Here is a 144,179-nt window from a genome sequence, read left to right on the forward strand (position 1 = left end):
CACCATAATCATTTATATATAATGAATTAGTAAAATATTTTACACTTTATACATCGTATGGTAAGATGCATGAGTGACTTAGCAAGGTCTAAAATATCGATGATATCAGAAATATCAGTAGTCCAAAAAAATATCGGTAGTCCAAAAACACGGAAATTTCGATGGAATGGATATTTTAGACCATGTCACAACTCACCAACCATAAAAAGTTGCAACTTCTAGACAAAGAGTAAAGTTTGGCTAGTTTTTTTTATGAAAGTGCAAGTGGGGTGTCATTGATCGGAAAGGGATCCTTTCTGGATTTCTTCTACTTAATCCTTCTCATTAAAAAATCTGGATCCTTGAAATGTGATCCAACGACTAAAAATACAGACCTACTTTAAAAGTTATAATAACTTTAGCCGTTGGATCAAATTTCAAAAGTAAGGATTATTTGATAAGGAGGATTAGGTGAAAGGGATACGGAGGATCCCTTTCCCCATTGATTAACCCTGTGATCCACTCCACCGACTTTTTACTTTCTTCCTGCATAGCTCATTAAATTTCCTCAACACTGGACTAATCATCTTGAACATAGTCAAGTAACAGAGTTAACTTGTGACACCTTAATGCTTCACTGTTACATATACCCCACATAATATATCCATCAAAACTACTTAGTGACAGAAGCACGTTTTTACCCCCACAAGTGACAAGGACTCCCCACCTAATTCCGGAAGAACTTGGAAATTATGGTCCGGATTTAGAGTCCATGAAATGGAAAATGGAAAATGGAAAATGGAAAAATGCAAAAACCAAAGAGACTACTATCTAATCAAGAAACAAATAGCAGTTACAAACTTTTAATCAAAAATAGAACCGAACTAATTGAGAAATAAGACCGTTTACAAACTTTCAATAAAAAATGAAAGCGGATGCATACCAATCAGATAATAAAGGGCCACTACACCGTCATTTATACACCCCTTGTTTTTGTTTAGTAGGATCCATATGTGCATATTTTTCTAGGCAATGATGTAACGAAACAACTGAGTGAGCAATCAGCATATAATAGAGTGTTGTATTGAACTACATCAACCAGCAAATTCTGATCACAACCCAATTCATGATTTAGCATACAGAGATGAATTATTGACATGTAAGAGAGAGAGTTGGTGAGACGTGAGAAGTGCATCAATCAATCAGCATGTGCGCACCAAAACATTCAGCAACCAACTAAAAAATTCAAGACCCAAAATTTCTCTGCAAATTCTAATCAAAACCCAATTCATGATTTAGCATACAGAGATGAATTATTGACCTGTAAGAGAGAGAGTTGGTGAGACGTGAGAATTGCATCAATCAATCAGCATGTGCACACCAAAACATTCAGCAACCAACTAAAAAATTCAAGACCCAAAATTTCTCTGCAAATTCTAATCAAAACCCAATTCATGATTTAGCATACAGAGATGAATTATTGACATATAAGAGAGAGAGTTGGTGAGACGTGAGAAGTGCATCAATCAATCAGCATGTGCACACCAAAACATTCAGCAACCAACAAAAAAATTCAAGACCCAAAATTTCTCTGCAAATTCTAATCAAAACCCAATTCATGATTTAGCTGCGCATATAGATATGAACTATCGACATGTGCGAAAACAGAACACCATGTGTGAGAGAGAGAGAGAGAGAGAGAGAGAGAGAGAGAGAGAGAGTTGGTGAGATATTAAATGGGAAAATCGGATGACCTCGTAGACTTGGGATTCGAGTTCGGGCTTGGAGAGGTCGGAGCGGAGAGCGTCAACGATCTCCCGCTCCTTTTTTGTGATGAGCTTGACTATGCCCTTGAGCTGCGACACCCTCCATTGATAGCTTCGAGTCTTGCCGGAGACGAAGGACGCTCTCAGCTCCTTCACCACCGCAGAGGCGGCTTCTTCGTCGAAAGGATTGGCCGCCGTCTGCTTCTCCTCCTCAATCGCCATTGAACCCATGGTAGAACTAGAAACGGATAGATAGAAGAATAACGTATGTGTGTGTGAGTGTGAGTATATATGAATCGAGTGTGTGCGGGAAGGAGAAGTGGGAAGATCTCTCTATCTAACTTGCGAAGGAAGAGAACAAAAGTTTGACGGTGGAGGAGATGATGTCACACACGAAGAAAAACCTGAAAAGAGAGAGGCTTGGTCTCTCCCTGCAACCTGGGGAATTTATGAGAAGTTGTCAATTATTTTGATTTGCCTATAAAAATTTGAGGAACTGTTTTTCTTTGAATTTGTGAGAAGTTGTCAATTTTTTCTATAAATTTTATTTCTGATTGAATACTCTTGAACTTTTATAATTGAATAATTTTTCTTTAAAATTTAATTTTAGCCAATTATCTTCGAACTTTTATAATTGGTCAATTTCCTCATTGAACTTAATTTTCACCGATTGCCCTGAACATTTATAATTGGACTGTTTCTAATAATGAATTTGTAGAGATGAGTAAAAGCAAAGTTTTTTCACTTGGAACGAAATTACAAACCAAAGAGAGGAAAGTAAGGCCCAAAAGATGAGCACAACAGCGTCAGTCCTACACCAATTGATATAATGTTTTACATGAACAATGATTTGAGACGTTTAACTCACCAAAGGCACTGCAGAAGAGAGAAAATTTTGAAAAATCTAGATAAACAACAAGAGGTTCTCATGAAATATATAAGGTAGGAAATATAGATGGATAAATCTATGAATTTATATCCCTTGCTTCAATCTCAGAGGATCCAACATTGTGGAAACAGTCTAGATGAAAACTGAAAACCAAATTATGATTTTCCAGGAAAAACAAACATGTAACCTTTGCAAATTCCATGATTCCATGACCCTCACACACCAAATAAACACAATGCAGTGCCACTCAAAAAAGGCAACCTCAAAATCCCATGATCCCGCCAAATCTTATCTCGAAAGACATCGATTATTTCGAAGTTATTGTCTAACTCTCTATCTTCCTTTTTTTAACAAATAATATTATATACACTACGGGATGGGAAGTGGGCTAAGCCTCATAATGGCTAGCAATTATGTGGTTCAAATTCATATTTGACGAGAATCAAACCAAATATCTCTCACTTGAACCTTTCACAATTATTTAAAAACATATTTTTTTGGGTTAGTAAAAAGATGAGACTCTCTCAAAATTGGGATATAGATATGGACTTTATGCCGCCTCAAGTTTTTGACACAATGTTTTATAATATTAACACATAAGTTTATTATGGAGAGTCCCACTTTGTAAGGATTAGCCCACTTCTTCACCCATTTAATATAGATAATATCATTTGTTAAAAAACAAACAAAATTCAACACTAGGCAGTCTAGGAGTTTTAGTGGGAGAATGGGTAGGTGAATCTATAAATCAATTAAATTAAAGTTTAATGGTCAAAATGATAAGTCTTCATTTGTATTAATGTTTTATACGCATTCTGCAGCATTTTAGCCTGTTTTTAGAAACGTATACCTGTAATCTATCAACTGAGAGAGTTCATCAACGCATAGCACGAACAAATAAAAGACAAAAGTTTCTGAATACGATCTAGAGAATAGTAAGGGATATTATATTCACATACCCTAAATTACTTCTCTCACACTTTTTTAATTTTTTTAATATTTTTCTATCAAGTTTTAGTAGTGTGTAGAAAATATTAAAAAACTAAAAAAGTAATAAAAAGTAATTTAAAATGTGTGAATATATAATCTCACAATAGAAATTCGAACTCTGAAACTCTTGCAAAAGCAATCGTTAATATTCTTGAGTCAGTACAACGTTGTCAGTAATTCAAGTGAATAAACCACCATGAATATCATGAGTTGATATACAGCTGGAAAGCTTCGTCATAACATAATAGAAAAAGAATACAGTTTGATTCGCTTCCCTCCAAATCCTCTTTCCCTTCAATCCCCTCTTATTTGAAATGTCATAATTAATTCATATTAATATTTTGTGTTGACTTTTTAGAGATAGAAAGACAAAGAGGAAAGTGACAGAGGAGGTGAAGGGATTGGTGGGGAGGGAATCATGCTCTAAAAAGAATGGCCAAGTCATCATAAATGGAACCCATGAGTCATTAATCGTGGATTTGGATCCCATTCGGATTCTCTTTGTGAGGATCGAAGAGATCCTCAAATCCTATCTGTTTATTATGCATCGTGCGGCCATAAATCATTTTGAATTTTTTATTTAAAATTAAACACAAATAGTACCTAATGAAAACTGACCACACCATGTACGATGAACATATAAGATTTGAGGATCCAGAGAGGATCCTCATCCATTAGTCACAAACACATTACATAGGGCTTTACGAAACCGATTCATCGTGGTAGTGACGTTTTAGTTCAATAGTGTATTGATATATTTAAGTAGATTGATATCCTTGATCTCCTCGTAAAACTAGTGAAATTTACCTAACTATTTTCTCTAATACAAATCTTGGGGTTGGAACTTAAATCTACAACTTTCTCATCTTATTTTGTGATTATCACATGAAAGTCGATTTCGTAAGCCAATTTATTGATTATGCATCACAAATGGTGACCCTACTTTATATCACAAAATCAAGCCTAACAAGTAACATCATAACAAGATTCACTACTTAATTAATTAAGGGACCTCTAAAAAAATTAATTATTAATTTAGGGACCTCTAAAAAAATTAATTAAGGGACATTCTACCCACAAAAGGACCATTCAAAACCCTAGATTAGGTTATATATTCAATCCTCATCATTAACAACTTGAATTAACCCCATCCAAATTTGTATCTTTGAGAAAGATGTTTTATGAACTCCATAAATTATTGTGTGATACCAAAATTTTTACATATGGTGTTTCCATGATAACATTACGTAAATGAACGTCTCTATCATAATGCATAAATAAGTTATATATACGTAACAGTATTCCAGTATCATAATATAATTTTAAGTTCATTTAGCTCCCCACATGTTTTCTAGAACAAATAAATCAACACGCCCATCTACCACATGAAAACTCAAAAACCATGAAGCACGAGCACTCCAAACATTTAAACACTTCACATGCAAATTAACTCAAACAATGAAGCAATGTTTTGAAATGGAAGACATGAACCGCCAGAAATGATCTGCGTCTGCGTACCTAATTGAACGTTTCACACTTTCAAGTTTCAACATGTATAGTCGCCTAGCTAGCAGACTTTCTGTTATGCCACATCAGTGCAACAAAAAAAAGATGTTTATGAAAATAAATTGACATCAAAATTGTTATTCATGATATTTGTATTAAAACTTGTCAAAATAATCAAGTTGATATGTTGTTGACATGCTAACATTCTCTAAATTTTATTACCAAAAGAAACGAGTGCATGTTAGACCAAATTATCTATATTTTTTACACCCAGCTAGAAAAGCAATCACTATATCTTTGTTATATAAGTGTTGTGTCGGTTATTTTTTATTGAAACACATATATAGTTTCACCCTGGAAATTTTCAATGAATTAAACTACTAATTGTATCAAGATCTGTTGTATAAAACTACACATCTAATGAATTGTACTTACAACTTTGGAAATTGACCAAAATATCTATGAAACTTGAGTAATTGGCTAGAATGATCAGAAACTAAATATTGATCGTCAAACTCACCTTTACAAACTCATGATACCTTCAGATATCATTTGGTAATGCTAGGAAAACTAAATTTGTAAACAAAATTTGCAAACTAAATGATGTGTCACAAATTATCAATTTTCATATCATTTAGTTTACAAAATTTTGTTTACAAATTTAGTCTCCCTAAAATTACCCGATATCATTTCACCCTTATAGATCTTTTTTTTTTAATTGATTAATACTTGTGTATTGTAGACGCATTAAAACAGCCAATTTTCTTTGAAACTTTAGCAGTTTTTGGTGAATGGTTGAAAATTGAAATGACGAATATATCGCTGCAATATTTACCAAATTGGGCAGCTACCCATACGACCTGGTCCAGCCCAACTTATGTTCTATCTCACATGCATGATCAATAATAACCCAAAACCCCAACAAACCGAAAGATAAATTAAAAAAACACAAAGATTAGTGGGAGAGAGAGAAAGAGGAATCTAACCTCATGAACGTAGGCTTCAAATTCAGGTTTATTGAGGTCAGAGCGAAGAGCATCGACAATCTCTTGTTCGTGGTGCTCCGCCACCTTCACGAGGTTCTTCAGCTGCGACACCCTCCACTCATAGCTTCTCGTCTTGCCGGAATTATAACTGGCCCTCAGCTCCTCAACCATGGCCAACGCATCTTTCGAATCAAAATACATCCTCTTTCTGAATAAATGAGAGAGAGAGAGAGAGAATATGGAAGCCACGAGGCAAGAAACAAAAACAAGGTTACAAGTGATGTGTGTCTTGTTTGTATCTCTCATGCATTTGCATTAGCGTCTTGTTTGTATCTCTCATGCATTTGCATTGGCTGAAAATGCTTTTCAATATAGTATGGTAGGTGACGTTGGTGGTCTCTCTACCACTCTCAAGTGGGGTATAACAAACGTCGGGGGATAATATTTATTTGTGTTTTTGTATGAAATTACAACAAAGTAAGGACAATTTTGTTAGGAATTTTCGAAGGAGTTTAAGGCGTAGGAAGGGAGAGAACAAGAGTTTGACCTCTTGTAATCGATGCGATGATAAGTGTTCTATTATTGAAACTATATATAAATTCTCATTTTAGGAAATTCTTTATATTATCAATAATGTTTATGTCTCTTTATGAGGCGACTTACTTTTCTCCTATTTACAATTAACAAACATTTATTGTCCGCACATTATAATCGAAATTGTTCATTCTTTTTATCATTATCGAAGGAGTTTGAATGATAATAAAGAAAATGAACAGTTCCGATTATGATGTTCCACCGGTAAAAGTTCGTTAATTGTAAAGTGGGAAGACAAGTAACTTCTCCGTAGAGAGATAGAAGCAGTATCCTATTATTAGAGTGAAAGTCTTCGTTGAGAACCTCCAAGACGAAATAAAAGGAGGAATATGTGCCGCCAGGCTACAAGGTCATCTGTAGATTGAAACAAAACTAATTCAAAACAAATATTATTTTCAAATTTTTAACACCAAAATCTTGAATTTTATGTTGTACTATATGGAGTTGGTTGACCCAACTTTGCAACGTCTGCCCTTGATTGAGATCTATATTTGGTGAAATATAGATTGTAATAATTAGGTTAACGACTTGGTTCGTTCATATTTCCAACAGATCAGAATTCAAGAAAATAGAGCTTCCTTTTGGTCAAGAAATCTGAATTTACAACGAAAAGTACTCGTGCCTAGCAATCAGCTTTACAATCCCCTTTTAAATAGTCCGATGGTGGTGGAAGATAAAGTACATTTCTAGCTTTATCACTCGGTAAGTAGTGGATTACTCTTATAATTAGAATTTAATATTTCTCCGTCTCAATAATTTTATTTAAAACAATACACTTTGATTAAAATAATCTTTGAGATTGACATAATTCTTAATTTTGATTTTTGATATTTGAAATCGATAGAAATGATTTCTGAATTTGTCTACTATCAATCATTTTGGTTATTCCATAAGAATTCTCTGTTAAATAAGGAAAATGACAAAAATATTCATTTAATAAACAATTGGCCAAAATGATTTGACAAAAATTAAGGTTATTTTTGTCATTCTATCTAGACCCGGCAGTTTCTGACACGACAAGAAAATAACGGGTTTCGGGTCAACACGATAACTAATTGGGACATTATCGGGTGACCCGTTAATAACGCGTATGATGTGAAAATTAACTTGACACACAAATTAAACCCTATGGATGACAATTGTAGTATATGAGCAAATAGGGATCGTTCTAACCGGGGATTAACTAGGGATGCTAATCAATGTAAAACTGACTCAAGAACATAAAAATATAATGTAGAACACTAAACTAGACTCAATTAATGCAAAACTAGGGTTTAAAACACCTAAACAAACTAAAAACTCAAAACAGCAACTAAAAGGCTCAAAACTGCCTTTAAACCACTTTCTGGGCAGTTTTGAGTACCTAACACTAGTTTGGACGAATTTGGACTATGACTTGACTCAAAACACTTAAAAACACAACTAAATGGATTTCTAACTAATCTAACACTTTAAAATAAATGGGGGAATGATTTTGACGAAATTAAAACTTTAAAACTCAGACTTTAAAAACAAATGTAAAGCAGCACAGATTGTGATTAAATAGAATGGTGAGAAGCTAGTTAGAGGGTTCCTTATCCACACATGAACATATGCATACAACTCGATCTCCAATTACTCTTTCAACAAACCATGAATGACAATGCCCCAAATTAACTAGATTGCACCAATTAATTCTCAGATTTCCCTAGATTCATTGAATTGAATGGAATACGCATTACAACCAAATTATTCTTATCAAGGACCCTAACTATGGAATACGCATGATAGAGACACATATCAAAGATCATTAAGTTTAATGGAAATCATAAGCATTGACGAGGCATTCATAACTATGGGATACGCATGTTATTCTTGCCTAGGATTTACTTAACGCAATCGTGACTAGCGACTTTCACTACTTATGAATATAAGTTAATAACGATTAGGTGAAATTCCCTTATATCCTAGCATCAAGTTTAGGCATGCAATTTAAGTGTCGACCCTCAACCCACATACATAAACAAGTTATCAATCAAATAGATAAGTAAATCACATTCACAATTTCTGAAATCATAATTGGAAGAAATCAAATCATATAAAACATATGTCCATGGCTTCAAATTCACCTCTAACTAAAAAGAAATTAGTTCCACATGTCTAACATAATTGAGCAACAATTTAAATTAAACATGAAAACAGAAACAAAGGAAGAAAGAACTCCAAACACTCCACTAATGGCAGATTGCATGTGCAAGGTGTCGTCCTCCTTTGGAATGCACGGCACTACTTCTTCCTCCTCCAATGGTGGCTGCACAAGGTGGTGATGGTGGTGGGAGGGCACGGCAAGGGTTGGGGATGGTGTATGGGTGTTGTGTGGAAGGTGTGGAGATGAAGAATGGTGGTAGAAATCGGCTGGAATGAAGGAAAGGTGCGGCAAGATGGGAAATAGGGTTTTGGACGAATTTCTGAATATGGAGAGGGTGGTGTTCGGCCAAGGGAGGTAAAACACATATATATAGGCAGCCAAACCCTAAAGAAATCAGGTTAGACAAATGGGCTAGGGTTTAGGTGCGGCTAGGGTTAGGAAATCCACCAAAAACTAGGGTTTCTAGAACATTAGGTGCGGCATGGGCTTAGGGTAAGTAATCAGATTTCTTTCATGTGAACAAGGCCTAGGTGCGGCTGATTAAGTGGGCTAGGGTTAGGGTTAGGTGCGGCATAGGTCCAAGAGGCAAAGATGGGTCATCCAAAAGCCCAAAGCCGAGAATAGAAACTCTCGAAATTGGAAACCTCCAAGAATAGAAACTTCCAACTTTAGAAACTTTGGTTTCCAATTCCGAATTCTTAGTTCATCACTTTCATTTCTTCATTCTTAAGCTTCTTTGACCTTCAAACTCGTCCATTCTTCGTGCTCCATTTGCATACACCACATTCCAGCTCACTTTTTGCTCCAAAAGCTCCAAATTGCATCATTTCGTGTAATATGTCCTTTAACCCTGAAAACACATGAAAGTAGCTTAAAAGACTACTTTGACGAAGAAAACATAACAACAATGCATAAGAACTAGCTAACTAAGGCGCATAAATATGCTCCTATCAAATTCCCCCACACTTAGCTTTTGCTAGTCCTCGAGCAAAACAAACAAAAGAAAGAAAGCAAAATGAAACAAACTAACCAAAACAAAACCTAAACCTTCCAACGTTTGCCTCAGGGATTTCCAATGCACATGACATGTTAAAGATTGTTATCCCCACAGATTTTAGTCATCTTTACACAAGCATATACTTAATTAAAGCCACCACGTACTAGTTCACATATAACCAATTAAAACATGATTTTGAATGTAGTAACATGCCTTAGAGAATTTGCTCAATTCCTTACTAGATATGCACTCAATCTTCACACAGATTTTCTGACTACACACCCTATACTAGTTATATGTGAGAAGATTGATGTAAATATGAAAATGAATACTCACATATGTTATAACAAGGAAAGCTTTTTCTGAATTTAATAAGCATGTATATGATCTCATGAAAGGAATGCTACTACTTAGACGCGAGAACCAGTGACACCATATGCTCATACCAATCCCAAACTCCACAAATTGAAATACACAACACTCAAGATAGAAGTTAAGGGTTGTAACAGGGCTTGGGGTATTGGCTAACAAAGAAAGGTGAAGAATAAACAAACGTTCTTAAACAATAGTAAGCAAAGCAATGAAATTGACACTTAGAATTCACTTTTGAATGCAAAAATCAACTTTTAACTCAAAGGGGAAATTCATGCAACACTTGGGGTCAAATTCAATGTTTTGGACCCCCTCTTCAACAACCAACACCTTAGAGCTCATTTCCATGCTCTTTCAACTCTTTTTCACACTTTTCTCAACATTTTTCTTTATTTTTTTCTTATTTTTTTTTTTCGTGCCTCAAAAGAGACTTTGGCACATCCACCTATCAAAAATCACTCCCCCACACTTGTTCTCTGCACACCCTCAATCAAAAGGAATTCATTTTAAGTCATGCTTACTATGCTTCAAGAACAAGGGTATGGATGGTCCTAATCTAGGCTAGGTAAGGATAATGTGGGTTAACAAACAATATAGGCTAAATAAGGCTCAACGGGGTTAAACCTACAAAAACAATGTATGGAATGAAGGCTTTTTGGATATGGTGGCAACTACTAAACAACTTCTTCTCGAATATGTGTTATGCAATTCAATGAAATGTTTTGAATGAAATTGGCATGAGTTCTAGCATTTGGAACTAAAGTGATGAAACGCCTTCTAAGTAATAACCAAGCAAAGAATAATGAGATCATGCAACGACTTTAGAAAACAAGAATGCACAGATTTTAACTCTCCAAATAAAGTTTAGGCTCAAGTCTCTCAGGGTTGTAGCTTTAGTTTGAGTTTCTTCCTTCAAGCATGTCACAAAAACTGATTTTTTTCCTTTTTGATTACATGTGAATTCATAAGTTATAACTACAACTAAGCATAAACCAAGAGTAAATCAAACTTCCATCCATGTTTATAACTCTCTTCAATAGTCATGCAATTAAAAACCGAATCCTCATCGTTGTGTTGGAAGGTACCCTAAGACACAAACAAACACACAAAAACAACTTAAAAACGACTCTTTTTGGGTTTTTTAAAACAAATTTTCAAATTTTTATGGGATTTTCGGATTTTTGAATCAAAACACATTAAAACACACCAAAACAGCCTAAAAACACCTAAAAACAGCAAGAAACAACATTGGAAATTATGAGTGAGAAAACCCTTCGAATTTGCATCAAAACACTTTGGTTACCCCCCCACACTTAAACCAAACATTGTCCTCAATGTTTCAAGCATAGACTCACACAAAAACACATAAACAAACAAACCAATACTAACAAACTAAACATGGCAGAAACGAAAGAAACAACAAAGAGAAGGGTTTAGAAACGCAAATCTGGAATTGGAGTGCTCTCTAGGTCTTCCTTTGTCAAATGCATGGGTTGCCTCCCACGAAGCGCTTGCTTTAACGTCTTCCAGCCGGACGGTACCTCCGTTTAAGCTTGACTATGTGCCACGGCATGGAGGGGTACCTCCTCCACGACATGCTCCTCAAACATCTCGTAATAGGGCTTCAATCGATGCCCATTCACTTTGAATTCTTGTTGCGTCCTTGCACTCTTGATTTGCACTGCACCATGAGGGAAAACATTAGTTACAATAAAAGGACCAACCCATTTGGAACGTAACTTACCCGGAAACAACCGAAGGCGAGAATTGAACAACAACACTTTCTGCCCAATAGAGAACGTCTTGGCACGAATCATCTTGTCATGGAATGCCTTCGTTTTCTCCTTGTAAATCCGGGCATTCTCATATGCTTCATTTCGGATTTCCTCAAGTTCACACAATTGGAGCTTCCTATGTAAACCTGCGGCATCAAGGTCCATGTTAAATGTTTTGACGGCCCAGTGTGCACGATGCTCTAACTCGACGGGAAGATGGCATGACTTCCCATAGATGAGCCGAAAAGGTGACATCCCAATGGGGGTTTTGTAGGCAGTGCGATACGCCCACAATGCATCGTTTAAACGCAAACTCCAATCCTTCCTCGTAGGCCCCACGGTCTTCTCAAGAATTTGCTTGATTTCCCTATTCGAAACCTCGGCTTGCCCGCTCGTTTGAGGATGATAAGGTGTGGCCACCTTATGCGTGACATTGTATTTCTTGAGCAACGCCTCGATGGTTCGATTACAAAAATGGGAACCTCCATCACTGATGAGCACTCGTGGCATTCCGAACCTTGCAAAAATGTTAGTTTTCACAAAATCTGCAACCACTCGAGAATCATTAGTTCGGGTGGCTTTTGCTTCCACCCACTTCGACACATAATCCACAGCAAGTAATATATAAAGAAATCCATATGACGAAGGAAAGGGACCCATAAAATCAATACCCCAAACATCAAATATTTCAACACTAAAAATGGGGGTTTGCGGCATTTGTTGTTTAGGACCTATATTGCCCGTTCTTTGGCATCTATCACAAGACATGCAAAATGTTCTAGCATCCCTAAAGATGGTAGGCCAATAGAAACCACATTCTAATACCTTAAGTGCTGTTCTATTAGTGCCAAAGTGTCCCCCACAAGCATAAGTGTGACAAAATGTTAGAATAACATTAAACTCAGAATCATGCACACACCTACGTATAACTTGGTCAGGGCAATATTTCCATAAATACGGGTCATCCCACACATAAAACCGTGCCTCTTTCTTCAATTTATCACCTTGGTGTTTAAGTAATTCACTAGGAACATGTTTAGACACCAAATAATTCACCAAATCAGCATACCATGGTTCACTTACCTTGATGGACATCAGTTGCTCATCTGGGAATGTCTCTATGATAGGCCCGGCATCCTCCTCATGTACCATACGGCTCAAGTGGTCAGCCACCACGTTTTCACTTCCCTTCTTGTCCCGGATTTCGATATCGAACTCTTGGAGAAGAAGCATCCAACGAATGAGTCGTGGTTTGGCCTCCTTCTTGGTGAACAAATACTTCAATGCTGCATGGTCAGTATAAATAATAACTTTAGTACCAAGCAAATAAGAACGGAATTTATCTAAAGCAAATACAACAGCTAGAAGTTCTTTTTCAGTGGTGGAATAATTCAATTGTGCATCATTTAAAGTCCGAGAGGCATAATAGATAGCATGCGGCCTCTTGTCCTTCCTTTGCCCCAAAACAGGTCCTAATGCATAATCGGAAGCGTCGCACATAAGCTCAAAAGGAAGGCTCCAATCCGGTGGAACTATGATAGGGGCCGAAGTTAGCATGTCCTTTAGGTGATTGAATGCCTTCTCACACTCCTTGTTGAAGTCAAACGCCACATCTTTCTAGAGGAGACGGCAAAGAGGGTTTGAGATCTTGGAGAAGTCCTTGATAAATCGCCTATAAAATCCTGCATGACCAAGAAACGAACGAACCTCTCGAACCGAAGTAGGAGAGGGTAAGTAGCGTACAAGATCTATTTTCGATTTATCCACTTCAATTCCTCTTTCTGAAACAATATGCCCTAGAACTATGCCTTGTCTAACCATAAAGTGACATTTTTCCCAATTAAGCACTAGGTTAGTTTCTACACATCGTTTCAAAATTATTGTGAGATTGTCCAAACATCCATCAAATGAATCACCAAACACACTAAAATCATCCATAAATACCTCAATAATCTTTTCCACAAAATCTGAAAAGATACTTACCATACACCTTTGAAATGTGGCCGGAGCATTGCATAAACCAAAAGGCATGCGACGATAAGCAAAAGTACCAAAGGGGCATGTGAAAGTTGTCTTTTCTTGGTCATCCGGCGCTATGACAATCTGATTATATCCAGAATAACCATCAAGGAAACAATAAAAAGAATGACCGGCTAACCTTTCAAGCATTTGATCAATGAACGGCAAAGGGAAGTGGTCCTTCCTTGTGGTGGCGTTGAGCTTCCTATAATCAATACACACTCGCCAACCTGTTTGGATACGGGTTGGCACAAGCTCATTCTCGGCATTCTTCACCACGGTCACTCCGGACTTCTTTGGAACACATTGCACCGGTGACACCCAACGACTATCAGAGATCGGATAAATTACTCCACAATCAAGAAGTTTGATAATCTCCTTTTTCACAACTTCCATCATTGGAGGGTTGAGACGGCGCTGAGCCTCTCGAGTTGGTTTAGCCCCCTCCTCTAGAAGTATGCGATGCATGCACGTAGTTGGGCTAATTCCCCTAATATCGGCCAAAGTCCACCCAATGGCCGTCTTGTGCTCTTTCAACACTCGGATCAACTTCTCCTCCTCTATGGCCGTGAGTGATGAAGAGACAATGACGGGCAATGTCTCGTTGTCTCCCAGAAAAACGTACTTTAAATGATCGGGTAACGGTTTAAGCTCAAGTACGGGTGCCTGAATCACTGAGGGTAACATCTTATTAGTGGAAACTGGAATTGAAATTGGGTTAGAAGGCTTACCATGGTGTTGAGGGAGTGACTCAAGGGCAGCCACTATCTCGGCCTCATCCTCACTTCTAGGCACGGCAACACCATTTTTGTGCCCAATTCCTTGTGCAATTGTCGTTTCAAGTGTATCCCTCTCCAAACAATCGAGAAAATCCTGCGCCAAATCATCAATTATATCAATAGAAAAGCAAGAATGATCGTCCTTAGGAAATTTAATACTTTCAGAAAGATTAAAATCAATGACTTCCCCATCAAATTCCATCGTTAAAGTTCCTTTAAACACATCTATCTTGGTGCGGGCTGTTTTCATGAAGGGCCTCCCTAATAGAATCGGCAATGGGGTAGAATGGGGTGAATCCTCCATGTCAAGCACGTAAAAGTCCGCTGGAAAAATCAAATTACCAACCTGCACCAAAACATCTTCCAAAACACCCTTTGGGTATGCATTAGAACGATCGGCTAATTGAATTATCACACCATCATTTTTAAGCTCACCTAAGTTCATAGATGCATAAATTGAGTATGGCATAACATTAATCGAAGCCCCTAAGTCTAACATGCATTGTTCAAACTTAGTATTACCAATAACGCATGGAATTGTAAAACTACCCGGATCTTTGCATTTAGGGGGTAATTTCCTTTGTAACACAGCAGAGACGTTTTCACTTACCTGGACCACCTCTTTGTTCGAAATCCTTCTCCTGGTTGTACAAAGTTCTTTTAAGAACTTAGCATACCTCGGGACTTGCTTAATCGCATCAAGGAGCGGGATATTGACTTGAACTTTCCGAAAGGTCTCTAGAATGTCCTTCTCGGCTTCTTCCTTCTTTGATTGCCTAAACCTGCCAGGAAAGGGCACATTCAGTGGAATAGAACTAGAAAAAGTCGAATTTGGACTTACCTTGGTGGTGGAGGACGATTTAGGAGGGTTAGAGGGTGGCGGCATGGATTGGTCATCCTTGGCCGTGGGTTTTGCTCTTTGTGCCTCCTCTTGCATCAACTTGTCCTCCTCGTCTTGACTTGATTTGGATATATTCGAGTCCGCTCCAACCTTTTTACCACTTCTCAACATGATGGCCTTAGCGGTTTCAAATCCTCCCTTCGGGTTCACAACGGTTGAACTAGGCAATCTGCCTTGTTCTCTAATTTGCCCCATAAACTCTGCAATTTGACCCATCTGCTTCTCCAAGTTGTCCACCCGTTTATCTTGGATTTGTCTCTCCTTATTTTGAGTTTGTACTTCCTGCGTCAAAGTAGTAAGTAACTTAACAACTTGATCATTATCCAAAGACGTACCTGAGGTTGGTGGGGCGGTTTGCACTTGGTTTTGATTGGGGACGAATGGCTTTGTATAAAAGCCCGGTGGTTGCTGCCTAAATCCTCCTTGTTGTTGGGGTTGTTGAGGATCCCGCCATTTGAAATTTGGATGGTCTCTCCACCCCGGATTGTAGGAATTAGAGTATGGATCATGGCGTGGTTGATTTTGGTTCCCAAACCCCACGGCATTGGCAGTTTCCCAACCCCCATTCTCAATCAACTGAGGGCATTGATCATTGGCATGTCCTTGCACCGAGCACACGCCACACACACTTGGTCCATGAATCTTCATTCCCTCGGCCAACTGAGAAACAATAGAAGTAAGGTTAGCTAATTGGGATTGAATCTCGGGCATAGAACTTACCTCATTCACTTGTGGCCGTGGGGGGTCTCTTTGTCCAACACCTTCGTATTGTTGTGCATTATGTGCTCGGTTGGCAATTAGAACTTTTGCAGCCCCCGGAGTCTTATCCACCAACGCTCCTCCCGCCGAGGCATCAAGCATTTGGCGTTCCATGGGAAGGAGTCCTTCGTAGAAATATTGAATGAGCAGCTCCTCCTTCATTTGATGCTGTGGACAAGAAGCAACAAGTGATTTAAAACGTTCATAATAAGAAGGAAACGATTCACCTGGGTTTTGTTGGATGCCACTAATCCGTTTCCTCAAGAGAATGACTCTTGAAGTTGGGAAAAACTTCTCCAAGAACGCTCTTTTCATACTATCCCAAAATGTAACCGTTCCGGGTGCTAACTCGTAAAGCCAATCTTTCGCCTTTTCCAAAAGTGAGAATGGAAAAGCCTTCATCATCAGAATACTCCCGTCAACATTGATAGGTGTCATGCTCGAACAAACAACCTCGAACTCCTTGAGATGCTTGTTGGGATCTTCCATGGAAAGCCCATGGTATTTCGGAATGTGGTGCAACAAGCTCGACTTCAACTCAAATTCGTCGGTCTTGCCTTGGGCAGCCGCGGGGTATTGAATGCATAATGGTGCGGCATTGGTCAACCCCGAGGCCGAAAGCTCTTTAATGGTCCGATTGTCCACTGCCATAACTTCTTCTTCCACTTCTTCAAACTCAGATTCGGCCTCTGAACTTGAACTAGGTTCACTAGGTTCGGGATGCCTCCTCTTTCTTCTCAAATCACGTTCAAAATCGTCGTTGAAATCCAATATGTGTGCGTGCACGGTTTGAGAGCTCCGCGTCATGCACTAGTACCTAAACCAAGAAAACAAAACAAAATAAGAAACTAAGTAATTTATACTAAAACACACGGCAATAACACAAGGGATTAGCAATTTTGCTAATCCCCGGCAACGGCGCCAAAATTTGATGTGAAAATTAACTTGACACACAAATTAAACCCAATGGATGACAATTGTAGTATATGAGCAAATAGGGATCGTTCTAACCGGGGATTAACTAGGGATGCTAATCAATGTAAAACTGACTCAAGAACATAAAAATATAATGTAGAACACTAAACTAGACTCAATTAATGCAAAACTAGGGTTTAAAACACCTAAACAAACTAAAAACTCAAAACAGCAACTAAAAGGCTCAAAACTGCCTTTAAACCACTTTCTGGGCAGTTTTGAGTACCTAACACTAGTTTGGACGAATTTGGACTATGACTTGACTCAAAACACTTAAAAACACAACTAAATGGATTTCTAACTAATCTAACACTTTAAAATAAATGGGGGAATGATTTTGATGAAATTAAAACTTTAAAACTCAGACTTTAAAAACAAATGTAAAGCAGCACAGATTGTGATTAAATAGAATGGTGAGAAGCTAGTTAGAGGGTTCCTTATCCACACATGAACATATGCATACAACTCGATCTCCAATTACTCTTTCAACAAACCATGAATGACAATGCCCCAAATTAACTAGATTGCACCAATTAATTCTCAGATTTCCCTAGATTCATTGAATTGAATGGAATACGCATTACAACCAAATTATTCTTATCAAGGACCCTAACTATGGAATACGCATGATAGAGACACATATCAAAGATCATTAAGTTTAATGGAAATCATAAGCATTGACGAGGCATTCATAACTATGGGATACGCATGTTATTCTTGCCTAGGATTTACTTAACGCAATCGTGACTAGCGACTTTCACTACTTATGAATATAAGTTAATAACGATTAGGTGAAATTCCCTTATATCCTAGCATCAAGTTTAGGCATGCAATTTAAGTGTCGACCCTCAACCCACATACATAAACAAGTTATCAATCAAATAGATAAGTAAATCACATTCACAATTTCTGAAATCATAATCGGAAGAAATCAAATCATATAAAACATATGTCCATGGCTTCAAATTCACCTCTAACTAAAAAGAAATTAGTTCCACATGTCTAACATAATTGAGCAACAATTTAAATTAAACATGAAAACAGAAACAAAGGAAGAAAGAACTCCAAACACTCCACTAATGGCAGATTGCATGTGCAAGGTGTCGTCCTCCTTTGGAATGCACGGCACTACTTCTTCCTCCTCCAATGGTGGCTGCACAAGGTGGTGATGGTGGTGGGAGGGCACGGCAAGGGTTGGGGATGGTGTATGGGTGTTGTGTGGAAGGTGTGGAGATGAAGAATGGTGGTAGAAATCAGCTGGAATGAAGGAAAGGTGCGGCAAGATGGGAAATAGGGTTTTGGACGAATTTCTGAATATGGAGAGGGTGGTGTTCTGCCAAGGGAGGTAAAACACATATATATAGGCAGCCAAACCCTAAAGAAATCAGGTTAGACAAATGGGCTAGGGTTTAGGTGCGGCTAGGGTTAGGAAATCCACCAAAAACTAGGGTTTCTAGAACATTAGGTGCGGCATGGGCTTAGGGTAAGTAATCAGATTTCTTTCATGTGAACAAGGCCTAGGTGCGGCTGATTAAGTGGGCTAGGGTTAGGGTTAGGTGCGGCATAGGTCCAAGAGGCAAAGATGGGTCATCCAAAAGCCCAAAGCCGAGAATAGAAACTCTCGAAATTGGAAACCTCCAAGAATAGAAACTTCCAACTTTAGAAACTTTGGTTTCCAATTCCGAATTCTTAGTTCATCACTTTCATTTCTTCATTCTTAAGCTTCTTTGACCTTCAAACTCGTCCATTCTTCGTGCTCCATTTGCATACACCACATTCCAGCTCACTTTTTGCTCCAAAAGCTCCAAATTGCATCATTTCGTGTAATATGTCCTTTAACCCTGAAAACACATGAAAGTAGCTTAAAAGACTACTTTGACGAAGAAAACATAACAACAATGCATAAGAACTAGCTAACTAAGGCGCATAAATATGCTCCTATCAAATTCCCCCACACTTAGCTTTTGCTAGTCCTCGAGCAAAACAAACAAAAGAAAGAAAGCAAAATGAAACAAACTAACCAAAACAAAACCTAAACCTTCCAACGTTTGCCTCAGGGATTTCCAATGCACATGACATGTTAAAGATTGTTATCCCCACAGATTTTAGTCATCTTTACACAAGCATATACTTAATTAAAGCCACCACGTACTAGTTCACATATAACCAATTAAAACATGATTTTGAATGTAGTAACATGCCTTAGAGAATTTGCTCAATTCCTTACTAGATATGCACTCAATCTTCACACAGATTTTCTGACTACACACCCTATACTAGTTATATGTGAGAAGATTGATGTAAATATGAAAATGAATACTCACATATGTTATAACAAGGAAAGCTTTTTCTGAATTTAATAAGCATGTATATGATCTCATGAAAGGAATGCTACTACTTAGACGCGAGAACCAGTGACACCATATGCTCATACCAATCCCAAACTCCACAAATTGAAATACACAACACTCAAGATAGAAGTTAAGGGTTGTAACAGGGCTTGGGGTATTGGCTAACAAAGAAAGGTGAAGAATAAACAAACGTTCTTAAACAATAGTAAGCAAAGCAATGAAATTGACACTTAGAATTCACTTTTGAATGCAAAAATCAACTTTTAACTCAAAGGGGAAATTCATGCAACACTTGGGGTCAAATTCAATGTTTTGGACCCCCTCTTCAACAACCAACACCTTAGAGCTCATTTCCATGCTCTTTCAACTCTTTTTCACACTTTTCTCAACATTTTTCTTTATTTTTTTCTTATTTTTTTTTTTCGTGCCTCAAAAGAGACTTTGGCACATCCACCTATCAAAAATCACTCCCCCACACTTGTTCTCTGCACACCCTCAATCAAAAGGAATTCATTTTAAGTCATGCTTACTATGCTTCAAGAACAAGGGTATGGATGGTCCTAATCTAGGCTAGGTAAGGATAATGTGGGTTAACAAACAATATAGGCTAAATAAGGCTCAACGGGGTTAAACCTACAAAAACAATGTATGGAATGAAGGCTTTTTGGATATGGTGGCAACTACTAAACAACTTCTTCTCGAATATGTGTTATGCAATTCAATGAAATGTTTTGAATGAAATTGGCATGAGTTCTAGCATTTGGAACTAAAGTGATGAAACGCCTTCTAAGTAATAACCAAGCAAAGAATAATGAGATCATGCAACGACTTTAGAAAACAAGAATGCACAGATTTTAACTCTCCAAATAAAGTTTAGGCTCAAGTCTCTCAGGGTTGTAGCTTTAGTTTGAGTTTCTTCCTTCAAGCATGTCACAAAAACTGATTTTTTTCCTTTTTGATTACATGTGAATTCATAAGTTATAACTACAACTAAGCATAAACCAAGAGTAAATCAAACTTCCATCCATGTTTATAACTCTCTTCAATAGTCATGCAATTAAAAACCGAATCCTCATCGTTGTGTTGGAAGGTACCCTAAGACACAAACAAACACACAAAAACAACTTAAAAACGACTCTTTTTGGGTTTTTTAAAACAAATTTTCAAATTTTTATGGGATTTTCGGATTTTTGAATCAAAACACATTAAAACACACCAAAACAGCCTAAAAACACCTAAAAACAGCAAGAAACAACATTGGAAATTATGAGTGAGAAAACCCTTCGAATTTGCATCAAAACACTTTGGTTACCCCCCCACACTTAAACCAAACATTGTCCTCAATGTTTCAAGCATAGACTCACACAAAAACACATAAACAAACAAACCAATACTAACAAACTAAACATGGCAGAAACGAAAGAAACAACAAAGAGAAGGGTTTAGAAACGCAAATCTGGAATTGGAGTGCTCTCTAGGTCTTCCTTTGTCAAATGCATGGGTTGCCTCCCACGAAGCGCTTGCTTTAACGTCTTCCAGCCGGACGGTACCTCCGTTTAAGCTTGACTATGTGCCACGGCATGGAGGGGTACCTCCTCCACGACATGCTCCTCAAACATCTCGTAATAGGGCTTCAATCGATGCCCATTCACTTTGAATTCTTGTTGCGTCCTTGCACTCTTGATTTGCACTGCACCATGAGGGAAAACATTAGTTACAATAAAAGGACCAACCCATTTGGAACGTAACTTACCCGGAAACAACCGAAGGCGAGAATTGAACAACAACACTTTCTGCCCAATAGAGAACGTCTTGGCACGAATCATCTTGTCATGGAATGCCTTCGTTTTCTCCTTGTAAATCCAGGCATTCTCATATGCTTCATTTCGGATTTCCTCAAGTTCACACAATTGGAGCTTCCTATGTAAACCTGCGGCATCAAGGTCCATGTTAAATGTTTTGACGGCCCAGTGTGCACGATGCTCTAACTCGACGGGAAGATGGCATGGCTTCCCATAGATGAGCCGAAAAGGTGACATCCCAATGGGGGTTTTGTAGGCAGTGCGATACGCCCACAATGCATCGTTTAAACGCAAACTCCAATCCTTCCTCGTAGGCCCCACGGTCTTCTCAAGAATTTGCTTGATTTCCCTATTCGAAACCTCGGCTTGCCCGCTCGTTTGAGGATGATAAGGTGTGGCCACCTTATGCGTGACATTGTATTTCTTGAGCAACGCCTCGATGGTTCGATTACAAAAATGGGAACCTCCATCACTGATGAGCACTCGTGGCATTCCGAACCTTGCAAAAATGTTAGTTTTCACAAAATCTGCAACCACTCGAGAATCATTAGTTCGGGTGGCTTTTGCTTCCACCCACTTCGACACATAATCCACAGCAAGTAATATATAAAGAAATCCATGTGACGAAGGAAAGGGACCCATAAAATCAATACCCCAAACATCAAATATTTCAACACTAAAAATGGGGGTTTGCGGCATTTGTTGTTTAGGACCTATATTGCCCGTTCTTTGGCATCTATCACAAGACATGCAAAATGTTCTAGCATCCCTAAAGATGGTAGGCCAATAGAAACCACATTCTAATACCTTAAGTGCTGTTCTATTAGTGCCAAAGTGTCCCCCACAAGCATAAGTGTGACAAAATGTTAGAATAACATTAAACTCAGAATCATGCACACACCTACGTATAACTTGGTCAGGGCAATATTTCCATAAATACGGGTCATCCCACACATAAAACCGTGCCTCTTTCTTCAATTTATCACCTTGGTGTTGAAGTAATTCACTAGGAACATGTTTAGACACCAAATAATTCACCAAATCAGCATACCATGGTTCACTTACCTTGATGGACATCAGTTGCTCATCTGGGAATGTCTCTATGATAGGCCCGGCATCCTCCTCATGTACCATACGGCTCAAGTGGTCAGCCACCACGTTTTCACTTCCCTTCTTGTCCCGGATTTCGATATCGAACTCTTGGAGAAGAAGCATCCAACGAATGAGTCGTGGTTTGGCCTCCTTCTTGGTGAACAAATACTTCAATGCTGCATGGTCAGTATAAATAATAACTTTAGTACCAAGCAAATAAGAACGGAATTTATCTAAAGCAAATACAACAGCTAGAAGTTCTTTTTCAGTGGTGGAATAATTCAATTGTGCATCATTTAAAGTCCGAGAGGCATAATAGATAGCATGCGGCCTCTTGTCCTTCCTTTGCCCCAAAACAGGTCCTAATGCATAATCGGAAGCGTCGCACATAAGCTCAAAAGGAAGGCTCCAATCCGGTGGAACTATGATAGGGGCCGAAGTTAGCATGTCCTTTAGGTGATTGAATGCCTTCTCACACTCCTTGTTGAAGTCAAACGCCACATCTTTCTAGAGGAGACGGCAAAGAGGGTTTGAGATCTTGGAGAAGTCCTTGATAAATCGCCTATAAAATCCTGCATGACCAAGAAACAAACGAACCTCTCGAACCGAAGTAGGAGAGGGTAAGTAGCGTACAAGATCTATTTTCGATTTATCCACTTCAATTCCTCTTTCTGAAACAATATGCCCTAGAACTATGCCTTGTCTAACCATAAAGTGACATTTTTCCCAATTAAGCACTAGGTTAGTTTCTACACATCGTTTCAAAATTATTGTGAGATTGTCCAAACATCCATCAAATGAATCACCAAACACACTAAAATCATCCATAAATACCTCAATAATCTTTTCCACAAAATCTGAAAAGATACTTACCATACACCTTTGAAATGTGGCCGGAGCATTGCATAAACCAAAAGGCATGCGACGATAAGCAAAAGTACCAAAGGGGCATGTGAAAGTTGTCTTTTCTTGGTCATCCGGCGCTATGACAATCTGATTATATCCAGAATAACCATCAAGGAAACAATAAAAAGAATGACCGGCTAACCTTTCAAGCATTTGATCAATGAACGGCAAAGGGAAGTGGTCCTTCCTTGTGGTGGCGTTGAGCTTCCTATAATCAATACACACTCGCCAACCTGTTTGGATACGGGTTGGCACAAGCTCATTCTCGGCATTCTTCACCACGGTCACTCCGGACTTCTTTGGAACACATTGCACCGGTGACACCCAACGACTATCAGAGATCGGATAAATTACTCCACAATCAAGAAGTTTGATAATCTCCTTTTTCACAACTTCCATCATTGGAGGGTTGAGACGGCGCTGAGCCTCTCGAGTTGGTTTAGCCCCCTCCTCTAGAAGTATGCGATGCATGCACGTAGTTGGGCTAATTCCCCTAATATCGGCCAAAGTCCACCCAATGGCCGTCTTGTGCTCTTTCAACACTCGGATCAACTTCTCCTCCTCTATGGCCGTGAGTGATGAAGAGACAATGACGGGCAATGTCTCGTTGTCTCCCAGAAAAACGTACTTTAAATGATCGGGTAACGGTTTAAGCTCAAGTACGGGTGCCTGAATCACTGAGGGTAACATCTTATTAGTGGAAACTGGAATTGAAATTGGGTTAGAAGGCTTACCATGGTGTTGAGGGAGTGACTCAAGGGCAGCCACTATCTCGGCCTCATCCTCACTTCTAGGCACGGCAACACCATTTTTGTGCCCAATTCCTTGTGCAATTGTCGTTTCAAGTGTATCCCTCTCCAAACAATCGAGAAAATCCTGCGCCAAATCATCAATTATATCAATAGAAAAGCAAGAATGATCGTCCTTAGGAAATTTAATACTTTCAGAAAGATTAAAATCAATGACTTCCCCATCAAATTCCATCGTTAAAGTTCCTTTAAACACATCTATCTTGGTGCGGGCTGTTTTCATGAAGGGCCTCCCTAATAGAATCGGCAATGGGGTAGAATGGGGTGAATCCTCCATGTCAAGCACGTAAAAGTCCGCTGGAAAAATCAAATTACCAACCTGCACCAAAACATCTTCCAAAACACCCTTTGGGTATGCATTAGAACGATCGGCTAATTGAATTATCACACCATCATTTTTAAGCTCACCTAAGTTCATAGATGCATAAATTGAGTATGGCATAACATTAATCGAAGCCCCTAAGTCTAACATGCATTGTTCAAACTTAGTATTACCAATAACGCATGGAATTGTAAAACTACCCGGATCTTTGCATTTAGGGGGTAATTTCCTTTGTAACACAGCAGAGACGTTTTCACTTACCTGGACCACCTCTTTGTTCGAAATCCTTCTCCTGGTTGTACAAAGTTCTTTTAAGAACTTAGCATACCTCGGGACTTGCTTAATCGCATCAAGGAGCGGGATATTGACTTGAACTTTCCGAAAGGTCTCTAGAATGTCCTTCTCGGCTTCTTCCTTCTTTGATTGCCTAAACCTGCCAGGAAAGGGCACATTCAGTGGAATAGAACTAGAAAAAGTCGAATTTGGACTTACCTTGGTGGTGGAGGACGATTTAGGAGGGTTAGAGGGTGGCGGCATGGATTGGTCATCCTTGGCCGTGGGTTTTGCTCTTTGTGCCTCCTCTTGCATCAACTTGTCCTCCTCGTCTTGACTTGATTTGGATATATTCGAGTCCGCTCCAACCTTTTTACCACTTCTCAACATGATGGCCTTAGCGGTTTCAAATCCTCCCTTCGGGTTCACAACGGTTGAACTAGGCAATCTGCCTTGTTCTCTAATTTGCCCCATAAACTCTGCAATTTGACCCATCTGCTTCTCCAAGTTGTCCACCCGTTTATCTTGGATTTGTCTCTCCTTATTTTGAGTTTGTACTTCCTGCGTCAAAGTAGTAAGTAACTTAACAACTTGATCATTATCCAAAGACGTACCTGAGGTTGGTGGGGCGGTTTGCACTTGGTTTTGATTGGGGACGAATGGCTTTGTATAAAAGCCCGGTGGTTGCTGCCTAAATCCTCCTTGTTGTTGGGGTTGTTGAGGATCCCGCCATTTGAAATTTGGATGGTCTCTCCACCCCGGATTGTAGGAATTAGAGTATGGATCATGGCGTGGTTGATTTTGGTTCCCAAACCCCACGGCATTGGCAGTTTCCCAACCCCCATTCTCAATCAACTGAGGGCATTGATCATTGGCATGTCCTTGCACCGAGCACACGCCACACACACTTGGTCCATGAATCTTCATTCCCTCGGCCAACTGAGAAACAATAGAAGTAAGGTTAGCTAATTGGGATTGAATCTCGGGCATAGAACTTACCTCATTCACTTGTGGCCGTGGGGGTCTCTTTGTCCAACACCTTCGTATTGTTGTGCATTATGTGCTCGGTTGGCAATTAGAACTTTTGCAGCCCCCGGAGTCTTATCCACCAACGCTCCTCCCGCCGAGGCATCAAGCATTTGGCGTTCCATGGGAAGGAGTCCTTCGTAGAAATATTGAATGAGCAGCTCCTCCTTCATTTGATGCTGTGGACAAGAAGCAACAAGTGATTTAAAACGTTCATAATAAGAAGGAAACGATTCACCTGGGTTTTGTTGGATGCCACTAATCCGTTTCCTCAAGAGAATGACTCTTGAAGTTGGGAAAAACTTCTCCAAGAACGCTCTTTTCATACTATCCCAAAATGTAACCGTTCCGGGTGCTAACTCGTAAAGCCAATCTTTCGCCTTTTCCAAAAGTGTGAATGGAAAAGCCTTCATCATCAGAATACTCCCGTCAACATTGATAGGTGTCATGCTCGAACAAACAACCTCGAACTCCTTGAGATGCTTGTTGGGATCTTCCATGGAAAGCCCATGGTATTTCGGAATGTGGTGCAACAAGCTCGACTTCAACTCAAATTCGTCGGTCTTGCCTTGGGCAGCCGCGGGGTATTGAATGCATAATGGTGCGGCATTGGTCAACCCCGAGGCCGAAAGCTCTTTAATGGTCCGATTGTCCACTGCCATAACTTCTTCTTCCACTTCTTCAAACTCAGATTCGGCCTCTGAACTTGAACTAGGTTCACTAGGTTCGGGATGCCTCCTCTTTCTTCTCAAATCACGTTCAAAATCGTCGTTGAAATCCAATATGTGTGCGTGCACGGTTTGAGAGCTCCGCGTCATGCACTAGTACCTAAACCAAGAAAACAAAACAAAATAAGAAACTAAGTAATTTATACTAAAACACACGGCAATAACACAAGGGATTAGCAATTTTGCTAATCCCCGGCAACGGCGCCAAAATTTGATGTGAAAATTAACTTGACACACAAATTAAACCCAATGGATGACAATTGTAGTATATGAGCAAATAGGGATCGTTCTAACCGGGGATTAACTAGGGATGCTAATCAATGTAAAACTGACTCAAGAACATAAAAATATAATGTAGAACACTAAACTAGACTCAATTAATGCAAAACTAGGGTTTAAAACACCTAAACAAACTAAAAACTCAAAACAGCAACTAAAAGGCTCAAAACTGCCTTTAAACCACTTTCTGGGCAGTTTTGAGTACCTAACACTAGTTTGGACGAATTTGGACTATGACTTGACTCAAAACACTTAAAAACACAACTAAATGGATTTCTAACTAATCTAACACTTTAAAATAAATGGGGGAATGATTTTGACGAAATTAAAACTTTAAAACTCAGACTTTAAAAACAAATGTAAAGCAGCACAGATTGTGATTAAATAGAATGGTGAGAAGCTAGTTAGAGGGTTCCTTATCCACACATGAACATATGCATACAACTCGATCTCCAATTACTCTTTCAACAAACCATGAATGACAATGCCCCAAATTAACTAGATTGCACCAATTAATTCTCAGATTTCCCTAGATTCATTGAATTGAATGGAATACGCATTACAACCAAATTATTCTTATCAAGGACCCTAACTATGGAATACGCATGATAGAGACACATATCAAAGATCATTAAGTTTAATGGAAATCATAAGCATTGACGAGGCATTCATAACTATGGGATACGCATGTTATTCTTGCCTAGGATTTATTTAACGCAATCGTGACTAGCGACTTTCACTACTTATGAATATAAGTTAATAACGATTAGGTGAAATTCCCTTATATCCTAGCATCAAGTTTAGGCATGCAATTTAAGTGTCGACCCTCAACCCACATACATAAACAAGTTATCAATCAAATAGATAAGTAAATCACATTCACAATTTCTGAAATCATAATTGGAAGAAATCAAATCATATAAAACATATGTCCATGGCTTCAAATTCACCTCTAACTAAAAAGAAATTAGTTCCACATGTCTAACATAATTGAGCAACAATTTAAATTAAACATGAAAACAGAAACAAAGGAAGAAAGAACTCCAAACACTCCACTAATGGCAGATTGCATGTGCAAGGTGTCGTCCTCCTTTGGAATGCACGGCACTACTTCTTCCTCCTCCAATGGTGGCTGCACAAGGTGGTGATGGTGGTGGGAGGGCACGGCAAGGGTTGGGGATGGTGTATGGGTGTTGTGTGGAAGGTGTGGAGATGAAGAATGGTGGTAGAAATCAGCTGGAATGAAGGAAAGGTGCGGCAAGATGGGAAATAGGGTTTTGGACGAATTTCTGAATATGGAGAGGGTGGTGTTCGGCCAAGGGAGGTAAAACACATATATAAAGGCAGCCAAACCCTAAAGAAATCAGGTTAGACAAATGGGCTAGGGTTTAGGTGCGGCTAGGGTTAGGAAATCCACCAAAAACTAGGGTTTCTAGAACATTAGGTGCGGCATGGGCTTAGGGTAAGTAATCAGATTTCTTTCATGTGAACAAGGCCTAGGTGCGGCTGATTAAGTGGGCTAGGGTTAGGGTTAGGTGCGGCATAGGTCCAAGAGGCAAAGATGGGTCATCCAAAAGCCCAAAGCCGAGAATAGAAACTCTCGAAATTGGAAACCTCCAAGAATAGAAACTTCCAACTTTAGAAACTTTGGTTTCCAATTCCGAATTCTTAGTTCATCACTTTCATTTCTTCATTCTTAAGTTTCTTTGACCTTCAAACTCGTCCATTCTTCGTGCTCCATTTGCATACACCACATTCCAGCTCACTTTTTGCTCCAAAAGCTCCAAATTGCATCATTTCGTGTAATATGTCCTTTAACCCTGAAAACACATGAAAGTAGCTTAAAAGACTACTTTGACGAAGAAAACATAACAACAATGCATAAGAACTAGCTAACTAAGGCGCATAAATATGCTCTTATCAAATTCCCCCACACTTAGCTTTTGCTAGTCCTCGAGCAAAACAAACAAAAGAAAGAAAGCAAAATGAAACAAACTAACCAAAACAAAACCTAAACCTTCCAACGTTTGCCTCAGGGATTTCCAATGCACATGACATGTTAAAGATTGTTATCCCCACAGATTTTAGTCATCTTTACACAAGCATATACTTAATTAAAGCCACCACGTACTAGTTCACATATAACCAATTAAAACATGATTTTGAATGTAGTAACATGCCTTAGAGAATTTGCTCAATTCCTTACTAGATATGCACTCAATCTTCACACAGATTTTCTGACTACACACCCTATACTAGTTATATGTGAGAAGATTGATGTAAATATGAAAACGAATACTCACATATGTTATAACAAGGAAAGCTTTTTCTGAATTTAATAAGCATGTATATGATCTCATGAAAGGAATGCTACTGCTTAGACGCGAGAACCAGTGACACCATATGCTCATACCAATCCCAAACTCCACAAATTGAAATACACAACACTCAAGATAGAAGTTAAGGGTTGTAACGGGGCTTGGGGTATTGGCTAACAAAGAAAGGTGAAGGATAAACAAACGTTCTTAAACAATAGTAAGCAAAGCAATGAAATTGACACTTAGAATTCACTTTTGAATGCAAAAATCAACTTTTAACTCAAAGGGGAAATTCATGCAACACTTGGGGTCAAATTCAATGTTTTGGACCCCCTCTTCAACAACCAACACCTTAGAGCTCATTTCCATGCTCTTTCAACTCTTTTTCACACTTTTCTCAACATTTTTCTTTTTTTTTTTCTTATTTTTTTTTTTCGTGCCTCAAAAGAGACTTTGGCACATCCACCTATCAAAAATCACTCCCCCACACTTGTTCTCTGCACACCCTCAATCAAAAGGAATTCATTTTTAGTCATGCTTACTATGCTTCAAGAACAAGGGTATGGATGGTCCTAATCTAGGCTAGGTAAGGATAATGTGGGTTAACAAACAATATAGGCTAAATAAGGCTCAACGGGGTTAAACCTACAAAAATTAAAATAAACTAGTATAGTATCGGTTTAGGCAAGAATTAAGAAGACATACATACAAGTATGAAAAATGTGAAAGAATATATAAACACTAGTGATTCATCATTATTCCTCCACAAGTAGATAATGGTTACACTTACATTATCGTTTAGATTTTTAAAATGCTCCAAACCCTCATGAATAATGTTTTTTATTTGAGGGCAAAATTAATAAAACTAATAATAATTATTGTAGAAGTGTAAAAAAATGTAAAAAAAAAAAAATATATATATATATATACACACACACAATCGCTCATAGTGACAAGCTTTACAACTTTCATTAAGGGGTTAGCTTTGAAATCCAACACTATAATCCATAAACCTTAAATTTATATTTAACCGTCGATTGTCATTTACGCTTTATTCTTCTTACTGAATTTCATTTTTTAAATTTTCTTTTTTGAAAACATGATCATCTAGCGGATGTAAGAAGATGAATGATTCAGATCTTTGATATCACGTTTCGATATATACGATTTATTGAAATATGAGTCGATGTCATATAGTTTGTAGAAACTTTATAAATATCAAACAATATTTTCACTAACCATAAAACTCTAAATATAATATCAACAATCCAAACCATTCATCTTCTTGCATCCTCTAATAGATCATGTTTTCAAAAAAGAAAATCTGAAAAAATAAAATTTGATGAGAACAATGAAGCGTAAATGTAAACAACAATCAATGGTTAAATTTTGATCTATGATTTATATGATTATAGTGGCTAATTTCAAAGTTAAGCTATTCATGAAAGTTGTAAAGTTTTTCATTATGAGCGTTTATATATATTTTCTATATTTTTTTACACTTCTACATTAATTAAAAACTATTAAAGACTTTACTTAATTAATTAAGCTATTAATTAATTTATACCCATTTTGTTTCAAAAGCAATGGATGTTAGAGATTTAGATTCAATAAATTTTAGTGATGAGGAGTCCGTGGAGATAATGGGAACAGAACGAGATCTTGGAAGCAAAAGTATAGACAATACAAATACGAGTCTTGCAAAGAAAAAGGCTAGAGCAATCAATTTAGGTAAGCGAAAATATACTTAAAAGAAAATTACGTTTTTATGTTTTGGATGTGACAATATGGTATGTATATACTTATTTAATATTATGTTTTTTGTTGATGCACAAAATCAACGAGGACTTTGGTATAACAGAAAGTGTTAAGTTTGTGACCTTCGCTAGATTGCTCCGGTCACTAGTGTGGATAAGTATGTAAATGGATAGAAACAAGGAAGCAAACACAAGATGTACGTGGTTCACCCAGATTGGCTACGTCCACGGAGTAGAGGAGTTCTCATTAATTGTGAAGGGACACAAGTACATAGGTTCAAGCTATCATTTAGTGAGTACTAGTGAATGCTTTAGTACAAATGACATTAGGAAATATTGTGAGAGAATGATCTCTATTTATAGAAGAGAGTTTCTAGTTTCATTCTGACATTGACACGTGTCGTGTTGTGATTGGCTTCTAATGTTAACATGTGTCGCGCTATAATTGGCTTCTGATGTTGACATGTGTCGCGCTGTGATTGGCCTCCTGGTTTGAGGGAAATTCTTCTGGGTCCTTGACGGGTTAATGTTGACCGGTGCTTATTAGTTTCGGGATTGGTCAAGTATGGTACAAACAGTGCTCCCCTAAGTTCTCGAGTGAGGGAAGCTCCTCGGTTGGGAACTTACAAGATCCAAGATATTGAGTAATCATGAAACTTTTAAGTACCGAAGTGTGGTATCATTTTCACTTGCCTTATCTGTCTCATATGTAGATGTGGCATTTTCTCTGGAAGTACTTTTCCTCCATCTAGGGGCGGTATCTTTAACCGATGAAGATGCACAAGGTAATGTATCAATTTCACTTGAAGTTTACTTGTAGTTTCGAGCTTGGTCAAGTGCGATACAAACCCTATAGTAGGAGTCCCCCAAGTCGTCAAGCTAGAAGATTTGCCGAATGAGGTAATAGACAAGGTAAGCAATCAGACTTCCAAGCAAGAAACTGAGATCGGAGGTTCGACTTCAGCTTCCGGTTGATTGTTCCCCTTCTCATTGTGTCATAAACAGCAACAAGGATAATGAGAAGCAAATGGAGAAGAGATGATATGAGATACTTTTGCTTTTGAAGAAGTAACTTTCCACAGGCTTATTCTTGAACTGGGCTGGAGGGTTTTCTGGTTTCCTCTAGAGTATAAGGCCGACTCAAGAATTTGAGGGTCAAAACAAGTCCATCAAATCTAAAGTACGTTCGACCCTGATAATTTGGGATACTTTTGCTGTTGACAAAGTAGTGGATGTATCGACACGTGTTCTGTTACGCTTGTCTCCACATGCTTCCTTGTATCCTTCTCACTTGCCCTATCTGTTCCTCAGGCAGATATGGTATATTCTCTGGAAGCATAAGATGTTGAAGATGAGTACTCGAGAGCAATGCCAGGTAAGTAATTAGGCAAGGGGTTCCAGGCAGTCAGTTCCTGACTGGAAGCTTGATTCCAAGTGTTGACTGATTGCTCTCTTTCTCCTTGTCTTATAGGTAAGAGCAAGGCCAAAGGAAAAGACAAGGAAAAAGCATGATATGGGATACTCTTACTTTTAACCCTGATGATATGAGATACTCTTGCTTTGGTGTGGCCTTTTTGCAGAGGTATTATCGGGAGGAAAAGAAGCTGAGTATTTCGAGAGACTCTGCTGAGAGTGCCTTCTTGGATGTGAAGAAAAGTTGAGCATTTTTTTTATTTGCAGGTCTGCCTGGCTATGGAGGATGGAGGTCGACATATATAGGAGTCTCCCTAACAACAAGTAATAGTGCTATTCCTTTACCCTTCTTAGTCATAACAATGTAGTGGGAGCTGCAAGCTTCACGTGTTTTAACTTTGTCAGAGCACTTTGAAAAAATGGTCTGTGGTATCTGGAAAGCTGATGTTGCGTGTGAAGATTGCAGACAAGCCTTATCCAAGGAAATCTGGCTCTCGAAGTTTGGAGAGTGGTGCCTCTTCGGTTTTCGAACAAGCAATCCTGTCGAAGATCTGGCTCTCGAGATTCAGAGAACGGTGCCTCTTTGATTTTTGAGAAAGTAATCCTGTTAGGAGTCCGACTCTTAAGATTGGGAAAGCAATGTCACTTCGATTTTTAAGAAAGTAATCATGTTGGGAGTCTGATTCTCGAGATTCGGAGGGTGGTACCTCTTCGATTTTTGAACACGTAATCCTGTTGGGAGTTTGGCTCTCGAGATTCGGAGAGCGGTGCCTCTTCGATTTTTGAGAAAGCAATCCTGATGGGAGTCTGACTCTTGAGATTTGGAGAGCAGTGTCTCTTCGATTTTTGAGAAAGTAATCCTGTTGGGAGTCTGGCTCTCGAGATTCGGAGGGCAGTGCCTCTTCGATTTTTGAGCAAACAATCTTGTTGGGAGTGTTTTCTCGAATGTGAGTAAAGGTTGGGTATTTTTGCCAGTCTGCCTTGCCACGGAGCATGGAGGTTAACACACATTAGGACTTTCTAGTTATCAAGCAGTGGTGTTGTTTCTTTACCCTTATGGGTAATAATAGGGTAGCTGGACCTTCAAAATTATGTGTCTAAACTTTGTCAGAGATCTTTGGCAAAGTTATCTGTGGTACCTGAGGAGTTGATGTTGTGTGTGGAAAGTGGTGCCTCTTCAGAATCCGGAGAGTGGTGCCTCTTCGATTTTTGAACCAATGGCCCTGTTGCTCTTTCTTTTATAAGGGCACCAATTGTGTGCAAGAAGTACATTCAGAGAGTTATTGCTTGTAGGAATTTTCCCCTTACTTCAGAGATTTATTGCACCTCATTTCTCCTTCATCATTTCTGAGAATGTCTGGCCTATCCGACCGTCGTTTTGACTTGAACTTTGGTGAAAGGCAGACATGCCTTCTCAAGACAACATATGGCGCCCATCCTTCTTATCCCATACTGGTCCTCTTACCGTTGGGGACTCTGTGATGAAGAATGATATGACCGTTGTGGTGGTGGCCAAGAACTTTCTCACTCCCAAAGATAACAGACTACTTTCCAAACGGTCTAATGAGTTGGCTGTTAAGGATTATCTAGCTCTAAGTGTTCAGTGTGCAGGTTCAGTGTCTAATATGGCCTAACGTCTATTTGCTCGAACCCGCCAAGTTGAATCATTGGCGGCTGAAGTGATAAGTCTCAAACAGGAGATCAGAGGGCTCAAGCATGAGAATAAACAGTTTCATAGGCTCGCATATGACTATGTTACAAACATGAAGAGGAAGCTCGACCAGCTACAGGAATCTGATGGTTAGATTTTACTTGATCATCAGAGGTTTGTAGGTTTGTTCCAAAGGCATTTATTGCCTTCGTCTTCTAGCGTTGTACCGCGTAATGAAGCTCCAAATGATCAACCTTCGGTGCCTCCTCCTTCTGGGATTCTGCCTAGTACTGAGGCTGCAAATAATCACCCTCAGGTGCCTCTTCTTTCTGGGGCTCTGCCGACTGCTGAGACTTCTCCTGAGCAACCTTTGTGAAGGCTCTCTCTTGTTTATTTATTTTGATTCATGTATATGTACATATTTGTAACTTATCGGAGATATCAATAAACAAGATTTGCTTCATTTCAACGTATTGTGTTAAATACACCAAGGCCTTCTTCACTAAGTTCTTTGAATTTTTCCTTTTGTTAAATCTTGTATGTTGAAGCTTTGTGAGTGAAGCATGTAGGTTGAGGTAGTGCTCCCTTAATTTCCCGAGTGAGGAAAACTTCTCGGTTGGAAACTTGAAAAAATCCAAGTCACTGAGTGGTCGTGAGACTTCCGAGTATCAAGGTGCAGTAGCATATGGTAGGAGTCCCCCAAGTTTCCGGTCGAGGGAGTTGACGAAGGAGATGTCTTGCTAGTAGCCAAGTTTCCAAAGTAACAAAACTTCATCATTTTCCTTTCTAAGTGATAGCCCAAAACTCCTCATTCATATATATTTGTTATGAAAGTTGTTAGGCCCAAAGAAGAGGAGGCATAGGCAATTATTTTTTATTTTTTTTGAATTTTTGAATTTTTGAATTTTTGAATTTTTGAATTTCAAAATTTTTGAATTTTTGAATTTTCGAAGAAAATATATATATATATATATATATATCTTTTAAGTTTTATAGGTGAAGCTCTGTATGTGAAGCTTTGTTGGGTACCATGAATTGATTTTGCTTCACACTATCTTGATCAAGATAGTGTGAAGCTTTTGTAGGTGAAGCTTTTATGTTGAAGCTTTGTAGGTGAAGCTTTTGTGGGTGAAGCTTTTGTGGTGGGTGAAGCTTTTGTTGGTGAAGCTTTTGTGGTGGAGGAAGCTTTTGTGGGTGAAGCTTTTGTGGTGGGGGAAGCTTTTGTGGGTAAAGCTTTTGTTGGTGAAATTTTTATGGGTGAAGCTTTTGTAGGTGAAGTTTTTGTGGTGGGTGAAGCTTTTGTGGGTGAAGCTTTTGTGGTGGGTGAAGCTTTTGTTGGTGAAGCTTTTATAGGTGAAGCTATTGTGGGTGAAGCTTTTGTAGGTGAAGCATTTGTGGTGGGTGAAACTTTTATGGGTGAAGCTTTTGTGGGTGAAGCTTTTGTAGGTGAAGCTTTTGTAGGTCAAGCTTTTGTGGTGGGTGAAGCTTTTATGGGTGAAGCTTTTATGGGTGAAGTTTTCGTAGGTGAAGCTATTGTGGGTGAAGCTTTTGTAGGTGAAGTTTTGGAGTTGAAGCTTTGTAGGTGAAGCTTTGGAGTTGAAGCTTTTGTTGGGTACCATGAATTGATTTTGCTTCACACTATCTTGATCAAGATAGTGTGAAGCTTTTGAGAATTTGTAGTTGTCCTCCATTGATGAAGCTTTTGTTGGTGAAGCTTTGTTGGGTACCACGAATTGATTTTGCTTCACACTATCTTGATCAAGATAGTGTGAAGCTTTTGAGAATTTGTAGTTGTCCTCCATTGATGAAGCTTTGTTGAATTTGCCTTTTTTTTTTGGGAAGCTAGAAATTTGAAAATGTGGGAGAGACAACATATACGAATTTTTCTTCCACACTGTTGAGCAAGAGATTGTGATGCCAGCCACACCTTGTAGTAGTCGAAGGTTTGGATGAACCATATAAATTGAATTTGCTTCGAACAGTCTTGAATTTGCCTCGAAGGTTTGAGAATTGTAGTTGCCCTCCATTGATGAAGTTTTTGTTGGCACCATAAATTGGTTTTGCTTCACACTGTCTTGATCAAGAATGTGTGAAGCTTTTGAGAATTGTGGTTGCCCTCCATTGATGAAGCTCTTATTGGCACCATAAATTAGTTTTGCTTCACACTGTCTTGATAAAGAGTGTGTGAAGCTTTTGAGAATTGTGGTTGAACTTCTTTGATGAAGCTTTTGTTGGCACCATAAATTGGTTTTGCTTTACATTGTCTTAATCAAGAGTGTGTGAAGCTTTTGAGAATTGTGGTTGCCCTCCATTAATGAAGCTCTTGTTGGCACCATAAATTGGTTTTGCTTCACACTGTCTTGATCAAGAGTGTGTGAAGCTTTTGAGAATTATGGTTGAACTCCTTTGATGAAGCTTTTGTCGGCACCATAAATTGGTTTTGCTTCACACTGTCTTGATCAAGAGTGTGTGAAGCTTTTGAGAATTGTGGTTGCTTTCCATTGATGAAGCTATTGTTGGCACCATAAATTGGTTTTGCTTCACACTGTCTTGATCAAGAGTGTGTGAAGCTTTTGAGAATTGTGGTTGTCCTCCATTGATGAAGCTTTTGTTGGCACCATAAATTGGTTTTGCTTCACAATGTCTTGATCAAGAGTGTGTGAAGCTTTTGAGAATTGTGGTTGAACTCCTTTAATAAAGCTCTTGTTGGCACCATAAGTTGGTTTTGCTTCACATTGTCGTGATCAAGAGTGTGAAGCTTTCTACGAGTTGTAGTGTTTGCATTGTTACAGAGGGGAAATGTCAGAAGCAGATGCAAGAGGGCTGAATAGCTTGATCTTCCTATGCCATGCACTGAAGTTGTTGTTGGCTTGCAATACTATAACTCTTGTTGGGCATAAGTGTTACCCTAGTTGAGTTATCAAAATTGAGGGTTTTTTATTATTTGTGAATGCTAGGAGTTCACATGTACAAGTTGTACCACTCGTCTTCTGGTAGGTGGAATGAATGGTGAGTTGCTTTCATCACTTAGTTAGTGGTACGAAGGTGAGTTCCTTCATCACCTTTCATCACATTTCATCACCTGGTTTGTGGCATGAGGATGAGTTCCTTCTTCACCTGGTTGGTGGCATGAAGATGAGTTCCTTCTTCACATTTAATCACCTGGTTGGTGAGACTAAGGGCAAGGTGTCGAGGCACATTGTAGCAAGTGTCGAAGACACAAAGTATGTTGAACCCTTTCGAAGCACAGTTGGCTTATGTATGGATGTGTTGGAATGTATGATGTTTATGTATGAATGTGTTGGAATGTATGATGTTTATGTATGAATGTGTTGGAATATATAATGTTTATGTTGATTGATATGAGTGATGCTTATGAATGTTTTGCTATGCATGAAGGGATCCATGTTTTTTATATGTGAACCATGTTGGTTGTAACACTTAGTATCACATACTTTATGTCAAAGTATGCATGTTGAAGCTCTGAGTTGGAGTATAAGGGTCAGCGTAGACCAAGTGTTCCAGTGCTAGGAACACAAAAGACTCAGAAGAAGTTGTCTGAATTCCCTCTTCTTTAAATATTTGCCGAATGGCTTGTGTGACAAAAGATCTCAAGCGGTTAAGAGTCAAAACATTTGTAATGTGTATGCCTTCTTATAATAGCATTTCCTTCAGTACCTTGTCCTCCACTTTGAAAGAGTAAGGCTTGGCCCCATAGTCATAATAGTTGACGGTACATTCACCCCTGGTTGTCTTGATATGAACTTTTCTCCTTCTTGTTGTAATGGGCTTGCTGAGAGTAAAAATCCTTCCTTTTACCAAGAGACATATACGTTTGCTAACTTAGCGAGTAGCTAAATGAGGCAGGAGATGATGCAATGGGTGTCTGAATGGCCAATATCTCATCACTTGGTAAAACTTGACTTCCACTTCCCATTTGTTGATAGGGGTTAACCATATGGGGGTTCCTTTAGTATGTCCTTGCTGCGGTGGAGACGTGGTTGTAAGCATGTGCCATCACCTTAGAGTAAGTCTTCCAAGTGTTGGCATTGATCATGTACTTAAAGAAACAATCACGTAGGCCTGCCGGGAAGGCCTTGAGGGCGGTCTTGTCATCTACCTCAACGTAGTGACTCGTCCGGCTTCTGGCGAATAGTGTACAAGTTATTTGCAGAATGCAAATGATCGGTCTGGAAGATGTGTTGAGAGAGAAACAGTTTCCTCAATTCCTTAAATGAGTCTACTATCTCAGGTGGAAGACGGCAATACTAGTTTAGAGCTCCGCTAGAGAGGGTGGAGGGGAAGACAAGACATCGCTCTTCGTCGGTGTGTATCCGATATGCCATGGGGGACTCAAAGAGGTTAAGGTATTCAATTGGGTCCTCCCTTCCAGTATAAAGTTGTAAACCAAGCTTTTGTTTTGTCTTCGCTTGGAAGGGGTGTCGAGGATCCTTCTTGTGAGAGGGCTAGGCCTGGGTTGGTTCCAGTCAGGTATCTCGGCCTGACGTTGGGCTTTCAACTTGTTTACTTCCTCAAGAAGCTATAAGATAAGGAGGTCCTGAGCGGAGTCATGTACCACTGAAATTTTCTTTCGTAAGTCTCCATCGCCTCTTGGAAGTAGGAAAGTTTGAGCAAAGGCGTGTAGTTTTTTCTTGGACTCGTCGTACTGACTTTTAGGGCGAGTCTGTTGGAATACCTCAAAGTCCCCCGTACCTTCATGTTTCTCTAGGACCTGTCGTTCCTTCCCTAGATTGGCAGCTAGCCTGGGTCGCGGGAAGGGACCGAGTCTTTCAGAAACCCTTAGGTCATTGATCTTTGAGCATATATGGAGAGGATTCTCTCGACGTTGCTTTAGGAAGTCTCGGCAGTCACAATAAATGACTTTCGATCATTCCAACCCTTCTGCAAGGAGGTGTCTTCCTCCACTTCTTCTACTTTGGGTCGAAGCATCTAGGTTGAAAGAAGTCTCATGTTGATCAATGTTTTGATGATTAACTTGCTCCTCATTAGGGATACCCATGTCAAAGGGAGGTGACCCTCTGTGTTGGGGGGCACCCAGATGATGGTTGATGTCCACAGGGGCAATGAGCTCGCCTGTTTGAGTACACCTATTTTCGTAGAGAGTCTCAAAGAGCTTCTCATACTGCTCTTGGAAGACCTCATTCTTCATTGCTATCTTGTTGTTCTGAGCTTCTAACTCATTGACTTTAGCTTGAAGAGCAACCCTCTTTCCTTCATTCTTTCGTTGCTTCGCCCTAGGTGCAAAAGGGGTGTCATTCTGTGTGTTGTGGTTTCCTTCGCTCCCCATGTTAGAGAGGGATGCATGGTCAAAAGAGAGTGTATGAATGGTGGAAACCAGCTTGGCAAAGCTGAAGAGAGTGGGAATAAGTGTCATTCCCACAGACGGTGCCAAATGTTGATGCACAAAATCAGCGAAGACTTTGGTATAACAGAAAGTGTTAAGTTTGTGACCTTCGTTAGATTGCTTCGGTCACTAGTGTGGATAAGTATGTAAATGGATAGAGACAAGGAAGCAAACATAAGATATACGTGGTTCACTCAGATTGGCTACGTCTACGGAGTAGAGGAGTTCTCATTAATTGTGAAGGGTTACACAAGTACATAGGTTCAAGCTCTCCTTTAGTGAGTACTAGTCAATGATTTAATACAAATGACATTAGGAAATATTGTGAGAGAATGATCTCTATTTATAGAAGAGAGTTTCTAGTTTCATTCTAACATTGACACGTGTCGTGTTGTGATTGGCTTCTGATGTTAACATGTGTCGCGCTATGATTGGTTTCTGATGTCAACACATGTCGCGCTTTGATTGGCCTCCTGGTTTGAGGGAAACTCTTATGGGTCCTTGACGGTATAACGTTGACCAATGCTCAGTAGTTTCAGGATTGGTCAAGTGTGGTACAAACATTTTTCATTTGATTATTTATTGGTTTAAAATATATTTTCCTTAACGGGTAACGGGTCGATTCATACTACTTGTTAATATTATCGGGTCGATTTCGGGTCAGGTCATTTTACCCGTTTATTTTAACGGATGTTACATGACATGACCCGTTAAGATATTGGGTATGACATGAAAACAACACGAACACGGAAAACACGACACGAATGCCAGGTCTAAATCTATCATTATTTAACGAAGATTTTTTACGGAATGACCAAAATGATTGACAATGGACAAACTCAGGACCAGTTCTATCGATTTTAAATCTCGAATACCATAATAAGGAATTACATCAGTGTAATTGACTATTTTGACTAAAGTTGTCCACATATAAGGACTGCTTAGCCTAATTATTTTCTTTGTCTAATAGCATCCGTAGCACCAGCCCATAAATTCAAGAATGATTATGTCAAATTATGGATATATACAATTAATGGGTGTAATACTCTTGCTTAACGACAGGATTGTCGAATGTGACCCTAATGACTCAATAAGCTACGTATTGTGGCGTCCATGTCATGCGTGTGGTCAGATTATAACATATTTATGTTTTTGTAGAACTGCTATTAGGTCTAGTAATTTCTGATACAACATGTTAATTCGAAACGAAATTAACAGATTTTTGGGTTAAAATAATAACGAATCGGGTCGTTATCGCGTAATCTGATAATCATATATTAAGATAACAGATCAGTCCAGGTATACAAGTGGATAACCCTTTATGACACACCCCGACCCGAAATGTCCACTAGGACTCCGAATCAAGTTGTGCTAGCCGACACCTGGAAGGTGACGAAGCCATAAAGTGTGATGATGTGGAAAATTGTGAATAAATTTAAATCTAAGAGTGTCTAAATACCAGAGTGCACAGGTGAGTGGGAATGAACCCACTTCACACGTGACGCTAGAGCATAAGCAAGTACCAACAGGTGAATTAAGAATCGTACCCTCGAAATAGTCTTCGATACTAAGAATCGCCACGGGTCTTTGGTGATAAGAATACTCAACTAAGAAGACCTGGAGGGTGAACACAAGACAAAGGTGAGTGGCCCCGTAAATAATATTTTAATAGAAACCATATAAATTTCTATAACCCCTCGCTACAACACCTATATGATTTCCAGAATTAGAATATATATATATATATATATATATATATATATATATATATATATCAGTTCAAGTCATACTTCACATATTTATAATCATATGCAATTTATCGCATATTCATCACATCTGCTAGCTCATCACGTATTCATTATATATGCTAGCATTTCATCACATATAGGCTAGCATCTAAGTCGAGGTCACCTCTAGTGACCTATACGACCTATTGATATCTCATCACATATCTCATCAGTCATGGCTAGCATATAAGTCGGAGTCACCTCTAGTGACCTATATGACCTATTAATATCTCATCACATATCTCATCATTTATGGCTAGCATAATAAGAGTCACCTCTAGTGATCTATACGACATATTGATATCTCATCACATATCTCATCAATCATGGCTAACATATAATAGTCGGAGTCACCTTTAGTGACCTATACGACATATTGATATCTCATCACATATCTCATCAATCATGGCTAGCATATAAGTCGGAGTCACCTCTAGTGACCTATACGACCTATTGATATCTCATCACATATCTCATTAGTTATGGCTAGCATAATATTAGTCGGAGTCACCTCTAGTAACCTATATGACATATTGATATATCATAACATATCTCATCAATCATGGCTAGCATATAATAGTCGGAGTCACCTCTAATGACCTATACGACATATTGATATCTCATCACATATCTCATCAATCATGGCTAGCATATAAGTCAGAGTCACCTCTAGTGACCTATACGACCTGTTGATATCTCATCAGTTATGGCTAGCATAATAATAGTCGGAATCACCTCTAGTGACCTATACGACATATTGATATCTCATAACATATCTCATCAATCATGGCTAGCATATAAGTTGGAGTCACCTCTAGTGACCTATACGACATATTGATATCTCATCACTTATCTCATCAATTAACTAATATCATATACTTATTTAAATTTACCTAAACTTACATGAACTTACCTGTGTGTCCTGCGTTCACCTTTACACTTCAAAGCGTTCACAGTACCACAATTATATATATATATATATATGCAAACAATTCAACTCATCGTTTAAGCATTATTCATTAGTCATAGCATTTTTAAAGCATAAATCATTTAATTGCATTTTCTGGGAAACATCAAGTGTGTATATATATACTTAAAACCAAAAGCCCACACACATTGTTCAGTTCCTTAAACAAGGTTATGGTCTCGATTATTTAATCTCATTTCTTATATGGCTGCATCTAACGTCTCGTTAGACTGCCTATGTACCCTAAGCAGGGATTAAGCCATTCGTAGTTCACAATAATCATTTAAAGTAATACGTATATGGATAGATCACGATGAACTCTAACTCAACCATCTCATAGTATTTAATAACATATACATATACATACATATATATATATATATATATATATGTCATGGCATAAGTTTCTCAATTCTATTTAAAAGCATTTATAGAATTATCAATCATGAAACATAAGATGAGCAAGGAAAGATCCACTCACCTGGAGTCCGCGCTACAACTTCTTAGCATAAGCATCGAGGCATCACAACGATCGGCGCTTGTGACCAATTATCAAACCATATCTCAGAAATCTCGTTGATACAATGCATAACTTACATCGCACATAAGTTTACGTCAATAGGTCCAGAAGATCTATGAATCAGATCTCGGATCCGTAACTTCCAAGGATCCACATTATGCTTCTAAAATAACATACTAAAGTTTTGGAATGATCTAACGGTCGGATCTCCGCTGATTGCCAAAACCAAGTGGTGGTTAACATTTTATTTTACAAACTTACATATCCAATTCGAGAAGATCCGTAAGTCGGATTCCAAATCCGTAAGTTCCTATATTCCTCAAATATTATGACTAATAACCTATTAAAGTTTGATGACGATCCAACGGTTAGATTGTCAATTCATATAATGGCCTATTAACGTATCTTAGAGAATTTTGGTTCTAATGATCAATCTACGTCATTCAATTTTCAAAACTGAATTCAAGCATTGAATATAGCCTAAAAATAGCATTGGTGGCCCTCGGGCCACTCGCCGCCGTAGGTGGCGGTTGGTCGCCACGACTCGCCGGAAAAATCAACTATTTCTAAAAATTACCAAAATTTGTAGATTTGAAGATCTCAATGAGTAGAACAACTTTCATACCCGTGACCAAGGCCAATTTGGCCTGGAAAGGTTCCAATTTTATCAAAACCCGTCGGAACCCTAGAATTGGGTGTGCTTCAATTCGACCTCCAAACGTGTTCCGACGCCTCCACCACTTCTTGGGCTTTGCTCCTGGGTTCAAGAGGAGTCTAATGGTGGTGGAGATCAGCAGAAATGGTTGTAGAAAATAATGAATTCCCACGGTTTCAATTCTTCCAAAACCGAGCCCAAACAACCTCAATTTTGAATGATAAAGGAAGGTGGACTGATGGTGAAAGATTTCCAAGTGATAACTCGACTCCATTCGTCGGAATTTCATCTTAATTTAGTCAGATTTCTCTGCCCAGAATCGGGCCGGCGTATGGGTCAAAGGGGTACCCGGGTCGATCCTCTCCTTTTCCTTCTCCCTCCTTTCCTTCTTTCCTTCTTTCCTTCTTCTGGTTGGTCACTCACCTTCCTCTCTCCTCTCCTCATTCGGTCTCTCCTTCCTCTTTTCAGATTGGGCAGCTTTGCCCAATCCCCTTCTATTCTCTGTTTTTCTTCCTTCCCCCCCCCCCCGGACGCCTTCCTCCTTCTTTTTCCTTCCTTTTTTTTAACAACCAATCAAATAATAATACTTAAATTTATATACATATAAAAATATAAATAGTAACCAAAATAAAATTACTTCTCAGGTTTACAGTTCTGTAAAACTTTAACCATAACTCCAAATCCTCTTCTGCTTGCGTCTACGAAGTCGTGTTGTCGAATACTTCAGGGATACACTAAAGCAAAATTTCATACGCCTCACTTTACACTGATCAACAAAAATCAAAACCCTTGCCTCTAAGTGCACATTCGTAAAATCATGCCTTTTAAAATTCATAAATTCATAAAATTAGGGACGGGCTGCTACACTTTACATGATAAAAAAAAATATTAATTTTATACCCTTAAAAAATACTATGTTAACTACGGTAGGATTCAATGATTTTATCCCGAACCAAATTGAAAGTTAAAATACATATATATATATATTTAAATTAAATTTAGAAAATCTATCTCTCTCATCAATATAACTCTTGAAGACAATAAATCAAGTCAAAGTTCTAATACTATTTCCCCATAATGATCGATGAAAATTCAAGGATTTTGTAAAAAGAACAACATGCAAGCTTTGAATTTTATTAACAAGGTTTTAACTTCTGAGAAAGGCTTCACAACCTTGAAAAGAAAAACTCCTTCCTTTTGCACATCCTTGCACATTTGATATTTGTAGTAGCGTAATACGCAATGACAAATGTGTTTTTATGTTTTGAAGAAATAGTTATGTGGCAATGTGGTATGTACAAATTTAGAAAAAGAAAATACTTTTCTTAACAGGTCATAACGGGTTGAGTGATTTTACCTATTGGGTAAAATGACCCGTCCTATTATGAACCCATTAAGATAATGGGTGTGACACGACATAACCCATTAAGATAATGGGTGTGACACGACATAACCCATTAAGATAATGGGTGTTATATGAAAACAACATGATCACGGCCCGACCCGTTTGCCAAACATAACTGCTACGTTTCAATTATGTAAATTATTGTATCAATTCACATTATAACAAGTACATTAATAATTAACATGTAACAAAATAACTGTTACGTTCTAATTGTGTAAATTTCTCGAGCGGTATCTACAATTAAACTTGTTCAATTAATCAAGTATTTGGGGGTTCAAAAAAATCAAAAATCGAAAAAAAATGGGACCAAACATTGAACTGAAACCGAAAGAAAAAAAAAAACCAAACCGAACTGAACCTTATTGGTTTAGTTTCGGTTTTGGAGGTTCAGAAACCGAACCAAATCGAATCCCTTTACACTTTATTAATGTATGCCCATGATGTTTAATTCTTTTGTGAAACTTTGTTGCCAAGTTTGAAACTAAGCCTATGACTTTTTCAATGAACATACTTGGTTTAATTAGGGAGCATATTTCATTGGTTATAGAGGAAAGTTTTGGAAGGCTTTGAAACTTGGAAGAGTTTCTCTATTTGTTTGCTTTTTGAATGGATAGGTGATCATTTTTCTATGCAATTGAGGTTGTTGATAGAAAATGATTGGTTTATATAATCATGTATATGTACAACTACCTTCCTACTTTCCACTTTCCCAATTTTCTTATTATTAGTCTACCAATGCAAGCCTCTTTTCTAAATTCCATATTAAAAAAATTAAGTTTTATAAAATAAAAAAATTATAAAAAAAAAAAAACTGAAACCGTACTGAAACAAAACCAAACTGAAAAAAAAATACGAATATGAAGAAAATTGAACCAAACCGAACCGAAATTTGGTTTGATTTTAATTTTGACAAAAAACTGAACCGAATGAAACCGAACCCACCCTAAGTTATAACATGCAGCTGGGACTGGTATACTGGTATATACATCATACATGGAACTCAACAACTACCTCTAACTGGAATTGCAACATGCATGCATGCATGCAGTAGCAAATTGTGGTGTTTGCTGTTATGATATCGACCAAGGCTACGTACGTACACGATTTGATCACGTTTGCCCAGTTACCAACGTAACTTGTTCAACCAAACTGAAACTTCATTATATTTGTATTGAGATTGTCAAGCCGGTACAACCAATTCTAGCTGAATTTTGAGTTTCTCACACGCTACAATATCATATACTCAACCCTTAATTAACAAAAACAATGACAAAAAACAAAATATGCAGCAATTTGGTTACTGAAATTAAACTATATTTCAAAACTGAAAATTTATGTAGTCAATTTGCAAGTGATTTGTAGTACAAGTGGTTTGAAACGGTTACCTTTATTTTCGAATTTTGTGATTAATTTCTTCCTCCCTTGTATCGTTGTACTACCATAAACAAACAAGGGATTCTTCCACAAGGCCGTATCTTTAATTATGTTAGACATAATTTTTTTAGTTATTTTTTTCCTCCACAAGAGCTCTAAAAAAAAAAAGAAATAGTAAACACATAATTTTATTCCTCTTGCACACTTTGTTTAATTTTGTTAGTTATTTTTGTTTAATTTATTTAATTTGATGAGGTTAAAAAAGTTGTGTTCAAATCAGCACACATATAAAAACACAAAGAACTCTTTGTATTTGTGTGTGTGGCTGCATAGACACGTTTATAATCACACACTAGAATTATTGACCACTAGATCCAGTAGTAGATTTTCTACGTGCTTCGAACCCCCTAGTATCAGCTACTTCAAACTTTTTAACCGTTAAACCTTAGCTAAAAATACAAAATTAATATCTAACAATTAAATTATTTGAAGTATCTTATATTTCAGAGCACTAGAAATTTTGAATCGAAAAGCTCTAAGTTTGAAAGTTTGATTTGACGGGCTGATTCGACTCGCTTTACATAGGGAGGTTGATTGCTTAATTTATACGGCAATTGTGAGTTTGATTGCAATATGTTGGGGTCGACAAAACTGAAGATGTTGTTTGGGTTAATATTTGAACATTGGGCTGCAAATGTGTGAAAGCTCAAAGATACCAATTAAAGGGAGATTTGCTTGAGGCTCAAGCATCAAACCCAGAGACAAATTGACGCCTTCCCATTAATGCATAGGCCATGTGCCTATGATTTAAATATCAAGTGATAGGGACTAACTCACAATCAACCAAAAAGCACTTTTCAGTGGCAATACAAGTAAAAACTGATGACTCACTACCCTTTAAGTGCTTTCGGGCAAGAGCGAAATCACTGCAGTTAGGCTAATTTGCGTATAAAAGGAGGAAGAGGCCCCAGAGACAAAGACACTCAACCAATCAAACAAATAGACTTACAAACTCTGCTCTCAAGCCAAATTTGCATCTAATAGCTGTAATCAGCCCAAATCTCAGTCATTTTCAGGATATCTCCCTCATAAAAGCTATATTTTGTCTTGTTTAAAAACTCTGCTATCACCCCTAGTGGCGTAGTATCGATTCCCTTATGTAAACTGGTTTACCATCCATCCCTTTTTAGCATATAAACCTCTGTACACTCAAAGAGAAGTGATTGCAGGAAGTTCAACCTTGTCCGACAAGGTGAAATCTTGCTTAAAGTTATTTGTGTGTTTTCTAAGATAATAAATCTACTGTTTAATATATTCTCCATCATGTATTCAAGTCATATCTATCTGTTTTCCTACTTTAAAAGTCTCATTTGCATCTGGATCTGGTCAGCTTAATGGATATGCTTTCATTTAAAACCAATCAAGAACCAAACAAATGACTTAAGGGATCTGGACTCCCCTCATTCAAATATACAAGACTATGAACTGAAAGTCCTTGGTCACAAGGCAAGAAAAAGAACTTAATGTGAACTTAACCCATCCACGACAATCCTTTGATAACGAGAAGTCCGAGTAACTTGGGGCGCAAGTAATCGACTAAATACAATCTTGTTCTACATCTGCTATACTGAGATAGCAATGGCACGCCAAGCACTTGGTTAGTTTTTATTGCGAGCCTCAAGGCCTACACCTAAGGCCCGACAAAGGCACCTTTCAAAACTAATTATGTCCTATTCTTGCAACACATCAGCAAGGTGCAGTTTTATGAGCTCAACATTATTCAATCACATATCACATCATCGATGATTCACATAACCAAACATAACTTACCTGAACTTACCTGTGCGTCCACAGTACCATATTTATATATATATATATATATGCAACCATGAAATGCATATTCATAATATAAAAGCATTTGGCATATTATTTCAAAGCATACTTTTCTTAAAAATGCATTTCTGGGAAATATATCAAGTATATAAATATATACTGAAAACAAAAGCACACTCACTAGTATGTCGACGGGTCGTAACCCTCGAGTCGCCCGTGGATACGCTTGTCCTCGGGATAAGTCTCACCAGCCTCCTAGGGATCTCACAAAGCTTCCTATAAGCTTCAAATTCCATAAAAACAAGCCATAAATTTTTGCATGAACAATACCTCATTCGGGGTTAGGGTTTTCACGTGATTTCGAAGTAGTTCTTACCTGTAAATGGTATGGATGTGTTCGTTTGAGCTTCACGAACACAATGGTGTCATTTTCCACTTCGATCCGTCGCGTTCGCAAAGGTTTTGGTTGACGTCCGTACGTAGAAGGGAGAGAGAGAGAGAGTGAACCGAGAGAGAGAGTACGGGAGTGAGAGAGAGGAGGTGATGTGGATGTGTGTGCGTGTGATCTAGGATTGGTCAACAACCCAAAATACACAATTACTTAATCCTACTTGGTCCCAAACAAATAGGATTTGAGAATAGTGATCCATAAACAACACTTAAACCACATCACACAATTTAACGTCCATGGGTATTTCCATCATTTCATATCATCAAGAATAAAATAATATACATCTCTGGGACGGGCTGTGACCAGGGTCGTAAGATATTTGTTTAGTTCTCAATTGATATCTAAGATTATATTGAAATGGATAACCCACTGTAACTAAGGTATGTTTGAATGCTAAATGAAGAAAAAAAAAATAGTGTCCAACTTGAAAGTGAAAGATGAATTACTTATTCTTACCAAAAAAGTGACACAATGAGAATATATGTAAAGAGAAATCGAATAAAAATCCTACATACACTAGAATCCACTAGCAAGCCCTAGAGTCCACTAGAAACATAGAGAGAATACTTTTATTGAATAACTATCGAAAATATAGTAATTCTAACACCAAGAGGTGTGCTTATACGTCCAAAACTAGGGGTGGGTTCAAAAAACCGAAAACCGAAAAAAACCGAAAACCAAACCGAACCGAAACCGAAAAAACCGAACCGAACGAAAAAATCGAACCGAATTGAAAAAACCGAACCGAACCGAATTCTTTTGGTTCGGTTCGGCTTTAGTGATCTAGAAACCGAACCAAACAGAACCGAACCGAATTAATTAAATTAATTTTTTTATTTAATTATTTGTTTTGGGTATTATTTTCTAAACCCAATTTGTAAGTTAAAATGTGCTAAACTCAATGTGTTGCCAAACTTTAAGCTCAAAATATTAAAAAAAGGCCTATAAAAACTCTATACCCTAACCTATTATTTCTCCCCTATATAAGGTTCCGGAACCAAACCTCCTCCTGAAGTACCTACATCCATTTCCATAGCACTGTCTACTTATGCCCCAGTTTTCTTTTCCAAATCTACTCTCATATAACATGTAACAGAATCCATAAACATTTATTTCGGGTAGATTACTTGGGTAATTTGTGATGGAAAAGAATCCAACACACACTAAATAAATCCACCCACACATTACTTTTACTAATCAAGTTGTCAACATGCAGTTACAAGCAAACAACCCTGATCTTTGAACAACATCATACAATTAAACTTTTCTAAGTAATTTGTACGATTTTTGTGTTGTGAGGTTGTTAGTTTGGACTTTGGAAGACTTGATTGATGATTTTAGTTCAACTTTAAATGTTTATTTTCATTGTCTTTTATTCTAGTTAGAATGCTTATGTTATGATTGTGTTGGATATGTTAAATTTAAAATTTCAATGTTTTTCATTTTTTGAAAAAATAAAAAACAAAAAACCGAAACTGAACCGAAAAAAAACCGAACCGAAAAAAACCGAAAAAAAAATGAACCGAACCGAACCGAACCGAACCGAAATTTCGGTTTGGTTTCGGTTTTGACAAAAAACCAAACCGATTTAAACCGAACCCACCCCTATCCAAAACATTAAGCCAAACCCTAGAAGGACTTTAATGTTTCAATAGGAAACAAAATAAACGGTTAACAAATTTCCAAAAGTATTCCTAGAACTTAAAACGTTGTTTTGAGATTGTAAATGAAGTATTTTGGCCAAATTTGCCACTTTGTCGCGAGCTTTGCTCATATAATTCCTCACGTCTTTCTCTTTGAAACCACATTATAAACCTAATTCTGACACTCACGCCTAGACATGAATTTCATGAACATTACTGCCAGTTGTTCGTCTTCTGAGCTGCTGTTCAATATACTTATTCATATATTGTGCATAAAAGGAAAGATAAATTACTTATTAAAAGATTTTATAAGTTATCCATTCCATTCAAATCGTAAACAACAAAAGGTTTAAGGGTTTCACAAAGCATTGTAGTATACAAAAAAAGGCCAATGTTGAGGTTTTGAATGCAGGGATTAGTTATTGGGCTTTTTCATAGCCCATCTCATCGAAAAATGAAAAATCTGGCTAAGCCCAACATATGAGGAAAGGGGCTCAAACCGTTTTACTAAGAGCAGTTCCAGCGTAGTGGAGGCCCCCTAGGGCTATCTACCCAGTGAACAGTAACTGCCCTCAATGAACAGTAATTGCTTTTTGTATCTCCACCCCTACACTGAATAGCTCTGGCAATTTGTAATAAAATATTACTATTTTTTTCTCACACATCCCCATCACCCTTCCCCTTTTTCCCCTCATTTGACCGGTTCCTCTCTCTCTCTCTCTCTCTCCCTCTTCCTTTTTCTTTCTTTCTCTCCCTCTTTTCCATCTCACTCTCGTGAGCTCTCTTCCTCCTTCCTCTTCAAAACTCAAAAATAATATTTTTGGAATCCCTAGAACTCAAGGAACCCAACCATGGCCTTGCATGCGGCATCGATGCATGGTGCTAGGTCCTACCATTGAAGCCGAGAGCTTGACCTTTCAACCCGTTTACCTCTCTGTCCTCCATTCTCTCTCCTCGTCCTCCTTTTTTGTCTCTCCTGTTTGTTTCTCCATCTCCCACCAGATCCACCGCACGGGTGCTCGGAATCTTGCAAGTGGGTGCCTTAATAACGTGGCTGACGTCAACCCACGTCAGACAACCTTCAGGCGCTCGGTCAGGCCCGAATCCATGGGCCTAGCGCTCAAGCTTGCTCAGGCTCCATCGCCAGCCAACGCTGGCCTTCCTCCCTCGGGCAATCATGCCCTATTCCCCCATTATCCCTCGAGCAATTGCTCCTGCTGGAGCTGCTCTAATGACCCACATATGAGGAAAGGGCTCCAATGCAACATTTCCTATCAATCGTTTAGCTTTCTTGTGCTTTGGGGCAAGCGAAAAAGAAGTTTATCACCTTAATTTAATTTGGTTTAATTTAATTTAAACGAAAAAGAAGTTTGTCACTTTAATTTAATTTAATTTAATTTAAACAAAAAAGAAGTTTAGGCCATACAATCAAATGTCAACAATCACTTTAATTTGGTAGGCGTCAATTGCTCGGTTAACAATTTCAAAATTGGGTTTGATTAGCTCAACCCATCCAATTTTAAGTGGCTGGTATATGGTAGAAAAACTGAAAAAGTCCATTCATAGCATGATTGCTTACTTTGAATCGGATGAGTCATGAATCAATATAAGACGAATGACGATGTGAAATAGTCGGTATGAGATAAACAACGCCTTTCTTCGTTAACCTACATATAATTTTTTAGATATGTCATATGCAAAATCAATACGAGAGTCTCACTTAGTTTGACTCTTGCCAATCTTTTGAACTTATGCTTCGGTGCAATTTTTTAAATTAAAATAAAAATCGTTTATTATCACTAATGCTATATTAATAACAAACTATCAAAGTTAAGTTTTATCTTTGATAGTTTGTTATTAATATGCTAAGGTGTAGTATCTTCAATTGAAAGCAAAAAGTTTGACTCAATTAGCAAATTCGATGTCTAATTGTAACTAGCGCATTGTGTGAATTAATCATAACACTCCTACTTCAATATTTTTTAAAGGGAGAGTTTGACTCTTGTTTTTCTATTCGAAATTTAAATTTATGTAATTTTCTTTTATATATTTTAAAATAGTCCACTATCTACCAACCCATTAACCCAACGACTATGTGAATCATGACACCAAACAAAAACAAATCTCTACGCCAACGGGCGCTTGGTCAAATTAAATGAAAGTGACTCCATGGGACCTCTATAGAGCTTCTAAAGATGTCAAAATTTTAGATGGAATGTTACTATGTGTATTTGATATAAAAAATTCTTTTCAATTGAAGCGTTATTTGTTGATTAGATTTAGAACCTTTGTGATTAGGAGTCAAATTTAATTTATTTTTAATTAAATTTAATAGTGAGTCTCTTATTTAATAAAAATTTTGTTTTAACATTTTTTTAATAACTACAACCATTTAAAGCTTTATTTTAATAAAAAATAACATTTGTCTATTCAATTGAAAAAATACAAAATTTAACATAAAACTTTAAATTGCCATATCAACCATCAATTCTAATTTGAGTGCTATAGTTTGACATTTCTTTTGGCGATGTCTAACAGCCACCTATCCAAATTTCCAAAACTTTCCAAGTCAAAAGGAGAAAGCGAATAAGAGCATCTCCAAAGAAGACGTTAATTTAAAAAAAAAAAAAATCAAAAATCAAATTTCAATTTGATGGTTGACTTAGCAATTTGACATGTTAATATTTTCCTCACCCAATATGCCAAAATTTATTGTTTCATTTATATTTTTTTTAAACAAAAGTTAAAAAAGTTGGGTTGTCGCTGGTTTAAAAATAATAAAATAATACTTAAATATGTTGCGTTTAAGGTAACACAATGGAATGCCTTTGGAAATAGCAAAAATAAAATTTAAAGACATCTTCAAATTTGACATCTCTTTGTCTATGTCTGCTTAGCCTTCCTTTCCATGTCATCTTCAACATCTCAATTGAGAATAGGAGTGACCTTGCATGGGTTTATAAAAGGTTGGGCTACTCCCCATATAGTCAATTAGTTTTATGGTAGAAGCTCAACTTTCTTCATGGTATCATAGCAGGTTGTCCCACATGTGAAGCCAAATGGTCACATGCGTCATCCCATTGTGTTGTCCATGTATTAGGGTCGAAAATTCACCACACTTGTTACTATTATATGTTTATGTGACATTTTTGACGTGGTCTAAGTTGTCATCCGAAAATGCCTCACCCTCTCTCTCTCAACACCGCCACCGCTCTCATCCCATTCCCACACTACAACTCCCACCATGTCCTCCGTCGTATTTCGCTGCGCCACCATTACTTCCCGCCTTCTTCCTTCCTTCTCTACCAGACTCCCCCTCTACCACTCCTCCTCCATCTCACTCAAGTCCCTCAGCTCCGCTCCCCTCATTTCCCACCTCTTCCTAAACCCCAAACTCCGCTCGTCATCTCACGTGCTGACCCAAGCATACAGCCCGGCCGCCGCGCCCAAATGCCTCGCCTCCGACCCTGAGCAGCTGAAGCTCACAAGATAGGACATCAAGGAGCTCCTCAAGATCACTTTTAGCCACCCGATTCTTGTATATCTATAACCCAATTCGTACATTTTTGTTTTCTTCTGAAAGCATCGAGAATAGTTGAGCTAAAGTGACGATCTTTTCTTTGTTTTGTACAGGTTCGGTTGGGGTGGCATGATGCTTAAACTTATAACAAGAACATTGAGGAGTGGTAGCAAAGAGGTGGAGCCAATGAAAGCTTGAGGTTTGAGATTGAGCTCAAACATGCTGCCAATGCAGGTAATTAACAAACCCAATTTCTAATTGTTGTTAAATTATGCTTGTAATCTTTGTGCAGACCTGAGCGTAGTCAAGTTGGCTATCCAATTTCAAATCCTACTTCATGTAGTTTAGTTTAGCTTAAATTTGATTATCGCTCGAATATCGCTCGAATGTCAATGTGTTTGGGCCTAAAATAACATTATTGGGTCGAGCTTAGGTTTGTGTTCGGTCTAATGCTCTTTCGGAAATATTATGGGTCATCCAAGCTGGCATAAACCACCAATCAGGTCGGTAGAGTCCTATTGTAGGAATGATTGATAGGGATAAGAGTGAAGAAGTCGAGTCTTGGTATAACAAGGGGGTTCCAGGGTTGAAGGTGTTGGGAACTCGGGAGTGAACCTGACTCATTATAAAGCTTGGTTCTGAAACCTATTAGAACTAGGATTGGCCAAATCCAAATCAAATCATATTTGGGAGTTTTAGTCCTGGTACATCTCTGGTTCGGCCAATAGTAGGTTCGCTGCTATACATATAGAGGGGAGTGTATCTGTTTGGGCCCAAAATAACATTATTGGGCCGAGCTTAAGTTTGTGTTCGGTCCAATGCTCTTCTGGAAATATTATGGGCCATCCAAGCTGGCATAAACCGTCGATCAGGTCGACCGGGCCCTATTGCAGGAAGGATTGATTGGGATAAGTGCGAATAAGTCGAGTCTTGGTACAACAAGGAGGTTCCAAGGTTAAAGACGTTGGGAACTCGAGAGTGAACCTAACTCATTATAGAGCTTGGTTCATAAACCTATTAGAACTAGGATTGGTCGAATCATAATCATATTAGATTTGGGAGTTTTAGTCCGAGTACATCTCTGGTTCGGCCAGGAGTAGGTTCGCTGCTATATATATATATATATATATATAGGGGAGTGTATCATTCAAACCCCCTCGAATTCAACACACAAACTGCTCTGCGCAAACCCGTTCTCTACGTGAAACCTCTTAAACATCTTGAGCTTTTTATTTTCTAAGACTAGCAACCTTGTATTCAGACTCTAGAACCCGAAAGCCGAGACATGTTCCTTCCTCGGCCGTAGTTGTAAGATCAAGAAGTCAACATCGCACCCAACGCGACATCAACACATTTTACTCCCCCAGTTGAGCTCGGTCGACGAGTTGGCACACCCCACACATAACCAAATGACGTAGTTAGCTCATTAATTATTTGTCTTGCACGCCACGTATGCTTGTTAGTTTTTATGGTCAACATATTGGCACGGCCAGTGGGACCCAATGCTAAAACTACAAAGTTCATGACCATTGAGACACGATTGGTTAAAAAGAAAACAGTCATGGGAAGGTCCACGACCAACCTTCCACATATGGTCCGAAACCCAGATCATGATGGTATGTCATAAGCACAGAATCCTCAAGCTGCAGTCACACTTGAAGCTACAAGTGCGACACGTTGAGAAAAGGAAGTTAGTATCAGCGGACAAGCTCATGATGCAAAGATTACCACCAGAGTGGCAAAAGGAATTTTTGTTGAAGGAATAGTAGAGGATTGTGATGAAGATGGTGGTGATGCATCTAACCCACCAACTAGGTCGTTTTTTCGAAGACGACTTGAGGAGCAATCTCGGCAGTTTGAGCAAACGTTTAGTCGAGAATAAAAGGGATGCTTGAAAAAGTACGTGGTTATAGCGCTGTGCATACTAGATTGCTTGAGGCCTTGGTTGGTAATACTCTGAATATTGGGCAAGCTGATAGGTCCACACAACTTATTCCAAAAAACAATCCAATACCAGTATTACTGGTCGAAACAGGATTTGCTTGGTTTAAAATGATTGATTTGTAAAAAATGGGTGGATCAAGCAGCAAAGTAGGCGAATTCAACCGAGGAGCAGAAGCGACATCTGTCGATATGATTGAGGTCCAAAGAATGATTGATACGGCCTTGAAAAAGGGGCCAAAGTTCCCGAAATTCATCCATCCATATCCCGCTTATGTGGAAAAGTTTGAATATCCTAAAGACTTTAAGATCCCAAATTTCAGCCTTTTTGCTGGAAAATCATCCATATCCTTGTTAGAACATGTGGCCCGGTTCACTGCGCAATACGGAGATGTTAATAATGATTTCCATAAACTGCAACTATTTAACTTCTCGTTGACGAGCTCGGCATTCGCGTGGTACATCAACCTCCCACCTAACTCCATCCACAGTTGGGAGGAATTGGTTGAAAAATTCCATGAGCAATATTATCGATCGAGGATGGAAATGTCAGTTTCCTCATTGGCCAGGATGGCTCAAGCATCTAATGAGTCACCAATGGATTATCTTACAAGGTTTAAATCGACCAGAAATTGGTGTCAAGTACCTCTCCTTGAAGTCGAATTTGTTAGGCTCGCATTGAATGGGTTGGCGTGGAGTACAAAAAGAAATTCCTGGGGGCAAACTTTCGTGACATGTACGAACTAGCTCAGTATGTCGAGCAATACGACTATTTACTTCGAGAAGAGGATGTTTCAAAGTCCCCATCCAGAGGAACAATTTACAAAAACCCCACGGTCAGTTTTTCGTTGGCCGAAACCGAAGAATATGCCAGTATAGACGTGATCGAGATAATAATCGAAAAACCATATATATGCAAGGCGTTGGCTCATGCCAATCCCAAAGATGCCAAGACTCACCCAGCCCCTGAAGAACCTCCCGTTAAGACAGCGAAAGTTTACACTTTCGACATTACTAAGGCTGACGCCATCTTCGATCAGTTGCTACTTGCCAAAATTATCAAACTTTGGCCTGGGAATAATATTCCTAAGGCTGAAGAATTGAAAGGGAAAACGTATTGCAAGTATCATAACTCGAACAAGCAACGACAAATAACTACATCATGTTTCGAGATGCCATCCCAAGTTGGATTGACAACGGTAAACTCAAGTTTCTATAAAAGAAAATGGGTATCGATACCGACCCATTTCCTACGACGATAATAAACATGGTGGATGTTTGTCTACCTAAAGATAAAGGAAAGTGAATGGCTGTGTTCATTCCAATGCAACACGTTCCAAAGCAAAACTCTCGACCACGACTCAAGATCGATTTATTTTCAAACGAGCCGCTTAGAGATTTTTCAGGACCAGCTGTTATCGAGCCCATGACAAACTCCAGCGCCGAGGATGCAAACATGCAGGTAATTTTATGTAGTCAGTGAAAAGCAAACATTATCTCCATTGAGCCAAATGAGAAACCAACTAAGGCTACAATGCAACGGCCACCTCTTACGACCGCAACGACACCTCAAAAGGTGTTCGGCACATCCCAACGTCAGAGAGTTTTCGATAGGGTCGGCCCTCAAACACGGATCGATGAGCCACCTTCAGCCAGACAACGCCTTGATTTCGACACACCATTCTATAACGAGGACTATTATGCGCCCAACTTTAGCAGCTCCAGTTTTTCCGTGAGTCAAAAGACCTTGAAGCCGCCTGAGCCACGCGACCAACAGTGGTAGAGTTACAATTCTTCTACCGCTGTATATATCGCACTTTCAAAATCTCAGAAACGCCGACGCCAGCGAATAGACTACATGGCTTGTGATAAGCTCATATTTATATATATTTTACATAAAATTCACTTGTCTTTTCTTAGTTAGTTCCTTATATGTTTGAGCTATTTACTATGTTTTTGTGTTTTGTGTGATTTCTCAAGCAAAGAAAAGAAAAGTAGCACAAGTGAGATATTAAGTAACAAATTCGTCAAAACTGCCTGTGCAGATTAACTGACTTTGGAAGCATGTTACGAACAACTCAGAATGAATGAGAGAATGAGCCTTATATTCTCGGAAAGCTATGGATGTCTATTTTCTGGACCAATTTACATATCGTTAATATCATTTTTCTAGAAGAGGTTATGGGCATTGTAACACTGGAAGGTTCAGAAAAGGGCTAAGCAGATTTGGCTAATAAAATGAGAAAGTAAAGGCACTTGTTTTGTGTTTTGCTTTGTCATCAACACTCGGCAACAAATGGGGTTATGATTGCACTCATTTGGCTTTGGAGCAAGTGGAAATGCACAGCTAGAAAGAGAAGACATCAAACAGCTCACACACATGCAAGGATGACATTCACACACATGCAAACTGCATGGACAGGTTGGAGGACAGAAAATGTGTTTGTTTTGTGGTTGAAATGATGAGGAACATGTGTGTGCAAATGGGAAAAGGAAACACACACACATGGGCAAAGGAAAGGCACGACATGGGCATAAAATACGCCACTACATTCATTCATTACCACAACACTCACCCTTGTCCCCTTCTATTTCTGTTTTCATGCACCATTACATTTAATCATTGCACTCAAATGGTGCACATCCCTTGTCCCCTTCACCCATTAGATTTCATTCACTTTCACCTCCACTACATGCACTCATTGATGCACCACTCTTTCACTTTCCTTGCCCATGCCGTGCAACATGAATCCACCTGCACCTATCACTAATTTCTGCACCATTCCACCTCCCTTTCCTTTATCTACCATGTGCACAATCATTCATGTTCCCCACTTGCATTCATAGCTGCAACACCACTCCATTTCACCCCCATGCTTTGCATCATTACTTCACTTTCACCTTTGAATCATTGCTCACACCACCATCCATCCCTCCATGCCATGCACTTCCTCTATAAAAGGAAATGTGTGTGGCAGCCATTACATTCAATTTTTGCTTGATAATTCATCCCCAATTCAATACAACTTTCATCCAAACACATCCATTCATCTTGATATCCATTCCTCCATACAACCAAACCTTCAAACACTCACCAACACCTTGTGCCGTAGCAAAGGAAGGGAAGGAAAGTGCTTGGATGTGCATGCTGTCTAACTTGGTTTGTTTGAGCGTTTAGGTGTTTTCTTTCTTTTGTTTTCAATGTCTAAATTTGTTTATCTTTGCTTTGTAAGTATGAGGAACTAAACCCCCCTTAGCTAGGGGGGAATTCGAAACCATGTTCATACTTGCAATATGATTTGATTACCTTCTGTTGTGATTTCATAAGTTGTGAATTCAATTTGTTTAACTGCTTGATTGATAACTTATTGGTGTATGTTTATTAAGAGTGCACACTTAGTTTGCATGCATGAATATGATGCTAGTATAAAGGAGTTTCACCTAATAGTTACAAATTTATATTCACAAGTAGTGGAGGTCACTTATAAACGATCGCGTTAAATGAATTCTTGGCAGGAGTTTCATGCTCATCATAGTAACGAATGCCTCATCAATACTTATAGTTTTCATGATGCTTAATGATCTTTGATTGTATCTTTATTGTGCTGTTCACGTAAAGGACTTTTGAAGAATGCTTGAATTGTTGTATGCGCTTTCCCATACAATTCAATAACTTAAGGAAGGTTAATTTAAGCGGACTTAATTAACCTGGGGTGTTGAGTTTCATGATTGATCGAAAGAACAACTGAAAAATTGGTTTATGTGCAAGTATGTCATGTGTGGAGAAGAACCCTCTAGCTAGCCCATCATCCATAGTTTAACCCATCACCCATCAATTCACCTAAATTTGTCTAAAAATCTGTTTAAATTATTCTTGCTTTGTTTTCCTTATTTTCGTCCAAAACCAAAATCCCCTTTATTTTATTAAAGTCGTATTAGTTAGTACTTGTTTTAGATTGTGTTTTTAAGTGTTTTAAGTCAAGATAAAATCAATTTTCTTCCAAACTTTGTGTTAGTGGCAGAAACTGCCTTAGAGTTGTTTTTAGGCAGTTTGAGTCTCTATAATCTGTTTTGAGTCTTGTGACTTAGTTTTGAGTCTTGTAAGTTTAATTTCATGCTTTTAAGTTTGTTTTCACATATTTAAGTCAGTTTCAAGTGTTTTAGCAATCCCTCCTAATCCCTGGCCTAGAACGATCCCTACTTACATTCTTTACTACAATTGACAACAAGAGGGTTTAATTTGTGTGTTAAGTTAATTTTCGCATCAAATTTTTGGCGCCGTTGCCGAGGATTAGCAACATTGCTAATCCCTTGTTATTTCTTTTTTGTTTATTTTCGTGTGTTTTTATGTTAGTTACTGACCTTGTTTGTTTTCTTGTTTTAGGTACCAGTTTATGACTCGGAGTTCTCATCCGATTCGTGAGCATATCTTGGACTTTGACGATGATTTTGAGAGGACTTTGAGAAGGAATAGGAATAAGCAAGATCGTAACCCACCTATTCCTGAACCTGAGTTGGAAGAACATCCACTTGAAGAAGAGGAGGAAGATCCCAACATGGCAGCGGATAATCGAACAATCAAGGAGCTTTCCGCTTCGGGATTGGACAATGGTGCTCCCCTATGCATCCAATACCCCCTGGCTGCCCTAGGGAAGACGGACGAGTTCGAATTAAAATCAAGTTTGTTGCATCACATCCCTAAGTTCCACGGGATGTCCATGGAAGATCCTAATAAACACTTGAAGGAGTTCGAGGTTGTTTGTTCGAGCATGACCCCTGTGAATGTTGATGTGAGCATTCTGAAAATGAAGGCTTTTCCCTTTTCTCTCTTAGAAAAGGCTAAAGATTGGTTGTATGAGCTAGCCCCCGGAACTGTCACATCATGAGAAAGTACGAAACGGGCATTTTTGGAGAAGTTTTTCCCAACCTCTCGAGTCATTCTACAACGCAAAAGGATTAGTGGCATTCAGCAAAACCAAGGTGAATCCTTTCCCACTTACTATGAGCATTTTAAAACCCTTGTTGCTTCATGTCCACAGCACTAGATGAAGGAGGAGATTATTGTTCAATATTTCTACGAAGGGCTTCTACCAATTGAACATCAAATGCTAGACACCTCAGCGGGAGGAGCTTTGGTGGACAAAACACCCATGGCTGCCAAGACCTTAATTGCTAACCGAGCATTGAATGTTCAACAATATGAAGGCGTTGGTCAAAGAGACACCCCACGGCAGCAAGTGAATGAGGTAAGTTCCACATTCGACATTCAATCACAGTTAGCTAATCTTTCTTCCATTGTATCTCAGATGGCTGAAGGAATGAGGATGAAAGAACCAAGTGTATGTGGTGTGTGTTCTATCCAAGGACACGCCTTTAAAAAGTGCCCTCAATTGATTGAAAATGGTGGATGGGAAAACGCCAATGCAATTGAATTTCAAGGCCACAACCAGCCAAGGAACGATCCATATTCTAATACGTACAATCCAGGTTGGAGAAACCATCCAAATTTCAAGTGGAGGGAGCCCCAATAGTCCCAACAACAAGGAGGCTTTAGGCAGCAACCTCCGGGCTTCTATACCAAGCAATACACACCAACACAAGCCCTGCAACAACCTGCCCAAAACACCCCAGGTACATCTTTAGATAATGACACACTTCTTAAGTTACTCACCAATTTGTCTCAGGGGCAAGAAAATCAAGCAAAAGCAATACAAAACCAAGATAAAAGGGTGGACCAAATGGAGAAACAAATTGGGCAGATTGGGGAGTTTGTAGGACAATTCAGAGAGCAAGGTAAGTTGCCTAGTTCGACTGTTGTCAACCCGAAGGGAGGATTTGAATCTGCAAAAGCCATAAGTTTGCGAAGTGGAAAACAAGTTGGATCTGATCCCCAACCATCCAATTCACGTTCCAATGAGGTCGAAGAGTTGATAATTGAAGAGGAGAAGCAAAGCACCCCCACGGAAAGGGTGGAAACATCTTTGCCACAGGCCCCAAAAGCCCCTAAACCATCCAATTCGGCCAACAAAGGTAAGGAAGTTCCAATTTTGATTAATTCTAACATTATTCCTCCAAATGTACCATTTCCTTATAGGTTCATGCAATCAAAGAAGGAGGAGGCTGAAAAGGATATTTTGGAAACATTTAGAAAAGTTCAAGTCAATATACCACTTTTGGATGCAATTAAGTAAGTTCCAAGGTATGCCATGTGATTATACAATTGGCCGATAGATCTAATCCTTATCCAAATGGAGTTTTGGAAGATGTTTTAGTGCAGGTTAATCACTTAATCTTTCCGGCGGATTTCTACGTGCTTGAAATGGACGAGTCGGACCACTCCCCTACATTACCCATCCTCCTTGGATGGCCATTCATGAAAACTGCCCGTACTAAGATTGATGTGTTTAATGGAACTTTGACGATGGAATTTGATGGGGAAGTTATCAATTTCAATCTCTCTGATTCTATCAAGTATCCTAGTGAGGATCACTCATGTTTTTCTATTGATGTATTTGCTTCTCTGGCGTAGGACCATTTTGAACAATTGAATGACGATGCACTTGAATTGGTCATTGCACGAGGAATGGACATTCAAAACAATGAAGCAATAACCATACATCCCCATGGCATGAATGATTTTTCCTTTGCCGTACCCCCTAATGAAGACATGATTGAGATGGTGGCTACCCTCGAATCATTGCTACTACAATCTGGTAAGTTTTTGGACCCGATATCCATTTCAGTTTTGACTAATAAGTTACTTCCTTCAGTTGTGCAGCCACCTACACTTGAACTTAAGCCATTACCAAGCTATTTAAAGTACGTTTTCTTGGGCGATGATGAGACGTTGCCCGTCATCATCTCAAGCACACTCACGGCACAAGAGGAGGACAATTTGGTAAGGGTGCTAAGGGAGTACAAAACAGTAATTAGGTGGACATTGGCCGACATAAAAGGAATCAATCCCACCACTTGCATGCATCGTATACTTTTGGAGGAGGGGTCTAAAACATCTCGAGAAGCTCAACGCCGACTCAACCCTCCGATGATGGAAGTTGTGAAGAATGAAATAATCAAGCTTTTAGATTGTGGAGTGATCTATCCTATTTCTGATAGTCGTTGGGTTTTGCTTGTTCAATGTGTCCGAAAGAAATCTGGAGTAACTGTGGTGACAAATGCCGAAAATGAGCTTGTGCCTACTCGAATCCAAATAGGTTGGAAGGTGTGTATCGATTACAGGAAGCTAAACGCCACCACTAGGAAGGACCACTTCCCTTTTCCATTCATTGATCAAATGTTTGAGAGGTTAGCGGGTTATGCTTTCTATTGTTTTCTTGATGGTTATTCTGGTTATAATCAAATTGTCATAACACCCGAGGACCAAGAAAAAACCACTTTCACATGCCCCTTTGGTACATTTGCTTATCGCCGCATGCCATTTGGTTTATGTAATGCACCTGCCACATTTCAAAGATGCATGATGAGCATATTTTCTGATTATGTTGAGAAAATTATTGAAGTTTTTATGGATGATTTCAGCGTTTTTGGTGATTCATTTTATGGTTGTTTGCATAATCTCAGTTTGATCTTAAAACGATGTGTTGAAACTAACCTTGTTCTCAATTGGGAAAAATGTCATTTCATGATTAAACAAGGCATAGTTTTAGGACAAATCATCTCTGAAAAAGGAATGGAGGTTGATAAATCAAAGATCGATCTTGTACGTCACTTACCCTCTCCTACTTCGGTTAGAGAGGTTCGTTCTTTTCTTGGACATGCAGGTTTTTATCGAAGATTTATCAAAGATTTCTCAAAGCTTTAAAATATTTGCTCAGCAAGAAGGAGGCCAAGCCAAGGCTAATTCGATGGATATTGCTTCTCCAAGAGTTCGACATTGAGATTCGAGACAAAAAGGGAAGTGAAAATGTGGTGGCTGACCACCTAAGCCGTATGATGCATAATGAGGAGTCCCTACCCATTGCTGAAACGTTTCCTGATGAACAATTGATGTCCATTAAGGTAAGTGAACCTTGGTATGCTGATTTGGTAAACTTTTTTGTGTCTAAACAAATTCCAAGCACTCTCACTAGACACCAACGTGATAAGCTTAGAAATGACGCACGGTTTTATGTGTGGGATGATCCATATTTGTGGAAATATTGCCCGGATCAGATTATTCGTCGATGTGTGCATGATTCTGAGTTTCATTCCATTTTAAGCTTTTGTCATACATATGCATGTGGTGATCACTTTGGCACACAAAGAACAACACTTAAGGTGTTACAATGTGGGTTCTATTGGCCTAGTATCTTCAAGGATGCTAGAATTTTTTGCTTAACATGTGATAAATGCCAAAGAATAGGAAATATAAGTGCAAAGGATCAAATGCCGCAGGTTTCCATTCTCAATGTTGAAATTTTTGACGTTTGGGGTATTGATTTTATGGGTCCTTTCCCTTCCTCACATGGTTTCCTTTATATCTTACTTGCTGTGGATTATGTATCGAAATGGGTGGAAGCAAAAGCCACCCGAACTAATGATTCTCGAGAGGTTGCAGATTTCATTATAACTAACCTATTTGCAAGGTTTAGAATGCCACGAGTAATCATCAGTGATGGAGGGTCTCACTTTTGCAATCGAACCATTGCGGCGTTGTTGAGGAAGTACAATGTCAACCATAAGCTTTTTACACCTTACCATCCTCAAACCAATGGTAAAGCCGAGGTGTCTAATAGGGAGATCAAGCAAATTCTAAAGAAGACCATTGGGCCAACAAGAAAGGATTGGAGCTTGTGTTTGGAGGATGCGTTGTGGGCATATCGCACGGCATATAAAATACCCATTGGTATGTCCCCATTTCGGCTCATCTATGGCAAACCATGCCATCTTCCCGTAGAATTGGAGCACAAGGCGCATTGGGCCATCAAAACATTCAACATGGACCTTGACGCCGCTGGAATTCATAGAAAGCTCCAATTAAATGAACTTGAAGAGATTAGGCATGAGGCTTATGAAAACGCCTGAATTTACAAGGAGAAGACGAAGGCTTTCCATGACAAGATGATTCGAGGCAAATCATTCTCCATTGGGCAGAAAATGTTACTCTTTAATTCCCGCCTTTGCTTGTTTCTTGGTAAGTTGCGTTCCAAATGGATTGGTCCTTTTGTGGTTACTAATGTTTTTCCTCATGGTGCAGTCCAAATACAAAGTTTGAAGACGCAACATGAATTCAAGGTAAATGGGCATCGTTTGAAGCCCTATTATGAGGCCTTTGAGGAGCAAGTCGTGGAGAATGTACCCCTTCATGCCATGGGCCCTGTTCAAGCTTAAATGGAGGTATCATCCGGCTGGAAGACGTTAAAGCAAGCGCTTCTTAGGAGGCAACCCATGTATTCAAATGAGGAAGATTTTTGAATCGCTCCACAAACAGTTTTGCGTTTCTAAAAACCTTCCCTTTTCTGCATTTTTATTTTGCCTGATTGTCATTTTTTTAATTTATTTGTTTGTTGCTTATTTAATTATTTTTGGGTTTGGATTTATTTTTGAGACATTGACAGATATGCAAGGTATTTTCACATTAAAATTCGTGGAAAAGAAACAGGAGACAGAAAATACAAGAGGGAGCCTTCACAAAGGCTGTTTGGGAGAAGGCTCAGTAGTCGGCGGAGCCTTAGCAGTCAGCGGGGCGACAGAAGGAGGAGGTATCCGAGGTTGATCATTTGGAGCTTCACTACGCAGTACAGCCCTAGAAGACGAAGGCAAATGCTGTTGGAACAAACCCACAAACCATCGATGATCAAGTAAAATCTGACAATCAGATTCCTGCATCTGGTCAATTTTCCTCTTCATGTTTGTGGCATAGTTATGTGTGAGCTTGTGCAACTGTTTATTCTCATGCTTGAGCCCTCTAATCTCCTGTTTGAGACTCATCACTTCAGCCGCCAACAATTCAACTTGACGGGTTTGAGCAAATAGGCGTTGGGCTATGTTGGACACAGAACCCGCACACTGCACACTAAGAGCCAGAGAATCCTTAACAGCAAGCTCATCAGACCGTTTGGAAAGCAGTCTATTATCTTTAGGAGTGACAAGGTTCCGGGCCACCACCGCAGCAGTCATGTCATTCTTCATCACCGACTCCTCAACAGTAAGAGGACCAGTAGGGAATATGAAGGATGGGCGCCATATGTTGTCTGGAGAAGGCATGGCAGCTTCTTCACCAAGGTTCAAGTCAAAATGACGGTCGGAAGGGCCAGACATTTTCAAAGGTGTTGAAGAAAGAAGAGGTCGGACAAGTCAAGATATTAGAAGTACAAGAAGGGAGTTTCTACAATCGCAAATTCAAGTGTGCTTTGAAATGAACTGCGTGCCTCTATAAAAATCAACACTCGACGGGATTTCAGATATCGAAGAGGCTAGCTCAGAATTCAAAGAGGCAAATTCAAAAATCGAAGAGGGGCTAGCTTTCTCAAAAGTTGGGCTTGCTCAGAAACCACGAGCCATCCTTTGTTCCAGATTTGTCCGCACTCGTCACTTGCAACCTCTGCACTGGACGGAGCTCAGAACTCGAAGAGGCAAGCTCAGAAATCGGAGAGCCATCTGCTTTTCCAGACATGTTAGCATCTCTCACATGCACGCTCAGCTTTGCGGAAATTACGGGCAGTTTGTCGAAGCGTCGATTCCAGATATCGAAGAGGCATCTGCTTTATCTAGACGTGTCAACATCTGTCACATGCATGCTCAGCTTTGTGGAAATCACGGGCAATCTGTCAAAGATTTCTGGTGAAGTAGAAAGCACGTGAAGTTTACTGTTCAATCATCCAACAGTTGCCGACAAGAGTGAACGAATAGTACCAGTTTTTATTTCCTATAAATGTCGACCTTCACCTTCCATAGCAAGGCAGACATACATAATATTCCGTTATCTCCGAAAATGCCTTCCCAACGAAGCCTCTCGAGTCACTCAGTGTTCCTTATTCCTTGGGGTACCTCTGCAAACAACTCATCCAAAGCAAAAGCATTTCATATCATGAAGGTTGAAAGCAAGAGTATCTCATATCATGCTTTCTCCCTATCCTTCTCCTTGTCGTTGTTTTCATCTGCGGGACAAGGAGAAAGAGAGCAATCAGCCAGCACTTGGTATCAATCTTTCGATTTGGAACCGACTGCCTGAAACCCCTTCCTGATTGCTTACCTAGCCCTGCTCTCGAGTACTCATCTTCAACATCTTATGCTTCCTCTTCGTCTACCACATCTGCCTGGGGAACAGATAAGGGAAGTGAAAATGATACCTCGAAGCATGTGGAGACAATGTACTAATTCATCCTCAGCTAGGGACAAGGAGAAAGAAAGCAAGAGGTGGACACTTGGAAAGATTGAAGAAAGAAATAGACCATCACCTCTACCTCGTGCCTGCCTGCCATGCAGAAGAAACAAGCAGAGAAGAATGCAGACTGCACAATCAAATCAACCCAGCAGAAAGAGTCTGATTTGAAACCAAGGAACTTTCGCTCAGAATTCCGAACCAGTTCGAGATCAAAGCTGTGGAAAAACAACAAGATCACCTATCTCCAAAACCAGATTTGCGTTCTTAAACTCTACTATGTCTGGTTTTTACTTTGCTATACTTGTCATGTTTATTTGGTTGCTTGTTTTTGTGTGGGTTTATGCTTGAAACATTGAGGACAATGTTTGATCTAAGTGTGGGGGGGGGTAACCATTGTTTTGCATGAAATTCGTAGGAGTTTATCACCCATTACTTCTAGTGTTGTTCCTTGCTGTTTTAAGTGTTTTTAAGCTGTTTTGGAGTGTTTTAGTGTGTTTTGACATAAAAATCCGAAAATCTCATAAAAATTTGAAAAAAAAATTGTTTTGAAAAACCCAAAAAAGTTGTTTTTATGTGTTTGTTTGTGTCTTAGGGTACCTTCCAACACAATGATGAGGTTTGGTTTTCAATTGCATGACTGTTAAAGAGAGTTATAAACATGGATGAAAATTTGATTTACTCTTTGGTGTATGCTTGGTTGTGGTTTAAACTTATGAATTCACATGCCATCATAAAAGAAAAATCAGTTTTGTAACATGCTTGAAGGAAGGAACTCAAATGAACGCTACAACCTTGTGAGACTTGAGCCTAAAACGTTTATTTAGAGAGTTAATAATCCATGCATTCTTTCTTTCTAAAGTCGTTGCATGATCTCATTATTCTTTGCTTGGTTACTACTTAGAAGGCGTTTCATCATTTACTTCCAAATGCTAGAACTCATGCCTATTTCATTCAAAGCATGCTATTGATTTGCATAACACATATTCAAGATGAAGTTGTGTAGTGACCACCACCAAAGCCAAATTGCCGTGCATCCTACTTCATTAAAAGTTGATTATGCATTCTAAAGTGAATTCCAAAGTGTCTATTTCATTGCTTTGCTTGCTATCACTTTAAGAACATTTGTTATTCCTATCCTTTCTTTATTAGCCATTACTCCCAAGCCCCGTTACGACCCTTGACTTCTATCTTGAGTGTTATGTGTTTCAATTTGTGGAGTTTGAATTTGGTATGAGCATATGGTGTCACTGGTTCTCGCATCTAAGTAGTAGCATCCCATTCATGAGATCATATTTAAACATGCTTATTAACTCCAAAAATTGCTTTCTTTGTTGTAACATATATGAGTACTAGTCTTTCATGTTTACATCAATCTTCTCACATATATCTAGTGTAGGGTGTGTAGTCAGAAAATGTGTGTGAAAATAGACAGTATCTTGTAAGGAATTGAGCAAATTCTCTAAGGCATGTTACTACATTCAAAACATTGTTTTAATTGGTTAATTGTGAACTAGTAAGTGGTGACTGTGATTAAGTATGTGCTCAAGTGCTAAGTTGACTAAAATCTGTGGGAATGATGATTTTTAACTTGTCATGTGCGTTGGAAATCCCTAAGGCAAACGTTGGAAGTTTAGGTTGTGTTTTGTTTTCTTTATTTTGCTCGAGGACTAGCAAAAGCTAAGTGTGGGGGTATTTGATAAGCTCATATTTATATATATTTTACATAAAATTCACTTGTCTTTTCTTAGTTAGTTCCTTATATTTTTGAGATATTTACTATGTTTTTGTGTTTTGTGTGATTTATCAAGCAAAGAAAAGAAAAGTATCACAAGTGAGATATTAAGTAACAAATTCGTCAAAACTGCCTGTGCAGATTAGCTGACTTTGGTGAAGGGAAAATTATGAGCTTAACACATGGGATTTCTAAATGACTAGCATGCATATACAATTCAAAATTTATATACATGAGCAACGGAAGCAATTTATCAAATAATATCAAAGCTATAGTCATGCAAATCCCCTTCAAAGTTCATAGGTTTATATATAATGCATCAAAACATTTTAGTAAAGAACAAGGTGAAAGTTTAGTCTTATACCTCTTGATCTAAACTTGAGACCAAGGATGGACCACTTCCAAGCCCTTTGTTCCTTGAAGTCCTTGAGCCTAGTCTCCCTCCTTGCCTCCTCCACTTTGTTAGTAAGAGTGCTCCAAGGTTCTCCTTTAGTCTCCAAAGGAGAAGACCTCTAAAGATCCACACCCACTAGTGTAGTGAGATGGATGAAGGAATAACCAAAAGGGTGAAAAATTGTTAGTAAATTCACCCTCTAGGTGGCCGGCCTTTGTGGTTTTAGAGAGCTATTTTCTTTTGCCTCTTTGTTGTTCAAAAACACACAAAAAACCCTAATGAACTTTGTGCTATAAAGTTCCTTATATAGACAAAAAGAAACCTAGTCAACAACTTGACTAAATATCTCTCCCAAACCCTTTAAGTGGCCGGCCCTTTAGTGTTTGCTTTGGGCTTTGGGCTTTTATTATTTCAAGTCATCCTATGCTTGAATAAAAGCCCAATGGGCCCAATTAAACCCAAACGTTTCTTTAAGCCCAAAACGATCTTTTATCGCTTTTATGATTTCTTTAGACTTTCTAAATTAATCACAACACTTAATTAATCCAATTAATTATTTCCATCATCCATTAATTACTCACTACAAGAGTGTATCGGTGTACAATCATTTTAGGTTCTAATTAGCAAGGCAGTGAGGTGATTGACATCAATTCAATTGATTATATTTAATCCAATCACTTAGTGAATTAAAACTTCATTTTAATTCACCTTTCTTCTTTGATGACTACATTTAATCATCTAGAAGAACTCACAAGCTATGAGTGACATCTAACCATATGTCATAGCTACCCAAGCTAATGTAGAAGTTGTTCAGAGAACCTATTCAGTTGGAATTACAATGTAATTCGATCCTTCTCTAAAACAATACTCTCAATCACATTACTAGGGTATGGATATATTATGTCAAACCCCTAATGTGATTATTCCTTCTTATATGATTCTATTGAGTCGTATAGGAACGCTTTCCTTTATTACGCTCGATACTTCGGCCGAAGATTCCCGAATCATATCTTAGAGTATTCTTCCTCTCTAATCGAGGATTAGAGATTCCTTGTTGCGCATTCACTTGCCTTCATGACTAAGTGGCTTAACCCCAATCATGCCGTGGACATCCGCGAATGAGGTGACTTTGACATAATCAAAGATTAAGTACTTAGCCACAAGACAACGACGATGCCTTAGGTCAAAGGACTACTTACATTATTCCAACCATTAGAGTTACTTGCTTGACATGTGAGTAGACTTCCATGCAAGTACTCTCGTTCGATTGTGTTCAGTGAACTCATTCCCTTAATGAGCACCTACATACTTGTCTTAGTGTCACAACACGAATGGGATGAGACTTTCCATCCTTCCATTTGAAGCGGACACAGTATGTACCGGTCTAAGCATTGTCAGTTTCCCTCCGACAATCCAATGACTAGGAACCTTTTGGACACAATGGTTATGTGAAGAAGGTCTTTGTAGTCTAACATCATTAGATTACTTCTTCAATCGATCTATTGTCCATGGATACACTATTTAGGACATATATCGTTTATTGAGATAGTCCTAATTTGTGTCTTTGCCATTTGATGTATAAGATTCATCCATACATTGATTCATTTGTCCTGAAAGGTTTCTTCCAAAGATTGACTTTCAGGGCATATTTCCAACATTTGGAAGCATGTTACAAACAACTCAGAATAAATGAGAGAATGAGCTTTATATTCTTGGAAAGCTACGGATGTCTATTTTCTGGAGCAATTTACAGATTGTTCATATCCTTTTTCTAGAAGAAGTGATGGGCATTGTAACACTGAAAGGTTCAGAAAAAGGGCTAAGCAGATTTGGCTAATAAAATGAGAAAGTAAAGGCACTTGTTTTGTGTTTTGCTATGTCATCAACACTCAGCAACAAATGGGGTTATGATTGCACTAATTTGGCTTTGGAGCAAGTGGAAATGCACAGCTAGAAAGAGAAGACATCAAACAGCTCACACACATGCAAGGATGACATTCACACACATGCAAACTGCATGGACAGGTTGGAGGACAGAAAATGTGTTTGTTTTGTGTTTGAAATGATGAGGAACATGTGTGTGCAAATGGGCAAAGGAAACACACACACATGGGCAAAGGAAAGGCATGGCATGGGCATAAAATACACCACTACATTCACTCATTACCACAACACTCACCCTTGTCCCCTTCATTATTTCTGTTTTCATGCACCATTACATTTAATCATTGCACTCAAGTGGTGCACATCCCTTGTCCCCTTCACCCATCAGATTTCATTCACTTTCACCTCCACTACATGCACTCATTGATGCACCACTCCTTCACTTTCCTTGCCCATGCCGTGCATCATGAATCCACCTGCACCTATGACTAATTTCTGCACCATTCCACCTCCCTTTCCTTTATCTACCATGTGCACAATCATTCATGTTCCCCACTTGCATTCATAGCTGCAACACCACTCCATTTCACCCCCCATGCTTTGCATCATTACTTCACTTTCACCTTTGAATCATTGCTCACACCACCATCCATCCCTCCATGCCATGCACTTCCTCTATAAAAGGAAGTGTGTGTGGCAGCCATTACATTCAGTTTTTGCTTGATAATTCATCCCCAATTCAAACACTCACCAACACCTTGTGCTGTAGCAAAGGAAGGGAAGGAAAGTGCTTTAATGTGCATGCTGTCCAACTTGGATCGTTGGAGCGTTTAGGTGTTTTCTTTCTTTTGTTTTCAATGTCTAAATTTGTTTATCTTTGCTTTGTAAGTATGAGGAACTAAACCCCCCTTAGCTAGGGGGGAATTCGAAACCATGTTCATACTTGCAATATGATTTGATTACCTTCTGTTGTGATTTCATAAGTTGTGAATTCAATTTGTTTAACTGCTTGATTGATAACTTATTGGTGTATGTTTATTAAGAGTGCACACTTAGTTTGCATGCATGAATATGATGCTAGTATAAAGGAGTTTCACCTAATAGTTAAAAATTTATATTCACAAGTAGTAGAGGTCGCTTATAAACGATCGTGTTAAATGAATTCTTGGCAGGAGTTTCATGCTCATCATAGTAACAAATGCCTCGTCAATACTTATAGTTTTCATGATGCTTAATGATCTTTGATTGTATCTTTATTGTGTTGTTCACGTAATGGACTTTTGAAGAATGCTTGAATTGTTGTATGCGCTTTCCCATCCAATTCAATAACTTAAGGAAGGTTAATTTAAGCGGACTTAATTAACCTGGGGTGTTGAGTTTCATGATTGATCGAAAGAACAACTGACAAATTGGTTTATGTGCAAGTATGTCATGTGTGGAGAAGAACCCTCTAGCTAGCCCATCATCCATAGTTTAACCTATCACCCATTGATTCACCACTTACTCACCTTTCCACCCATGCCATGCATAACCACCCTTGTCCCCTTCATTATTTCAGATCTCATGCATCATTACATTGAATCATTGCACTCAATTGCTACACCATTCCTTGTTCTCTCCATCATTTCAGATTTCATGCATCATTGCACTCAATTGCTACACCACTCAATGTTCCCCTCCATTGCCATGCACTTCCTCTATAAAAAGAAGTGTGTGTAACATAAATTTCGTTTAGTTTTTGCTTGATCATTCATCCCCATTTCAATACAACCTTCATCCAAACACATCCATTCATCTTTACATCCATTCCTCCATATAAACAAACCTTCAAACACTCACCAACACCTTGTGCCGTAACAAAGGAAGGGAAGGAAAGTGCTTGGACGTGCTTGTTGTCCAACTTGGATCGTTGGAGTGTTTAGATGTTTTCTTTCTTTTGTTTCTAATGTTTAAATTCATTTCCTTTCGTTTTGTTGCAAATATGAGTGGCTAAACCCCTCTTTGCTAGGGGTGATTTCAAAGCCATGATTATGTGTGCAATATAATTTGATAAATTCCAGTTATGAACTCTTGAATCGTGAATGCAATTGGCTTAACTATTTGATTGATAACTTATTTGTATTTGTTAATTAAGGGTCGACACTTAATTGGCATGCATAAATCTGTTGCTAGAATATAAGGAAGTTTCACATAATCGTTACAAACTTATATTCACATGTAGTGAAGGTCGCTTATAAACAATCGCGTTAAGTTTAATTCCTAACATAAGCGACATGATGTCATAGTTGCAAGTGCTTTGTCAATGCTTATGATTTTCATTAAACGTAATGATCTTTGATTGTATCTCTATTATGATGTCATGTAGGGAACGTTTGAAGAATGTTTTGGGTTGTCGAATGATGTCATCCAATCCAATAAAACAAGGAAAATCTTAGAGTTAACTAGTGATGTCACAGTTAATTTGGAGCATTATCGTTCATAATTCAATGAAGTAGTAACTGGAAATCAAATTATTTGCATACATGTCATGTGTGGAGAAAAAGCCTCTAGCTATCCCATCCATCATCTTATTTCTCAAATTTGTTTTACAATCTGTCTAGTTTTTCATACTTGTTTGTTTGTTTCAACTTCATCCAAATCAAAACCACCCCTTTAGTTTCTTGTTTCAAAGTGTTTCAAATCTGTTTTAGTTTGTGTTTTTAAGTGTTTTGATTCAAGTAAAAGTCAATTTTCGTCCAAAGTCATTCCTAGTGTCTAGTCTAAGTTTATTTGGTTGTTTCAAGCTGTTTTGAGTATTTTAAGTTTGCTTTGAGTCTTGTGAATCTTGTTAAGTGTGTTTAAGTTTAGTTTTATGTTTTTGAGTCAGTTTAGAGGTTATTAGCAAGCCCTTCTAATCCCCGATCCAGAACGATCCCTACTTATACTTATATTACAATTGTCAAAAGAGACTTAAATTTGTGTGTTAAGTTAATTTTCGCATCAAGTTTTTGGCGCCGTTGCCAGGGATTAGCAACTTTGCTAATCCCTTGTTATTTCTTTTTGTTTATTTTCATGTGTTTTTGTTCCTAGTTGCTGATTTTACTTGTTTTCTTGTTTTAGGTGGTTTATGACTCGAAGTTCTCAACCTGTTCATAAGCATATCTTTGACTTTGATGACGATTTTGAACGAACTTTGAGACGAGCAAGGAATCAACAAGATCCCCAACCATCTCAACCTGCACCAGATCTTGAAGAAGACAAAGTAGAAGAGCAAGAGGAGGCCACGGCAAGGACTTTTGAAGAAGTCCAAGATATGACAGTAGACAATCGAACAATCAAGGAGCTTTCTGCTTCAGGATTGGACAATGCTCTGCCTTTATGCATTCAATATCCAAAGGCGGCCCAAAATAAGACCGACGAGTTCGAATTAAAGTCTAGTTTATTGCATCATATTCATAAGTTCTATGGGTTGTCCATGGAAGATCCTAATAAACATTTGAAGGAGTTCGAGGTTGTTTGTTCGAGCATGGCCCCTGTGAATGTTGATGGGAGCATTATGAAAATGAAGGCTTTTCCCTTTTCTGTCTAAGAAAAGGCTAAAAATTGGTTGTATGAGCTAGCCCCTGGAACTGTCCCATCATGGGAGAGTATGAAACGAGCATTTTTGGAGAAGTTTTTCCCAACTTCTCGAGTCATTCTACTATTTAAAAGGATTAGTGGCATTCAGCAAAACTAAGGTGAATCCTTTTCGACTTACTATGAGCGTTTTAAAACCCTTGTTGCTTCATGTCCACAGAACCAGATGAAGGAAGAGCTTATTCTTCAATATTTCTATGAAGGGCTTCTACCAATTGAAAGCCAAATGTTAGACGCCTCAGCAGGAGGAGCTTTAGTGGACAAAACACCCATGGCTGCCAAGACCTTAATTGCTAACTGATGATAGGAGCATATTTATGCAACTTAGTTAGCTTGTTTCTTGGCATTTACTTAGTTTAATTCTAGTTATTTTAGTACTTTAAGCTATTTTCGTGTGTTTGTAGGTTCAAATAACAAAGTTAGCAACAAAGTGCTATTTGGAGCATTTTGGAACATTTTTGGGCCAAGATTGGATAATGCAAGCATGGAGACATGAGGATGGACGTTTTTGAAGATTTGAAGGCTAGAAATCAGCATGTGTGTGTGCAAGTGTGTTGACCTACAACTACAAACATCCATCCACTACACCCATTACATCCACTCATTACCAAACATCCATCCACTACACCCACTACATCCACTCACCCACTACATCCACTCATTACCAAACATCTATCCACTACACCCATTACATCCACTAATTACTAAACACTCACCCACTACACCCATTACATCCACTCATTACCAAACATCCATCCACTACACCCATTACATCCACTCATTACCAAACATTCACCCACTACACCCATTACATCCACTCATTACCACAACATACACCACTACCACCTTAATTGGATGGTGGTCCTCTCCCTAGCCTATAAATACATCCACCCTTCACCATAACAAAGGAGATGAGAGATCCATCCAAAGACACATTCACACGGACAGTTTAGGGAGAAGGGAAGAAGACACATTCTGCCGCAAGGCAGAGTCTTTTCTTCTCAACACATTCAGCCATTCCCTTTCATATATCCATACGCATCCATCAAACCACACTTTGTGCCACAACAAAGAGAAGAACATGGCAGCAAACACATGGAGCACACGGCATGGGCAGAAAATGTGGATGTTTGGTGGTTGAAATGATGAAGCATGTGTGTGTAAATGTAAATAATAACATGTCAGAAAATGTGTGTGTTTTGTGGTTGAAATGATGAAGCATGTGTGTGTAAATGTAAAGGGGAAATATGACAGCTCACACCCACACAAGCTGCACATGCAAAGGAAATGGAGTGGTCCTCTCTCAAGCCTATAAATACCACCTCCCATATTCATCAACATAACAGATTTGGATCCTTGCTCCTTGGCCGCAACTTTCAAACACCATTCTCTCCAAATTCAGCCAAAAATCACCCCTAGCCACACCACCCATCAACCCTAAACCTTTCCATACCATTCCCCATCCATTCTACACCATAAAAACCACCCAAACCCTGTCCAAAACCTCTATGCCGCAGCAAGGAAGAAGGAGGAACTTTGGATGCACCTGCTGCCAAGTTGGAGTGTTTTAGGTGTTCTCTTTCTTTGAATTTTAATGTCTAATTTTATGTATCTTTGCTTTGCAAGTATGAGGAACTAAACCCCCCTTAGCTAGGAGGGATTCAAAACCATGTTTATGCTTGCTATATGATTTGATTACTTCCAATTGCGTTTCATGAATTGTGAATTTAATTTACTTATCTCTATGAATTAAAACTAATTTGTGTATGTTGGTTAAGAGTGCACGCTTAATTTTCATGCATAAGTTTGTTGCTAGGATATAAGGGAGTTTCACCTAATCGTTATGAACTTATATTCATAAGTAGTAAAGGTAGTTGATCACAATCATGTTAAGTAAATTCTTGGCCTAAGTTTCATGCAATTCATAGTAACAAGTGCCTCGCCAATGCTTATGGTTTTCATAGAACTTAATGATTCTTGCTTGTATCTCTATTATGCAATTCATGTAGGGGACTTGTGAAGAATGCTTTGGGTTGTTGTATGCAATTCATCCAATTCAATAACTTTAGGGAAATCTAAGGGTTAATTAGTGCAATTCACAGTTAATCTGGGGTGTTGGGAATTCATGGTGTGTCGAAGAGCAATTGGAAATCATTTTGTATGCAAGTATAACATGTGTGGAGAAGAACCCCTTAGCTAGCTTCTCATCCATTCAATTTAATCAATCTCGTTTTACAATCTGCTAGTTTTTAAAAGTTTTTGTTTAGTGTTAAATCTCGTCAAGAACCAATCTCCCATTTATTTCAAAGTGTTAGATTAGTTAGTAATCACTTTAGTTTGTGTTTTTAAGTGTTTTGATTCAAGTGGTAAACCAATTTCGTCCAAATTTGTGTTTGTGCTCAAAACTGCCCAGAAAGTGTTTTTAAGGCAGTTTTGAGTCTTTTGGTTGCTGTTTTGAATCTTTTTGTTTATCTTAGTGTTTTAAACTTTAGTTTTGCATTCTTCGAGTCTAGTTTAGTGTTTTAAACTTTGTTTTTAAGTTTTGAGTCAGTTTTCAAGTGATTTGGCAATCTCTCCTAATCCCCGGCAACGGCGCCAAAAATTTGATGCGAAATATATAAGCACACAAATTAAACCCTCTTTTTATCAATTGTAGCAAGTATGTAAGTCGGGATCACCCTGTTCGTGAGCATATTTTGGACTTTGACGATGATTTTGAGAGAACTTTGAGACGAAGAAGGAACCAACAAGAGTCCAACCCACTTAGCCTGGAAATTAACCTTGAAGAAAAAGTTCCAGAAGAGGAGGAGATACCCACGGCACAAGTGGGAGAAGTAGTGCAAGACATGGCCATGGACAACCGAACACTCAAGGAGCTCGCCGCTTCAGGATTAGATAATGCCGCACCTTTGTGTATCCAATATCCCACGGCTGCGCAAGGTAAGACCGAAGAGTTCGAGTTAAAGTCAAGTTTGCTCCACCACATTCCAAAATACCATGGGCTGTCCATGGAGGATCCGAACAAGCATTTAAAAGAATTTGAAGTGGTGTGTTCAAGCATGACTCCGGTTAACGTCGACGGAAGTATTTTGAAGATGAAGGCTTTTCCATTCTCTTTAATGGATAAAGCCAAAGATTGGTTGTACGAGTTAGCTCCCGGAACTGTCAGATCTTGGGAGAGTATGAAGAGGGCGTTTTTGGAGAAGTTTTTCCCAACTTCTCGAATCATTCTCCTACATAAAAAGATTAGTGGTATTCAGCAAGAAGAATGTGAGTATTTTCCTACTTATTATGAACGTTTTAAATCACTTGTTGCTTCTTGTCCACATCATCAAATACAATACTTTTACGAGGGGCTCCTACCACTTGAACGTCAAATGCTCGATGCCTCGGCGGGTGGAGCATTGGTGGACAAAACACCCATGGCTGCCAAGATCTTGATTGCTAATCGAGCATTGAACGCTCAACAATACGAAGGCGTTGGCCAAAGAAGACCCCCACAGCAACAAGTGCATGAGGTAAGTTCCACATCCGACATTCATTCACAATTAGCTAATCTTACTTCCATTGTGTCTCAGATGGCCGAAGGAATGAGAATGCAAGGGCCAATGGTGTGTGGCGTATGTTCTATCCAAGGACATGCCTCGGAAAAGTGCCCTCAACTCATTGAGAATGGTGGATGGGAGAGCGCTAACGCAATTGGATTTCAAGGCCAAAACCAACCGAGGAACAATCCATATTCAAACACATATAATCCAGGTTGGAGAGATCATCCAAACTTCAAGTTGAGGGAGGCCCAACAACCCCAACAACAAGGAGGCTTTAGGCAACAACCCCCGGGGTTTTTCACCAAGCCATACGCACCCCCACATTTTCCACAACAATCTGCCCCAAATGCTTCAGGTACATCTCTAGACAATGATACACTCCTTAAGTTACTAACTAACTTGTCTCAGGGGCAAGAAAATCAAACCAAAGCTATGCAAAGCCAAGACAAAAGGGTGGATCAATTGGAGAAACAAATTGGGCAGATTGCAGATTTTGTAAGGAAGTTTCGAGACCAAGGCCAACTTCCTAGTTCTACCATTCCAAATCCAAAAGGAGGTTTCGAAAGTGCAAAAGCCATATTGTTGAGAAGTGGAAAAGAAGTTGGGGCAGGTCCTATACCATCAAAATCAGATCTCAAAGAGGATGAAAACTTGCAAATTGAAGAGGAAGACGCAAGCCTACCCACGGAAAAGGTGGTTCCACCTTTGCCGCAAGCTTCTAGTACCCCAAATCTGTCCAAATCATCCAATAAGGGTAAGAATGTGTCAAATTCAGTTCCTACAAATGTTTTTCCTTTGAATGTTCCTTTTCCTAGTAGGTTTATGCAAACAAAGAAGAAGGAAGCTGAAAAGGACATCCTTGAGACATTTAGGAAAGTTCAAGTCAACATACCCCTTTTGGATGCAATCAAGCAAGTCCCGAGATATGCCAAGTTTCTAAAGGAATTGTGCACCACTAGGAAGAGGATGTCGACCAAGGAGGTTGTCAAGGTAGGTGAAAATGTATCCGCCATCTTGCAACGCAAACTACCCCCCAAATGCAAAGATCCGGGTAGTTTTACAATTCCTTGTGTCATTGGAAACACTCGCTTTGAATCTACCATGTTAGATTTAGGTGCTTCTATAAATGTTATGCCATACTCAATTTATGCATCTATGAATTTAGGAGTGTTGAAAAATGATGGTGTAATCATACAATTGGCCGATAGATCTAACGCCTATCCAAAGGGAGTTTTGGAAGATGTTCTTGTGCAGGTAAATCACTTAATCTTTCCGGCGGATTTCTATGTTCTCGAAATGGATGAATCGGACGATACCCCTTCATTGCCCATCCTCCTTGGAAGGCCATTCATGAAGACGGCCCGGACTAAAATTGACGTGTTTAATGGAACTTTGTCCATGGAATTTGATGGGGAAGTTGTTAATTTCAATCTTTCAGATTCTATTAAGTACCCTAGTGAAAACCATTCATGTTTCTCTATTGATATAATTGACTCTTTGGCGCAGGGATATCTTGAAGATTTGAATGACGATGTGCTTGAAAAAGTCATTACAAGAGGCATGGAACTCAAAACCATGGATGCAAACCATATGCTAACCCACGGCATGCATGAACCATTCCATGCCGTGGCTTATAGTGAGGAATTCATTGAGTTGGTTGCTGCCCTTGAGTCATTACCTAAGCATGGTGGTAAGTCTCCTAACTTCGATTCCATTCCCATTTCAACTAACAAGTTGCTTCCATCAATAATTCAGGCACCTGTCCTTGAACTCAAACCATTACCAAGCCATTTGAAGTACATTTTCTTGGGAGAAAATGAGACCCTACCTGCCATCATATCCTCATTCCTCACGGCACAAGAAGAAGAGAAACTAGTTCGAGTCTTGAAGGAGTTCAAATCTGCCCTAGGATGGACCTTCGCCGATATCAAGGGTATAAGCCCTACAACGTGCATGCATCACATATTTCTTGAGGAGGGGGCCAAACCAACTAGAGAGGCTCAACGCCGTCTCAACCCTCCAATGATGGAAGTTGTGAAAAAGGAGATAATCAAGCTCCTTGATTGTGGAGTGATCTATCCTATCTCCGATAACCGTTGGGTTTCACTTATTCAATGCGTGCCCAAGAAATCTGGAGTAACAGTTGTGGAGAATGCGGAGAATGAGCTTGTACCCACACGAATCCAAACCAGTTGGCGAGTATGCATTGATTATAGGAAGCTAAATGCCACCACAAGGAAGGATCATTTCCCATTGTCGTTCCTAGATCAAATGCTTGAAAGCTTTGAAGTACTTGCTCACTAAAAAGGAAGCCAAACCGCGGCTAATTAGTTGGATGTTGCTACTTCAAGAGTTCGATATTGAGATTCGTGACAAGAAGGGAAGTGAGAACGTGGTGGCTGACCACCTAAGCCGCATGGTGCATAATGAGGAGTCCCTACCCATTGTCGAGACATTCCCCGATGAAAAATTACTGTCCATAAAGTTATGCAAGGTATTTTTACATTCATAAAAAAAGAAAGGAACATTAAGCAGATAAATACAAGAGGGAGCCTTCACAAAGGCTGCTTAGGAGAAGTCTCAGTAGTCGGCAGGGCCACAGAAGGAGGAGGTATCGGAGGTTGATCATTTGGAGCTTCACTACGCGGTACAGCCCCAGAAGACGAAGGCAAATGCTGTTGGAACAAACCCACAAACCTTCGATGATCAAGTAAAATCTGACCATCAGATTCCTGCATCTAGTCAATTTTCCTCTTCATGTTTGTGGCATAGTTGTGTGCGATCTTGTGCAACTGTTTATTCTCATGCTTGAGTCCTCTAATCTCCTGTTTGAGACTCATTACTTCAGTCGCCAACAATTCAACTTGATGGGTTCGAGCAAATAGGCGTTGGGCCATGTTGGACACAAAACCCGCACACTGCACACTAAGAGCCAGAGACTCCTTAACAGCCAACTCATCAGACCGTCTGGAAAGCAGTCTGTTATCTTTAGGAGGAACAAGGTTCCGGGCCACCACTGCAGCGGTCCTGTCATTCTTCATCACCGAATCCCCAACGGTAAGAGAACCAGTAGGGGATATGAAGGATGGGCGCCATATGTTGTCTGGAGAAGATGGGACTGCCTCTTCACCAAGGTTCAAGTCAAAACGACGGTCGGAAGGGCCAGACATTTTCAGAGGTGTTAAAGAAAGAAGAGGTCGGACAGGTCAAGATCGTAGAAGTGCAAGAATGGAGTTTTTACAGGTTGAAATTCAAGTGTGCTTTGAACGTCCTGCGTACCTCTATAAAAATCAACATGTGATGGGATTTCAAAGATTGAAGAGGCGAGCTCAGAATTCAAAGAGGCCAATTCAAAAATCGAAGAGGCGCCAGCTTTCTCAAAAGTTGGGCTTACTCACAAACCACTGATTCCAGATATCGAAGAGTGTCAGCTTTCTCAGCCTCGTCAGCACCCGTCACACGCAAACTCAGAAATCACGGAAAATTTGTCGAAGCATCAATCTCAGATAGCGAAGATGCGCCTGTCTCTCTCAGCCTCGTCAGCACTTGTCACGTGTAGAGAAAGCTTTGCGGAAATCACAGGCAGTTTGTCGAAGCGCCGATTCCAACCATCTGTCTTTCTCAGCCTCGTCAGCTTTGAGGAAATCATGGGCAATCTGTCGATGATTTCTGTTGAAGTAGAAAACACGTGAAGTTTACTGTTCAATCATCCAACGGTTGCCGACAGGAGTGAAAGAATAGTACCGGTTATTATTTCCTATAAATGTCGACCTTCACCCTCCATGGCAAGGCACACATACGTAACCTTCCGTCATCTCCGAGAATGCCTTTCCAACAAACCCTCTCGAGTCACTCAGTGTTCCTTATTCCTTGGGGTACCTCTGCAAACAACCCATCCAAAGCAAAAGTATTTCATATCATGAAGGTTGAAAGCAAGAGTATCTCATATCATGCTTTCTCCCTATCCTTTTCCTTGTCGTTGTTTTAGGACAAGGAGAAAGAGAGCAATCAGCCAGAACTTGGTATCAATCGTCCGATCTGAAACCAACTACCTGGAACCCCTTCCTGATTGCTTACCTAGCCTTGCTCTCGAGTACTCATTTATTCATCTTATGCTTCCGCTTCGTCTACCACATCTGCCTGGGGAAAAGATAAGGGAAGTGAAAATGATACCTCGAAGCATGTGGAGACAATTTGCCAATTCATCCTCAGCTAGGGACAAGGAGAAAGAAAGCAAAAGGTGGGCACTTGGAAAGATTGAAGAAAGAAACAGACCAACACCTCTACCTCGTGTCTGCCTGCCGTGCAGAAGAAACAAGCAGAGAAGAATGCAGACTGCACAATCAAATCAACCCAGCAGAAGGAGTCTGAGTTGAAACCAAGGAACTCTCATATTCCTCGCTTAGAATTCCAAACCAGTTTGAGATCAAAGCTGTGGAAAGATAACAAGATCATCTATCTCCAAAACCAGATTTGCGTTCTTAAACTCTACTCTGTCTAATTTTTACTTTGCCATACTTGTCATGTTTATTCGTTGTTTGTTTATGTGAGTTTATGCTTGAAACATTGAGGACAATGTTTGATTTAAGTGTGGGGGGGGTAACCATTGTTTTGCATGAAATTCGTAGGAATTTATCACCCATTACTTCTAGTGTTGCTCCTTGCTGTTTTAAGTGTTTTTAAGCTATTTTGGAGTGTTTTAGTGTGTTTTGACATAAAAATCCGAAAATCTCATAAAAATTGTTTTGAAAAAAAAAAATTACCAAAAAGAGTTGTTTTTTTGTATGTGTCTTAGGATACCTTCCAACACAATGATGAGGATTTGGTTTTTAATTACATGACTGTTAAAGAGAGTTATAAACATGGATGAACATTTGATTTACTCTTTGGTGTATGCTTGGTTGTGGTTATAATTTATGAATTCACATGCAATCATAAAGGAAAAATTAGTTTTTGTAACATGCTTGAAGGAAGGAACTCAAACAAACGCTACAACCTTGTGAGACTTGAGCCTAAACGTTATTTGGAGAGTTGATAATCTGTGCATTATTGTTTTCTAAGTCGTTGCATGATCTCATTATTCTTTGCTTGGTTACTACTTAGAAGGCGTTTCATCATTTAGTTCCAAATGCTAGAACTCATGCCCATTTCATTCAAAACATGCTATTGATTTGCATAAAACATATTCAAGAAGAAGTTGTGTAGTGACCACCTCCTTAGCCAAATTGCCATGTATACTACTTCATTATATGTTCAAGTGTAAACCCCGTCGAGCTTTGTTTAGCCTGTTTTTCTTTGTTAATCACATCATCTCCACCTAGCCTAGATTAAGACCATCCATACCCTTGTTCTTAAAGCATAGTAAAGCATGATTCAAATTGAATTCCTTTTGAGTAATGTTTGGCAGAAAACAAGTGTGGGGGAAGTGTTTCTCATGTAAGTAGTGCGCCATAGGCACGGGTGGAAAGAAAAGAAAAGAAAAATTCGTGCAAAAAAAAAAAACAATGCAACGGTGTGCAAGTGTGTGTGTGCAAATGTGTGTGTGCAAATGCAAGGGTAAACAATGACAACTCATACACATGCAAACTCACGGCAATGGGAAGGAATTGTGTTTGTTTTGTGGCTGAAAGGATGTGTGTGCAAGTGTAACAACTAGGATGAAACATGGCAGAACACACATGCAAAGAGGAGCTGGAATCATCCTTCACACAAATGTAGCAACAACCCCTCATCATTACACAACATTTCTGCCACAAAACACATGCAAAGACACCCACATGCAAAGTGGAAGAAAGGCAAGGCAAAGGGGAAGGAATTGTGCTTGTTTTGTGGCTGAAATGATGCAAAGAACATGTGTGTGTGCAAGTGTAATAGCTAGGATGATAACATGGCAGCAAACACATGGCAAAGAAAAGAACATGGCAGCAAACACATGGAGCACACGGCATGGGCAGAAAATGTGGGTGTTTGGTGGTTGAAATGATGAAGCATGTGTGTGTAAATGTAAATGATAACATGGCAGAAAATGTGTGTGTTTTGTGGTTGAAATGATGAAGCATGTGTGTGTAAATGTAAAGGGGAAACATGACAGCTCACACCCACACAAGCTGCACATGCAAAGGAAATGGAGTGGCCCTCTCACAAGCCTATAAATACCACCTCCCATATTCATCAACATAACAGATTTGGATCCTTGCTCCTTGGCCGCAACTTTCAAACACCATTCTCTCCAAATTCAGCCAAAAATCATCCCTAGCCACACCACCCATCAACCCTAAACCTTCCATACCATTCCCCATCCATTCTACACCATAAAAACCACCCAAACCCTGTCCAAAACCTCTCTGCCGCAGCAAGGAAGAAGGAGGAACTTTGGATGCACCTGCTGCCAAGTTGGAGTGTTTTAGGTGTTCTCTTTCTTTGAATTTTAATGTCTAATTTTATGTATCTTTGCTTTGCAAGTATGAGGAACTAAACCCCCCTTGGCTAGGGGGGATTCAAAACCATGTTTATGCTTGCTATATGATTTGATTACTTCCAATTGCGTTTCATGAATTGTGAATTTAATTTACTTATCTCTATTTATTAAAACTAATTTGTGTATGTTGGTTGAGAATGCACGCTTAATTTTCATGCATAAGTTTGTTGCTAGGATATAAGGGAGTTTCACCTAATCGTTATGAACTTATATTCATAAGTAATAAAGGTTGTTGATCACAATCATGTTAAGTAAATTCTTGGCATAAGTTTCATGCAATTCATAGTAACAAGTGCCTCGCCAATGCTTATGGTTTTCATAGAACTTAATGATTCTTGCTTGTATCTCTATTATGCAATTCATGTAGGGGACTTGTGAAGAATGCTTTGGGTTGTCGTATGCAATTCATCCAATTCAATAACTTTAGGGAAATCTGAAGGTTAATTAGTGCAATTCACAGTTAATCTGAGGTGTTGGGAATTCATGGTGTGTCGAAGAGCAATTGGAAATCATTTTGTATGCAAGTATAACATGTGTGGAGAAGAACCCCTTAGCTAGCTTCTCCTCCATTCAATTTAATCAATCTCGTTTTACAATCTGCTAGTTTTTAAAAGTTTTTGTTTAGTGTTAAATCTCGTCAAGAACCAATCTCCCATTTATTTCAAAGTGTTAGATTAGTTAGTAATCACTTTAGTTTGTGTTTTTAAGTGTTTTGATTCAAGTGGTAAACCAATTTCGTCCAAATTTGTGTTTGTGCTCAAAACTGCCCAGAAAGTGTTTTTAAGGCAGTTTTGAGTCTTTTGGTTGCTGTTTTGAATCTTTTTGTTTATCTTAGTGTTTTAAACTTTAGTTTTGCATTCTTCGAGTCTAGTTTAGTGTTTTAAACTTTGTTTTTAAGTTTTGAGTCAGTTTTCAAGTGATTTGGCAATCCCTCCTAATCCCCGGCCTAGAACGATCCCTACTTACATACTTGCTACAATTGATAAAAAGAGGGTTTAATTTGTGTGCTTATATATTTCGCATCAATGGGGTGTTGAGTTTCATGATTGATCAAAAGAACAACTGAAAATTGGTTTATGTGCAAGTATGTCATGTGTGGAGAAGAACCCTCTAGCTAGCCCATCATCCATAGTTTACCCAAATTCGTCCAAAATCTGTTTTAGTTTACAATCTGTTTGTTTTGTTTTCAAATTCGTCAAAATCAAATCCCCCTTTACTTTAAAGTGTTTTATTAGTCAAAATCTGTTTTGATTTGTGTTTTTAAGTGTCTTGAGTCAAGTTAGAACCTAATTTCGTCCAAAACCATCCCTAGAGTCAGTTTAGAGTCTAATTCATTATTTTAAGCAGTTTTGAGTCTTTTAAACTAGTTTTGAGTCTTTTTAGTTTGTATTGCATCTTTTGAGTCTAGTTTGGTGTTTTAAACTTAATTTTACGTTTTTAAGTCAGTTTCAAGTGTTTTAGCAATCCCTCCTAATCCCCGGCCTAGAACGATTCCTACTTACATTCTTTACTACAATTGACAACAAGAGGGTTTAATTTGTATGTTAAGATAATTTTTGCACCAACCGAGCATTGAATGCCCAACAATATGAAGGTGTTGGTCAAAGAGACAACCCATGGCAGCAACAAGTTAATGAGGTAAGTGCTATTTCCGAACTTCAAAATCAAATGGCTAATCTTACTACTCTTCTTTCACAGGTGGTTGAAGAACCAAAAGAACAAAGTGTAGCTACTTGTGGCGTGTGCTCAATGAATGGACATCTCACGGATAAGTGCCCTCAATTGATCGAGAATGGAGGGTGGGAATCTGCCAACTGATAAGCTCATATTTATATATATTTTACATAAAATTCACTTGTCTTTTCTTAGTTAGTTCCTTATATTTTTGAGCTATTTACTATGTTTTTGTGTTTTGTGTGATTTATCAAGCAAAGAAAAGAAAAGTAGCACAAGTGAGATATTAAGTAACAAATTCGTTAAAACTGCCTGTGCAGATTAGCTGACTTTGGAAGGATATTACGAACAGCTCAGAATGCATGAGAAAATGAGCCTTATATGCTTGGAAAGCTACAGATGTCTATTGTTTGGAGCAATTTACGGATTGTTAATATCATTTTTCTAGAAGAAGTTATAGGCATTGTAACACGGAAAGGTTCAGAAAAGGGCTAAGCAGATTTGGCTAATAAAATGAGAAAGTAAAGGCACTTGTTTTGTGTTTTGCTTTGTCATCAACACTCAGCAGCAAATGGGGTTATGATTGCACTCATTTGGCTTTGGAGCTAGTGGAAATGCACAGCTAGAAAGAGAAGGCATGGCATATGCAAAAGAGAAACATGGACAGCTACACACATGCAAACTGCACAGGTTGGAGGGCATACACACACTCTGCATGGACAGCACACACACAACAAGAAAGGCATGGCATGGAGGGCTTGGCATGGGCAGAAAATGGGTGGATTGTTGGCTGAAATAATGAAGAACATGTGTGTGCAAATGCAAAGGAAAAACACACACATATGGGCAAAGGAAACACACACACATGGGCAAAGGAAAGACACACACATGGGCAGAAAATGGGTTGATTTGTGGCTGAAATGATGAAGAACATGTGTGTAAATGTAAAGGAGAAACATGGCAGAAAATGTGTTTGTTTTGTGGCTGAAATGATGGAGGTCATGTGTGTGCAAATGTAAAGGGAAACATGGATATCACACACCCATACAAACTGCACATGCAAGGAACTGAAGTGGTCCTCTCCCTAGCCTATAAATACATCCACCCTTCACCATAACAAGGAGAACACAATCCACCCATCCACCCTTCACCATAACTCACCTATATCCATCCACCACCATAATTTACCACTCATCCATCAAACCGCACCTTGTGCCGCAACAAAGAGAAGAAAGAGGACCCTTGGACATGCTTGCCATTCAAGTTGGATTGTTGGAACGTTTTTAGGTGTTTTCATTCTTTTGTTTTCAATGTCTAAATTTGTTTATCTATGATTTGATTACTTTCAGTTGTGATTCATAAGCTGTGAATTCAATTTACTTATCCATTTGAATTAAAACTGATTTGTGTATGTTAGTTGAGAGTGCACGCTTAATTTTCATGCATAAATCTGATGCTAGGATATAAGGAAGTTTCACCTAATCGTTATGAACTTATATTCACAAGTAGTGAAGGTTGCTCGTCACAACCGTGTTAAGTAAATTCTTGGCATAAGTTTCATGCAATTCATAGTTACAAGTGTTTCGTCAATGCTTATGATTTTCATAGAACTTAATGATTCTTGCTTGTATCTCTATTATGCAATTCATGTAGGGAACTTGTGGGTAATGCTTTGGGTTGTTGTATGCAATCATCCAATTCAATGAAACTAGGAAAATCTGAGGGTTAATTAGTGCAATTCACAGTTAATCTGGGGCGTTGAGAATTCATAGTTTATTGAAAAGCAACTGGAAATCGTTTTGTTTGCAAGTGTGTCATGTGTGGAGAATAACCTCTTAGCTAGCCTTCCATCCATTCAATTTACTCAAATTCGTGCAAATTTCATTAGTTCTTTAATTTACTTGTTTTGTTTTCAAATTCATCAAAACCAAAACCCCATTTACCTTGTTGAGTCATATTAGTTAGAAACTGATTTAGTTTGTGCTTTTAAGTATTTCGAACCAAGTTGAAGCCAAAATTCTTCCAAAAGTGTGTTTAGAGTCCAAATCTACCCAGTTTGTGTTTTTCGGCAGATTTGAGTGTTTTTAGCTTGTTTTGAGTTCTTTGTGTTTGTTTTGAATTCTTTGAGTCTAGTTTAGTGTTTTAAACTTAATTTTACGTTTTTAAGTCAGTTTCAAGTGTTTTAGCAATCCCTCCTAATCCCCGGCCTAGAACGATCCCTACTTACATTCTTTACTACAATTGACAACAAAAGGGTTTAATTTGTGTGTTAAGTTAATTTTCACATCACCAACGCCGTGGGGTTTGGGAGTCAAAACCAACCAAGCAATGATCCGTTCTCGAATACATACAATCCAGGTTGAAGAGATCATCCAAATTTCAAATGGAGGGAGCCCTAACAAACCCAACAACAAAGTGCATTCAGACAGCAACCTTCGGGATTCTATCAAAGGCCGTATGCACCCGCACAACCCCAAACACAACCTGCCCAAAATAACTCAAGTTCGTATTTTGATAATGCTCAAGTTATTCAGTTACTAACTACGTTGGCGAAGGGTCAGGAAAATCAAGCCAAAGATATGCACAATTACGCCAAGGAAGTGCAAAATCAAGCTCGAGAGGTGACTGAATTGAAGAGACAAATAAGACAAATGGCAGAGTTCATGGGGTAATTTAGTAGAGAACCAGGTAAGTTACCTAGTTCGACGGATGTGAATCCAAAAGGAGGCTTCGAATTAGCCAAAGCCAACACCTTGCGAAGTGGAAAAGAAGCTGGATCTGATCCCAGCCATCTAAATCCAATCAAAAGAATGATGAAAAGATGCAATTTGAGGAGAAGCAACAAGGCGTGCCCTCGGCAAGAATTGAGCAATCTTTGCCGCAGCCACCTACACACCCTAATTCGACCACCAAAGGTAAGTTGGGTTCAAATTCCATGACTTCTAATTCCATTCCAACCAATGCACCCTTTCCTCGCAGGTTTATGCAATCAAAGAAGGATGAGAGTGACAAAGACATCCTTGACATAATCAGAAAGGTGCAAGTCAACATTCCACTTCTAGATGCAATTAAACAATTTCCCAAGTATGCTAAGTTCATGAATGAGTTGTGCACTACAAGGAAGAAGGCTTCGAACAAAGAGGTGGTATGGGTAAGTGAGAATGTCTCAGCTGTGTTGCAACGAAAATTACCTCCTAAGTGCAAAGATCCAGGCAGTTTTACAATTCCTTGTGTTATAGGAAATACTCGCTTTGAATCTGCCATGTTAGATCTAGGTGCATCAATAAATGTCATGCCTTATTCAATATATGCATCTATGAACTTGGGAGAATTAAAAAATGATGGAGTGATCATTCAACTGGCCGATAGATCTAATGCGTATCCAAAAGGTGTTTTGGAATATGTTTTAGTGCAGGTGAATCACCTAGTCTTTCCGGCGGACTTCTACATGCTTGAAATGGAAGACTCGAACCATTCCCCTCAATTACCAATATTACTTGGCCGACCATTCATGAAGACTGCCCGTTCAAAGATAGATGTATTCAAGGGAACATTGACCATGGAATTTGATGGGGAAGTTATTGATTTCAATATTTCTGATGCTATGAGATATCCTCATGATGGTCACTCTTATTTCTCTATTGATGTGATTGACTCTTGGGCACAGGAATTCCTTGATGATTTGAGTGAGGATGCATTTGAAAAGACTCTCACACAAAGCATTGGACTCAAAAACGAAGGGTTAGCACTTAGGCATGCACATGGCAACAACAAGGAACATCTTGCCGTGCCTATTCAAGAAGAATTGGTGGAGATGGTTGCTGCCCTAGAGTCAAATCCAAGGCATATTGGTAAGTCTCCTAACCTAATTTCAATTCTCAATTCGACTAACAAGTTGCTTCCTTCTGTAATCCAGCCCCCTTCCCTAGAGCTTAAACCATTGCCGAGTCATTTGAAATATATGTTTTTGGGAGAACAAGAGACGATGCCCGTCATCATCTCTTCTTCAGTTACTGCATAAGAGGAAGACAAGTTGGTAAGGGTGCTTCGGGAATACAAAACTGCCATTGGGTGGACATTGGCCAATATCAAAGGAATTAGCCCTACCACTTGCATGCATCGAAAACTCTTGGAAGAATGAGCCAAACCATCTAGAGAAGCACAACGCCGGCTCAATCCACCCATGATGGACGTTGTGAAGAAGGAAATCATCAAGCTACTAGATTGTGGAGTGATTTACCCAATTTCTGATAGCCATTGGGTCTCGCCGGTCCAAGTTGTTCCTAAGAAGTCCAAAGTCACTGTGGTAAAAAATGAAGACAATGAGCTTGTGCCCACCCAAATCCAAACTGGATGGAGAGTTTGTATACTATCGGAAGGTCAACGCTACAACAAGAAAAGATCACTTCCCGCTGCCCTTTATTGATCAAATGCAAGAAAGGTTAGCCGGTCATTCATTTTAATGTTTTCTTGATGGCTATTCGGGTTATAATCAGATTGTGATAGCTTCCGATGATCAAGAAAAGACTACCTTCACATGTCCCTTTGGTACCTTTGCTTATCGACGCATGCCATTTGGGCTATGCAATGCACCAGCCACATTCCAAAGGTGTATGGTAAGTATTTTCTTAAAATTTGTGGAAAAGATCATTGAAGTGTTTATGGATAACTTTAGTGTTTTTGGTGACTCATTTGATGCATGCTTGAATAATCTTACTCTGATCTTACAACGATGCATCGAAACTAATCTTGTCTTGAATTGGGAAAAGTGCCATTTTATGGTAAAATAAGGTATAGTTTTGGGGCATATCATATCAGAAAAAGGGATTGAGGTTGATAAATCTAAAATAGATCTTGTACGTCACTTACCCTCTCCCACTTCGGTGAGAGATGTTTGTTCTTTTCTTGGCCATGCAGGATTTTATAGGAGATTCATCAAGAATTTCTCAAAAATCGCCCAACCCCTTTGCCTTTACTCCAAAAGGAAGTAGCCTTCGAGTTCAACAAGGAATGTGAGACCGCTTTCAAAACCCTCAAAGACATGTTGACTTCGGCCCCCATCATCATGCCACCAGATTGGAGCCTTCCATTTGAGCTAATGTGTGATGCATCCGATTATGCCATTGGTGCTGTTTTAAGCCAAATGAGGAACAAACAGCCCCACGTCATCCACTACGCTTCCCAGACACTAAATGATGCTCAATTGAATTATTCTACCACTGAGAAAGAACTTCTTGCAGTTGTATTTGCTTTAGATAAATTTTGTTCATACTTACTTGGCACTAAAGTGATTGTATATTCTGACCATGCAGCGTTGAAGTACCTCCTCACCAAGAAGGAGGCCAAACCAAGGCTGATTCGTTGGATGCTCCTATTTCAAGAGTTCAACATTGAAATAAGAGACAAAAAAGGGAGTGAAAATGTGGTGGCTGACCACCTCAGCCGTTTGGTGCACGAGGAGGATGTTGGAAGTATGCCCACAAAGCCACTCATTTGATGTAATAGCTTTTGGAATACTTATTGTATTAAACTTTTATATGTTTAATGAAGGGCAAAGCTTATTGTTAATCACTATTTATTGTATCATGTGTTTAAGCAATAAGGGAATCCAAGGAATGTATTTGTTCTAAGAGATAAGTGATCTAATGAGTTAGATTATCGAGACCTTTCTCTTATGTTCATTCCTAAAACGTTCCTAGCCATAGGATTGCCAATTGGGCATTGACAATCCGCTAAGGTTAGTATGTGTTATGTTGACTCAAACGTGAGTATGAACTAGTCTCAAGTCATTTGGTGTTGGACACTGAGACAAACACATAGGTGCTCGAAAAGGTAATCGAGTACACTGAACGTCGATCAAAAGAGAGTTCGAACATACATGTCATGTATGAACTCTAAAGTTGCAATATGCAAAGTAGTCCTTTGACCTGAGGCATCATAGATGTCTAATGGTTAGGTCCTTGATCTTTGATCATGTCAACGGCATTCCTTCGGATTGTCCACGGCATTGTTGGGGTCAAGCTATCTAGTCATGTAGGCATATGAATGCACAACAAGGGATCTCTAACCTTCCATGGTGGAGGGAGAATACTCTAAGATATGATTCTAAAGTCTTTGGCCAAAGCAAATGAATATGACTTAGGAAGTTTGTTCCAAATCATATTCAAGGGAATCATATAGGAAAGTATCACATTGGATAGTAGACATGAAACAAACTATCACTTAAACAATGTGATTAAGAGTATTGTATTAGAGAAGGACCGTATTGCATTGTAGTTGTAACTGGATAGGTTCTCCAACCAATTCTACTTAGCTTGGGTAACCATGATATGCTGCTAGGTGTCACTCATGGTTTGTGGAAGCCCTGAAGATTAGCAAACACTAATCTTAAGGGAGAATTGAAATGTGGTTTCAATTCACAATCGATCGTTAAGAGTAACATCGCCCACTGCCTCGCTAATTGGAACCTAATGGATCGCACACCACATAAGGATGTTAGTGAAGAAATTATATGAAATGGATAAGCAATTAAATGGTTTAATTGAAGAATGGTCAAGATTAATTAATTAGTTAATTAATTATACGAAAGGTTCGTATTGGGCTTATATGTTGGTTTTGGGTTTCGGGGCCCAAAAGTGTTTTGGTCCACAAGGCCCATTATGTTTAAGTTGTATGACAACTAAAACAAAATGGGCAAATTAGCCCAATAACAAGGAGTGGCCGGCCATTAGGGTGAATGGGCAAGCTTGCTTAATTACAAGTTTGCCACTCACCAAAGAGATGAAGTATAAAGTCATCTTTATAGCTTTGTTTCTCATTAAGGGTTTTCTAATAGAAATTGGGTGAAACATTTTCTCTCATTTTCTACATAGAGGCCGGCCACTTAGAGGATTTTTACTAGCATCTAAAATCTCTCTAAGTCATCCAATTCATCTTCACAAGATACAACCTTGGTGAAGAGACTTAGAGACATCAAGCTTTTGGTGTTTTGGAGAACAAATCCTTTTTCCTCAAATCATCAAAGGAGCACTAAAGGGAGGAAAACACAAGGAGGATTCAAGGAGCTTGGAGGTGACTTGAAGGCCCTCCACTTGGGTGAATCCCTTGTGTAAACAAGGATGAGCTTCAAGGGTAAAGAATCACTAAATCTTTACTTCTCTTTAATGTTGTTAAAGAGTTTATTTTGGTTCACCATATACTAGGCTTTGAAAGTCATGGGTTTTATGAATTGTTTTTGGATGCATGCCTACTTTAAAGTGTTAAGAGCTTGCATGTGTATTCAAATGTTCATACTTGTTCTTAGCTAGGACAAAATTTTTCCTTCAGAGGACTCCTTACCCATTCTCTAGACCTTCCCTGACGAGCAATTGCTGTCCCTAGAGGTAAGTGAGCCCTGGTATGCTGATTTGGTCAATTATTTGGTCACAAAACAAGTTCCTAGCACTCTAGATAAATACAAGCGTGATAAACTCAGAAATGATACACAATTTTATGTGTGAGCTAATCCATATTTGTGGAAGTATTATCCTGACCAGATTATTAGTAGATGTGTGCACAATTCCGAGTTTAATTCAATTCTTGCATTTTACCATAGCTATGCATGTGGGGGTCATTTTGGCACCCAAAGGACAACCCTTAAGGTTTTAGAGAGTGGTTTCTATTGGCCTACATTGTTTAAGGATGCTAGAACATTTTGTATAACTTGTGATAGATGCCAAAGAACAGGTACAATCGGTGCCAAAGACCAAATGTCGCAAACCCCCATCTGTAATGTAGAGATCTTTGATGTATGGGTATGGATTTCATGGGACCCTTTCCGCCCTCATATGGTTTTACTTATATTTTGCTAGTCGTTGATTATGTGTCGAAATGGGTGGAAGCCAAAGCCACCCATACTAACGATTCTAGAGTGGTGCCATATTTTATCAAGGCTAACATCTTTTCCAAATTTGGCATGCCGAGGGTGTTCATAAGCGATAGAGGCTCTCACTTTTGTAATCACACCAGTGAGGCGCTGTTTAAAAAGTACAAAGTGAAGCATCGGGTTTCCACGCCATACCACCCTCAAACAAGTGGCCAAGCCGAAGTCTCGAATAGAGAAATCAAGCAAATCTTGGAGAAGACTGTTGGCCCAAACCGGAAGGATTGGAGCTTGCGTTTAGATGATGCACTGTGGGCATATCGCACTGCCTACAAAACACCTCTAGGGATGTCACCATTTCGACTAATCTATGGCAAGCCGTGTCACCTACCTGTGGAACTGGAGCATAAAGTGCACTGGGCTGTGAAAACATTTAATTTGGACTTAGATGCTGCTGGAATGAATAGGAAGCTCCAACTGAATGAACTTGAGGAGATACGGAATGAAGCCTATGAGAATGCACGAATTTACAAGCAGAAAACAAAGGCGTTTCATGACAAAATGATTTGGGGAAAAACATTCTCAATTGGACAAAAAGTGCTACTATTCAATTCTCGTCTACGATTGTTCCCTGGTAAGTTACAGTCTAAGAGGATTGGGCCATTTGTTGTCACTAATGTTTTTCCCCATCGTGCAGTCCAAGTTAAAAGCTTAAGGAATGGCGACGAATTCAAAGTGAATGGGCATCGCCTGAAGCTATACTACGAGAGTGATGTGGGGCAGATTGTGGAAGAAATCCCACTCAATGTCGTGGGCCCTATCCAAGTTTAGAAGGAAGTTTCGTCCAGCTGCAAGACGTTAAAGCAAGCGCTTCTTGGGAGGCAACCCATGTTTTGCGTTCCTAAAAACCTTCCCTTTTCTGCAATTTTATTTTACCATGATTGTCATTTTTATTTGTTGCTTGTTTAATTGTTTTTGGTGTGGGTTTATTTTTGAAACATTGACAGATATGCAAGGTATTTTACATTAAAATTCGTTGAAAATGAACAGGAGGCAGAAAAATACAAGATGGAGCTTTCACAAAGGCTGCTTAGAAGAATTCTCAGTAGTCGACGGAGCATCAGCAGTCGGCAGAGCCATAGAAGGAGGAGGTATCGGAGGTTGATCATTTGGAGCTTCACTACGCGGTACAGCCCCAGAAGGCGAAGGCAAATGTTGTTGGAACAAACCCACAAACCTCTGATGATCAAGTAAAATCTGACCATCAGATTCCTGCATCTGGTCAATCTTCCTCTTGTTTGTAGCATAGTTATGTGCAAGCTTGTGCAACTGTTTTTTCTCATGCTTGAGCCCTCTAATCTCCTGTTTGAGACTCATCACTTCAGCAGCCAATGATTCAACTTGACAGGTTCGAACAAAAAGACGTTGGGCCATATTAGACACAGAACCCGCACACTACACACTGAAAGCCAGAGAATCCTTAACAGCCAACTCATTAGACCGTTTGGAAAGTAGTCTATTATCTTTGGGAGTGACAAGGTTTCGGGCCACCACCGCAGCGATCATATCATTCTTCATCACCAAATCCCCAATGGTAAGAGGACCAGTAGGGGATATGAAGGATGGGCGCCATGTGTTGTCTAGAGAAGGCATGGATGCCTCTTCACCAAGGTTCAAGTCAAAACGACGGTCGGAGGGGCCAGACATTTTCACATGTGTTGAAGAAAGAAGAGGTCGGACAAATCGAGATCTTAGAAGTGCAAGAAGGGAGTTTCTACAGGCAGAAATTCAAGTATGCTTTGATACATACTGCGTGCCTCTATAAAAATCAGCACTCGACGGGATTTCAGAGATCGAAGAGGCGAGCTCAGAAATTGAAGAGGCCAATTCAAAAATCGAAAAGGCGCTAGCTTTCTCAAAAACTGGGCTTGCTCAGAAATCATGGGCCAATCTTCTTTTCTAGATTTGTCCACACTTGTCACATGCAACCTCTGCCCTCGACGGAGCTCATAACTCAAAAAGGCAAGCTCAGAACTCAAAGAGGCAAGCTCAGAAATCAGATAGGCATCTGTTTTTCCAGACGTGTTAGCATCTGTCACATGCACACTCAGCTTTGCGAAAATCATGGGCAGTTTGTCGAAGCACCAATTCCAGATATCAAAGAGGCACTTGCTTTTCCAGACGTGTAAGCGTCTGTCACATGCACACTCAGCCTTGCGGAAATTACGGGCAATCTGTCGAAGATTTCTTGTGAAGTAGAAAGCAAGTGAAGTTTACTATTAAATCATCCAACGGTTGCCGACAAGAGTGAAAGAATAGTACCGGTTATTAATTCTTATAAATGTCAACCTTCACCCTCCATTGCAAGGCAGACATATGTAACATTTCTTCATATCCGAGAATGTCTTCCCAACGAAGCCTCTTGAGTCACTCAGTGTTCCTTATTCCTTGGGGTACCTCTGCAAACAACTCATCCAAAGCAAAAGTATTTAATATCATGAAGGTTGAAAGCAAGAGTATCTCATATCATGCTTTCTCCCTGTCCTTCTCCTTGTCGTTGTTTTCATCTGCGGGATAATGAGAAAGAGAGCAATCAGCCAGCACTTGGTATCAATCTTCCGATCTGGAACCGACTACTTGGAACCCCTTCCTGATTGCTTACCTAGCCTTGCTTTCGACTACTCATCTTCAACATCTTATGCTTCCTCTTCGTCTACCACATCTGCCTGGGGAACAGATAAGGAAAGTGAAAATGATACCTCGAAGCATATAGAGACAATGTGCTAATTCATCCTCAGCTAGGGACAAGGAGAAAGAAAGCAACTGGTGGGCACTTGGAAAGATTGAAAAAAGAAACAGACCATCACCTCTACCTCGTGCCTGCCTGCCGTGCAGAAGAAACAAGCAGAGAAGAATGCAGACTGCACAATCAAATCAACCCAGCAAAATGAGTCTGATTTGAAACCAATGAACTTTGATATTCCTCACTCAGAATTCCAAACTCAGAATTCCAAACTAATTCGAGATCAAAGCTGTGGAAAGTCAACAAGATCATTTATCTCTAAAACCAGATTTGCGTTCTTAAACTCTACTCTGTCTAGTTTTTACTTTGCCATACTTGTCATGTTTATTCGTTGTTTGTTTGTTTGCTTGTTTTTTGTGAGTTTATGCTTGAAACATTGAGGCCAATGTTTGATTTAAGTGTGGGGGGTAACCAAGTTGTTTTGCATGAAATTAGTAGGAGTTTATCACCCATTACTTCTAGTGTTGTTGCTTGTTGTTTTAAAGTGTTTTTAAGTTGTTTTGGAGTGTTTTAGTGTGTTTTGACATAAAAATCCGAAAATCTCTTAGAAATTTGAAAAATTGTTTGAAAAACCCAAAAAGAGTTGTTTTTGTGTGTTTATTTGTGTCTTGGGGTACCTTCCAACACAATGATGAGGATTTGATTTTTAATTACATGACTGTTAAAGAGAGTTATAAACATGGATGAAAATTGATTTACTCTTTGGTGTATGCTTGGTTGTGGTTATAATTTATGAATTCACATGCAATCATAAAGGAAAAATCAATTTTTGTAACATGCTTGAAGGAAGGAACTCAAATGAACGCTACAACCTTGTGAGACTTAAGCCTAAACGTTTATTTGGAGAGTTAATAATCTGTGCATCATTGTTTTCTAAAGTTGTTGCATGATGTCATTATTCTTTGCTTCGTTGCTACTTAGAAGGCGTTTCATCATTTAGTTCCAAATGCTAGAACTCATGTCTATTTCATTCAAAGCATGCTATTGATTTGCATAACACATATTCAAGATGAAGTTGTGTAGTGACCACCAAAGCCAAATTGTCGTGTCCCTATTTCATTATGTGTTTAAGTTTAACCCCGTTGAGCCTTGTTAAGCCTATGTTCTTTGTTAATCCACACTATCCTTACCTAGCCTAGTTTTAGGACCATCCATACCCTTGTTTTTGAAGCATCGTAAAGCATGACTTAAAATGAACTCCTTTTTTATCAATGTATTGTAGAAAGCAAGTGTGGGGGAAGTGATTCTTGTGTGTGTGTGTGTGTGTGCCAAAGTCCTTAATAAGGCACGGGTAGAAAAGAAAAAAAAAGAGTGAAAAGAAAAAAGTTTGTTAAAAAATGGTCCAAAACATTGAATTCGGCCTTAAGTGTTGCATGAATCTTCCATTTGTATTTAAAAGTTGATTCTGCATTCTAAAGTGAATTTCAAGTGTCTATTTCATTGCTTTGCCTGCTATCGCTTTCAGAATGTTTGTTATTCCTATCCTTTCTTTATTAGCCATTACCCCCAAGCCCTGTTACAACCCTTGACTTCAATCTTAAGTGTTGTGTGCTTCAATTTGTGGAGTTCGAAATTGGTATGAGCATATGGTGTTACTGGTTCTCGCATCTAAGTAGTAGCATTCCATTCATGAGATCATATCTAAACATGCTTAATAACTCTAGAAAATTGCTTTCTTTGTTATAACATATGTGAGTCCTAGTCTTTCGTGTTTACATCAATCTTTTCACATATACTAGTGTATGGTGTGTAGTCAGAAAATGTGTGTGAAAATAGAGAGTATCTTGTAAGGAATTGAGAAAATTCTCTAAGGCATGTTACTACATTCAAAACATTGTTTTAATTGGTTAATTGTGAACTAGTAAGTGGTGACTATGATAAAGTATGTGCTCAAGTGTAAAGATGACCAAAATCTGTGGGAATGATGATTTTTAACATGTCATGTTTCATTAAAATTCCATGAGGCAAATGTTGGAAGATCTAGGTTGTGTTTTGTTTGTTTCGTTTATTTTATTTTGCTCGAGGACTAGCAAAAGCTAAGTGTGGGGGAATTTGATAGGAGCATATTTATACAACTGAGTTAGCTTGTTCTCATGCATATATGTTGTTATTTCTTAGTTAATTATGTATTTTAAGCTATTTTCGTGTGTTTGTAGGTTCATAGGCCTTATAAAGCAATAAGATGCATTTTGGTGCATTTTGGATCAGTTTTGGGCTTGGAATGAATAGCACATGCATGGAGCAAGGTGGATGGACGAAATTGAAGACTAAAGAGGCTAGGAATGTGTTAAAGAGACAGAAGAATTAATGTAAAAAGGACAAAGAGCTCAGCTACAAATGGGTGTCACTCCACCATTCACCTTTCCATCATTGCCCTGCACCACCATTGCACTCCCTTTGGATTCCTATGTTGTGCATCATTATCCATGTTACCTCCATTGACTCATTTGTTGCATCATTCCACTTCCTTTCCTTTGTCTACCATGTGCACAATATCCTTTCACCTCCTTGCCCTCATTGATTCACCACTTACTCACCTTTCCACCCATGCCATGCATAACCACCCTTGTCCCCTTCATTATTTCAGATCTCATGCATCATTACATTGAATCATTGCACTCAATTGCTACACCATTCCTTGTTCTCTCCATCATTTCAGATTTCATGCATCATTGCACTCAATTGCTACACCACTCCATGTTCCCCTCCATTGCCATGCACTTCCTCTATAAAAAGAAGTGTGTGTAACATAAATTTCGTTTAGTTTTTGCTTGATCATTCATCCCCATTTCAATACAACCTTCATCCAAACACATCCATTCATCTTTACATCCATTCCTCCATATAAACATACCTTCAAACACTCACCAACACCTTGTGCCGTAACAAAGGAAGGGAAGGAAAGTGCTTGGACGTGCTTGTTGTCCAACTTGGATCGTTGGAGTGTTTAGATGTTTTCTTTCTTTTGTTTCTAATGTTTAAATTCATTTCCTTTCGTTTTGTTGTAAATATGAGTGGCTAAACCCCTCTTGGCTAGGGGTGATTTCAAAGCCATAATTATGTGTGCAATATAATTTGATAAATTCCAGTTATGAACTCTTGAATCGTGAATGCAATTGGCTTAACTATTTGATTGATAACTTATTTGTATTTGTTAATTAAGGGTCGACACTTAATTGGCATGCATAAATCTGTTGCTAGAATATAAGGAAGTTTCACATAATCGTTACAAACATATATTCACATGTAGTGAAGGTCGCTTATAAACGATCACGTTAAGTTCAATTCCTAGCATAAGCGACATGATGTCATAGTTGCAAGTGCTTTGTCAATGCTTATGATTTTTCATTAAACGTAATGATCTTTGATTGTATCTCTATTATGATGTCATGTAGGGAACTTTTGAAGAATGTTTTGGGTTGTCGAATGATGTCATCCAATCCAATAAAACAAGGAAAATTTGAGAGTTAACTAGTGATGTCATGGTTAATTTGGAGCATTGTCGTTCATAATTCAATGAAGTAGTAACTGGAAATCAAATTATTTGCATACATGTCATGTGTGGAAAAAAAAAAAACCTCTAGCTATCCCATCCATCATCTTATTTCTCAAATTTGTTTTACAATCTGTCTAGTTTTTCATACTTGTTTGTTTGTTTCAACTTCATCCAAATCAAAACCCCCTTTTTAGTTTCTTGTTTCAAAGTGTTTCAAATTTGTTTTAGTTTGTGTTTTTAAGTGTTTTGATTCAAGTAAAAGTCAATTTTCATCCAAAGTCATTCCTAGTGTCTAGTTTAAGTTTATTTGGTTGTTTTAAGCTGTTTTGAGTATTTTAAGTTTGCTTTGAGTCTTGTGAATCTTGTTAACTGTTTTTAAGTTTAGTTTTATATTTTTTAGTCAGTTTAGAAGTTATTAGCAAGCCCTCCTAATCCTAGGTCCAGAACGATCCCTATTTATACTTATACTACAATTGTCAAAAAAGGGTTAAATTTTGTGTGTTAAGTTAATTTTTGCATCACAAGCACTAGCCGATTTTTTAGCCCAACATCCATCTCCATACGGTTTCGGGGCCAATGAAGTCAAAATCGGCATGGTCGAAAAATGTGATAATTATTGGACAATGTACTTTGATGGTTCTAGTACCTCGGCCTCAGTTGGTGTTGGCATCGTCATTCAATCCCCAGATCATTACAGCTGGTATTTCTCTCTCAAGCTAGATTTCAATTGTACGAATAATCAGGCTGAGTGTGAAGCTCTTATCGTCGGACTTAACGTCCTACACGACTTAAGGGCAACCCGCGTACTCATCCTTGTTGATTCCGAACTTGTGATTAACCAATTCAATGGCACTTTTCGTTGCATGAGTTGTACTTTGGCACCCTATCACATGGTTGCCAACTATTTGGCCTAGTCGTTTGAAAGAATTACATTTGAACACATCTCGTGTTCTCAAAACACTGATGTGGACGAACTGGCACAAATAGCCTCCGGAGCACAACTGCTGAGGGGCAAACTAGGCCGGGCAATACAAGTAGTACGACGACCATACCTGGCCCTAGTTAATCACCAAGTTCTCAAACACGATCGCATGATCCATACACGAATTATGTCCTTACCTTCATTGTTAAAACGAGAGGTTTCTGTAGATGCCTGCGCTGTTGAGACATTAGCAGACGATTGGAGAAAGTTGATTATGCAATATCTCGACAACCCTAGTGACAAACACGACCAAAGGACATGGGTACATGCCACAAACTATGTGTCATACCAGAATGAGTTGTATCGGAAAAGTGAGGATGGTTTATTGTTACTGTGCCTCTGCCCGCAGGAGGCTGCCCAAGCAACTGTAGAAGTACACGAAGGAATCTACGAAGCTCATCAATCTGGAGGCATGATGGGTTGGTTGCTTTATCGACACAGATATTTCTGGCTGAGTATATTGAAAGATTGTATCAAGTACGCACGAAGATGTATACAATGTCAGATTCATGGGCCAATATAAAGAGTTTTGGCCGAACTACTTTACTCGGTCACCAAACCCTGGCCGTTTAAAGAATGGGCCATAGACGTAATCGATAAAATAACGCCGTCTTTTGGAGTAGCAAAACATAAATGGATACTTGTGGCGACCGACTACTTCACTAAGTAGGTCGAAGCAAAATCATAAGCCGAATTAACATCCAAGGAAGTTTGCAATTTTGTAGAAAAGAACATCGTGACACGATTCGACGAACCAGAAACGATCATAACTGACAATGACACGATCTTTACAGCTGAAAGGTTCAAAGAATATACGAAAACTTGAAAATTCGACTCGAACAATCCACGCCGTATTACCCACAAGCAAATGGACAGGCCGAAGCAAGTAACAAAGTTTTGATCGGCATTTTCAAAAAAATGATAAAAGAAAAGCCTGGTATATGGCATTTGAAGTTAAACGAGGCTTTATGGGCATATCGGACTTCACTCCGATCAATAACAGGGACGACCTCATATGCGTTGACTTATAGGCACGACGCGATGTTACCAGTCGAGCTGAGTATAAACTCGTTACGAGTAATTGAGCAAAGTAGTTTATTCAGGGCCGAATATAACTAGGCCATGAGACAAGAGTTAAAAGACTTAGAGGAAGTTCGTTTTGATGCTTATTTGGTGGCACAGAAAAAGATTGTCGAACGATCCTATAATCAACGAGTTAGAGAAAAAACGTTCGGTGAGGGAGAGTTAGTTTGGCAAACCGTATTGCCTGTAGGAGTCAAAGATCTTAGATTCGGGAAATGGTCACCGAATTAGGATCGTTCGTCGTCCATAAAATTCTCAGCAATGGGGCATACCACCTTAAAAATCGAACGGGTCTAATTCATAAACTACCAATCAATGGGAAATTTTTAAAGAAATACTATCCAGTCACTTGGGAGATGCAAGAATAAAAAGTTTATTAATTTTGCAAAAAGGGTATACAAGTGAAGTTACAAAAGATTTCCTTAAGCCAAAATCCTAAAGGGTCGAAGGAAAGAAGCCTTCAATAGCGGCCTTTAGTTCCAACCACCTTACTTCACCCATTATGACTTCGACTTGCCTTGTTCTTTTACCGAGCTAAAGTTGATGTATCTGCCTTGCGCCAGCTATGAAGTCTATTAGTCGAGCCTTATTCGCTTCAAAACCCTTTTCGAAATCCGAAGCAATGGCCGACCTTTGCCGTTGAAGTTCGGCGATTTGACGTTGTACCTCGGTAATTTGATGATCAAGGTCGACCAACCCCGTTTTCTTTGCTTTTATGACCTTAACCTCCAGTCGACTGGTTTCATGAGCAATATTTGCAACCTTCAGGTCGTCATCGAGCTGGAGAGCCAGTTCAAAAGTAGTAAAGTACTGCCGGGTCCGTTCAAGGAGATTGGATAAGTGGATAACACTTTCGATGCTCAGCAAGCCACCGGCTGCAAGATCATTCAGGCACTCTCCTACGGAGTCGAGGCCTTTACATTGAAGGACTTGCAAGGCCGAAATAGATAGGAGTTTCTACAACTTGGTGAAGGCATTGGATTCGACCGCAGTTGCAGAAGGCTCGGGCGACATGGCAGATGGCCCGGCCACTCCAGAAGTACTCGAGATGAGAGCATCGAGCTCGACTTCCCATAAAGGCTACACATGAAAAGATTTTAGGAAAAAAGGAAAATTGTAAAAGATAGCCAAGAGAATTTGTTTTAGACCTGCCGAGATGAGACTTCGGCCATATCCCCTGGTTCATTGCTTGAACCTAGAGAGCTTAATGGCTGAGCCCAGTGTTTAAGACTGCTTCTCAATTCCCGCAGCCGATGAAGGTTGCCATTAAGGTGGCCAGGAAATATATATAACACCCTTCGACGCATAGAATTTTTGATGAAACGAGTAATTGGGCACCTGACATTTAATATCTTTTTGGTTTAGAATTCTAAAGCAAGAAGTTAATAGAAGGATAATGAAAGGCCTTACAAAAGCCAAAGTAACTTATTCAAGATGAATGCCGAGATTTTGATCCTGAAGATGAACCAGAGTCTCTGTTGTTGCTTTCGGTTCAACCAACGGTGCCCCTGCAAGATCGAAACCAGCTTGCTTTAACCGAGGGACGCTCGACTCGACTAGCTGTTTCGACTACCGGTTGGGGATTAAGAGAGATTTTTTCGACCTGTCGAGGCCTCATCGCCAGTTGGGGACTTTCACTCTCATCATCCTAGATAAAAAAATGTCAATCATTAGACAAGGAGTTATAGGTAGAAGAACATTATAAATTTTATACCTCTTCTTCCAGGATGACCACCGCAATCTTCTTTGGGTCAGGGAGAGATTTCTTCTCTGCCGAGGGAGTCACTTCTTCCGAGGCTGCAACCATCGGGCCAGCTTTGACGTAAGCAGCTGCCGGTGTTGAAGTGGCAAGCAGCTCAACAACTGGATTGATGGCCAGCCCAATTATTGGGTTTAGCTGTACTGCGACAGAAGCCTCGACGATAGAATGAGGGAGAGAAACGCTAGGAGTAGTTACCCCTGTAGATTGACTGGAGATAACGTGAACCTCCCATTCCTCTTTTTTAGCCAATTTCTTGACGTGTTTTTTGGGTCGGGGAGCGTCTCCCGTCGTTTCGGCTTCCGGGCATAAAAGTTTACTCGACAAAGTCGGCACAGCAGTCGCCACCCTTTTTGGAGAAGAGGCAAGTTTCTTTTTAGATGTAGCCATCGCCACTACCTCGACCCTCTTGATGGTACGGCTACCTAGAAACATTGAACTCAGGATAAGTTAAAGCTTGAAGGAATATAAATGAACAAGGAAAGTAGAAGGTATATACCTTGGGCCACTTCTTTGGATTTTGAAGCAAAGACTTTCTTCAGGCGACCGTCAAAACGTTTTTTCAAGATTTCTTTGACCGACGTGTGAAAGAAGTCTTTGGTATAAGCCTCCTACCACATGACGAAGGTGTTGGCACACCGAGATTCTAAGTTTCTTGGTCGAAGGTGGAATTTGGTGAGCCGATCTGTAAACTCCTTCTTGGTTGTTTCACATTCTTTTTTCAAAGAACCAGAAAAGTGTTCTCGGCTTAAAAGGGAGCGAGATGAAAGGAATGGCAGAGGGCACCCTTGAAGATAGCCCAGTTGACGAGCTAGGAAATTGGTGTGGTAGACCTCCCAACTACCTCACTAAGCTTCGCAGCCATAAGGTATGTCGCAAGTCATGATGAATGACCCAATTCGTCGTTGAACAAATCTTCTAGGCTGAAGAAGTATTTCAAAATTTCTTCGGCCGAATGAGTAAGGATAGTGCGCGAAGCTAACTCCAGACCTATAGTTGTGGAAGAACTAAAGCCTAGGATTTTAGGCCGCAAGGTCGAGAAGTAGAGTTGCAGCTAGAGCTGGAAGACCCAAAGTGGGTCGTTTTGATGGGTGATGCGAAATATATAAGCACACAAATTAAACCCTCTTTTTATCAATTGTAGTAAAGTATGTAAGTAGGGATCGTTCTAGGCCGGGGATTAGGAGGGATTGCTAAATCACTTGGAAACTGACTTGAAAACGTAAAAACAAAGTTTAAAACACTAATTAGACTCAAAGAATGCAAAACTATACTTTAAAACACTAAAACAAACCAAAAGACTCAAAACAGCCCCTAAACACTCAAAACTACCTTAAACACACAATCTGGGCAGTTTTGGGACTCTAACACAAACTTGGACGAATTTTGGTTTTCTAATGAACTAAAACACTTAAAAACATAATCTAAGACAAGTTCTAATTAATATGACTCAAAGAAATAAGATGGGGTTGATTTTGGACGAAAATAATTAAATTAAGACAAGAACAAAGTAAACAAATTCTTAGACAAATTTAAGTGAATCAAAACAGATTGTAAAATGAATTTGAATGAAACTTATGGATGGAAGGCTAGCTAGGAGGTTCTTCTCCACACATGTCACACTTGCATACAAAACGATTTCCAGTTGCTTTTCGATAAGCTATGAATACTCAACGCCCCAAATTAACCGTGAATTGCACTAATTAACCCTCAGTTTTTCCACAAGTTATTGGATTGGATGATTGCATACGACAACCCAAAACATTCCCTACAAGTTCCCTACATGAATTGCATAATAGAGATACAAGCAAGAATCATTAAGTTCTATGAAAAACATAAGCATTGACGAGGCACTCGTTACTATGATTTGCATGAAACTTATGCCAAGAATTTACTTAACGTGATTGTGACTAGCAACCTTCACTACTTGTGAATATAAGTTCATAACGATTAGGTGAAACTCCCTTATATTCTAGCGTTAAATTCATGCATGAAAATTAAGCGTGCACTCTCAACCAACATACACAAATCATTTTTTATACGATCGGATAAGTAAATTGAATTCACAACTTATGAATCACAACTGGATGTAATCAAATCATATTGCAAGTATGAACATGGTTTCGAATCACCCCCTAACTAAGAGGGGTTTAGTTCCTCATACTCACAAAGCAAAGATACATAAAATTAGACATTAAAATCAAAGGAAAGAAAACACCTAAAATGCTCCAACTTGGGTAGCAAGTGCATCCAAGAATTCTCCTTTGCTTGCTTGCGGCAGATTGCTTTGTGGACGGATTTTTGGGTAGTTTTATGATGTAGAATGGATGGGGAATGGTATGGAAAGGTTTAGGGTAAGTGTGGATGAGTGTTTGAGGGTTGGAGGGTGGTGGAGAACTAGGCAAAGAGGGTGGAAGAAGGTGGAGTGGCTGTTATGTTTTCTAGGCACTAGAATGGTGTTTTTGGGGTGTTTTGCTACTTAGGGTGAGTATGGACGAATTTCTGTGATGAATGGTGAATATGAGAGTGTGAACCCTTTGCCAAGGGGTGTAAACATGTATATATAGGCCCCAAAAACCTTAGAAAATCAGGTTAGGCTAGGGAGAATGCATGGCAAAGAGTGTATGTGGTGTGCAATGGTCCAAGGGTGAAAATGAAGTGATGATGCAAAGTGTGAAGGGTAAAATGGAGTGGTCTTGTAGCTAGGGGGCATGAATGATTGTGTACATTGCATAGAGATGGAAAGGGAGGTGAAAATGTGTCAATAAATGGGTCAAAGGTGCAGCAACATGTGGTACACAAGGCATGGGATTCCAAATGTGAATGATGGAGCATCAATTGGTGCATGTTATGGTTGTGAAAGTTGTATAAAATTTTGTGGGTGAAGGGAACAAGAGGTATCAAGCAATTAAGTGTAATAATTAAATGAATTGAAGCATGAAATCAGAAATTATGTAGGGGACAAGAGTGATCAAGCATGGCATGGGAATCCAAAGGGAATTCTATGTTGTTTTGCATGGCAATGAAGGCAAGTTGGGGTGACAAATTTTTGGGCTGAGTTCTTCATCTTGTGGACCATAATTCTTCACATTCTTGGCCTCTTTAGTTCTCAAATTCGTCCATCCACTTTGGCCCAAATATGTGACATGCATTCCAAGCTCCATTTTGCTCCAAAATGCTCCAAAATGCATCTTCTTGCCTACTTTGTCCATAAGATCTGAAAACACACGAAAATGACTTTAAACATTAAAATAACTAAGGAAACACGACATAAATGCACAAGAACAAGCCAACTAAGTCGCATAAATATGCTCCTATCAATGGGGGTCGATTTTCCCCAAGATTGCTTATGCCAAACACCTAGTAAGGTTGGCAAGGACAGCTGGGCTGAAAGCCAGGATGTGACCGCTAGCCAGGGCATCGGGGACCGATATGTTCTCGGCCAAGCACTTATTCGACTTGGCATAAAAAAGATATTTGTTATACCAGTAGAGTAAGAAAGCCTCATGTTCTCCTTTCGTGGGGTTTTCCCCCTCTCAACCGGCGAAGTGGGTCATCAAGGTGTTGTAATTGAAAAAGTTTCTATACAATTTTTGTACTTCTGCTTTTAACGGCCTTTGATCTCCTTTCGTCATAACTTCGACGGCACGTTCCTCAAAATTATCTTTAGGTTCGAATTGAATTTGTACCCGACGAGAGAGATGTATATTGAAATGCCGGATAAAGGGGTGCCAAGTATGGCGGTCATGTCTAAAACCGTTGGGCCAAGAGGGCCAAGGGGGTCAAGGGGGAGAACCATCGTGTTGTTAGCCAAGCACCAAAAGCTTAACGCGGCCATCACGAGCTCTCGATCCAAGTTCATCTCGATGGTCGAGAGTTTGATGGCGTCAAAGATGCTGAGAACATTCCACTCGCAGCCAAAATATGGCTTCATCCGAGTATCCCAGGCAACTCAGGACGTCGTGGTCGAGGGCCAAACGCCCTGGGGTCTAGCCGATTCCCATTTCGACCAGTCATACCCTTGGAATAAGGGTTTTAGGCAGTGCTCCTTAAGCATTTCGATGATTGCTTCTGGAACATTGTCATTAAACAATGGGCCTAGGGTTTGGTAGGAGACATTTGGCTCATCTTCAAACCGGATGGTTTTGATCGTGTTTCGGTCAGTGATATTTTGACATTTGCTGCACTCCTCGATCAACTTGTTGCTGAAAGTATTGGTAGCCATTGGAGATGTGGGTATTGGAGGCTGTTTTTCTGGTTTTCAAGAGAAAATGGCAAAGAGATTTGAGAGAGAATGGGAAGGGGATTTAAGGGTTCTGAAAGCGTAAAAGGTTGAATGAAGAGAGTTGAGTATTTATAGGCGTTTTAGGGGAAGATCCAACAGTTTAGTGTTTAAAATAAGGAATAAGATTGATCGGGGGATTAGTAATCATGATGAATAGTTAAAAATCCAAATAAAAGGATCAAAAAACTAGCAGATCGAGACTGCACGATGGCGTGTGATGGCGAACTTAATGGTGAAGAGACGTTTGAGTGTCTACACGTCTCAAAAAGATCAAAAATTCACGGATCAAGGTTATAATGATGGCGTGTGGTAGGGAGTTCAGTTTTGAGAAGGCATTTCAATGTCAAGTGAAGACAAACATGCCAAGGAGTTGCCACATGGCAGGATGTCTGACAAATTTAAGATCGTGCAATCGTGCTTCATAAATGCGCCTGGTGGATGGGATATTCGAGACTTGTCATTGTTTTTAAAGATACTTAAAGGTTTGATTTCACTTCTTCAAGGTCAAAACTCGGCTAAGGAGTTTTAGGCCAAAGACCTCAGAAGCGATAGGGCAATGTTTGGGCCCAAAATAACATTATTGGGTCGAGCTTAGGTTTGTGTTCGGTCCAATGCTTTTTCGGAAATATTATGAACCGTCTAGGCTGGCATAAACCGCCAATCAGGTCGGTCGAGTCCTATTGCAGGAAGGATTGATTGGGATAAGAGCGAAAAAGTTGAGTCTTGGTACAACAAGGGGGTTCTAGGGTTAAAGGCATTGGGAACTCGAGAGTGAACCTAACTCATTATAGAGCTTGATTCATAAACCTATCAGAACTAGGATTGGCCGAATCCTTATCAAATCATATTTGGGAGTTTTAGTCCGAGTACATCTCTTGTTCGGCCAGGAATAGGTTCGCTGCTATATATATAGAGGGGAGTGTATCATTCAAACCCTCTCGAATTCAACACACAAACTGCCATGTGCAAACCCTCGCTCTACGCGAAACCTCTCAAACATCTTAAGATTTTTATTTTCTTTTTCCGTCAACACATCTTCAGTTTGGATAAACATCACTATGAAGGCAACCAGTGACATCTTCAGTTTGGATAAACAACATTGTTGCTGTAGAATCAGCCGACCCTGGAGCACATTCAGTTTGGATAAACAGCACTGCGTCGAGGCCGGCTGGTTATCTATCCAAGTCTCGGCCAAGAAGGATTTTCGAGTTCTTGTTCGTAGAGGTCATCTCATTAGCCTTCTCGGCGAAGTTAGGCGTTACAAATTACTAGGCTCGGCGCATTGAACGCCGAGTTGTTTTATGATTGGATATACACAAGTTTTAGAGTTCAGCATTCTGACGGCCAAACCATGTTTACCATTAAGACATACATCTCTTTTAAGTACTTGTGTCCGTATAGTTTGGTACCGGTTCGGCGTGCTTATACTCTTACGAATATAATCACCGTGATCAAACCCAGCACCGACGATCCGTGAACTTCGCAAGACTAGCAGCCTTGTCTTCAAGCTCTAGAACCCGAAGGCCGAGACGTTTCCTTCCTCGGCCGCAGTCGTAAGATCAAGAAGTCAACAGCGCGCCCAACGCGACATCAACACATTTTACACCCCGGCCGAGCTCGGCCGACGAGTTGGCACACCCCGCACACAACTAAAGGACGTAGTTAGCTTATTAATTACTCGGCCTGTGCGCCACGTAGGCTTGGTAGTTTTTAAGGTCAACACAATGATAATGAGCTTACATTTCTCAAATTTAGGTCTTGTGAATGCATTGAAGCTCGTTCAGCCGATAATAGGCAAGTACCCTGGTGTCTCATACGCCGACTTGTTCCAATTGGCCAGTGCTACTGCGGTGGAGGTGATTCTTAGTCTTCCTCTAACATTCGTATGAACAAAATTTGTACATTTATAACAAATTCATTTAACTGATTGAGATCGTTTCGTTTTTCAGGAGGCAGTGCCCAGAAGAAGGGAGGCTTCCTGGTTAGTAAACCATGCATATTTTTCTATAATGGTATGCAAGATAAACATGGAATTTGGAATTATTTTGGTGAAGACCATATACGATTTTGCTCTTCAATTTGCTCAATTCATTTTGAAATATTTGTCTCGGCTTGTTTAGATGCTGGCCCTCCTTCGCATGCTGATCATCTACGTCAGGTTTTCTACCGAATGGGGTTGAATGACAAGGTGACTTTTAAGTGATGTAAACTTGGTTTCTGGACATAACAATGTGCATGTGATGGTTACTAATGAACCTGTTTGATATGTAGGAAATAGTTGCATTGTCTGGGGCACACACTCTGGGGAGGTCCAGACCTGATCACCGTGGTTAGGGCAAGCCAGAGACAAATTACACGGTATTGACTCAGAATCTCGTATTCACTTAAACCACACTTAACAGAAAAGAATTTGCGACTGTCAAGTGGCTTATTTAAGATATTTTCCGTTCCATCTATCACTCGAGGTTTTGAGATTGAACAACCAGAACATGAGCTTACTGACTTGATTAAGGTTAAATATGATATCTTTAGCCATGTGGTTATTTAGTGGTGGCGGCTCGCACCTACAAGCCAACGATAAATATTTTAAGGAGAACAAGAATAATTTCACCACAATAGCTAGAAAGTTAACTAGCATTATGTTCATGGCAGAAAGACGGGCCAGGGGCACCAGGAGGACAATCTTGGACAGCACAATGGTTGAAGTTTGATAATTCCTACTCCAAGGTATTCAAATAGTATCCCCTTATTTGGGTGTGAATTCTCACACTCCAATAGGAGGCTGGTGGGAGTTGGTACAAGGTTTTCCTTTACTCACGGCGGGTTTTCTCTACAGGATATCAAGGAAAAGAGGGATGAAGATCTACTGGTGTTGCCAACTGATGCAGCTATTTTTGAAGATCCAGCAATCAAGGTAAAACAAAACATAATTGAGAGTGATGATGTTCTATGCGTATCCTGTGTTACATCGAAATTTTGCAGGTATATGCTGAGAAATATACTGAAGACCAAGAAGCCTTCTTCAAGGATTATGCTGAAGCTCATGCTAAACTCAGCAACCTGGGGGCCAAACTTGACCCTCCAGAGGTTTGCTAACTTTCAAAGTTTCATATGTTGATTCTGTTATGGATTAGCAATCCCCTGTGAATAATGCATGTTAATGCTTACTGTATGAAAACTTATTCCTGCTTCGATTTTCGTGCAAAGGTCCTCCGGTGTTGTTTTGCCTATTAACCTTGAGACTGATTATTAAATATGATGATCAGGGTATTGTGATCGATGATGGTCCTTTGCAGCCTATACCAGAAAAGTTTGTGGCAGCCAAATACTCGTCTGGCAAGGTTGTAAACGCGGAACTCCCACACCTCTTAATCAATAATCTTTTGGCAATTTTGTCATCTTTATTCGGAAACTGAGTTTTGATTTTCGGTTTTTCTTTTTTATAAATGAGAAGTATTACATTGCTATTTTACAATTTACACTAAATATTTACAGAGGCGTTCCCTAAGGTTTTTGTACGAGTTTATGATTTATCAAGCGATCCGGTCTTCTCAGTTTCATCCATGATTTCAAACAATGTCAGTGCTTGCACACATTGTTTGACATCAGAGTAAGTTAAGTTTTTGAGAATTGCACATTATTGAAGACTTTTTTTTTTTTTTTGAACAAATTATTGAAAACTTACGTTCAGGTAACATTGCAAGGTGATGTTCGAGCTCATACATTTAAATAGCGAAAAAATTGCGTTCTTCCCTCAAATGGAGCAAGAGCAACCAGGCTTTCACCTATGAGGAAACATTTCTGGATCTATCACTGTGGCAGTATTTCATATCAATATTTCACTGCCATATGCGTCAATTGTTTGGGATACTGTCCACATTGACATCTGGTTTAGGCAAGTCATTTGATCGTAGGGTTTTAAACGACATTAGAATATCAGTTATTCCTATCTATTATTTCCAGCTTGACCATTTACCTTGATAGAAATTTGAGGCCAATATATTGTCCTAGTGGCACTGGCAATGAAGTTAGTGATGTTGGAGTAGATTCCAAGTTTTCAATATGACGATGAGGGTACCAATGTCGTTTTACGGTCGAATTAGTGCTAGTTGTACTAGTAAACGTAATATAATCCTAACATCTGTTATAATGTATGTCGACGAGTTTTAGTCTAATAATATCACACTATCAATCTGTAAATCATGGACATGAGAAAATGCATAAATTTACTCTGCAAGATGCGTTTGTCGATGACGGCAGAGATTTTCTTGATAGACAATTTGACATGTTATGTTATTAGATTATGTCGATCTTCGTTCTTAGTCAAATGAATTTGATTCGGTTTTGTAATTCAGCTTCAGGGACTAACAACGTAGCATGCCAAAACAAGACTGACTCGATAGGATTTTGTTTTCCCAAATATGACTTATTTTCTGTGAAGCATGTAATCCTAATTTCATGAAAGACTTATTTTCTGTGAAGCATGTGATCCTAATTTCATGACAATTTGCTATCCAGCGTTCCCGCCACATCAATTTATGTGAAGCTTGTTATGAGTGGGATGCTATCTCAGTGGTACATTCTTGTTCTACTTTTTTTTTTTTTCCTTTTTTTCTATAATATTGCACGATGATTATAATTGTTTATTTTTTAGTTCACGCACAAAACTAAAATATTTGAACAATTCAATTAATGCCATCAAAATTTTAGCATTGATTCAATAACATGCATAGTCTGTTTATTTATTGGATAAGCATCAAATAGCTAAACGATTTCGTATTTGATTAATTTTTTGTAGAATAATTGTCAAATGGTGACCTTAAAGATAAACAATTTGAGTTATCATAGAACATTACATAATGAAAAGGGTGACCTTGCTAACATTCATTCTTCTTGTAAAAATGTCTTGGATACAGTGACAGAGCCACTATGGAGTCATTAGTTGTCTTTGACCCTATCAACTTCAAAATCCCCATGTGTATTTGTTTATGTATTGTATTGAACCCCTATAAACAACTAATGCAAACTAAATTACAATATCATTCTCCTACTTCTTTTATTTTCTTCTATCATATTTGTCTTCATTTTCTCTTTTCTTGTGTGCGACTCTATTGTGCGCATCATTTGCTTGATTAAATACTTTAGTTGAAAAACCTTGATAATTTTTAACATTACTCCACAATATCATGTATCCATCCTCGACAAGTCTCTACAAATAATAATAGTTTTCGACATTATAGAATAAACCTTCGACACATGTTGATAACAATTGTTAGCTACCTATAAAGTGCTAGACAAATGGCCCAATAATTTTATTTTTGGCTGATACTACAACTCTATTATTTGAAAATTCTGATTTCATCACTGCTTGAACATGTTGCTTGGTCAAAGCATGGGGCAAATACCAGAAGGAATGGGACTTTCCCCTTGGAATAAAAGTGTAAGAAATAAAGAGATGATCATAAGTAGCTGAGCTCTGCAGCCTGCACTCCCCCAATTTGGTGGCACACAGGGTTTTAGCACAATGATTGTTCTCAATGGAGGGACAAAGCCTATCGAGTATTGACTACTGAGCAAGGAAGAAAAAATCGATAATATCGGCGAAATATCGCCGGTATTATCATTTTTTTGAAGTTCCGAAATTTTTTTAACTATCCAACCTATTTTCGTCAAAATATCACGATATTATCGATAATATCGCGATATTTTCGAAATTATCGACAATATCACGATATTTTATTAAAAAAATACTTAAATATGTTGAGAAAACTCAACACATAGTTAACTTGATCATGGCCCAAAGGCCAAACAAGTTTTGGTTATCTCATCAGGGGAGTGTGAGTTTTATAGCAAAAATTCATTGCTCACTTCCTTGCATGGGCGATGTGGGACTCGCCCAATGGGGGAAAAAATCAAAATTTCGGCCGAAATTTTACACCCACTTTAAACGGCCATAACTTTGTCAAAACTCAACGAAATCAAGCAAGACAAAAACGAAAGTTGTAGCCCTCGAAGAGACGAAGAGAATGGTACCTCACATGATGTCTTAATCGTAGTAGTTTGGCCGGAAAATGCCTCGAAAGTCACTGAGGTCGCTGAGGTCGTAGGAAACTGGGTAAGATTCAAATGAGTATAACTTTTTCAATACGCAACGAAATTGAGTGAAACAAAAAGGAAAGTTGTAGCCCTCGAAGAGACGAAGAGAATGGTACCTCACACGATGTCTGAATCGTCGTGGTTTGGCCGGAAAATGCCTCGAAAGTTACTGAGGTCGCTGAGGTCGTCGGAAACTGGGTAAGATTCAAATGAGTATAACTTTTTCAATACGCAACGAAATTGAGTGAAACAAAAAGGAAAGTTGTAGCCCTCGAAGAGAGGAAGAGAATGGTACCTCACACGACGTCTGACTCGTTGTGGTTTGGCCGGAAATTGCCTCGAAATCTACTGAGGTCGCCGGAAACTGGGTAAGATTCAAATGAGTATAACTTTTTCAATACGCAACGAAATTGAGTGAAACAAAAAGGAAAGTTGTAGCCCTCGAAGAGACGAAGAGATTGATACCTTGCACGTCGGCCAAAATTCAATTGACACACTCCTAGCTTCCAAAATTCAATACTTTTACTTTATATCAAGTTGAAAAAACATAATCGGCATCCAAATTAAAGTTTAATCTTATTCAATGTATTGATTTTCAATCGTTAATTGATATACTATAATTTGGAACTTCAACGCCTAGACGCATGCTTATGTGTAAGAAATTTAAATTGTCAAATTCGGCACATTATTTTTCATCATTTTATTCACTTCCCTTTTTTTTTTTTAATATCCTAAATAAAACCTCCAAATATTGTACTAATTAATTATATATAAATGATTATGGTGTGTTTAAACTTCTTTCATTAATTACTACATATTTTCTACACTCACAATGTTTGCCAGCTCGCTATATAATCAACTTAAATCAGTTAAATCCATCATGCAATGCATTTCCTTCCAATTTTTTGTGATAAACTAATAGATAATTGACTAAATAAACATCCTACAAAGTTTCATTAAAAATTTCCAAGTTTTTCTTACAATTTCCGTGGTTTCCATGTAATTTTTATCGATATCGATATTATCCCGATATTTCCATCGATATTTCCGTGTTTTCAGACTACCGATATTTCCGATATTACCGATATTTTCTTCCTTGCTACTGAGTGCCGTGATAAAGCCTAACTAGCCATGGGCCTATATGGCAAAAGTTGCTTTCGCTTTTCCATATGGAGCCAAGTGAAAGGGAGCATTGAATAATCAAAACTACATATGTCAGTGTGAAAGCAAATTCTATAATTTTAATTTATTAAATGTCCAACTACATATATCATTTTCTCTGTCACTTGTTTCAATTTTTCTAGTATGAATTGGAGCATAGTATATATGACCGTTTGATCGCTAGCACTTTTGATTTATTGGCCTTACATTCAGACGTTCATTCTCTCATTCTATGTTTAGAGTCGATCTATACTAGAATTTTTGCACTTCCTTGAGCATCTCCAATGTGCTTCACAAATGAGCACCTATGTTAAAATTTAGGGAGAAGTTAGAAAACATCAATTCCAAACATGTTTCATATTATGCTCTTAAGATTATGAACGCAATTTCAATTTGACCGAGTAAACAAAAAGGACAAAAATGTGTAACATCGAGGATGGAAGCAACTATTATCAAAGTTCAAAGGCCAAAAATTAATTTGTGGTATAAGGTTTGTTTTATCTTAATAAAAGGGTTCACAACCAAATATGATAGGTTAATTAAACAAGACTAATAATAAAATTAGAGCATCTTGAATGGAAATGTCAAAAGATAAATGTCAAATGTTAATTTAATAGCTAACGTGGCTGTTTATACCATACTTGACCAATCTCGAAACTACTGAGCACCGGTCAACGTTATACCATCAAGGATCTAGAAGAGTTTCCCTCCAACCAGGAGGCCAATCACAGCGTGACACGTGTCGACATCAGAAGCCAATCATGGCGCGACACGTGTCAACATCAGAAGCCAATCACAACACGACATGTGTTAATGTCAGAATGAAACTAGAAACTCTCTTCTATAAATAGAGATCATTCTCTTACAATATTTCTTAATGTCATTTGTACTAAATCATTCACTAGTACTCACTAAAGGAGAGCTTGAACCTATGTACTTGTGTAAACCCTTCACAATTAATGAGAACTCCTCTACTCCGTGGACGTAGCCAATCTGGGTAAACCACGTACATCTTGTGTTTGCTTCCCTGTCTCTATCCATTTACATACTTATCCACACTAGTGACCGGAGCAATCTAGCGAAGGTCACGAACTTAACACTTTATGTTGTATCAAAGTCTTCGCTGATTTTGTGCATCAACATTTGGCGCCGTCTGTGGGAACGACATTTATTCCCGCTCTCTTCAGCTTTGTTAAGTTGGTTTCCACCATTCGTACACTATCTTTTGACTAAGCATCCCTCTCCAACATGGGGAGCGAAGAAAGCCACAGCACACAGAATGACACCCCCTCTCGCACCTGGTGCGAAACAACAAAAGAAGTTTGCTCTTCGGGCTAAAGTCGATGAGCTAGAAGCTCAGAACAATAAGATAGCAATGAAGAATGAGGTCCTCCAGGAGCAGTATGAGAAGCACTTTGAGACGCTCCACTAAACTAGGCGTACTCAAACACGCGAGCTCGTTACCCCTATGGACATCAACCATCATCTGGGTACCCCCCAACACGGAAGGTCACCTTCCTTCGACATGGGTATCCCTGACGATGAGCGAGCTAATCATCAAAACATTGATCAACATGAGACTTCCCTCAACCCAGCTGCTTCGACCCGAAGCAAGAGAAGTGGAGGAAGACACCTCCTTACATAAGAAGTGGAAGGATCGAAAGTCGTTTTTCGCAACTGTCGAGATTTCCTAAAGCAACGTCTTGACAATCTCATCCATGTAAGCTCGAAGATTAATGACCCAAGGGTCTCTGAAAGACTCGGTCCTCTCCCATGTCCCAGGCCGGCTACCAATTTGGGGAAAGTGCAACAAGTCCTAGAGAAACACGAAGGTATAGAGGACTCAGAGATGCTTCGACAGACATACCTTGGAAGTCAGTACGGCGAGTCCAAGGAAAAATCACATGCTCTTGATCAAACCTTCATACTTCCAAGAGGAGATGGAGATTTACGAAAGAAAGCATTAGCGGTACATGACTCCACTCAGGACCCTATTGTCCTACAGCTTCTTAAGGAAGTAAACAAGTTGAAGGCCGAACGACAAGCTGAGATACCTGATTGGAACCAACCTAGGCCTGGCCCTCTTACAAGGAGGATCCTCGACACCCCTCCAAGAGAAGACAAAACAGAAGCTTGGCTTGCAACTCTATACTGGAAATAAGGACCCGATTGAACACATTAACCTTTTTTAGTCCACCATGGCATACCAGATGCACACCGACGAAAAGCGATGTCTTCTCTTCCCCTCTACCCTCTCTGCTTGAGCTCTAAACTGGTATTGCCATCTTCCACCTGAGACGGTAGACTCATTTGAGAAATTGAGGAAACTATTGGTTTCTCAACACATTTTCTAGACCGATCGTTTGCACTCTGTGGATGACTTGTACATTATTCGCCAGAAGCCAGACGAGTCATTACGTATGTATGCTGGCCGCTTCAGCCATAAGTATTCCCGTTGTGCCGAAGCCGACGACAAGACTGCCCTCAAAGCCTTCACGGCAGGCCTACGTGACTGTTTCTTTAATTACATGATCAATGCCAACACTTGGAATACTTACTCTGAGGAGATGGCCCAGGCTTATAACTATGCCTCCGCTGAGGTAAGGACATACCAAAGGAAACCCCCCACAGCCACCCCTTATCAGCAAGTAGGGAGTGGAAGCAAGATCCAACCAAATGAGAATACCTCAACCTTCCAAACGGCAGCAGTGCATCCCCCTACCTTACTTAATACTTCGCCAAGTCAACAAACATATCAATCTCAGGGCAAAATGAAAGATTTCCATCCTCAACAGTCTTATTTTAGTAAAATGAGTAAGGGACACTATTGCGATAACCAATGGTATCGCCACGATAATGCCCGCCCCCAGGCAGTCAACACAGTGGGCCAAGCACGTGTCAGGACAGGCTCTACCCCGAGGTATGAGACATACACACCTTTGAACGCCACATGCGTGGCTATTTACCCCAGCATAGCACACCTGATACCAAAGCCAATGTTGAAGCAGTCAGGTTACAAGCCCATAAAGAACACGAGCACGTTTTTCTGCTACCACGAGTATAACGGTCATGACGGCGAAAAGTGAATCACCCTTCGTGATCATATTGAAGCTTTGGCACATGAAGGAAAAATTGATCAATTCCTCCTTCACCCTCGAAGGGGTAACCGTAACCAACGCCAGGTGAATGTGATATATTCCATAAGTGGTGGCACACCCATATCTAAATCTTCCAACAGGGCCATGAAAAATAGTGAACGAGCTTTAAGGTCTGGCCACCAAGTGTTTCACGTGGAAGACATCAAGGGAGGCTGATAGGAGCATTTTTATGCGACTTAATTGGCTTGTTCTCATGCATTTATGTTGTTTTTCCTTAGTTAGTTTAGTGTTTAAAGTCATTTTCGTGCAATTTCAGGTTTTATTGTCAAAGTATGCAAAAATGAGCATTTTGGAGCTTTTAGGAGCAAAATTGGGCTTGGAATGAAGTGCATATGCATGGAACAAGGAGTTTGGACGAATTTGAAGTCAAAACATCAAATGAACATGCTAAAAATCTGGTGAAACAAATACAAGTTGCAAGAAGGGATAGATTTCTAGAAGGATTGACCAAAATTCCACTCAAAACCATGTTCACACCAAAAATCACATCCTTGCCGTGCATCCTTGATGCTTTCACACCAGAAAATTGAGTGAATGATTCAATACCTAACCAACTAGGAAATTTAATAAATGATTCATCCCTAAAATCACATGCTTGTCGTGCATTCTTGTTGCTTTCACACCATAAAATTGAGTGAATGATTCAAGACCTAACCCACCATTATTCTCCACATGCTTGCCGTATATCCTTGTTGTTTTCACACCAGAAAATTGAATTAAACAAGTCTATCCTCTCCCTATAAATACCATGCAGCAACCTCATTCAATTCATCCAGAAATTAACCATTCTCCAAGCCTTTCCTTGCCTCTCCTACATATCTAAACCCCTTCCCATCCATTCCTCCAAATAACCAACCCTTCAACATCATTCCAACCTTGTTGTTGCGGCAAGGAGAAGGAGAAAAGTCCTTGGACGCGCTTGCTATCCAACATGGATCGTTGGAACGTTTAGGTGCTTTCTTCCCTTTGTTTTTCAATGGTTAAATTTGTTTATCTTTATTTTGTAATAATGAGGAACTAAACCCCCCTTGGCTAGGGGGGGATTCGAAACCATGTTAATGCTTGCAATATGATTTGATTACTTTTAATTGCGTTTCATAAGTTATGAATTCGATTTACTTATCTATTTGATTGATACATATTTATGTATGTTGATTAGGGATGCATACTTAGTTTGCATGCATAAATATGATGCTAGAGTATAAGGGAATTTCACCTAATCGTTATGAACTTATATTCATAAGTAGTAAAAGTCGCTAGTCACGATTGTGTTAAGTAAATCCTTGGCAAGAGTAAAATGCGTACTCCATAGTTATGAATGCCTCGTCAATGCTTATGATTTCCATTGAACTTAATGATCTTTGATATGTGTCTCTATCATGCGTATTCCATAGTTAGGGTCCTTGATAAGAATAATTTGGTTGTAATGCGTATTCCATTCAATTCAATGAGCCAAGGGAAATCTGAGAATTAATTTATGCAATTCATGGTTAATTTGGGGCGTTGAGAATTAATAAGTTATTGAAATGCAATTGGAAATCACTTTGTATGCAAGCAAGACATGTGTGGAGAAGAACCCCTTAGCTAGCCTTCCATTATCCATTCAACCCAAATTTGTTTAAAATCTATTTAAGTTTTTAGTTTATTCGTTTTTACTTTCAACTTCACCAAACTCAAATCCCCCTTTTACTTTCTTATTTTAAAATCTTTTGTTTACATTTTTAACTTTGTTTCTTTTTGTTTTTGAGTCAGTTTAGAGGTTTTAGCAAGCCTTCCTAATCCCTGGCAACGGCGCCAAAATTTGATGCGAACAATATAAGCACACAAATTAAACCCTCTTTTGACAATTGTAGCAAAGTATGTAAGTTAATTTCTAATGTTGTTTTTCACTGTTTTTAAGCTGTTTTGTTGTGTTTTAGTGTGTTTTGAGTCAAAAATTCGAAAATCCCATAAAAACATAAAAATTTGTTTTAAAAACCCAAAAAGAGTTGTTTTTGTGTGTTTGTTTGTGTCTTAGGGTACCTTCCAACACAATGATGAGGATTTAGTTTGTAATTGCATGACGGTTAAAGAAAGTTATAAACATGGATAAAAGTTTGATTTACTCTTTGGTTTATGCTTGGTTATGGTTATAACTTATGAATTCACATGTAATCAGTTGAAGGAAGGAACTCAAATTAATGCTACAACCTTGTGAGACTTGAGCCTAAACGTTTATTTGGAGAGTCAAAATCTGTGCATTCTTTGTTTTCTAAAGTCGTTGCATGATCTCATTATTCTTTGCTTGGTTGCTACTTAGAAGGCGTTTCATCATTTAGTTCCAAACACTAGAACTCATGCCCATTTCATTCAAAGCATGTTATTGATTAGCATAACACATATTCAAGATAAAGTTGTGTAGTGACCACCACTTTAGCCAAAAAGCCGTGAATCCCTATGTCATTATGTTTTGTAGGTGTTAACCCCATTGAGCTTTGTTTAGCCTTTTCTTTGTTAACCCACATTACCCTCACCTAGCCTAGATTAGGACTATCCATACCCTCGTTCTTAAAGTATAGTAAGCATGATTCAAATTGAATTCCTTTGTGCAGAAAAACAAGTGTGGGGGAAGGGATTTATGTGTGGGAATTTGTGCCAAAATCAAGAATTGGGCACGAGAAAAGAGAAAAAAAATGTGAAAAGAATGAAAAAGAGGTCAAAATAAGTAAGAAAGAACTCACAAGTGTTGGTTGTTGAAGAAAGGGTCCAAAAAGTTAAATTAGACCCTAAGTATTGTGTATTTCATCCCCTTGTGTGTCTAAGTGATTTTCTGCACGCAAAAGTGAATTCTAAGTGTCAAGTTCATTACTTGTTTGCTATCGCTTTAAGAACTTTTGTTTATCCTTAACCTTTCTTTGTTAACCAATACCCCTTAGCCCCGTTACAATCCTTAACTTCTATCTTGAGTGTTATGTATTTCAATATGTGGAGTTTGGGATTGGTTTGAGCATATGGTGTCCCTGGTTCTCGCATCTAAGTAGTAGCATTCCATTCATGAGATCATATCTATAAATGCTTAATCATTCCAGAAAAGTGCTTCTTTTGTTATAACATGTGTGAGTGTTCGTTTTCATGTTTACATCAATCTTCTCACATGTACTTAGTATAGGGAGTGTAGTTAGAAAATCTGTGTGAAAATAAGAGTGTATCCAGTAAGGAATTGAGTGGATTCTCTAAGGCATGTTACTACATTCAAAACATTGTTTGAATTGGTTAAATGTGAACTAGTAAGTAGTGACTATGATTAAGTATGTGCTTAAGTGTTAAATTGACTCAATTCTGTGGGAATGATAATCTTTAACATGTCATGTGCATTGGAAATCCCTAAGGAAAACGTTGGAAGGTTTAGGAGAAGGAGAAGGAGAAAAGTCCAACCTTGTTGTTGCGGCAAGGAGAAGGAGAAAAGTCCTTGGACGCGCTTGCTATCCAACATGGTTGGAATGATGTTGAAGGGTTGGTTATTTGGAGGAATGGATGGGAAGGGGTTTAGATATGTAGGAGAGGCAAGGAAAGGCTTGGAGAATGGTTAATTTCTGGATGAATTGAATGAGGTTGCTGCATGGTATTTATAGGGAGAGGATGGACTTGTTTAATTCAATTTTCTGGTGTGAAAACAACAAGGATATACGGCAAGCATGTGGAGAATAATGGTGGGTTAGGTCTTGAATCATTCACTCAATTTTATGGTGTGAAAGCAACAAGAATGCACGGCAAGCATGTGATTTTAGGGATGAATCATTTATTCAATTTCCTAGTTGGTTAGGTATTGAATCATTCACTCAATTTTCTGGTGTGAAAGCATCAAGGATGCACGGCAAGGATGTGATTTTTGGTGTGAACATGGTTTTGAGTGGAATTTTGGTCAATCCTTCTAGAAACCTATCCCTTCTTGCAACTTGTATTTGTTTCACCAGATTTTTAGCATGTTCATTTGATGTTTTGACTTCAAATTCGTCCAAACTCCTTGCTCCATGCATATGCACTTCATTCCAAGCCCAATTTTGCTCCTAAAAGCTCCAAAATGCTCATTTTGCATACTTTGACAATAAAACTTGAAATTGCACGAAAATGACTTTAAACACTAAACTAACTAAGGAAAAACAACATAAATGCATGAGAACAAGCCAATTAAGTCGCATAAAAATGCTCCTATCAAATTCCCCCACACTTAGCTTTTGCTAGTCCTCGAGCAAAACAAAGAAACAAAAGAAAAACAAAACGAAACCAAACAAACAAAAACAACCTAAACCTTCCAACGTTTTCCTTAGGGATTTCCAATGCACATGACATGTTAAAGATTATCATTCCCACAGAATTGAGTCAATTTAACACTTAAGCACATACTTAATCATAGTCACTACTTACTAGTTCACATTTAACCAATTCAAACAATGTTTTGAATGTAGTAACATGCCTTAGAGAATCCACTCAATTCCTTACTGGATACACTCTTATTTTCACACAGATTTTCTAACTACACTCCCTATACTAAGTACATGTGAGAAGATTGATGTAAACATGAAAACGAACACTCACACATGTTATAACAAAAGAAGCACTTTTCTGGAATGATTAAGCATTTATAGATATGATCTCATGAATGGAATGCTACTACTTAGATGCGAGAACCAGGGACACCATATGCTCAAACCAATCCCAAACTCCACATATTGAAATACATAACACTCAAGATAGAAGTTAAGGATTGTAACGGGGCTAAGGGGTATTGGTTAACAAAGAAAGGTTAAGGATAAACAAAAGTTCTTAAAGCGATAGCAAACAAGTAATGAACTTGACACTTAGAATTCACTTTTGCGTGCAGAAAATCACTTAGACACACAAGGGGATGAAATACACAATACTTAGGGTCTAATTTAACTTTTTGGACCCTTTCTTCAACAACCAACACTTGTGAGTTCTTTCTTACTTATTTTGACCTCTTTTTCATTCTTTTCACATTTTTTTTCTCTTTTCTCGTGCCCAATTCTTGATTTTGGCACAAATTCCCACACATAAATCCCTTCCCCCACACTTGTTTTTCTGCACAAAGGAATTCAATTTGAATCATGCTTACTATACTTTAAGAACGAGGGTATGGATAGTCCTAATCTAGGCTAGGTGAGGGTAATGTGGGTTAACAAAGAAAAGGCTAAACAAAGCTGAATGGGGTTAACACCTACAAAACATAATGACATAGGGATTCACGGCTTTTTGGCTAAGGTGGTGGTCACTACACAACTTTATCTTGAATATGTGTTATGCTAATCAATAACATGCTTTGAATGAAATGGGCATGAGTTCTAATGTTTGGAACTAAATGATGAAACGCCTTCTAAGTAGCAACCAAGCAAAGAATAATGAGATCATGCAACGACTTTAGAAAACAAAGAATGCACAGATTTTGACTCTCCAAATAAACGTTTAGGCTCAAGTCTCACAAGGTTGTAGCATTAATTTGAGTTCCTTCCTTCAACTGATTACATGTGAATTCATAAGTTATAACCATAACCAAGCATAAACCAAAGAGTAAATCAAACTTTTATCCATGTTTATAACTTTCTTTAACCGTCATGCAATTACAAACTAAATCCTCATCATTGTGTTGGAAGGTACCCTAAGACACAAACAAACACACAAAAACAACTCTTTTTGGGTTTTTAAAACAAATTTTTATGTTTTTATGGGATTTTCGAATTTTTGACTCAAAACACACTAAAACACAACAAAACAGCTTAAAAACAGTGAAAAACAACATTAGAAATTATAAGTGAGAAAACCCTACGAATTTGCATCAAAACACTTTGGTTACCCCACACACTTAAATCAAACATTGTCCTCAATGTTTCAAGCATATACTAACACAAATAACAAACAAACAAACAAAACAGCAACTAAGCAATTTAACATGGCATAAATGAAAACAACAACAAAGGGAAGGGTTTAGGAACGCAAATCTGGAATTTGGAGTGCTCTCTAGGTCTTCCTTTGTTGCATGCATGGGTTGCCTCCCAAGTAGCGCTTGCTTTATGATCGGATGATATTTATATATATTTTTACTTCGAATTCACTCGTCTTTTCTTAGTTAGTTCCTTATATTTTTGAGCTATTTACGTTATTTTTGTGTTTATAGGATTTGTTATGCAAAGAAAATAAAAATAGAATAAGTAAAATTATTTACTTGATTCTGTTTTAACCACCATAGGTATGAACTGAGCCCAGGTAAGGTATACATCTATATCTTGCAATGCAGAATGTTTGAAGTTTTGGAGGTCACCATGATCCTTTAGTGGTTATCAGGATTGGAGTGACTATAGTTTTTAATATGGTATTTTGTTTAAAAATCTGTATGTCTTTACATTTCCACTTCCCGATGCCTTTCTTTTTCTAATTTCTACTATGTGATTATCCAAATCTACAATTTTATTTTAACTAAAGGTACAATGACATTGCTAAGTATGGATTTTCTGCAATGGGGAGATCCGCGCCAACCACATTGGATCCTGTCAGACAAAATGATGTTGGTTTGGAAAGACCTGCTGGCGTAGAAGGGGTCATGATTGGTATAGGAAAGCAGGTGTATTCATTACTTCTTTTGACCTGTTTCTTCCTGGAGGTGGAGGGGCTGAACAAGTGATTTCTTCAAAAAGGAAAGTAGAGGGCAGAGACCGTAAAAAAAACGGGAGGGAATAAAAAAAAAAAGGAAATAAGGCGAGGACAGGGGGGCTGCCCTTTGGGCAGCTCGCAGACACGGCAGGAGCGAGAGAGACGGACCGAACCAGGAACGAGAGAGCAGCAAGAAGCTGCGTGAAGAAGAGAGAGTAAGCTGCCTTAGGCAGAGGGACACGGAAAGATAAGGCTGTCTTGGGACACGGAAAGAGAAGGCTGCCCTTTGGCAGCGAGGTTAGAGAGACAGAAGCGGAAAGAGGAGAGCAGAGGCTGCCATTTGGCAGTTTGAGCCTTGACTGACCAGAAACCAAGGCTGCCCTTGGCAGCGCAGAAATATAAGAGAGAGAGAAAGGGGTAGCTGGAGAGAAGGCTGCCTTTGGGCAGGTCAGCACGCAAAATAAAGGACTGGTCAGCACGGGGGGGGGGAGAACGTGAACAACCAGAGGCTGCCCTTGCAGCCTGGAGCTCAGAAAAGAAGGGTGCGCTGCTCTTGGCAGCACCGAGGGCAGAAAATGGCAGCGCACGGACGAACAGACAGTTCTCTCCTCTCGGTTAAATCTTTCCAACTTATGTTTTACTTTCGGTTTAATCTTTTCAAACTCCTATTTTATTTTTGTTTTAATAATGTGTAATTAATTTTATTTTGGCTAGAGGTTAATTCGAAACCATGAATATATTTGTAATATGAATTGATTACCTTCGGTTGTGATTTCATAAGTTGTGATTTCAATTTACTTATCCATTCGTATAAAAACTGATTTGTGTATGTTGGTTGAGAGTGCACGCTTAATTTACATGCATGAATTTGATGCTAGAATATAAGTGAATTTCACCTAATCGTTATGAACTTATTTTCACAAGTAGTAAAGGTTGCTAGTCACAATCACGTTAAGTAAATTCTTGGCAAGAGTATCATGCTTTTCATAGTTACGAATGCCTCGTCAATGCTTATAGTTTTCACAAAGTTTAATGATCTTTGATTGTATCTCTATTGTGCTTTTCACGTAGGGGACTTTTGAAGAATGTTTTGAATTGTTGTATGCGTTTTCCCGTCCAATTCAATAACTTAAGGAAAACTTGAAGATTAAAAAAGTGCTGTTCACGGTTAATCTGGAGTATTGAAATTCACAATTTATTGAAAGAACAACTGAAAATCAATTTAGGTTGCATATGTGTCATGTGTGGAGAAGAACCCTCTAGCTAGTCCGTCATTTATCATTTTACCTTAATTTTATGTTTTGTCAATTCTGTAATTTAATTAAGTTTAATTTACTTTTCATCAAAACCAAACACCTATCCATTATTAAATTATTTTATTTATTTAGTTTTCTTTATTGTTAGTCTTTTAATTTAATTTCCGTCCATTTCAGTTCCTAGTGTTTAATTTGATTGTTTTCATTATTTTGAGTTATCCTAAGTGTGTTTCGAGTTATTAGAGTTTTTAGCCTAGTTTTGTGTCCTTGAGTCTTATTTAATATTTTTAAATTAATTTAGAATAGATTAGCAATCCCTCCTAATCCCCGGCCTAGAACGATACCCTACTTACATCCATACTACAATTGTCAAAAAGAGGGTTTAATTTGTGTGTCAAGAAATTCTCACATCAAATTTTGGCGCCGTTGCCGGGGATTAGTAACTTTGCTAATCCTTTTATTTTTGTTTTTGTTTATGTTTATATTGGTGTTTGTGTATTTTACTTTTGATATTTGATTTATTTTTCTTTCTTTGATTTTAGGTTCAAATGGAGCCGAGGGAAATTTAAAGGAAAGATGCGTCCGGCTAAAGACGTTAAATCAAGCGCTTCTTGGGAGGCAACCCAAGCATTCAACGAAGGGAGACTTTGGAATCGCTAACCCAATCAGCTTTGCATTCTTCCACCCTTATCTTTGCTGCTTTCATTTTGTTTTGTTTAGTTAGTTGTGTTATTTGGTTGATTTCTGTGAGTTTGTGTTATTTAGTTTAAGTGTGGGGGAAGGTTAACCAAAGTCTCTTTACATTAATTTACATTTAAAAAAAAAAAAAAAAAAAATTTAAAAAAATAAATAAATAAATAAAAAAATTTAAAAAAAAAAAAAAAAAAAAATTAAAAAAAAAAAAAAAAAAAAAAGTACAAATATTTTACAATAATGTAAACTAATAGTATTCATTGGTCGGGTGGTGCTTCGGTAGTAGGCGGGGCTTCAGCAGTCGGCGGGGCCACAGAAGGAGGAGGCAGCAGAGGTTGATCAGTTGGAGCTTCACTACGCGGTGCCGCTCCAGAAGACGAAGGCAGATGCGGTTGGAACAAACCCACAAACCTCCGATGATCAAGTAAAATTTGACCATCGGTGTCCTGCATCTGGTCAATCTTCCTCTTCATGCTGGTGGCATAGCTGTGTGCGAGCTTGTGCAATTCCTTATTCTCATGCTTGAGCCCTTTAATCTCTTACTTGAGACTCTGTATCTCAGCCACCAAGGATTCAACGTGACGGGTTCGGGCATATAGGCGTTGGGCCATGTTGGATACGGAACCCGCACACTGCACGCTAAGAGCCAGAGACTCCTTAACCGCCAATTCATCAGATCGTCTAGCGAGCAGTCTGTTATCTCTTGGGGTGACAAGGTTTCGGGCCACCACCGCAGCTGTCATATCATTTTTTATCACCGAATCCCCCACGGTAAGGGGACCGGTAGGGGATATGAAGGATGGCCGCCATATGTTGTCTGGTGAAGGCGGAGCTGCCTCTTCACCAATGTTCAAGTCAAAACGACGATCAGAAGGGCCAGACATTTTTCAGAGGTGGTAAAGAAAGAAGAGAGTTGGACTGATCAAGATTAAACAAGTGCAAGAAGGGAGTGTTTACAGGAGGGAGCTCAAGTGTGTTGTGGAACAAGCTTAACGTCTCTATAAAAAGGAAGAAATCAAAGAGGCGCTCCTCAGAGAAGCGTCCTCTCGCAAATCGAAGAGTCGGGGCTCTGTTCTCAAACGTCTGATTCTTTTCTCAAAAGAGGAGTTTCCTTTCTCAAAAGCCGGATTCTTTTCTCAAAAGAGGCGTTTCATTTCTTAAAGGCTGGGCTTGCTCAGAAACCACGAGCCGAACCCCGGATTTCAAAAGATCAATTTGTCCAGACGTGTCGTCACTTGTCACACGCAAATTGCTTTGCGGAAATCTCGGGCAATTTGTCGAAGCACCAATTCAGAAATCGAAGAGGGAAATTCAACAGTCAAAGACACGCTAGCTTTCTCAAAAGCTGGGTTTCAACCCACGGGAAAATCTTCTTTTCCAGATTTATCCGCACGTGTCACATGCTACCTCTACAATCGACGATGCTCAGAGCTCGAAGCGCCGATTACAGATATCAATGAGGAATCAGCTTTGCGGAAATTACGGGCAGCTTTGTCAGAAAGCGCGTAATTTGTATTCTTCACCCATCCACCGGCTGCCGACACTAAGTGAGAGAACAGTTCCGGTTGTGAAGACAAGTCCTATAAGTTTCTACCTTCGCCTTCCACAGCAAAAGCACACTCTCTCAGCACACCCTCTCAACACCTCTTCATCTCCGAAAATGCATTCCCAAAGAATCCTCTCGAGTCACTCTGTGTTCCTCATTCCTTGGGATACTCCTGCGAACAACCCATTCAAAGCAAAAGTATTTCATATCATAAAGGTTGAAAGCAAGAGTATCTCATATCATGCTTTCTCCATGTCCTTCTCCTTGTCTTTGTTTTCCGACAAGGAGAAAGAGAGCAATCAGCCAGCATTTGGTATCAATCTTCCGATCTGGAGCCAACTGCCTGGAACCCCTTCCTGATTGCTTACCTAGCCTTGCTCTCGAGTACTCATCTTCATCATTTTATGCTTTCTCTTCGTCTACCACATCTGCCTGGGGGACAGTAAGGGAAGTGAAAATGATACCTCGAAGCATGTGGAGACAATTCAGCTAGGGACAAGGAGAAAGAAAGCAAGAGGTGGGCACTTGGAAAGATTGAAGAAAGAAATAAGGACCAACACCTTTCCCTCGTGCCTGCCCGTTGTGCAGAAGAAACAAGCAGAGAAGAATGCAGCTTGCACAATCATCCCAGCGGAAGGAGTCCGAACTGAGGAACTAGAGAAGCTGCCACATCTGCTTGGAGAACAAATAAGGAACTGCAACATAACCAAAGAGCAAAGCTTCGCCGTACAATATCATAAAATCATCACTTGCAAGTGAAAAGCTAAGTGTCACCCTGTTCAAGAGGAAAGCTGTGGAAAGTCAACAAGCACGACCAATGATTACTTATTAGTTTTATTCATTATCTTTTATCGTAATTTTCAATTTTTCGTTTGCAATTTTTTTTTTTTAATTAATTTTCTTGCGTTACTTAACTGAATTATTTCTTTTCTTTGCAGGAACTTTTGGTTATTTCCACCCTTGAAGTTGATTGCAGAATTTTAGCTTGGGGGTCATCGCTTGATTTTACTGCAAATTAGGGAAGTTTTCAGTCCAATTGCGTTATTTTGTTTCTTATTATTTATTTATTTTATTTTATTTTTTTATTTGCATTATAGTGTTTTCTGACATTGGGGACAATGTCAAGTTTAAGTGTGGGGGTAGAAATCTCTAGAATTTCATTTGTTTCTGTGTTGTGTTTCTGTGTTGTTGCTTTTTGTTTTCTTTAAAAAAAAAAAAAAATCGGAAAATTTAAAAATCCAAAAATATTGTCTTGTTTTCCTTATTGTTTTGAATTAGATTTTTGTTAGTTTCCCGACCCAATGATATAATTGAATAAAATTTGAACCATGATCATCAAGAACTTAGTTAACATGTGTTTTGTGAAATTCCTAATTCTTTTGTTAGTTTTGTACATGTTTGATCATCTTTGAAAAACCAAATGCACATAGCCTTGTTGATGTGAAACTAAAGCATAACGTAAAGCTTCATATGTGAATTTAGTGACCATATACATCCTATGTGAGTTTTTGAGCCTATTGAAAGTGTGTGCATTTTTCATACACTCCTATTCTTTCATGTGTGCTGAACTTATGTGAGATGCATCTCTAGAACTTGCGTAACGATCTTTCGAAATGTTTGTCATTGATTACATGAACTTGGAAATGATAGAGGCATTAGGTTTACCACCATGGCCCAAATAACCATGTTTCCCAACAGAAAAATGATATCATTAGATTGCCAATTTGAGCCGTGTTTGTTGAGCCTTTTATTTCTTATCACCAGATATGTCTACCCTTATACCTGAAATATTTTTCCTTACCCTTTCCAAGCGAGCAATGCGAGATTGTCTTATGAGAAATGTTTGTGAAGTACTTTAAAGGTGTTTGGCAAAAGAATAAGTGTGGGGGTATTTCATGTTTGTATTTAAAAAAAAAAAAAAAAAAAAAAAAAAAAAAAAAAAAGAAGAAAAGAAAAAGAGAAAGAAAGATTGTATACAAAGAAAATAAAAAGTTTTTAAAGTTTCAGTTTAAGGGTGTGATTGGAGGTTTCTGAAGAATCGTTGGAGAGCTTGAGTTCTTATAAATCTAGACAAAAGAATTGCTTGCAATATAGCTTGGAACTTGTGTTTTCCTATTCTTTCATTTCAATAACCCTATCCCTAAGCCTCATTACATCCAATAAAAGTCCTCTTGATTTAAGTTTTGCAATTATGACTGTGGAGAAGTGATCTTTATGCAAGCTTATGGTAGAAATTTCACATTTGATTCTTTGAGCGAAACACATTAAAACTAAACACATGTGTGATTGAGTGCATATCCCGTGAGAAGGTCGCTAGTTTGCATATGATGATTTTAAAAATAAAAACTTGAAATTGCATTAGCATGGCTATCTCACACACTACACTTCAAGGATGATTTAAAGATTATTGCTAATATTTGAATAAGGAAGATGAACTTGGATTATTTCCTTGATGCTAGCTATGGTTCTTGATGATTTGTTTTCTCGAATGAAATTCTATGAGGGTCACATAGGGGGAAGCTAATGTTTTTCTTGTTACTTCTTGTTCTAGTTTTCTTTGTTTTGCTCGAGGACTAGCAAAAGTTAAGTGTGGGGGTATTTGATCGGATGATATTTATATATATTTTTACTTCGAATTCACTCGTCTTTTCTTAGTTAGTTCCTTATATTTTTGAGCTATTTACGTTATTTTTGTGTTTATAGGATTTGTTATGCAAAGAAAATAAAAATAGAATAAGTAAAATTATTTACTTGATTCTGTTTTAACCACCATAGGTATGAACTGAGCCCAGGTAAGGTATACATCTATATCTTGCAATGCAGAATGTTTGAAGTTTTGGAGGTCACCATGATCCTTTAGTGGTTATCAGGATTGGAGTGACTATAGTTTTTAATATGGTATTTTGTTTAAAAATCTGTATGTCTTTACATTTCCACTTCCCGATGCCTTTCTTTTTCTAATTTCTACTATGTGATTATCCAAATCTACAATTTTATTTTAACTAAAGGTACAATGACATTGCTAAGTATGGATTTTCTGCAATGGGGAGATCCGCGCCAACCACATTGGATCCTGTCAGACAAAATGATGTTGGTTTGGAAAGACCTGCTGGCGTAGAAGGGGTCATGATTGGTATAGGAAAGCAGGTGTATTCATTACTTCTTTTGACCTGTTTCTTCCTGGAGGTGGAGGGGCTGAACAAGTGATTTCTTCAAAAAGGAAAGTAGAGGGCAGAGACCGTAAAAAAAACGGGAGGGAATAAAAAAAAAAAGGAAATAAGGCGAGGACAGGGGGGCTGCCCTTTGGGCAGCTCGCAGACACGGCAGGAGCGAGAGAGACGGACCGAACCAGGAACGAGAGAGCAGCAAGAAGCTGCGTGAAGAAGAGAGAGTAAGCTGCCTTAGGCAGAGGGACACGGAAAGATAAGGCTGTCTTGGGACACGGAAAGAGAAGGCTGCCCTTTGGCAGCGAGGTTAGAGAGACAGAAGCGGAAAGAGGAGAGCAGAGGCTGCCATTTGGCAGTTTGAGCCTTGACTGACCAGAAACCAAGGCTGCCCTTGGCAGCGCAGAAATATAAGAGAGAGAGAAAGGGGTAGCTGGAGAGAAGGCTGCCTTTGGGCAGGTCAGCACGCAAAATAAAGGACTGGTCAGCACGGGGGGGGGGGAGAACGTGAACAACCAGAGGCTGCCCTTGCAGCCTGGAGCTCAGAAAAGAAGGGTGCGCTGCTCTTGGCAGCACCGAGGGCAGAAAATGGCAGCGCACGGACGAACAGACAGTTCTCTCCTCTCGGTTAAATCTTTCCAACTTATGTTTTACTTTCGGTTTAATCTTTTCAAACTCCTATTTTATTTTTGTTTTAATAATGTGTAATTAATTTTATTTTGGCTAGAGGTTAATTCGAAACCATGAATATATTTGTAATATGAATTGATTACCTTCGGTTGTGATTTCATAAGTTGTGATTTCAATTTACTTATCCGTTCGTATAAAAACTGATTTGTGTATGTTGGTTGAGAGTGCACGCTTAATTTACATGCATGAATTTGATGCTAGAATATAAGTGAATTTCACCTAATCGTTATGAACTTATTTTCACAAGTAGTAAAGGTTGCTAGTCACAATCACGTTAAGTAAATTCTTGGCAAGAGTATCATGCTTTTCATAGTTACGAATGCCTCGTCAATGCTTATAGTTTTCACAAAGTTTAATGATCTTTGATTGTATCTCTATTGTGCTTTTCACGTAGGGGACTTTTGAAGAATGTTTTGAATTGTTGTATGCGTTTTCCCGTCCAATTCAATAACTTAAGGAAAACTTGAAGATTAAAAAAGTGCTGTTCACGGTTAATCTGGAGTATTGAAATTCACAATTTATTGAAAGAACAACTGAAAATCAATTTAGGTTGCATATGTGTCATGTGTGGAGAAGAACCCTCTAGCTAGTCCGTCATTTATCATTTTACCTTAATTTTATGTTTTGTCAATTCTGTAATTTAATTAAGTTTAATTTACTTTTCATCAAAACCAAACACCTATCCATTATTAAATTATTTTATTTATTTAGTTTTCTTTATTGTTAGTCTTTTAATTTAATTTCCGTCCATTTCAGTTCCTAGTGTTTAATTTGATTGTTTTCATTATTTTGAGTTATCCTAAGTGTGTTTCGAGTTATTAGAGTTTTTAGCCTAGTTTTGTGTCCTTGAGTCTTATTTAATATTTTTAAATTAATTTAGAATAGATTAGCAATCCCTCCTAATCCCCGGCCTAGAACGATACCCTACTTACATCCATACTACAATTGTCAAAAAGAGGGTTTAATTTGTGTGTCAAGAAATTCTCACATCACTTTAACGTCGTACAGCCGGACGAAGAACCCATTCACTCCTCAATGGAGTCCACGGCATGCAAGGGAATGTCATCCACGGTATGCTCCTCAAAGTTCTCGTAGTACGGCTTCAAACGATGCCCGTTCACCTTGAATTCGTGTCCCGTTTTCAAGCTTTGGATTTAGACTGCACCATGAACAAGAACATTAGTAATAACAAAAGGTCCAATCCACTTGGAACGTAACTTACCGGGAAACAAACGTAAACGGGAATTGAACAATAGCACTTTCTGCCCAATTGCGAACGTTTTGCCCCTAATCATCTTATCATGGAACGCCTTGGTCTTTTCCTTGTAAATGCTTGCGTTCTCGTATGCCTCGTGCCGTATCTCATCAAGCTCATTCAATTGGAACTTCCGGTGACTCCCCGCTTCATCGAGGTTCATGTTAAACTTCTTGACGGCCCAATGAGCTTTGTGCTCCAACTCAACGGGGAGATGGCACGGTTTGCCATAGACAAGCCGAAAATGGGACATTCCAATGGGTGTCTTGTACGCCGTACGATACGCCCAAAGTGCATCATCTAACCGTAAACTCCAATCCTTCCTCGTTGGCCCAACGGTCTTCTCTAGGATTTGCTTGATCTCACGGTTGGAAACCTCGGCTTGGCCATTAGTTTGAGGATGATAAGGCGTAGAAACCTTATGATTGACATTGTATTTCCTCAATAACGCCTCAATGGTCCGGTTGCAAAAGTGTGACCCTCCATCACTAATGATCACTCGTGGCATGCCAAACCTTGCAAAAATGTTAGTTCTAATAAAATCTGCAACCACTTTAAAATCATTAGTCCGGGTGGCCTTTGCTTCCACCCACTTTGACACATAATCAACCGCAAGCAAAATATATATAAAACCATATGAAGAAGGAAAGGGACCCATAAAATCAATACCCCAAACATCGAAAATTTCAACATTTAGGATAGAAACCTGCGGCATTTGGTCCCTAGCACCAATGTTACCCATTCGTTGGCATTTATCACATGTTAAGCAAAAAGTTCTAGCATCCTTAAAAATACTAGGCCAATAAAATCCACATTGTAATACCTTAAGGGCAGTTCTTTGTGTGCCAAAGTGCCCACCACATGCATATGTGTGACAAAAACTTAAAATTGAACGAGATTCAGAATCATGCACACAACGACCAACAATTTGATCCGGGCAAAATTTCCACAAATATGGATCATCCCACACATAAAACTGTGCATCATGCCTAAGTTTATCACGTTGGTGCCTAGTGTAAGTGCTTGGAATTCGTTTTGTCACCAAAAAGTTCACCAAATCAGCATACCAAGGCTCACTAACCTTTATGGACATCAATTGTTCATCGGGGAATGTCTCCAAAATCGGCAAAGCCTCCTCATTATGCACCAATCGGCTTAAGTGGTCAGCCACTACGTTCTCACTTCCCTTCTTGTCACGAATCTCTATGTCGAACTCTTGAAGTAGCAACATCCATCGAATTAGCCGTGGCTTGGCCTCCTTTTTGGTGAGCAAGTACTTTAATGCTGCATGGTCAGTGAAAACAATTACTTTAGTACCAATTAGATATGATCTAAACTTATCTAAAGCAAAAACAACGGCAAGAAGTTCTTTTTCTGTAGTGGAATAGTTCAATTGTGCATCATTCAACGTCCGTGAGGCATAGTAGATGACGTGTGGCTTTTTGTCCTTCCTTTGTCCCAAAACAGCCCCTAAAGCGTAGTCGGATGCATCGCACATAAGCTCGAAAGGTAGGCTCCAATCTGGTGGAACAATGATGGATGCCGTGGTTAACAACTCCTTGAGTTGATTGAATGATGCCGTGCACTCCTTGGTGAATTCAAACGCCACTTCTTTTTGTAGGAGACGGCAAAGAGGTTGTGCTATCTTCGAAAAATCTTTGATAAACCTACGATAAAATCCTGCATGACCAAGAAACGAACGAACCTCTCTAACCGAAGTCGGAGAGGGTAAGTGACGTACTAGATCTATTTTGGATTTATCCACCTCAATGCCGTTTTCAGAGATAATATGCCCTAAAACTATGCCTTGTTTTACCATAAAGTGACACTTTTCCCAATTTAAAACGAGGTTAGTTTCCATGCATCGTTTTAAGATTAATGTGAGATTTTCCAAGCAACCATCAAACGAATCGCCAAAGACACTAAAATCATCCATGAATACCTCAATAATCTTCTCAATAAAATCTGAAAAAATACTTACCATGCATCGTTGGAACGTGGCCGGTGCATTGCATAAACCGAATGGCATGCGGCGGTAAGCAAAAGTACCAAATGGGCACGTGAAGGTGGTCTTTTCTTGGTCTTCCGGAGCTATGACAATTTGATTATATCCCGAATAACCGTCAAGAAAACAATAAAAAGAATGACCGGTTAACCTTTCTAGCATTTGATCGATGAATGGTAGTGGAAAGTGGTCCTTCCTTGTGGTGTTGTTGAGCTTCCTATAGTCAATGCATACTCTCCAACCTGTTTGAATACGGGTTGGCACAAGCTCGTCCTTGGCATTCTTCACCACAGTGACTCCGGACTTCTTTGGGACCACTTGAACCGGTGAGACCCAACGGCTATCTGAAATTGGATAAATCACCCCACAATCGAGAAGCTTTATAATCTCCCTTTTCACGACTTCCATCATTGGAGGGTTGAGTCGGCGTTGAGCCTCTCGAGTTGGTTTAGCCCCCTCCTCTAGAAAGATGCGATGCATGCACGTTGTAGGGCTAATTCCCTTAATATCGGCCAATGTCCATCCGATGGCTGTTTTGTGCTCTTTCAACACCCGAATCAACTTTTCTTCCTCTAATGCCGTGAGTGATGAAGAGACAATGATGGGCAACGTCTCTTCCTCTCCCAAGAATGCATACTTTAAATGATCCGGCAACGGTTTAAGCTCAAGAACGGGGGCCTGAATCACAGAAGGTAACAACGTATTAGTGGAAACGGGAATTGGAATTGGGTTAGACGGCTTACCATGATGTTTTGGCAATGATTCCAAGGCAGCCACAAGCTCGGCATGTTCATCATTTGGTACGGCCATGTTGGGTTTTGTGCCAAATCCTTGTGCAATTGTCGTTTCGAGTGGATCGTCTTCCAACATATCAAGATAATCCTGCGCCAATTTATCCAATATATCAATAGAAAAACAGGAATGATCATCTTTAGGAAATTTCATAGCTTCAGAAATGTTAAAGTTAATAATCTCCCCATCAAATTCCATTGTCAACGTCCCTTTGAACACATCAATCCCGGTTGGCGTGATCATCCAAATTTCAAATGGCGAGAACCCCAACAAGGCCAACAACAAAGCGGATTTAGGCAACAACCCCCGGGTTTCTATCAAAAGCCGTTTGCACCAACTCAACCCCAAGCACAACCTGCCCAAAAATCAGGTTCGTCTATTGATAATGATCAAATTTTTAATTTACTAACTTCTATGGCGCAGGGAATGCAAAATAGGGACAAAAAGGTGGACGAGTTGGAGAAACAAGTAGGGCAAATTGCCGAGTTCATGGGGCAGTTTCGAGAGCAAGGCAAGTTGCCTAGCTCAACCATTGCAAATCCAAAAGGAGGCTTTGAATCTGCCAAGGCAATCATGTTAAGAAGCGGGAAACAAGTTGGAACAGCCCCACCACCATCCAAATCAGCTCCAAACAAGGTGGAGGAAGTGATAATTGAAGAGGAGGAACAAGGGTTGGCCACGGCAAGGAAAGAGGTTCCTTTGCCGCAAGTCTCCATGGCTCCTAAGCCATCCAATCTGCCAAATAAAGGTACAACCGTGTCCAATTCCATTCCTACTAATGATTTTCCTTTGAATGTCCCCTTTCCTAGTAGGTTCAAGCAAACAAAGAAAGAAGAAGCTGAAAAGGACATTCTAGAGACGTTCCGGAAAGTGCAAGTCAATATACCTCTCCTTGACGCAATTAAGCAAGTACCTAGGTACGCCAAGTTTTTGAAGGAACTATGTACAACAAGAAAGAGAATTTCAAACAAAGAGGTTGTCCAGGTAAGTGAGAATGTTTCCGCTGTTTTGCAAAGAAAATTACCTCCTAAATGCAAAGATCCGGGAAGTTTTACAATTCCATGTGTTATAGGCAATACTAAATTTGAACATGCTATGTTAGATCTAGGAGCCTCAATTAACGTCATGCCATACTCAATTTATGCATCAATGAACTTAGGAGAACTTAAAAACGATGGTGTTATAATTCAATTAGCCGATCGTTCTAATGCATATCCGAAAGGAGTTTTGGAGGATGTATTGGTGCAGGTGGATAACTTGATATTTCCAGCGGATTTCTACGTTTTAGAGATGGAGGACTCACCACATGTCACCCCATTGCCAATTCTACTTGGGAGGCCATTCATGAAAACAGCCCAAAATTTGGTGCGAGAATTACTTGACACACAAATTAAACCCTCTTTTTGACAATTGTAGTATAGATGTAAGTAGGGTATCGTTCTAGGCCGGGGATTAGGAGGGATTGCTAATCTATTCTAAATTAATTTTAAAATATTAAATAAGACTCAAGGACACAAAACTAGGCTAAAAACTCTAATAACTCGAAACACACTTAGAATGACTCAAAAAAATGGAAACACTCAATTTAGACACTAGGAACTGAAATGGACGGAAATTGAATTAAAAGACTAACAACAATGAACACTAACTAAATAATATAATTTAATAATGGGGGGGGTTTGGTTTTGACGAGAAGTAAATTAAACTTAAATGAATTACAGAATTGACAAAAGCATGAAATTAAGGTGAAAGGATAGGTGACGGACTAGCTAGAGGGTTTTTCTCCACACATGACACATATGCAACCTAAATTGATTTTCAGTTGTTCTTTCAATAAATTGTGAATGACAATGTTCCAAGTTAATTAGGTCCGCTTAAATTAACTCTTAGATTTCCCTAGATTCATTGGATTGAATGGAATACGCATTACAATCAAATTATTCCTCATCAAAGTCCCTAACTATGGAATACGCATGATAGAGACATTCAACAAAGATCATTAAGTTCAACGGAAATCATAAACATTGACTAGGCATTCATAACTATGGAATACGCATGTTAATCCAGCCTATAATTTACTTAACGTGATTGTGACTAGCAACCTTCACTACTTATGAATATAAGTTCATAACGATTAGGTGAAATTCACTTATATTCTAGCATCAAATTCATGCATGTAAATTAAGCGTGCACTCTCAACCAACATACACAAATTAGTTATCAATCAAGCAGTTAAGCAAATTAAATCACAACTCAGAAATCACAACTGAAGGTAATCAATTCATATTACAAATATATTCATGGCTTTGAATTAACCTCTAGCCAAAATAAATTTAGTTACACATTATTAAAACAGAAATAAAATATAAGTTTGGAAAAATATACGACCCTTTTGTTTTTCTTCTGTCAGTCCGTCCCTTTATTTCCTCTTGTCAGTCCGTCCCTTCTCTTGGTCTCTCCTCTGCCGCGTGTTCTGTTTCTCGCGTTGCTCTCCTCTTCCCCGTCACTCCTCTCTCTCTGCCCTGCCTTCTGTTTCTCACGCTGCCTAAGGCAGCTTCCTCTGACTCGCCAGCTGCAAAGGCAGCTTTTTTTTTCCCCCGCGCCTCGGTCCGTCCTTTTCTTCCTCTTTCACGCTGCCCAAAGGCAGCCTTCTTATCCGCCCTTTATTCTCGTGCTCCCGTCTCGCGCTGGTGCTGCCAAGGCAGCGTTTTATTTTATTTTTCTTTTCCGCTGCACTCAGCAGCTTTTCTCCTCCTCTCATCCATCATTCATGCCAATCCAAATGCTGTGCCTAGCTGCCAAAGCTTTAGTGCTCTTTTTTTATTCTTTTGTTTTCTTTTGTTCCACCCCCCAAACAGCCTTTGCCGACCCCTCACTTATTATTCCTTTTGTTTCTTTAAGGCAGCAAAGCAGCTTGCTGCTTTTCTCCTCCCACGCCTCCAGCTGGTATCCCACAATGGGTGGTCAAGAAGAAGAACAATAATAAGAAAAGAGTGAGTGTTTTGTGGTAGGTGCAAAAAGCACTCATGCTAATGCTAGCTGGACTCGTTCCCTAAAAAAACAAAAGTATCACAAATCCTATAATACGTAAAAACAAGGTAAATAGCTCAAAAATATAATGAACTAACTAAGAAAAGACGAGTGAATTTGAAGTAAAAATATATATAAATATGATCCGATCAAATACCCCCACACTTAGCTTTTGCTAGTCCTCGAGCAAAACAAAGAAAACATGAAAAGTAATAACATGAAAAACATTAGTTTCCCCCTATGTGACTCTCATAGAATTTCATTCGAGAAAACAAATCATCAAGAACCATAGCTAGCACCAAACAAACTAATCCAAGTTCATCTTCCTTATTCAAATATTAGCAGTAATCTTTGAATCATCCTTGAAGTGTAGTGTGTGAGATAGCCATGCTAATACAATTTCAAATTTTTTTATATTTTTAAAATCATCATATGCAAACTAGCGACCTTCTCACGGGATATGTACTCAATCACACATGTGTTTAGTTTTAATGTGTTTCGCTCAAAGAATCAAATGTGAAATTTCTACCAGCAGCATGTGGAGACAACGTGCAGAAGAAACAAGCAGAGAAGAATGCAGCTTGCACAATCAACCCAGCATAAGGAGTCTGAGTTGAAGAACTAGAGAAGCTGCCACATCTGCTTGGAGAACAAATAAGGAATTGAGCCTGCACAATCAACTCGAGAGCAGAAGGAATCTGAGTTGAAGAACTAGAGAAGCTGCCACATCTGCTTGGAGAACAAATAAGGAACTGCAACATCACCAAAGAGCAAAGCCTCGCCGTACAATATCATCAAATCATCACTTGCAAGTAAAAAGCTAAGTGTCACCCCGTTCAAGAGGAAAGCTGTGGAAAGTCAACAAGCACGACCAATGATCACTTATTAGTTCTATTCATTGTCTTTTATCGTGATTTTCAATTTTTCGTTTGCAAATTTTTTTTACATTTTCTTGCGTTACTTAACTGAATTATTTCTTTTCTTTGCAGGAACTTTTGGTTATTTCCGCCCTTGAAGTTGATTGCAGAATTTTCGCTTGGGGGTCATCGCTTGATTTTACTGCAAACTAGGGAAGTTTTCAGTCCAATTGCTTTATTTTGTTTCTTATTATTTATTTATTTTATTTTATTTGCATTATAGTGTTTTCTGACATTGGGGACAATGTCCAGTTTAAGTTTGGGGGTAAAGAGTATAAAAAATGACCAAATTGAAATTTTTTGTACCTTCAACTACGAACGGGTTTCATTTGTTTCTGTGTTGTTGCTTTTTGTTTTCTTAATTAGTGTTGTTTTCTTTTTTTAAAAAAAAAAAAATCGGAAAATTTAAAAATCCAAAAATATGGTCTTGTTTCCCTTATTGTTTTGAATTAGATTTTTGTTAGTTTCCCGACCCAATGATATAATTGGATCAAATTTGAACCATGATCATCAAGAACTTAGTTAACATGTGTTTTGTGAAATTCCTAATTCTCTTGTTAGTTTTGTACATGTTTGATCATCTTTGAAAAACCAAATGCACATAGCCTTGTTAATGTGAAACTAAAGTATGACTTAAAGCTTCATATGTGAATTTAGTGACCATATACATCCTATGTGAGTTTTTGAGCCGATTGAAAGTGTGTGCATTTTTCATACACTCCTATTCTTTCATGTGTGATGAACTTATGTGAGATACATCTCTAGAACTTGCGTAACGATCTTTCGAAATGTTTGTCATTGATTGCATGAATTTGGAAATGATAGAGGCATTAGGTTTACCACTATGGCCCAAATAACCATGTTTCCCAAAGAAAAATGATATCATTAGATTGCCAATTTGAGCCGTGTATGTTGAGCCTTTTATTTCTTATCACCAGATATGTCTACCCTTATACCTGAAACATTTTTCCTTACCCTTTCCAAGCAAGCTAGTGAGCAATGTGAGATTGTCTTATGAGAAATGTTTGTGAAGTACTTTGAAGGTGTTTGGCAAAAGAATAAGTGTGGGGGTATTTCATGTTTGTATTAAAAAAAAAAAAAAAAAAAAAGAAGAAAAAAAGAAAAGAAAAAGAAGGATTGTATACAAAGAAAATAAAAAGTTGTTCAAGTTTCAGTTTAAGGGTGTGGTTAGAGGTGCTAAAAGAATCTTTGGAAAGATTGAGTTCTTATAAATCTAAAGAAAAGAATTGCTTGCAATGCAGCTTGGAACTTGTGTTTACCTATTTTTTTTCATTTCAATAACCCTCTCCCTAAACCTCATTACATCCAATAAAAGTCCTCTTGATTTAAGTTTTGCAATTATGAATGTGGAGAAGTAATCTTTATGCAAGCTTATGGTAGAAATTTCACATTTGATTCTTTGAGCGAAACACATTAAAACTAAACACATGTGTGATTGAGTACATATCCCGTGAGAAGGTCGCTAGTTTGCATATGATGATTTTAAAAATATAAAAAAATTTGAAATTGTATTAGCATGGCTATCTCACACACTACACTTCAAGGATGATTCAAAGATTACTGCTAATAGTTGAATAAGGAAGATGAACTTGGATTAGTTTGTTTGGTGCTAGCTATGGTTCTTGATGATTTGTTTTCTCGAATGAAATTCTATGAGAGTCACATAGGGGGAAACTAATGTTTTTCATGTTATTACTTTTCATGTTTTCTTTGTTTTGCTCGAGGACTAGCAAAAGCTAAGTGTGGGGGTATTTGATCGGATCATATTTATATATATTTTTACTTCAAATTCACTCGTCTTTTCTTAGTTAGTTCCTTATATTTTTGAGCTATTTACCTTGTTTTTACGTATTATAGGATTTGTGATACTTTTGTTTCTTTGTTTTGCTCGAGGACTAGCAAAAGCTAAGTGTGGGGGAATTTGATAGGAGCATTTTTATGCGACTTAATTGGCTTGTTCTCATGCATTTATGTTGTTTTTCCTTAGTTAGTTTAGTGTTTAAAGTCATTTTCGTGCAATTTCAGGTTTTATTGTCAAAGTATGCAAAAATGAGCATTTTGGAGCTTTTAGGAGCAAAATTGGGCTTGGAATGAAGTGCATATGCATGGAGCAAGGAGTTTGGACGAATTTGAAGTCAAAACATCAAATGAACATGCTAAAAATCTGGTGAAACAAATACAAGTTGCAAGAAGGGATAGGTTTCTAGAAGGATTGACCAAAATTCCACTCAAAACCATGTTCACACCAAAAATCACATCCTTGCCGTGCATCCTTGATGCTTTCACACCAGAAAATTGAGTGAATGATTCAATACCTAACCAACTAGGAAATTGAATAAATGATTCATCCCTAAAATCACATGCTTGCCGTGCATTCTTGTTGCTTTCACACCATAAAATTGAGTGAATGATTCAAGACCTAACCCACCATTATTCTCCACATGCTTGCCGTATATCCTTGTTGTTTTCACACCAGAAAATTGAATTAAACAAGTCCATCCTCTCCCTATAAATACCATGCAGCAACCTCATTCAATTCATCCAGAAATTAACCATTCTCCAAGCCTTTCCTTGCCTCTCCTACATATCTAAACCCCTTCCCATCCATTCCTCCAAATAACCAACCCTTCAACATCATTCCAACCTTGTTGTTGCGGCAAGGAGAAGGAGAAAAGTCCTTGGACGCGCTTGCTATCCAACATGGATCGTTGGAACGTTTAGGTGCTTTCTTCCCTTTGTTTTTCAATGGTTAAATTTGTTTATCTTTATTTTGTAATAATGAGGAACTAAACCCCCCTTGGCTAGGGGGGATTCGAAACCATGTTAATGCTTGCAATATGATTTGATTACTTTTAATTGCGTTTCATAAGTTATGAATTCGATTTACTTATCTATTTGATTGATACATGTTTATGTATGTTGATTAGGGATGCATACTTAGTTTGCATGCATAAATATGATGCTAGAGTATAAGGGAATTTCATCTAATCGTTATGAACTTATATTCATAAGTAGTAAAAGTCGCTAGTCACGATTGTGTTAAGTAAATCCTTGGCAAGAGTAACATGCGTATTCCATAGTTATGAATGCCTCGTCAATGCTTATGATTTCCATTGAACTTAATGATCTTTGATATGTGTCTCTATCATGCGTATTCCATAGTTAGGGTCCTTGATAAGAATAATTTGGTTGTAATGCGTATTCCATTCAATTCAATGAGCCTAGGGAAA

The 144,179-nt window shown here is 38.8% G+C and overlaps 1 protein-coding gene and 1 pseudogene across 4 annotated transcripts in view; one reads left to right on the plus strand and one right to left on the minus strand.

Moving 5' to 3' along the window:
* LOC103401714 (aldehyde dehydrogenase family 3 member H1-like) overlaps positions 1-6,456 on the minus strand; it is a 10,710-nt gene extending 4,254 nt beyond the window's left edge. The window contains exons 1-2 of one of the 4 annotated variants that reach the window (XM_070813329.1): positions 6,117-6,271; positions 5,143-5,203 (exon numbers count right to left, since the gene is read on the minus strand). Coding sequence is in view for 2 of the 4 variants with exons in the window: in XM_029093782.2 (XP_028949615.2) it covers positions 6,117-6,422 (306 nt within the window). In the remaining 2 variants the exon portion in view is untranslated. Of the gene's footprint in view, positions 1-922; positions 2,356-5,142; positions 5,204-6,116 lie in introns of those variants that run through there. The other 3 variants (XM_029093782.2, XM_008340434.4, XM_029093784.2) reach the window with 3 other exon arrangements.
* A 46,863-nt stretch (positions 6,457-53,319) lies between these two features.
* On the plus strand, positions 53,320-111,939 carry LOC103401738 (probable L-ascorbate peroxidase 6, chloroplastic/mitochondrial; annotated as a pseudogene).
* Positions 111,940-144,179: the final 32,240 nt, after the last annotated feature.

The sequence above is a fragment of the Malus domestica genome, chromosome 15 (assembly GCF_042453785.1).
Source record: "Malus domestica chromosome 15, GDT2T_hap1".
NCBI classification, from domain to species: Eukaryota; Viridiplantae; Streptophyta; class Magnoliopsida; order Rosales; family Rosaceae; genus Malus; species Malus domestica.